Source organism: Diplotaxodon limnothrissa, linkage group LG2, assembly GCF_057381915.1.
Source record: "Diplotaxodon limnothrissa isolate DT_005_m linkage group LG2, D_limnothrissa_male_GT1.1, whole genome shotgun sequence".
Taxonomy (NCBI): Eukaryota; Metazoa; Chordata; class Actinopteri; order Cichliformes; family Cichlidae; genus Diplotaxodon; species Diplotaxodon limnothrissa.
Window position 1 is genome coordinate 33,129,750 of NC_140597.1, and position 138,587 is coordinate 33,268,336.

Here is a 138,587-nt window from a genome sequence, read left to right on the forward strand (position 1 = left end):
AAATAAAGTAAAACACAAAACTCCTCATGCTTGCTTTTCTCTTTGTCCTTTATAAGCTTCACTTCAGAATTGGTTGTTCACTTGTTACAAATGTCAGGATTTCTTTTCGTTTCACAACTGTGAGCACAAAACCCAGAGGGAGACACGGACACAGGTGACCTTTTGGGGGATGGGAGGTCACTGAATGTAATCTTTCCATGAGCAAAGCAAGGACTCAGCTGCCTGGGGAATACATACATACACAGAGGTCAGCCAGGCATCACTCAGCTCCTGAGATGAGACACGAACAAATATCCCATCAACCTCCACATAACCTACACACTTGAGGCATTTTTAGGCTTGTGCGTAAGAAGACATGCTTGAGGTTAAAGTTATTTAAGTTTGTGTTATTAGAACTAAATTCTGTCTTTTTTGCAGCCCTAAGCTACATGAAAGAGGCAGTAACTCAGAGAATATTTCATACCAACTTCGAGTTTTAATGGATTCTGATTTAACTTAAATAATTAAGAGTGAAAAATACTTTTTTAACATTTTACATAGAATGAGACATCTGGGTTCTGTATCCACTCACTTCCACAATTAGGAAGTAACTTTTTCAGGAACTATATGGAGAGAAGAAAACACACACGGGGACTTATTATGGTGTTGTTCATAAAAGCATATGCAAATATAGTTTTATGAAAGGCTCAAAATCTTTCAGCACATCTTTTGAAGATATGGACTGGAGTAAAAATAGAATGGCCCCCCTGACAATAATTAAACTGCTGTTTTTGCACACTTTTAAAGCCAAACGGCTAAAGAGAAATTGGGTCTTGAGCACCTAAACCCAGTAGCTGAGGTACTCTCGTTTAGATTTTGCCTAACAAGCACAGCTTGAGAGATGGCACGATGACACAAGTGCGTGCATCAGGGAAAAAGATCTGAAATATAGGGCAACACTATCAAAATGTGCAAAGCTGTCCAAAGCTGTTTCTATAACTCTTTTGTGTGTTGGCACTGCCCCCTAGAGTCTGACAAAGACTTGTGCAGCGAAACTAAAACCAAACTCTGAAGTGAAGTGATTTTTCAGGCTTAGGAGAAATACAAGTTAATGCATAACTACGGTGTTTAATTTCACTTTGCAAAAACAAGATGAAAGGAAAGTACAGTTTTTTAATATCATGATTATGGACTTGTTGAAGGAACACATTTCCATTTTTTTCACAATACATTCAACTTAATGGTTTGAGGAGATAGGCAGTACAGGACAAATGTGAAGAAACAGATGTGCTATCCTACCTCTGCATGCCACATGTCCTAAGCTAATACCAACTAGTCTTTCTTTATTCGCTTTACAAAAAATATTATTATTATTATTATTTTGGAGTTTTGTCACATTAAATAATGAAAAGGTGCTTGGATTCATTTACCAACTGTCCACATTCAGGGAAGAACATCACTGGAAGATAAAGTCAGCCTGGAGAATCATTATTATTACATTTTTCACATCAGCAGCCAATGTTTCTTATTCTTGGAAAATCACATCTACTCATTTACAATACAGCAAAATAAGAAGCTTTCTTTTTGCGGGACCCAAAATTATAAGTCAAAACTGAAAAAAACATTTAGAAACTAACTTTGATTCTGTGGGTCAATAAATGCAGCTTAAACTTTGGATAATTAATTTAACACTTGTCTCAAAACAGAAACAAATAAAAGAAAAAAATGAAGTATTTTAAACTATTTTAAGTGCTCACTAATACAGGCAACCTTCAAAGAAGTTTTTAGATTTTACTGTGCAAATGAAATTCAAAGTGCAGATCCATTTTTTTAATTTAAAAAATCTTTTTAAATGGGATTTGGGACTATGTCAGGCTCCTGCTGGTTATCCATATAGTAGGGATCTCCTTGGTGGACTCTGTGATTGTGCACCCTAAGGTTTCCCCTGTGGGCAAATCTCTTTCCGCACTCTGTGCAAGCAAAGGGCCTCTTCCCCATGTGAACGTCCCGTTGGTGCGCTCTCAGGTTCCCGCTGCGGGCGAAACGTTTACCACACTGAGCACAGCCAAAAGGCCGCTCCCCTGTATGTGTGCGAGTGTGCACAGTGAGCTCAGAGGGAGTGAGGAAGCTCTTTTCACAAAACTGACAGGGATGCAGTCTGACTCCTGTGTGGCGCAAAAGGTGTCTGCGCTGGTGGGAGGGGTACGTAAAACACTTTGTGCAGTATGGGCAGGTGTAAGGTCGGCCGTTCCCTCCACTTGAAGCTGGATTGTGGCTAAGAGCGTTTGTGTGTCGTAAAGTGAGCAGCTGTGTATTAGACTGGGGTCGGAGAGGGTCTCTGTTTCCAAAATTTGTGACTCGCCGGGTGTTATTCATGGAGGCTCTCCCACCCCTTTCGTCTCTTGGTCTCCATAGTGACTCACCAGGTGGGGCTTGGGATTGATCCTGCTGGGCCCCCCTCTCTGCATTCTGGTTGGAGTTCTGGTTCTCAGGCTCCTGGTCCAGAAATGGGAAAGAGTTGTCATCATCTTCGTTACTGGTCTCATCTGAGCCAAAACCAGGCCTGAAGCAGGGCGCATCTGTGCCAGAGCTGCTGCTAGCTGCACCAGTGCAGCTGGTTGTGTCTGCCTGTAGGTTCTCCAGACTGGACACCCCACCTCGGGTGGTGTCCAACCCAGGTAACCACTCACCTGGTTGAGCTAGGCTAGGGTCAGGTCTGGGGGAGCAGCGCCCACTCTGGGAGATGGAGAGAAATGGGGCAGAGGCTTGATCCTGAAGGGGTCTGTGGTCTGCACCACGACTGCTCTGATCCCAGTGAGATACTGCAAAGAAATATGGAAGAAAAAAAACACCCACAATTTAGCTACTTTCAGCCTTCTCACTATTATTCTCGCTTTGATTATTTATTCTCATAGCTTCTCTTGTTTTAGCAATAGATTGTGACTTAGTTACATTTTGTCTTAGCTTGTGTAGCAGTCAGGGCATCAATCTGCATCTCGTCCCCAGCTGCGAGGCTTCTCTCTGGCGCTTGGGCTGTGAAAGACCCCAGGCCAGGCCGTGACCCAGCACGCTGAATTGAAAAAGTAAAATGTAGCTATAAGACTTAGAAAAGGCAGGGAAAGTTTAGCAGGTGAATGTTAAGAAGTCATAAAGACTTAATTGCTGCAGTTTAATAAAACAGGCAACTTCTGAATGACACAGAGGCAGGGGAGGGTCTGACCTCGTGCTTTACTGAAGCTCCATCCTGACCTTTGACCTCCTCCTTCAGTTTACCAAGGCTCTGGCTGACTCCTTCTACTGGGTCAGAATGAGAAGAGACATCTTTTCCCATATTCAGTCCTGTGCGAGAGAACTGTAATTTGTAACCATCTCTGGCACTAATTCAGTAGGTAATAGGTCTACATAATGATGAACACAACAGGTTCAATGGAGCTGATAACGGGATGAGCAGGTATAGATATGATGACGATGACCTGACGATGACCAAATTGAGTTGTTCATGAACCAGCTTGAATCAGACAAAGACAGCTGTAATACCTGATCCTGTCAGGGTCTGTTGCCTCAAGCTGCCCTCTCTGTCTCCTGAGGACATCTCTCCTTCCTCGCTCCCTCCACCCTTTGCCTTCTGCCTCCTCTCCACTTTCTCCAGCTTACACCGGAGGATGGAGAGCTCCTCGGTTTTCTGCGCCAGCTCCGCCTGCTGTTCACACAGGCTGCTCTCAAAGATCTTGGCTATCTCGCACACAGCTGCTGCCAGCAGTGAGTCCATGACGGTGGCCAGCTGAGCATGGAAAGCGCTCCTCACAGACTCCATTGTCCTTTGTTTTGTGGATGCTGTTTTAATGACAACAGCTGGTTGCCACTGCTGTTTTCTTCTGTGGTTTTCCTCCAGAGGGAGTAGACGGACGACGTGGCTACCGCTATACACTCTGCCGTGGCATCTATGAACTGCCATGAGATGCTGCCATACTAAACAGCCAATTTACAGCATTACGCCATCAGACATTTATAACAGCTGCCAGCATTTATAACTCGATATCTACAATGTGTACTGCTTCATAGTAATGTTATAATAATCACAAAAACTCCTATATGGTTTATCACTTAAGCTACTGCTAGTGTTACACACGATGATGGCAAGCAATATGCTGTAATGTAAAAAGCCAGTTTGTATGGAAGAAGAGTATAAACATAGTTAACTTCAGTCTAGCGTTGAGAAACTGGCTGTGACCAGGCAAGGCGTTCAGTGCCGTTACACCGAGCTAGCTAACGTTACCTCCAGTTAACGTGTAAACACGGGAGCCAATCAAGCGTAGCCTTTACTATTCAGCCCTGAAGCTCACAGCACAACTGAAGAAGAAACGACCAAAAGCACAGGACCGTAATGGCCGACAGTAGTCGGTGGGAAAATATCTTCACTGAGCATTAAAACAACACTCAATGTAGTTTTTCTTGAGCTAGCAGGTTGGTAACTGCGACGTGATCACCGCCGCAAGTCTCGCGATAACAAGGCTAAATGGTTCAGAGCACATTCATTTGTATTCATCGAAAATCCCTATTGCTGCAATTTGAATCTTCTCTAAATTCATATTAAATACATAAATGACAAAAGGTATAAAATAGGGGTTTTATTTAAAAGTGACAACGATTCAATCTAGCAATTACAGTCCGGTTACCAAGAAAAAGTATAACGGGCTTGTAAGATCACCTATTACATATAGGTTAAAAAGAAAAACCCACACGACCAAAATAAAAACACATATTTGGTTTGGAGCAGATAAAAAGGTAAAACACATTCATATTTTTGTAAACTTGGACAAAAAAAAACAAAAAACAGTGAACAAACGTACAAAATATATTTAGAACTGTATAAAAATTGCAAAGGTATCAAAACCTCAGAACAATGAAATGTTTTCAGATATAAAACAAGTTGAACCTTTAGAATAACTGATTTTTTCCAGTAAATACAGTCAACATGAAAAGCTCAAGCACTCAAGCACATCAGGCAATTTGGGATGATGTGAAAGGTCAAGTCGTGCGATTTCTCAAATTCCTGTTGACAAAAACAGGACAAGCTAAACACAAAACACCAAGAATGGCATTTAGCTCAAGTTATAAACAAGAACAAGAGGGTAAGCCTTTAAAATAGAGTTTAGCAAGCAGGGATCCATGCATCTTTCAGTATCCATTACCACAACTACTGCAGTCACTATTATGGTCAAAGTGCAAGTCTGCTTTAAGGTAATGTTGGTTTTACAGAACTTTTGAAGTACAGAACTATCCCAATTTATGAGGTATTTAATATATTTAAAACAAACCCAAACAAAACCAAAAACATCTTTAGAAGTATTTAGACTGAAATTCCTGAGGGTTAGTATACATTTGCACTAGCTTGAACCACTGCTTAAACCCCAAAATGTATTTTCATGTTATTAGTGAAAAAAAGTTTTAGGTGGATTAAAAAAACTGTAACTCTTAGTTTAGTGACATTTCTTCATACCAATTTGTTGATAGCATACATCACCTGATTGTGGATTATTATGTTTTATGTATTGTTTTAAAATATGCCAGAGATGAAAGACAATCATGTAATTGTATTAAACAAAAACAAACAAACAGTACAGTTTAACTTAAAGCCACCAGAGACAAAATTCAGTGTTTCAATGTCCACAGTGGTACTAGAGGAGTCCTTTGGTTTAGTCCTCTAATTTTTACATTTAGACACATGCTTGTCATAAACTTCTTGTGAGGGTAATTGTTTCCCACACTTCTTGCACTGGATAGCTGCCGGTGGAGAGTGGCACTTCTTTTTGTGCACGTACAGCTGCGCATTAGTACGAAACATCGCAGGACACCTGTCGCATTTTAGGGGTTTCTCTCCTGTGTGGATGCGATAGTGTTCAATCAAGATTATTTTGCTCCTCAACACCTTGTGACAGGATAAGCACATGAAGCCACGATTGTGCCGCACGCCCATTGTTTGCCATCTGGAGCTTTTCTTTGACTGAAGCCTTTCTTTGTTTTGCACAATTTCCTCACTCGTGTGTTTGCGGGGAGAAACTGAACCCCCTGTGTTCTCTTCGATCTCTTCTAAAGGTTTGGTCCAATATAGGTCTCCATTTATTTCCGTGTTTTGGTCGTTGTGTCTTTTCACCATGTGCAATCTGAGTGACTGAGCAATGCGGAACGTCTTTTGACAAATGCTGCATGAATACGGCTTTTCACCAGTATGAATCCGCATGTGCTCTATTAGCTTGAACCGAAAATCAAATGACTTGCTGCAGTGCGTGCAGGGGTACCTTCCCACGTTTTTATTTCCCTCCTTATTGTTGTTGCTGCTTGAGGAACGGGTGCGCTCTTCACTGATGGCCTGTTTTTTGCTTGCCGTACGGTTTTCTCTTTTATCAGTTGGTTTGCCTTCAGAGCTGGCTGCCAACAATTTCTTGAGTTTTGCACAATTACGTTTATGATGTCTCAGTGTGCTCGGAAATGGGAAGATTTTCTTGCAGCCTCGACACGTCTTGTGTGATCGTACGTGCACATCTCGGCCAAATTCTGTATCGAAAACTTTTTTGCAAATCTTGCAGGAGTAAGCATTTTTGCTGCCACTTTCCATTGTTTCATGTTCTTTGGACGTGGACTCAGTTGATGCAGTTTTTCTTTCCCCTCTTCTGCTCTTCACTTCATTTTCTTGCTTTTGTCCTGTTAATTTTCTCCTCCTTCGTCTATGATGTCCCAAAGCAATTAGGTCCGGATATTCCTCTTTGATGTCATGGAGTAACAGTTTCACATCATTTTTAATGTTCTGAAACCAATGATCATGTGCTGGAAATCTTTTGTCCTTACCTGTTTTTTTGCTCTCTATTAAATTTGAAACTGTGAAGAAAAACATGGAAAAAATATTTAACATAACATGAATGTTATATGCCAAACTGTGCATTTGCATTTTGAAATAAACTAATGCAAACATTTAACTGATATCACAAGCTGAGCACTGAATAAGCAAATATGAAGGGGAAAATGGTGATATTTCTTACACTTTCTTATTCCTAGATCAGCCAGATTGCAGACTGGTAATACACATCCACATGAAGAGCTGCAGCTTAAATTTTATAAGGGAAGGCTTACTTGGGAAGGCTTTGTGATTTATTAGTACACACAAGTATATTTGGAGACTTATTTGAGCATTTTTTTTAAGAAAGCAGCTTAAAGTATCTTTTATTTTAGCATACAATTGGTTCTATTTAGTGTAAACAACAATCCCATTGTTTTACAAGCATTAATACAGGATCCTAAAACTTGGAACCTTCTTGTACTTTTTGATCTTAAATCAAAAGCACATGCAAGCAAACCTAAATTTGAATTCTGTTTTTATATAAATTCTTTTCTCTCAGACCATTCAACCCCACAGGGCTGCATCTGAGACAGTAAAATCTAAAACTCTCTTATGCACATCTACATATCAAATTAATGAACAAGCAATTTGAATCCATCAAATTCTAATCAGTCTTAATGACAGAGCTGTGATACCCAGCTAACTTACAGACAACATTTTTGCCTATTTTCCATCCTTACTTCAAATAGGTTGAACTTTATAACAACACAGCAGCTCTTTTTAAGTCTTAATGACCAAACATCTTTAAACCCACGCAAACTCAAATTGCTGCTTTGTCTTTAGGAGATGTGTTACTTTCAGCTTGTATTATGTACTTAACATCTTCACCTTTTCTCTGTAAAATCAGTTGCCCTGATGTCAGTAGACTGGTTCGCATTTCTTACTGGTCACACTCTGTCAACACCCACCCTTTCATGTGAACACGCTGATAGCTAGATTGTGCCAACTTCTTTAGTTGACAAGCACCTTCATGTGACTGCTTAGCTTGATTGCCCAGGTTGGGCACATTGGATTTTCTTTGTATTGCACACCCCAGTTCACTGTTGTGACACGTCTCTGCTCTTGAGAGTTGCACCAAGTTATAGGGCCACTCCAACCAGATCCAACAATAGATGGGGAACCGGTTCACATGCTGCTACACTGAGCTCAGTGAGGGTGCAGATCAGAAAAATAATAGTATTTCAAGTATGGGGCAGTTCCAGTTCAACCTCAGGATGACAGATTCACTGAAGAGACAGCTAATCATGCTGCTCCATTAATTGGCACAAGTAATTAGGCAAAATTAAATATCTGCTGAGTAGAAAACTATAAACAGATCTGATGATTCACTGAAACTTTTGCTCACAACACCCACCAACAATATTATCACATGGAAAACAGAGGCACGCTGTCACTTCTGGCATGAATAGTAAATGAAAGAATTAAGACTCACTTCTACTGGATCTCCTGGCACTCTTTCTTCTCTGGTTCAAGTCAATGTCACAGCGAACTCCCTAAAATATAGATATACATATAGATGATAATCTCCAAAGACTAACAGGGCAATTTACAAGTAAACGAAATGCTCATGGAGCTGTGTTTGCATAAAGAGACAAACATCATCTGAAGAATTTGTTTCTTTTAGTTTTCAGCTAAAGTAAATAAGTAAAGTAAATAGATGTAACAGAACAGAAGAGTGCAGTAAACATTTTAATTTTTTATCAAGTCATTAGGAGCCACAACATCTTAGGTGAACTTGCACAATTTCAGTATGCATTTGTAAATTTCGGTTTGATTTAAAGGTTTAGCTATTGTTTATATTAGTTTCATTTTTAAAAATGTGTTTTCACCACTTAGTGAAAGTAATAATAATGCACCAGTGTGCATTGCATGCCACCTCATATGATTATTAAATACAATTAGTCAATCAAAAACATTTGATAACCAAACAAATTTGTAAATTCTCATCTTACAAACTATGTAGCTGTATACACATCATTGCACTCCTAAATTTCAGTTTTCTGTGAAACGTTGTAAGCGAGCCTCAAGTCGTCACAAAACGAAGATGTTTTTTTTCCTCTTCTGAAAACATAAAAGTCAAGTTGCAGATTTCTCTGGTGGTTAAGGATGCTACATCCACAGTTCTACCTTCAACTACATACCTCATCCTTGGGGATTGTAATATGACACAGAGGTATGGACAACGCCCGTAGTCGTACACTGGGACACACAACTTCATCTGGTTTGGTCACTGTCTCGTAGCCCAGAGGAGAACACCAGTCATCGGGTACTGCACAAACCAATGCACGAAAATTGCAAACATGCTTAAAGTTAAGCCAGGCAACTGTTTTACTGAGTAAAAATAATCTTGCAACAGTCTACCAAGATTAAATCAAATAATCAATTATGATCAACTCTGCACACGCACTCCACCACTGCCCTGGAGGTTATAAACAGTAACACCTATTTGTTCATAAATGTCATTTAGTCATAATGTAGTCAAAGAAGTAACTACATTTAAAATTATACCTTCAAAATCAATCTCAGGGACCTCAGAAGACTGTCCTGGAGTTTCAGTGACAACTTCAACCTCTGTTTGCGACGGATTCGTCTGGATTTGATTCGTCTTTACCTGTCTTCCTCTTGCATCCTCAAGTTCTTTCAGCTTTAGCTCTGCTGTCTGTAGCTTTATTTTAAGTTGGGTGACCTCTTGTCCTTTCTGTGCCAGCTCCATTTGATTGTCATACAATGTGTTTTCAAAAATCTTCATTATCTCAAACACGGCTCTCCTCGAAATAGATTCCATAGCTGTGGTCAGCTGGGCCTTGAACCCTCTTGTTAGAATGTCAGACATCTTTGAAAGCGACTTGCAGATATCCTAGTATCATAAATTTGTGTGTGGTGGTAGCTTCACTCCTAAACACAGGGATTAGAGATGAAGTTAGGTATTCTTACAAGCTTTACATTAATTATGACAGCAATTTAAAGTGTATATTTGCTGATAAAGTCTCCTCTCTGCCCCATAACTTTCCACCTAATGTTATGGCGCTAAATACATAAAAGAGTATTTAGGTGGAAATGATAAGTAGGTCTGGACTTAGAACAGGACTTACAAACAGCAAATATACACGTTTTTATTCCCTTATTCCCATCTGGTAGAGCAACTATCATTCATAACCTGATTTAGTTAAAAAATACTTTTTTTTAAAAATATCACTGGTGGATGTATTTTTAGGTTGTTTATTTTATTCATGTTTACATTTATTCCATTAATCTGTATGGAAACCATCACATGTTGCAACAGAAAGGTTTAAACTGCATTTATTTTAGCATGCAAGTTTAGTTACCTGGTAAGACAAGTGGTTCACTCTCCCGTATTTCCTTAAGGAAAAAAAACTGAACAAAAACAGCAGTAAAAACCTAACCCAGACGGTTAACTACATTTGATCACCATTCATAAACAGCTATTCGTAAACCACTTCATTTTTACTATAAGCCATGGTGATAGATTAAAACCCCGGTTCAAAATTAACGTCGAACAGACGAATAATCACTATTACAACGTGCATGCGTCATTTTATCTCAAATATAACCACTTCAGAGAGGCTACTGTTAACACATGGCGGGTGATTTCCTTATCTATCCAAATACCTACAGTGCGGCACAGTGAAACTCCTTCGAGGCTTGACTTTCTGAACTTCGCCTTCAACCCAGAAATTTGCTAGACTAGAACTAAAGAAGGAACCCGATTATGGCGCCTAGATACCAAAATCGTGTCTTAAATTGGTTTTGCGTTAGCTAATGTACATAAACCTAACATATTCAGCCGCCATTTCGCTCAAGAGAAGAAGAAGGAAACGGGTACGTCACTGCTACGTCGGTTTATAGTAGAAAAAAACCCCCAAAGTAATCATGGATTTATTAAAACGCTCAATATTTTTGAAGCAAGTGAAAATTAAATACATAAATATACAGTTAATAACAGACAGATATTTTCCGTTCGCAATATTTATATTTTCTCGCCATCTTTGGTATCAAACGTAGCGGCTACCATGGCAACCATCTAATACAGCACGAGCCGGTCTATTCGTCTGCTACATACAACACTAACCTGCTTCTTTTTTTACCTGCATGCGAGAGAAGCTGTTTTTCTGTACCTGAACTACTGAATTGAACCAATTAGGGACAGCAAAGACACTGAAAAACACAAGGCCACAGCTTAACCTGATATTTCCTGACTGAACTTTTCCCGCCGCGCAGTGATATGACGTTTCCTCCCGTCACGAATTTCCGGTAGGAGTTCGTGACATTTATTATTTGTACATTTATTTATTTTTAATAGTTTTGTGTTTCGTATCCATTTCAAAAAGTGTTTTGACTAATATTTGGCTTTTAATTTTAACCTGGCATTCCGCGCTTTTGACAGTTTTTAAGAGGCGATATATAAACTGAATTATTATTACTAATATTATTATTATTATGAGAATGCAAAGCATCAAGCTGTGTGGAGATATTTTAACCATGCTTGAAGAATTCACAGATAAGCCCCAAAATAACCGCTAGACAAAGTTAAATACAATCCAAAACCTGAGAAAATTAAACCCTTTCATGAATGCCTGATCCCCAAATTAATGATTTATTTTCTCTTTCTGCAATATTCAGTTTGAAATACAGAAAAGGAAGCAGACTGTGCAGGTTTACAGTGTCATCACTGACGAAATATTTACTTCACAAACTCTTTGTACAACTGAGTATTGTTGATGACAAAGTCTATCCATTTATGACCAGAGTATACCCATCTTCTGTTGTCTGCTTCCAGCAGGATTATGTGCCATGTCACAATCATCTCAAACTAGTTTCTTGATTGTGACAGTTAGAGATTCTCGTCATGAATGCAAATCTCACAAATATGCACCGTGTGATGATACGTCAACATGGGCCAAAATCTCTGATGTTTCCGGCACAGTGTTGAATCTATGCTACGGAAGATTAAAGCAAATCTTGCCCAGCCAAAACGTTGCATAGATTTTTGTAGAGCTACAGCAGACTGAACAATCTACACTTGTATGCACAGCCTGAAAACAGCTTAATTGTCATGCTTGGGTACATGGATATATACAGTTAATGGCTTGGCTCCTATGGCCTGATGATGAACACTTCAAAGTGAGTTTTGTATGAATCCGTGTATTTCAATAATACTTAATATGTATCCTGACAATATACCTGATACTTGACCAGGCACAATGACAAGGACAACTTGCTTAGCTCATTAATGGACAACATTTTCAGAGCATTAACACTCAGTAGCACTTAGTTTACAGTGATAGTTTCAAATGGGATAAACAACAATTAACAGATGGCTTGTCTTTCACTATCATGCAATCGTAATATTTCCCCTGTGCCGTCCACATAGTGTTCCAGTCAAAGTAAGATTCCATCACAGCTCCCTGACTGCTCTAACACATACCTGTCAGGATCCTTTTTCATTGAAAACAAAGGAAAACAGAAAATCATTTATGGTTTATAGGATTTGCTTTATTGCATTTAAATGGGAAAGTTATAGTGCAATGCTAAAGAGTCTGGATAAGTGCTTTTAAGGTAGTCAGTATTTCTACAAGTGGATCACCAATTGTCTTCAACTCATCATTTAGTCAGTTGTAAGTTCCTGTAGGAAAATTCTGGAATGATCTTTTTTTTGACCTCCATTTCAGCCAAAGGTTGTGCTGTTCCAGGCCACATTGGCTGCTTCCATGTCCATAAAGTTAATATACATCCTGAAATACACAAGAGAGAAGGAAAAATAGGTCAATGAGAGTAGACACTGACAGCCAGACGGGGGTGGGGATTGCTTCTGTAACCATGTTACTTTCACTCATCAAATTATTAAAAATGTGCTGGTTAAAGTGTGTCTTTGGTACCTTTCAGGAGAGATGCCCAGGTGTTTGTTGAGCAGTCCACACAGCAGTTTAGAGTATTGCCTGTTGGCAGCACCACTGATCTTGCCAATGCTGTAGAGGAAGCAGAGTGCGCAGGGGTCTCCCTTCCCTCCAAACATCATCATTTGGTCAGGGTTGATGTGCACAGATACGTACTGATGTGTACAAGACAGAAGCACAAAACGGTGCAAACAAATTTTAAAACAATTAACCAGTGAAGGCTGTGGATTTTTGAAAAGTTACCAATATCTTCATTTATTTTCCATTTCTGTACACAAGTAGAGAATCTCTATAATATATTTTAACATTGTCGCCTATGTAGCACTTAATTAAGCACTTAATTACAGTCTGATAAAGAAACCATAGAATCGTCTGATTATAATTCAATAACATGATGACTCATGTTATTGAATTATATTTATATATATATATTTATTTTATTTTATTTTATTCTCATCATTGATGAGAATAAAATGTCTGTCTCCTTTAATGTTGACTATTTATGAGTAGGTTACTTGATTATAAGAGTATTAATGTGACGTAATGAAGCGCCATCCAGATATTCTTATGGCCAAGCTTGCATTTGAAGCGGGTGAGTGATCCAACTCCACCGATCAATGATCTCCCAGCGCTGGCAGTCTACACACTGTCTGCATAATTACACAAGACAAAGCCAGCCTAGTTTACCGAGTGGAGCTCTATATAATATGCTTTCATCAGAGAAGTTAAATCTAAACATGCGGAATTAAAGGGGACAGCCATTGATTGATAGTTATGACGTACAATCGCGTGAGGGTAGGTGGAAGAATGAGCGCGTGCCGGCCTACCTGTGCAGGTTTTCCCATAGCTTTGGCCAGCTCCTCTGTAGCCTCGGACAGGAGAGCTGCCGGTACATCACCTCTGGCAACATTGGTGTTCACTACAAACATCGGCATTATTGCAACGCTTCTCTCCCTCAAGGTGCAGCCGCTGGTATTCTTCGCCTTCCTGCTTCTTCTTCTTCTTCTTCTGGTTGTAGGGTTGGCAACTAGCTTGTAGACGCATTACCGCCACCTACCAGACTTAAGTGTTTCACAATTACAAAAGTCGCTAATGGCCCTGCATTAATAGCAACACATATTTAAACAACTTCGGCCTCTTACAACTCACTATGGGCCTTTTCCTTCTCCACCTCTCTCATTGAGATTTAATTCAATTTTATTTACATAGCGCCATATTATAACAGTTGCCTTAAGGCACTTTATATTGTACGGTATAGAGAAACCAAAGACAACCCCAACAATCATATGAACCGCTTTGAGCAAATACTTTGGAGACAGTGGGAAGGAAAATCTCCCTTTTAACAGGAAGAATTCTCCGATAAAACCCGGCTCAGGAAGGGGGAAGGAGGAATGGGGTGGGAGGAGGAAGAGAAGACAAAGACACGATGTGGAAGAGAGCCAGAAAAACTAGTTCATGCATTTATTATTTCTCGACTGGACTACTGTAATACATTATTATCAGGATGTCCTTAAAAGAAAAAGGTGAAAATCTATGCTATGCCTTCTAATGATATTGCCCAAGGGTAGAGTTGGATGTTCAGAGGACTGGAGGAGCCAGGGATCAAACCACCAACCTTCCAATCAGTGGGTAACCTGCTCTACCCCCTGAGTTACAGCCGTCTGGCTGCAGGTTAAAGACTTTTTTTTGTCTCTGTCTTGGTCTCCTCGCGACTTTGTCTTAGTCTTGACTCGGTCTTGGTCTTGTCTTGGTCTCGATACCCTCTGGTCTTGGTATTGTCTTGGTCTTGGTTTAGGTGGTCTTGATTACAAGTCTACCTAAGGGAAGCATGTGTGATGCAATTGGAATTGGTCCTAGCACCCTAAAACCCTGTGGAACTCCATAATTAAACTTACTGTGTGAAGAGGACTCCCCATTTACATGAACAAACTGGAGTCTATTAGATATATATGATTGAAATCACTGCCGCGCAGTACCTATAATACCTGCAGCAAGCTCTAATCGCTATAATAAAATATATGATCACTGCTGCACTGAGGTCTAGTAGGACAAGCACAGATTTGTCCACTGTCAGAGACCATAAGCAGATCATTTGTAACCTTCATTAAAACTGTTCCTGTACTGTGATGAACTCTGAAACCTGACTGAAACTCTTCAAATGAACCAAATAGGCTATATGCCTTGTCTCCCATCCGTCCGTCCATCCGTTCACTTCCGCTTATCCTTTTCAGGGTCGCGGGGGGCGCTGGAGCCTATCCCAGCTGTCATAGGGCGAGAGGCAGGGTACACCCTGGACAGGTCGCCAGTCTGTCGCAAGGCTAACACACAGGGACAGACAACCATTCGCACTCACATTCATTTGCACATTCACACCTAGTGACAATTTGGGTTATCCAATTAACCTATCCCCACAAGCTGCATGTCTTTGGACGGTGGGAGGAAGCCGGAGTACCCGGAGAGAACCCACGCAGACACGGGGAGAACATGCCTTGTCTCCCAGTTCTTCTAAATCTTTGTGACTATCCCACTTTTTCCTTGCTAACCTTTTCCTTTGAATTCTTTCCTGTATTTCCTCATTCCACCACCAAGCCTCTTTATCCTCTTTTCTCTGTCCAGAGGATAGATCAAACGCATTCTTCAACATTTCCCTCAGCACTATAGCTGTACTTTCACAGTCATCTTAAGTGTCTTAACGCTTCCTTAATACTCAGAGCCTGGCTCAACTTTTTCCTGAACTCTGTGCAACAGTCTTCCTTCTTCCGCTCCCACCAGTTAATCCATGGCTCTGCCTTCACTCGTATCCAAAGCCATTTTACAGACTACTATTGAATGGTGTCTAGCTACATTCTCCCCTGCCACCACCTTACAGTCTCCTGATTTAATTGAGATTGCACCTTTTGGATGTGCTTAGCTTCCTCCAATCTTATACATCAGCTAATGTTCCTTGCTCTCCTTAAAGGAGGCACAGGCATTTCCATCCTTTTCAGAAAAACCCCCACTAGCATCTGTCCTTTTGCATTTCTCTTCTTATCACCATACCTACCCCAACCCTCCTTATCACCTCTGTTTCCACTGAAGTCTACTCTCTCCATCCTGTGGAACACTTTCTAATGCTTCATCGAACTTACTCCTTCTCCTCTGAAATTTTGCACCATCTTTCCAGCTGGGGGGAATCGTAGTTATTTTTAGGGTTTTTTCCTGCAGTTTCAGGCTCGTAGGCAGCTTAAGAAATCTTCTGTCTATATCTCAGGTTTTCATGAAGAAATAATCTAATCAAACTGACCTCCTTAAGTATTTACTTTCAAGAATATTGCTCCATGAAATCTAGAAGAATGTATCACTTGCATGTCTACAAACACAGAATTCCACTTATTTGCTCCATGCTAAAATTTGTCTATGGGTTTTCTTCTGTATGTGTCTTAGATTCGGTCCTTTTGTGTGGCACTTCATTACTGTCATGTTCTGATTTTAGGCACATCAGACACCAGTGAAATTCTCAAAAAAATGGGCACCCTTATCCTTCTCCACAGATCTGTCAGTGTCGATTTAAAAATATCTTGCATGTCTCCTCTTTCCACATCGATAAAACTCAAGTACTAAATGAATGCTTTATTATTTCTTTACCTGAGCTGCAGTCAGTCAATTTCTATTTTCATGTCCACATTGTGACTGAAGGCCATAACAAAGCTGTATGAAAATAGCCAGTTGTCACATGTTCCCATGCTTCTTGCCACTCGATCCCCTCCTAACACTTGACTTCTTTCTTCCTTCTCATTTCCAGGGTATCTTTAAGGTTGGTTTTGATGAGTCTTTGTCTCCATGACCTCTGAACTTCAACAAGTAATGTTCTAGCAGCTGTTTCCTCCACACAGCAAGCCTGGACAATATCCAATCCTGCAAGAAGTGCTTTTGATGCAGATCCATAAACCACACTCTCATACTCAAGATCTAATTAGGGCAGCAATATCTGCACTCCATTCTGCTCCTAAAATACATAATGTTTATAACATTTTCTCATTTATCTGCATCACTCTGTGTGTATATAGCAACTTTCCATGTCACCATGCGCTTGCAGGTGAGCATCAAATTGATGTGCTTTCTTTCTTGTTAAGAACATTATCTGTGTTTGTTTCCACAAAAATTTGATCTCCAATTTCAGTGCTGCTAAGTGATGACAGACTCTTATCCCTCTGTCAAAGGATATGATTTAAGATTATTTTCCAAAAATCCTTATTTCTGCATTATTATTATTATTATTATTATTATTATTATTATTATTATTATTATTACTACTATTATTATGCTAGTCTTATTTTTAAATTTAGGCAAACTGATTTACAAATGTATTTTCAAACAATGAAACAATTAAAACCCTTTAAAGTGACATGAACATGAACATGAAAAACTTTAGTATTCTACTATGCTAACTTTGTCGTTTTTTTCTGCAACTGGTAATGCAATTGTATACGCACTTCTGTCTTAAAACTACTAAACTATGAACAGAGGTGGGAAGTAACTAAGTACAAATACTTCGTTACTGTACACTCCCTACATTTTTAAAGAAATATCCGCACATCTGCTACTACTACTTCTACTACTTACATTTTCTAACAGACTCTTACATTTGGTTCATCTATAGCGTTTATACTCGGGAGTTAAAAGTCGGTGGAAGGAGTGCATGTGTTTTTGTTTGCGATACTTCAGAAACTGTCTAGCGCTACAGAAGAGGAGACAGCATGAAGGGAGTTACGTTTTTATTAAGTAGTAATTTTAAATCCAACTTTTCTGTCAGCTGTGTGCATTTTGCAGCACAGTCTGTTGCTAGTTAAAGTACCAGCAGATGTATTTCACAGAGAGACAAAAGAGAGAGCTAACTTGTAGAAAGTTAGCTCTCTTTGATATAGAAAGATGCAGAAAGATAGACAGAAGGGGAAGAAGACAGGTTATATGTAAGGGTAAGGACTGATAAACTGAAGATTTAAATCTTACATATGATGTCATCATTTTCAATCACGCATTGGATTTGTATATAATATGCTGTAATAAATTATGTATATTTGTTTTGTCCTGCAAAACAAGCTAAGCTGTACTAACTTTGTGTTATTCAAATGTTGCATGAAAATACTGGGTAGTTTTGTCCACGATAAACAGGTTCGTTTGCATTAATGTGGTGAATTCACAGCAAAGCTCTGTGTTGGATTGGTGCACAGTGCCTGTGGTGTTCATGGTCAGGCTTAGGTTGCATCAAGTTGCAGAGATGAATTTGCATTTAAGCTGATGATGTTCAGGCTCATTAGCTGAATTCCAACTTTATAAGCAAAAAGTTGTTTCAGTAGCCTACTTCAACTTTTACTGGAGTATTTTTTAACCTACTGCTCAACTTCTGCTTAAGTAAATAAAGTCTGTACTGTCGCCACCCCTGACTATGAAATTGAGAAGAAAACGTGTGCAATCATGTGACAAATGGGTCGTGCTAAAAACAATATCAAGCGGAAGCTCTTCTGTATCCTTATGTCTTTAAAAAATCATCACCACTGCTGAAATTATTATATAAAAAGTGGCTTGTGAAACCTGAGTGCTTGGTATTTCCAGGGTGCGGCTGCTCTTGAGTGTAGCGTAATTACGGTACCGGGCATGCGTAGTGTTCTCAAGAATTAAAAGCAGTGCTGGATGAGGCGAGAAGGGAACTGGCAGGGAGAGAGAGAGGGCAGAAGTTGGATGGCGCTATCCTTTGTCGCCGTATTTCGGCACACAAACAGCTGCCGAGCGTCTCCGTGATCCGTGAAATTACACCTTTGCCGCTGTTTCACGCCGTGGTGGCTCCTCGGTGTCATCCGACAAACGGTGCGTATTCAGGGCTAAACTAGCCAGTCTGCTAGCACTTTCCAACGTTACGGAGAGGCTGCTGCTCCAGCTGTACTTTAACATTAATGCACGCACAGAAGCATTATAAGTTTACTAACAAGCCGGGCTGACGGGGGTTGTGATTTTGGCGTTGATTAACCAGCATCGCCGCCTTGGCACTGCACAGATTAACCGGGCAGGTATAGTCTTTAATTAAGTTGTAATAGAGGCGGAATGACCGTGATGCTATTCACGGAGCCCTGTCTCATTTCACTGCCGTAATCATTTAGGTTTATTTTTTAGCAGCAGGTTAGCCAGTAAAGTTAACCAACAGCTGCTATGGGGGAGAGTTGATCACACGATCGAAAACTTTTGCGATCATAGCAGGAAAGCTGTGTTACAACTGATCACGAACTGTGTGTGAAACCGTCATCAGATCTGCAGCCCCGCGGACAGGATGATGGAAGAATCGGTGACCACATTTGAGACGCATCTGACCGCCGTCATGGACAGCCTGATCCGTGCCTCGGTGTGCGAGATCACCAAACTCTTCCAGGAGACAGTGAACGACTACCTGGTGGAGCTGTCCCTCAACAGGAAGGAGAACGAGGCTCTCAAACTGCGGCTGAGGCTCACAGAGAGCAAACTGAGAACCGAGCGCAAGTACGGCATGGGCTGGGCTGCCAACCGCCGCAACGCCGGGCTGGTGGCGGCAGCAGCACCGGTGGAGGAAGCTGGAGGCCGGCAGAAGCGAAAACTTGACGTGACTCGTAAGTATTTGCTGTGTGTGGCGACTTGGAGCTTTTCTTCCTGTTTACCTTTAGTTTGCATGATGTATACAGTTCAATGGCAGCTTATCAGCACATCCTGCAGTATTTCCCTATGATTGTGGCTTTAACTTGAATAACAATGTGAATGCTATGCAGTCTAGGTGCAGTTTATGTGAAGACGCACTTGTTTTGTTGGAAAACCATCTGGCAAGAGCTGATCTCTCCCTCCCTCCTCCTTCCTCACCCCCCTTCCTCCTCCGCCTCCTCTTCATGATCGCTCTCCCTCTGTCCTTCACCTCCCCCTCTCCTCTCTCCACTGCATTCTGTCCCTCCTACTCCTTTCGCTCTTTCTGCATTTGCTCACTCCCTCCTTTCCTCTCTTCCTGCCTGGTTCCTCTCCCCCCCACCTCCTTCACTTCTCCCCGTCTCCCTCCAACTCTACCTCCTCCCCTTCCCGCTCCTCTTCTCCTCACACCCTCTTCTCCTTTTCTTATTCTCCCTGCCCCCACCTCCTTCTGCTCTGCTCTCTCTCTACTTCATCACGTTGAACACACACACACTCCCCCTCTCCTCTCCTGCTTCTCACCACCTCCACCACCCTCCATAATTACACACTCCCTCTCCACTTCTCCTCTCTCTCTCTTCCTATCTCATCTTTTTCAACTCTCCATCCTACTTTTATCTTTTTCTCCTTCACCGTGCCCTCCTTCTTTCCTCCTCTTCCTCCTGCCCCTCTTTTGACCCCCACCAACTCCACTTCTTCCTCTCCTCTCCGCCTCTCTCTCACTCCTCGCTGTCACATGTTTTTCTCTCCTTTCTGCTCTCTTGTCTGTCCTTCCACGCCCCCTCTCCTCAACTCGTTCATCATGCTCACTCCTCCTCCGCCGCCTGCTCCCATTGCTCTCACTCCTGTTCCCGTCTGCATCTCCAATCCCCTCATCCTCCTCCTCTTCCTCGTCTCCCACTTCTCCACCCTCTTCTCTCCTTCATCTCTCCCTCCCCTGGCCTTCCAATCACATCCTCCCACCTATCTCTCTCCCCCTCATATTTCATTTGCTGTTCTTCCTGCTTCTCCCCCTCCCCTTCACTTTCTCCTTCCTCTCACCTCCTTCACCACCCTCCCTTCTCCACAGGAGGCAAGTCAAAAAAAGGCCCAGCAGCAGCCTATGGCAAAGCGTGGCCTGGAGGTGTGTGGGAGGAAGGAGGAGGAGGAGGTGGTGGCGGTGCTGGTGGTGGTGGAGGAGGAGGAGGAGGAAGTGGAGCAACTGTGGGCATGGTAGCAGGAGCGGGAGGAAGAGGGGGGAAGGAGGCCAAAGATATGTACCTCATCCAGTTCCCCCGGGATGAAGAAGACGAGGGAGGGATGGTGGAGGAAGAGGAAAGGGAGGGCAGCCTCAGCGGTGAGGGGGAGGAGAAGGCCAACATCAAAGAGGAGGTGAGGGAGACAGGCTTTCTCAGAGGAGGAGTAGGAGGAGAAAGTGGCACAGCATCTCTGCTCTGCTCTGCAGCTTCATAAACACTGAGAGAGCATGTAGACACAGACAGACAATAATAATACAGAAAGAGTTTTGCTCAAATTCTTCTTCTATCAGATCACTGCAGAGATATAGTGGATAAAGTGAAGCCTATTGATTTGATATTTAGCTTCCAGAGGAGCCAGGAGTGGGGCTCTTCATATCTCATGCACAGCAAGCTTTTAGGGAGAAACACTACTGTTAGAAAAGCTTTCCACCACATCACCAAGTGGCAGGACGCTGATCCACTCTTCATTTCTCTTCTGGATTTGAATATTCAAACCATGCATAATGTGCATAAATTTGCCTCCCTGCTCTGTGAAGTCTTTCACCGCTTGAAAGGAGTCCTTCACCTAGCTGTATCTTTATTTCAGGTGCATTGTAAACATATCATGTGGAAATTTAACAAGCTTTTTTAGAACAAGAGTAAATTTAATAGTGAATGTCTCATTGTACCTGGACTCAGTCGATTACCCAGTACAGTAGCTCTCTTTCTGCTTCTCTATGCAGTTGGCCCAAACAGAGGGTTATCAGCCTGCCTCTCTCCGACTAATCAAGGAGGCTTTGAAGATGCATCCGCCCAACCAGAACCTCCACGCTGGCTCCAGAACCCCGAGTGAAGGTAATGAGCCCAGGACTCACTGAGTGAGGGAGGGCAAGTTAGAGAAAATGTTCAGAGACCAGTACTTGAAGGAAAACGGAAATGATTGCCCACACCAGCTCGTTCACTCTCTCCTCCTCCTTCTGTTTCTGCTCAGGAGATCTGTCAGACCGTCCCCCGACTCTTCATCCAGGGGAGAGTGAAGAGGAGAACTGGAAGGTGGGCTCTGCAGAACCATCAGAGGGAGGAATGACCATGGATGAGCTGAGGGGCCTGGAGTCTGCGTTAAGGGCCGAAAGAGGCCGCGAGCAGGCTTCTCAACATGACTCAGAAGTGGTTTGTGGGTCCGAGATCAGCTTGGCCCCTAAGTACATTGGTCTCGATGGAATGGAGCAGGATGGAGAGCTGGAGCCTCAGCCACCCACTCTGCACAAAGAGGACCAGATAGGACAAGGCAGGGTGAAGGAGGGCGAGAGGTTGGGAGTGGCTGGGGATGTGGAGCTGAGGTTAGGCTGGTCAAAGAAGTTAAGAGAGAGCGACTCAGCTGCGGTCATGCCTGTAGAGGATGTGGTGGAGCACGGAGAGTCGGAGCATCCGCCCCACCTATCTGCTCCGGGGAGCGTCTGGGAGAGCGCCGGGGAAGAGGAGGGCGGCGGGGACCTGCTCCACTTCTGCCCACAATGTGGAGGAGGCTTCACTTCGGAAGCCGAGCTGGAGGAGCACCCGTGTCCACTAGGTGGCGCCCATTTACAGAGCAGCGGAGCAGAGGACAGTCTTTTCCCTTGCGCTCACTGCGGCAACACGTTCAGCCACGCCTGGGCTCTGAAGAACCACGAGTGCGCCTGCGCCGCCGAGCGGCCGCACTGCTGCGAGATCTGTGGGAAGCGTTTTACACACTCACGGTCGCTGGAGCGCCATCATCTGGTGCACACGGGTGAGAGGCCGCACCGTTGCCAGCACTGTGGACGCAGCTTTAGTCGCCTTGGTAATTTGGAACGGCACCAGCGGATTCACACAGGTGAACGTCCATACGGCTGTGAAGCATGCGGCAAGCGCTTCAGCCGTGTGGAGTACCTAAAGAGACACCAACTCATACACAACAGCGAAAAGGCAACACTCCAGTGCTCCAACTGTGGAAGGGGCTTTAGTGATGTGGAGCAACTGAAGAACCATCAGTGCTTTTAGAGGCTTCACAAGAAACTCAGTTTAGGGAAAGAACAGTGGGGTTTTTTTTAAAGTTTTTTTTATGGTTGTGGTAGAATTTAGCTGATGAATGTGACTGTTACAATCTCATGTCTTTCCCTGTGATTATCTTTAAGATAACAAAGCACATACATGGCAGACTTTGGTCGAGTAAACAATGAAGGCACATTTTAAAAAGCTGGCAGGAAGGACTGGTTGGTGTTTTTGTGTTGAAAGAGAAATAAAGTCAGTCTCTGCCATCTAGCCATTTTAACTGGAAGTATTATTATTTGTATGTACGTGCACAGCCAGGACTTATTTATAATGATGAATACATCGTTCATTCATACCTCTTTATCAGTACGTCAAAGCTGATGGCCTTGTTTTCTTTTTTGGATGACATAATTGACAGTTTGGTATTTTGTATGTTTGTGTTTTCGTCACATTGCTAGAAAATAAACATCTTAATTCATGAGGAAAAGTTTCGAGTTAGTGAATAATACGCCATAAAGCTTTTTTGTGTGACTACCTTCATCATAAATTTTAATTTTCAGCCATCGCTAGGCAACATTGTCATTACACATTCATTCAAGGACTAAAAAATTTGCTGTTCAAAGAGCTGCTGCTTTTTCAGAACTTCTTGTTAATGATGGCTATCAAATGGAGATGCTCGCCAGCCACTTTATTAGGTACACCTGTTCAGCTACTTGTTAATGCATGTGTCTAGTCAGCTGACTGGATGCATTCATGCATGTCAAGACAACAAATTCGAACCAAGCATCAGAAATGGGAAGAAAGATTTAAGTGACTTTAAACGTGGCGTGGTTGTTGTTGTTGTCATGTGGGCTTGTTTGAGTATTTCAGAAGCTGTTTATCTACTTGGATTTTCCCACACACAACCATCTCGAACTATCTTGTCAATATGGACCAAACCCTCTGACGAGTGTTTCCAGCATCTCCCCACAAAGTTGATTCTGTTCATCTGGACGTAGCGGTTTCTGTGAGAGAAACATTTCATCACTCATCCAAGTGATGTCTTCGGTCTCAGCTGACTTCTGTTTCTGATGATTTCTATTTAGTCAACTGAGACTGAAAAAGCCACTTGAATAAGTGAGGAAGCGTTTCTCCCATGGAATAGAAACAGAATCAACTTTCTGGGATTTCCTTACCCAGATGATCAACACTTTCCAGCACCTTGTTGACTCTATGACAGGAAGAGTTAAGGCAAAAGGCAATCTATTAGCAAGGTGAAGTGGTAGGTGAGGGTAGATTGATGTTTTCCCTCATGATCGCCCACTCTACAGCTAAGTCCTGATATTAGAAAGGTGGTGAACCTAATTCGCAAAGTCCTCTCCACTCTCAGGATTATTTCTGTTCTTCCCACAGCAGCATGATGTGTGTCGAGGGGAAAAGATCTCCAAGTCAGGAAGTTCATATTTGAAGAAAGAGCAAAGTAGACCATCTGTGCTCACTAACGACAGCCCTGCTTGTCATCTATCCAGCCCACTTCAGGCTGGTTCTGACGGGATCTTCAACTTACCTCGTACCAGATGACTCAAGGGCCGAGTGCTGGAGTTCTACCCACAGTGTAATCATGTTTCTCAGGGTGTCGATGGCCTCGCAGCTTTTCTAGTGCAGCATGGGAGTGAGAGGGCCCTCAGTTTGAATAGACCTGCTTTTATCCTCAAACGCTGCTTGGCTTTCCGTCACATTTTAGAAAATGCGTGTTGGGAAGAGCTTCACGTATTAATCTGGCTGAAAAAAAATGTTTCATCTTTATGACAAAGCTGTTCATTACTGCCTGCATGCAGGCTGCAGTCATGCAAGGAAAGGGTTGCATGTTACATGGCCAGAGTTGTTCTGTTTTTATCTACGTCGCTTCTTTGTGGTTATTATGAGTAAATAGAAAGTTAAACGTTTTACGGAAGTAGAAAGAAACTGCTCTTTATTTGAAGTCTTATTGAATTTATCTATTTTCAGACCTTAAGGAAAAGTCAAAACTAGATCTGTTAAGGTTAAACTAATTCACAGTGCACTGGCGAGACTTTACTGAGCTAAACTGTAATAAAATAGATTAGGCTGATGAATAGAAGTGCTTTCATACAAAAGTCAACTTATTTTATGTTGTCTGAGTCATGATCATATTATATCATCATATCATATCATATTATAATTATAAAAAATTATATTATTATTATTATTATCATTAATTATAAAAAAATATTGCCATATTAGACATATTCAAGTGTTGGGCTGTTGTTGAGAGTTTCTTTTGTGCACTAGTTATACAGATATAAATCTCACTTACTGATATTTCTGATTGACTGAAGGGCTTTCTTGCACTATGCAATGAAAACAGCACTTTGACATAACCTGGCACGCTGTGTATTTGACATAAGATACTGTGTCTTCGTAGTTTTTAAATAGCGGCTAAAGTCTAGAGTAAGTTAAAAAAGACATAAAACTGTATGACACTCAGCAGTTTGGTTTGTTTGCAGGTTCTGGGTGAGCGGTGCGTGAATGTAGAACAACTACAAACTAAGCTAACAAGCCGTGTTTGTTAGCTCAGCCAGTCAAGTTGGATGAGAGAGAACCCTGGAAAGATTCATTTCTGGCCTCCTGACCCAGAACAGCTCAGTTGTGCGGCAGCTCTAACCAGGACGGCTCCACTGGTACATTTTTTGCAACATCAGGAAATGATAAAGAAAGAAACCCCCAAAAGTCAGGGTTGAGGCTGTGAAATGTGTTGCACGGATCTCAGGCAAACCAGTGTTTACTGAGACAAGAAGAAAAACAAAGATCCAAGCAAATGGATATGATTTAAATAGTGGTTCATCATTTGGCTGTTTGCCACGTGATTGTGCACATCGAGTATAGCTAGATGTGGTGCACAATGCAACAGTTCACAATGCAACACGTGAAATGTGCATCCCATTTAGCACCATGTTTTCAGTGGCTGGAAGAGCCATGCAGGAGTTGCGGTGTTGTAGCATTTTCCTACAAAGAGTCTGTATCCAGATATGTTTTCACTGTCTCTATAAGTATTAAGTCTTTGTCTTTTTAAAGAAGGCATAAAAAAGCTGTCCATCTGTCAGAAGGTCAGTTTGTTTGCAGAGTAAGGGTGAGTGGTGCATGAATGTGGAACGACTACCAGATCAGCTCCAGCGAGCCATTTTCTGCAGGAACAGGAAAGACAACAAGTAAAAAAGAACCCAATCACATCTTATTTGCGGTTCAGACATTTAAGTTTCATCATCGGCCCATCTGAACCAGAGTACGACCTCATTTATTAGAAAATAAATGTTGTTAGATAATAAATTCACTTCCTGTAGCTTTTTACCAAGTGACAGTACAGTTCCTGCTTGCTGATAAATTAAGAAATGGCCAGAAGAAAGAAGGGGCGCTTGTGGTGTTGCAGCATTTTCCTTCAGAGAGTCTGTCTCCAGCTTTATATCAAGTTTTCTATAAAAATTAGGGCTTCTTGAGATTGGAAAGATTGGAAATAACACACCAAGCACAAATGCTGTGATGCTATCTATGGGTAACCACTATTTAAACCATATCCATTTGCTTTGATCTTTGTTTTTCTTCTTGTCTCAGTAAACACTGGTTTGCCTGAGAACCGTGTTCTTTGTGTCACTGAAACTCGCTCTCTTGTGGGAACCAAATTTTCTGAACATATAAAAACTCACCATACCATATTTCGACCTTTATTTAGCAACTGTCAGTTCACAGCAAGTCTGCGGTTTATTTATTTTCTTTATGTGGTCAAATAATTCATGAGAAATTCCTCATTTCAACTATTTTTCTTTAGTTTGACACAATCATCATTAAATGTTGAACTGGGTAACGTCAGTGGCAAACCTCTGAAAAAAAGTGACCCAGAAAGCTTGTCTGCCCCTAAAATGTTTTCTATGATTTAATGCTGAAATTCACTAAGTCATTTTTGTAAAGAGGAAAAAATGAAATCAGACATTTGTATAGACTTAGTATTTATTGATAGTGTTCCAGCTCAAATGTACATTTGTAATATGTAATCAATAACTGACTCATGTTAAAACCAGTGCAGTTTTATTTAAAAGAACTGAGCGCTTGCTACTCTCTGTGTTTGGCTTTTGAATCTATTGGAGAATAAACATTAAAATCACAAATGTGAGTGAAATGACCTTAGCAGGAGGGGAAATTACATTTTTACAAAGTCAATCAGGGGGAAAAAACTATTTCAGTCCATCATGTCCTCAATAATCAAGCAGAAGCTCGATAATTAAAACTGCAGCGAGTTTATCAGAGTCCGGTCAAGCTAAAGGCTTTTATGCCTGACAGCGGTTATCAAACAGACTGATGGGCATGGCCAGTCTTTTTGCCAGGATACCCTCCAGGTTCTCTAACGGCATCCTCCTCACATCATAGCCCCGCACGCTGGGCTTCGCATTCTTATTAACCGGCACAATCTCCTCACCGCTGTTCGGGTCGTTTCTTCCAACTGCAGCACACGTGGGGAAAAACCGCTTCACATTATTAGGGAGATCAGATTTGAATGATGGGCAGCAGTAGGCAGACCACATGTATTCAGGAACAGACACCCTGTTATTAATCCAGTGGTCCCCAGATTTGTATGGCATGGCCCCGGTGATCACGTACATGGTCCCGTTGCAGAACATCTTGAAATCTCTCAACACGTCATTCTCCAGTTTGCTCCAGGGTCCAGAGTTGGAGCCCTCTTTTTGGGGGACAATGTTTGTCAGGGTAAAGGTGGCTTTCCGGTTGTCGAGGGTCTTCTGGTGCAAGCTGGGATTGAGATGACCCTTGGTAAAGCTGGAGTTCCTGTAGTCATCAAGCACCGCCTGGCTTTCAATCACATTCTGGTCGACAGGGGTTTCAAAATGCTTCATATCTGGGCTGGCACCGGAAAATGCCAACTGACAGACGGAGGAAAAAGGACATGACCATGTTTAGAAACTTTAAAAGAGTTTGCTGCTTCTGTTTGACTTAAACAGTCACATAGCTTTAAACATGACCTCATTTGAAGATGCAAATGTCTCTTTCTTCATGGGTTCACAAAAGAAAACATATATGTGACTGTGTTTTTCATACATGTGTTTTTTACGTATAATCTCTATTTTTCACCGGAAAAAAACAAACAATGAACACAACACTATAAAATAAGTGTCTGCTCCTTCTTACCTGCGGTTCATACATCCAAACGGATTTGGGTCGTTTGCCATCAGCAGGACTCAGTCTGTACGCAGAGAACAAAGGCACTCGACGCTGACGATCATACAGGCTGGCAAAGTGGTACTGGTTTCTATAGCGCTGGCATATTGGCTGATATCCTGGTGCGCTGACACCCTGTGGGGGAGTTTTATTATAGAAGAAATTAGGGCAGTGGGAGAAGTCCTTGCCGATCTCGCCAACAACCAGGCTACAAAGAAGAAGTAGAAACAGAGCTCTGATGGAGGGTTGGAGCAAATTCCTTTGAGACATCTTCTGTAACAGATGAGCAGGTCAGCTGTAGATCAGAAACAGATTCTAGTAAGCAGACGAATCCCCAGAGTAAAATAATCCACAGTTGTTGTTTGTTAGTTCTGCATCTGCAATCTAACGCTGAGGTTTCCTCATTTATACCAAGAGCGTGGTAACAGTTCTTACCCACCCACATCGACGTTTACAATCAAACTTCCCCTGCTAACGAGCAGTCAGGCTCCCTTCTGAGAATCAAGTTTGCGTCACAGATTTTTAAAAAAAATCTTGGATTCTTTTCAAATTTTAATCATTTGGAAATTTCGTCAAGGTAAATGGATAAATTTGGACCTACACACTTGTAGGAACACCTTGAGTTCTACAAATCCTGGGATTTTATTTGTCACACTATGTCAGTCTGATGACACACAACATGCACTGATGATATTAGTTTTAAAAAGAGCAAAAAACGTGTGGTAAAGTCACAGGAACAGACATTGCCTTCCCTGTTTGTTGTCTCGTACAAGTTGATTTTTTATCTTGAGTACACTTAGTCCAGAATTTTTAATAGCCAGGAGAATCTCCCTTATTATACTTTGTACCTAAAAAAGAGAAACATCATGGAAAACTTTGAGATGTGTGTCTCGTTTAAGGCAGAGCGGTGTGACATGCGATGCTTTTCATAATGAAAATCAAACACTCGTTTCTGTTACCACTGTCCTAAACCAGCTCCAGCACATGTTTAATGCAGCATCAGGTGTTTATTGACAGTCATTTGACAAATTATGTATTTATGTAATCACATGCTGTCAAATATTTCTGTTTCTCTTTCTGTCTCATTGGTTTCGGTGTAATGCAGTTTTTCCTTCTGTCATCAAAACTCCGCTCGATGTCAGAACCAGTAGGATTCTGAAAGACAAAAAAAGCTCCTCGCAGAGCTTCCCCGATTTCTCAATTGCCAAAATAGCAAATGTTTACTAGCAGTATGTGGCTTCTTTATTTTGTTATGTGCTCAATTTGGGGAAATTCTCCATTTTAGTCAGTTTTTAATCAAACAAATTATGATTCACTACATTTAGGGATTGTCAGAATGCAGAAAAAGCAAAAAATATGAAAGAAACCATGATCACAGCAGAAAACTACAGATTAGATATTTTTCACACATCTAAATGAAACACATCCTGATACTTATGTGTGAAAGGAAAGTTTGTTTTCTACAAGCTACTGGTTCTGTGTTGTAGTAATGGTTTTCTGTATGACTTTATCAGTATCTCACATCACTGGAGGAATTGTGGTTCACTCTTCTTTACAGCGTTGGTTGCAAAGAAGACGGCTTGTGTCCATCTGTTTAATCATGGACATCAATTTAAGGTCTGAAATTTCTCTGGGACATTGCAATATCTTGATGGTTTTGTTTTTCTGCCATTCTGTTGTAGATTTGCTGCTATGCTTGGGATCATTGTTTTATTGCACGGCCCAGTCATCACAATAATGGGTGCTTCCATGTTCTTTTAGAGCAAAGAGGCTTTCTCCTGATAGTCCTTCCAAACAAGACAAACTTGTTTATTCTTCTTCTAATGGTCATGACCTTTAAAATTTAACATGCTAACTGAGGCCTGTAGAGTCTGAGAGCTTTTGGGGTTTCAGCAGTTTTGCATTGTTGCGAATTTTTGGAGTGAATTTGCTGGAATTTCCAATCTTGGGAAGATTATGGCATTGTGTTAACCAACATCTGAATGCTCTAAACCTCTGCTTTTATAGAGCCGGTCATACTTGCATTTGATTAGCAGTGCCTGACTACTTCACTTTAAAAGTAGAATGGGAGGCAGAACCTTCAGCTTCCTGGCCCTCTTCTGTGGAGCCAGCTCCCAGTTTGTATTCAGGAGGCAGACCCCTCTCTACGTTTAAGATTAGTCTTAAAACGTTTCTTTTTGATATAGCAGATAGATAGTTAGATTCTTCCCACTGTCGCCAACTGTTTGTGTGATTTGGTGCTATATAAATAAATTGAAATAATTAAATTACTTCTTACCCACTTAATTCCAGTAGTAAGGACGTATTTAATTTTTCACAGTACTGCACAGGTGAAAATATATTTACATAATAACTGAAACTGACTAAATGTATACATATTTAAGATTATACATATTGGATACATATTACCTCTGGTTTTAGTAAGCCTGACCGCATATTACTTGGTATTATTCAGCCATCAAACCTCATGGAATTACTCTCTCACTATCTACAGCATTTGTGGGCATTGGGAAAATGTCATATTTACTGGTTTCAGTTTTCTATGATTTATAGGATTTTAAATGTGTGAAACACACTGCCTCTACATCTAGCCACGATTGATCTGTTTCTACAGAAATGCAGGATGTTACGGTGTAGTGAAAAATTAACACAGAACGCACACAAATGCAGAACAAAAACTATAAATGCCATATTTACTTTCACAGTGTTTATGGAGAAGTATACAAGTACAAGGACCGGTGTCTTTGTGGATCTAAAGAAAGCACATGACAGGGAGCTTAGAGCGGAACTGTGGGACTGCAAGAGGAAGTCAGGAGTGGCAGAGAAGTATGCGAGGCTGGTGTAGGACATGTATGAGGACAGCGAGACAGCGGTGAGGTGTGAGGTAGGAGTGAAATGTGGGGATGGCATTACATCAGGGAACTGACCTTCCTACTTAAGATGGTGATGGACAGGCTGACAGATGAAGTCTGGAGTCTCCTTTGACAACGGGTGTAGGGAGCAGGTGGAAGAGAGCCTAGGTGGAGGTATGCTCTAGGTGAAGAAAGGAGTGCAGGTAGGGTGGAGTGGGCTTCAGGTGTGATTTGTGGCATGATAGAAGAAAGAATGAAAGGGAGGATTTACAAGAAGGTAGGAAGACGTGCTATGATGTATGCTTTGAAGACTGTGGGACTAACAAAAAGACAGGTGGCAGATTTAAAGATGTTAAGATTTTCTCTGGATTAGAAAGGAGGGCATGCAGAGGACTGTTGTAGCAGATGGGGATGCTAGTGACAGGGTGAGATAATCTACTGTAGCGACCCCTAAAGGGAGAAGTGGAAAGAAGAAGAAGACTCACAAGCTGTTTGAGTTTTTGGGCACACAAAAGTTTAGACGTAATCTCACCTCTCTGAGAAACCCCTAAATAATCTTAGAAATGAGACCATTTGTTGAGAAAATGTTTTTAATATTCATGAGAAAACCACCAGAATGGAAAACTTGTTATAATATTTATTATATCGCCTCCCTCCCAAAATATTCTGATAACTAATTTGTGAAATGGATACAGTTTACAACAAGCTGGTCTCAAATTTAGCGTCTGGAGGAAAAAATCCAGGAGAAAAGGAGCAAATACTGCATCAGTCCTTATCTTAAAAATGCACCTGGTAGACTGATCATCGGGGCCATCTACTGAGCACTCAGAGGAACAACAGCAGGTGGCAGGATGACCTACATGACCCTGACATTAATCATGCAAAGTGTATAAAATTGACTGAGACTAATAAGACTTTATTTGTATTAGCGTGTAATCCATGGACAGGCAGGGATATAATTTTAATTGAAGAACGCTGGCAAGAGTGTTTTTTTTTCTTGGTGTCAGCTACTTTCCCTTCCCTTCTTCCTTGCTCTGTGTCATGCTTTGCTGACTGGAAGGCTGTGTGTGTGTGTGTGTGTGTGTGTGTGTGTGTGTGTGTGTGTGTGTGTGTGTGTGTGTGTGTGTTCTTGGGGATAACCTGGGGAGACAAGTTTAATTTAAATCCCAATTAAAGGCCAAATTGAAGAGCCCTTATACGTGTACGCTAATGCTCTCTTACATGAGTATTAACACACATTTATTCAGTGCTGTCTATATTAAGTAGCTGCGCCTCTACAGTGTAATGCAGTCAAATCCATAAATGCCATGAATGGGACTTGATTACACCGTCACTGTGAAAACATGTAGGGTAAAACCTGTGATGTATATGTGAAGAAGGAAACTCAAATGCATTTCAATGCTTCAAAACTTAGTTTCAATCTTCAAAAGCCTTTAAATGCTTTTGATTCTGTCTGAGATGGGTGTTGTTCCAAAAAGCGATCATCTGATTTCTAATGTTTCTGTATGTTTCCATGTTTAATGTCTTTACTTATATTTGTAAATAGACTGTGATCAATAGGATTTAAGAAGAGATTATACATAAAATATAGAAATTAGTAAAAGTATTTCTGCGTTATTGTAGCTACATTGTAATGAATCCAGCCCCTTTTGGCCACTTAAAACATCTTTATAGAGCTATGATGTCATAATTGTTGCAATTTATGCTGCCTTCTTGGCAAGACCTTTAAAAAACCCTACATTTTTAATGTCAATAAAAACTTTTTCGGTGGATAAATAAAGGATAAATAAAAGCAACTATGGCAAACACTAATTGCAGATTTTACTTTATGACAGGAATTATGTTTCTGTCTCAAAATGACTTGATATGCTCAAAAAGAGATAGGTTTGCCATATGTTTGTATGAGTTTATAGGCCAACAACTTATTCAGAGCTGTTTATATACGGGCAATCGTTTTTTGGAAAATACGGGAAATCACTTTTTTGTTTGTGTCGTTTACCCTACTACACAGAAGTTTCCGCTCACACGTTTCTGATTTATTTCCTGTAAGTGTTTAATAATTTAAAAACTTATAAACCAACAAGTAAGACAATTGGTACAACCCCCTTTTAAAAATTCCGCGTATATTTCCTCGCAGCAATAACGTGACCTTTCTTGTTACTGTTCTCTTCCTTCTAAGAAACCCTCTTTCGCTCAGGGCAATCATAAACACACTGCGCCCTTTTAAAGGAGCCCTTCATCACGCCCAGCCGAGCGTGTTTCTACACGCCTTTGGTCGCTTCCGTGAAAAAAGTCATACTGCTGTCAGCGTCAGACCACTCCCTCTCTGAATGTGAACGGAAGAGCAGTTTAGTCTTCTTTCCCTGTCACAGTGTTTCCCACAGACGTGTCTTCTGAGAAGTATGAGCGCAGTAAATGATGGCGGAGGCCAGCGCGCTTGAAGAGCTACAGTCGGAGCTCACCTGCCCGGTGTGTTTGGAACTCTTCCGTGATCCCGTGATCCTTGAGTGCGGGCACCACTTCTGCCAGGTGTGCATCATCCAGTGCTGGGAAGCTAAGGCGGACGAACTCTCGAGTTGCCCGAAGTGTAGAAAGTCGTGCGCCCGGAAACTGCGACCCAACTCGCTCCTGTGCAACGTGGTGGATAGTGTGCGCAGAGCCCGCGCCATGGACGCGGCCGCGGGGATGTGCGTGTGGGACCACGAAGGTACGCTGGAGATGCCCGAGGACCGCGAGCGGGGTTCCAGCATGAGCAGCGTGGCCTCGTCCATCGGGCACTGGCCACGCCTGGGAATGGGTTTGGATATGTGCGAGGAGCACGAGGAGAAGCTGAAGCTCTACTGTGAGGATGACCAGCTTCCCATCTGCCTAGTGTGCGGGATGTCTCGAGACCACAAGAACCACAATGTCATCCCCATTACAGAGGCTTTTGAAAGCTACAGGGTACTGTTTTGTTATTGGCTCGTTTTTAAGGCTCCCGGTCTTCCAAAAACTTAAATCAGGCATACACAGACATGGTATTGAGATTTGACCAACATAATCACCAAATTTGATTTATTTTTCTACTGTATTTTTTTTCCTCTATAGTGTAACAGCTGGAGCTTCTAGATAAAACAAGCAATCAGAGTTTCAAGGAGTGCCATACTTTACAATGCTTATTGGACACTCCTCTTATTGTACTACATTACTGTAAGTTTCACAAGTATTCCTATAAGTCAAGTCAAAACTACTTTTTTACTACAAAACTCAACTGCTCTAATGTAGCAAGCAGGCTTTTCATATATGTAGCAGTTGTGCTTTAAAGAGCACACTCCCTGTCTGCCCCAGGAGCCTTTGGGTATTTTTGTGCATTACAGGAATTCAGCAGGCCTGTGTGAGCTTTACTACCTTTCAAACCTGGCAGCTGACCTTCATCATGTTGTTTGGAGACCCGCTCTGAGAGGCCTCTCTGTGTGTCTTAACATGTTTAAGCAGTGCTAAATTCCAGCTTTGTTAGATTTTTGGGGTCAGGGCGCTCAGTTGAGGATTGGCGGATGTATGACTCCCATTAAAGACGGGACGTTGTTCGGACTGACGCACAAATCAAATTAACTGTTGATTGAAGCGTAATCTGGTTTATATAACCTCTTCTCAACAAACGTTTTTATGTGATTATCTGTTTGTCCTGCAGGGTAAGCTGTCTGTGGTTCTGGAGAGGGTTCAGGTGCAGACACAGGAGGCCACACTCTTCCAAAAACAGACCAATGAAAAGATCCTCCTCATTAAGGTATCACGTCTCTGTGTGTGCTGGCTGTTTCTTTGTGAAGCACTGTGAAAGAAAAACACTCCAGTGTGTTTGTCCTCTAAATATAACCAGAAATTCTAGCGGCCAGGCAACATTCTGACGCATTCCTCCACCTTTACCTGTCAAGACAGAGGGATGACTGGTGGTACTAATGACTGGTGCTGACACACCATGTTCTTACTCATCTTTTATTTAGACGTGATGATTATCAGGAGCTCATCCTGGACTAAAAAGGGAGGTTCATGAACATTCATACACATCATTTTGTGTTTATCTTCGTCATGCGCTCTTCTTTCACAGGCTGTGCATGTGCCCTAACTGCTTCATGTCACACAGCTTGCGAGGGAACTCAGCTGATAGAGTTTCGACAGGCACAGGAAGAAGTTCACTGAAACGCTCGCTGTGTGTGTGTTAAACACACATATGAGGGTAGTGTTAGAGAATGCACTGGAGCATTTCTGCCGTGGCAGATAACTTCGTCTAGCTCTGCTCCAGGTTATCACAGACCGTTTCCTTTCCTATCTGTGTGTTTAAATGTGTCAGTGGGTGTATTTTCCTGTCTGTCTGTTTGACCCAGTTTACATGCAGATTCACAGATTTTTTTTCTTCACTTCTCCCTTTCTCTGTCAGTATGACAGGATGTGGTTGAGCAGAGGAAGTTTGTCAATTTTTCTTCTCTGTGTTAAAAATACAGACATCTATCTATCTATCTATCTATCTATCTATCTATCTATCTAGCTATCTAGCTAGCTAGCTAGCTAGCAAAAACTTTTATATCTCAGTAAGATATAATAATTTGTGCCACATATGACATAAAATGTATCGTCTCCTCATAACAAATACTGATTTTTCCTATTTAATGAACCACTTCTGGTCTGAATGGTCACAGTTTAAAGTTGTTGATTTAATCTGTTGAACATAAGATTGTAGTCATATTTCCAGAGAAGAAAAAAAAACTGTATTTTTATTCAATAATAACAGTAAAATAGGACACTTCCGGTTTTAGTGTCACACCATTGCTGTCAATGAGAATTAAGTGTGTCCTCATTTTCACTGACACGCAACAGTTAAAAAAAATAATAATATACTTGTTAAATAATAATAACTCTCTAATAATAAACCCTATTAAAACAACAGTATGTAACAGAAATTTCAATTGTGACAAAATAAAACTGAACCCCACCGTTTGTCACAGCATAGCTCGGTATTTTTCCACCCCAGGAAGAGCTTAAAAAGACTCAGAGATCGTTATCATACAAACTCTAAAGCAGTTAAGCATTTTGAAGACAGACTTGGTTTCTGTCAGCTTTAAGGGGCATTTTTGAGTCGTGCTATTGCTTTAACCTCCTAAGACCCGAACTCTTTCATGGCATGCATTTTTAATTTCTTTTTGCTATTTGGGGGACGCGATTAAAAAACAAAGAGTTATCTTTTTATCTGATTTTGGTCTACAAGGGCCAGAGATCCACATATGGGGACATTCGTTTTAAATTTCGATAAAACAGTGGCAGTATAATGTCCTCGTAAGAGACATCAGGCCCTTGTAGAGCAAAATGTAGTATTGTGGTCTAGACAACCCAAAATTGGATGTCCACATATGTGGACGCCAGGTTAGAGGAGGTTAAAAAAGAAAAAAAGTTGTACAAATCAGCTGTGCTTTACCTACTGACTGGCAAAGTTCTTGCTCTCTGTGACCAAATTCCTCGCTGCATTTCAGGAGCGAGCGGGAGATTTGGAGGAGCTGGTCTCTGCAGAGTTTGGCCGTATGAGGGAGTTCCTCGTTGAGGAGGAGGAGCGCATAAAGGAAAAACTGCAGAAGCAGAAGGAGGAGAAGCTTCAGCAGCTGGAGGAGGCGCTCACTCAGTCCACGGAGCAGATCAGCCAACTGGAGATTACAGCCGATAAACTTCGGCTCAAACTTAGAGAAGAAGAAAATCCTGAGCAACTCAAGGTGAGAGAAGAAGAGACGGGGCAGAGGAGAAGGATTTATGGACGAGCTACATATTTCTCATAATCTTTCAGTATACTTTGCTAATAACTGGAGCACATATAAAAGAATACTGAATAAAGAATGAATGGAAGTCCCATGTTTGTAATCACAGGCCTGTTTTTATCTGTTTCAGGGGATCAAAGATTTTATTGGAGGGTGAGTACTACTGTAATCTTATCCAAGAAGTTCTGTCAGAGCTAATCAAATATCTAGGCCATCTTCTCATTTATCTCATCATGACTTTTGTCCAAAAGTCACAAGGCAATCACGTCCGTTTTGAGTTGTTTTCGAACAGAATGAGAGGTTGTGATTGTTCCAGCTAGAAACACATTTTTTTCAGTTTCAAATTTCATTTCAAATGTGGAGAGTAAAGGTTTCGTTAGTTTCTTCTTAAATGAAGGTTACTTGTACTTACTTAAATACTTCGAATATGCTATAAAATACAAGTTCACAAGCATATAGTTTTGGATGTTTCATAATCTTTAAAACGACTTTCTTTCCCTCTCCCTCTCAGGGCAGAGAGCTTGTTTGAGCGCCCTGCAGAGATGGCTGTGGACCTGCAATCTGGAGACTTTCTGGGACCTCTCCAGTACAGGATTTGGAGGAAAATGAGCTCAATTCTTCAGCCAGGTATAAAGATAACACACATCATGCAAACCAAGGTCAAGAGAACAATAGTGCTCATTAGTCATTAACTGCCTAGTCTGGAAAAAACACTGACGCAGCGCTTGTAGCCTCTAGTATCCTTCAAAAACCAAAACCACAGGCCCTAATACAACAAATCCAACTTCAAAGCCCCCGCAGAGCAACAGAAGGCCTTATACAACTGATTTCACAGACTCACTAATGCTTTTTATGACAAACAGTGGTGTGACATCAAAATTTGTTGGAATACTCCTTTAAAAAGATTTGGCTGCGTCTAGAAAAGACATATTTGTGATTCAACTCATTGTTCAGTCTCGTTTCAGCCTGCTCTGACTGGCAGTGAGTTTCAAGCGTGACTCCATTTGTTCTCTGAATTTAACCTCTTTGTTAGTCGAGCGTACACATGCTTACTTTGGGTCTGTGATGACCTCAAACATCACTGCTGTAAAACCAGGCTGCTCTCCAGAAATTTATTTAATCTCTGGATACATCGGAGCCACGTTATTTATATTTAATTTGCGTCCATGTAGCTGATGCTCGTCTTACACTAATTGCGCAGGCTGGCATTCAGTATCTTGCTGAAGGTCACTCCAGAGGAGTTTGGGTGGTGTCAGTTCTTGTAAACATGTTTCACCTTCATTGGTTTGTCTCTGTTTTTCATGTCCTCCCAGCTGTGACACCTGTGACCCTTGACCCAGACACAGCCTACCCTTGTCTGTGGGTTTCCCCGTGTCGCACCAGCGTCCAGGTAGGAAAACTACAAGCGAACCTGCCCAACAACCCCGAGCGCTTCACCCGCTACAACATTGTCCTGGGCTCTGAAGCCTTCTCTTCAGGCAGACACTACTGGGAGGTCGAGGTAGGCTCTAAGACGGCGTGGGGACTGGGTGTGGCCACAGCTTCCGTCAACAGGAAAGATGAGATCAGCCTTTGCCCGGATGATGGTTTCTGGACGCTGGTGCTGAGGGACAGCGGAAACGGCACCAGCGAGTATGAAGCTTGCACTGACATAGAGGAGAACTTATTATATCCCTCCAAACCTCCGAAGAGAGTGGGGATATACCTGGACTACGGTCGTGGCCTAGTGTCGTTTTATGATGCTGGAGACATGAGCCACCTCTTCACATTCAATGATGCAAAATTCAAAGAGCCTGTTTTCCCCTACTTCAATCCCTGGCCGATCATCAACGGACACAACCGGGAGCCGCTCACCATAGTAACGCCACACTGGGGATAGATGGCCTTTTTTTCATCAGAGAACCAACACTGCGCATCAAACGGATTCAGGATCAAACTGCAGACTCTGCTGCTAATCACTTTAAGGGACTTGTCTCATTAGCATTCACACATCTGTCTTATTACAAGGACTTTTTAGGGGTATGACGACGGTCTTGTAAGGCTGTCAAGCTGTGGATGAAACATCAGAAGGACAAGAAAGGCGACACTTCAATCAATCTAGCTGCAAAGAAAGTACATGAAAAGATAATCAATGAACTGTTTAGCTAAAACCTAATCTGTTTGATCCATTATTCCTCTGTGTGCCACCGAGCTCCGTTGCTGTTTGACAAATACTGTTATAAACACAACCTGACACAGTCTTTTATTGTGGTGAGCACACACACTGGTTTTATTCTCAGTCAGTCGAATGCACATCTTCCTTCTGATGGATATATTCAGCAGTGCACCTAATGCATATTAATCTGCACCTAAACTAGTTCCAAACAGATGACTGTGTCTTCTTTTTGAGTAATTTTTGTTGAAACACAGACATTTAAAGAAAACATTTTTGACATTTTGTATTTTAATGTGAGTTTTTATAACTATGATATCAAAACATGGTTTGTTTTGGCTTTTTTAACTGGATTTTCTAGCAAAGTTTTTAATGCTTTTTGTATTTTTTTTAAAGTACTTTACAGAAAGCATATCTACTGCTATCATTCGGCACATTGTTTGTGTTTCATCTAACAATGCAATACCATTTTTTTAAGGTATTCAGTTGTTTTATCTCAGTGCCATTGAAAACATAATGGGTGTAGTATGTTATGACAGTATGAGTTCTGCAGTATGATTCGTCCACCACCTTCATATTTGTCTAACACTAATCTGAAATGTAGTTTACTAATCGTCTGTTTGTATCCTCGGAGTTTAATGTTGTAAAGCAAATGTAATGTGAAGTGATAGTCACCAATGTCTAGATCAGGGGTCGGCAACCTGCGGCTCCGGAGCCGCATGCGACTCTTTAGTCCTGCGGCTCCGCGTGGTTTTGGAAAATAAATTAGAAGTATTTAGCTGAAGTGTATTTTATTTATGTTAGTTCTTTTTTTAACTTGTAGTTCTAAATTGGAAGATTATTGTGATATTGAAATATAAAAATAAAATTATATTCTATTATTTTTTTCATCGCTCAAAATAAGCGTCACACTCGTGGAAGCCGGTATACCCGCCGAAACGCCGTGCATCTATCGAGACTTTCAACCCCAGGTAGGTCAATTATGGATCTTCGGATCCACATGATGTCAGCAGCTATTCTCCACCGTGTGCTATGTTAAAAACAAACGCCGCTCACGCCTCACAGATGACAGCTTACAGTCCTGCGTAAAGATGAAAGTGACTTCGTACAGCCCCGATTTGCAGACGCTGTGCGCAGAGGTTCAGGAGCAGAAGTCCTATTGTAAACATATCACGGCAGACCCGACGATGTTTGCATGAACATGCTTTTCAGCATGTCTTTATTGACCACTTTTCACACACGGTTGCTGACACATACAGCAGGCTGTAGCTTTTCAGCTCACAGTAGTGATGGCCCGCTTGAAGCTGACGCTCCGGAGCGTGTGTCGAAAAAAACAACACACTGGTTCAGAAGCACTGTGTCGAGGCTTGCTTCGTTTGGCAAAAGTCACGTGACCAGTGACGTCCGAAGCTTCATTACGCACGTAACTGCTTCGGTACCTGATTCAAACGGATATAAGGAAGTGAATCATCCACGGGATTCGTGGAGTGTGTTGATGGTGACAGATAGCGACGAGGTGATCATTCCACTGACAGATATGGAGCCAGCGAGGAAGAGAGGACGTTCTGGCGTGTGGGAATATTTTGAGTTGATTTTGCTCAATTCATTTTATCTGCCGAAGTGAAAAACTTGAAATGTCCAAAATCATGTTTTCATAATGTAAATATCATTACAGCATATGACTTTAGGAACACTTCCATGTGAATTAAAGCTAATGAAGACTACAAAAATGTATTTGACACTATACGTACATTACATTGCTACACAGTTTAGAAAATCATTTTGTTTATTGTTTTTAGGTGATAGTCTGCAGGACCCAGGGATACCTGCATATCTACCAACTTACAGTGTAGTTCCTGCACTCCACAGCCTCTTCTGTTCCATGCAAGTGGATTTTCTCCAGGGCAGGAGAAACTATTTCTAAGAAAAGAAACAGACTCAGCCAGCGCACAGTAACACTAATCCTCTTTTTAAATGTAAATAACAAAAGGGCTACCTTACATAGATCATGTTTTTACTTTGCAAGTTCTTGATTAGGGGTGGGTTTTGATTATCGCTTTTCTGATTACAATCCATGCTAAATTGAATAAAGTGATATTGATTCATTAAAATCCCGTGTCGATTTGTAAATTAACGTTATTATGCCTGAAACGCCAGCATCTCAGGTTAAACCTCACAACATGTCGTCAAACACCATACAGCTAAAACAGTAACTGCGAGCAGGTTTACGGATTCTGCATACAAACGTAAACACAGAGCGCGGACCCGACGCGTCAGAGTCAGATTTTGGTGTGTCGTCGGGTCCGCGCTGTGTTTGCCTCTTTTTTTTTTCGCTGGCTTCTGCAGCTGCAGGTTTCATAACTCTCTGTTTACATCTCTAATTAAGTCTCACATGTGTCAGCTTTCTTTTAATAGATACGAAATTATGGATATATACTGATACATGACCAGAATTGTAATATTTCTGACTGAGGCAAAACTTTCCAGATTCCAATCAAATTGAATCGGATCCTGTATCGAATCAAAATGATTCTACAAATCAGTGACGATGCAGCCGTACTCAGCTTCCTAAGCATTTTCCCTTTCCAGTTCACAATCAATCCCACCCCTAGGTCAAAAATATGTATAGGACAATTGGCCTCATCTAATATTTTGTATGAACCTGTCCAGCTGTCCAGTGATTAAACGACAAGTAGATGGAGGCAGGACTTCACAGCAGGGGCATACTCCATAATGTGCTGTGCATTATCATATGTATATTATATATATTGCTCACTTATTGTATTTACCAACATCAAGGAGTTATGAGCAAAGAAAGGCCACACCATAGTGCATGTTTAAATAGGGAAAGTTTATTGATCAAAATGTATTACGCAAATACGCATTACATTTTTTTCAGCCCCCCAATCGAGAAAACAAAACCAATTACATGTTCAAAGCAACGGAACGGTGGCCCAATATCAGAGAGAACTCCACTCTTGAGTGAGCAGTGATAATTGAGCAGTCCGTTTTATTTTGCAGATTCAAGCTGCTCTTCAAAATTTTCACCACCAGATGTCACCGGAGAGGACTGTGTTGAAAAGCTTCGAGTAATGAACCGTTTTTCAATACAAGCTTCAGTGCTTCGGAAAGCTTCATTTGGCCATCACTAGCTCACAGCCTTACGCATACCAACACAACAGCACAGACGTAAAGGCGGCGAGGCGTGATTGCGGGTCCGCTCAGGTGCGTCCGCCTCCCCTGCAGCGGCGCTGCAGACCACACCCCGCTACACATATTAACCAGGTAAAATACATATTTAGGCAGAATTTTGCAAATATCTATTTTTCATTTTTTAGCAGCATAGTGCTTTTTTTCCAATTATTTTTTAAAAGTCAGGTCAAGGCTCCAAAAGCCCAAAGGCGATATAACAGTTTTTGTTTGCTACATGGATCATTTTAGTTCAGCTGGGTGTCTTTCCTTTTGTTATATTTCTTTAAGAGTTCAAAATGTGTTACTTACATAAATAAAATGTAATTTTCTCTGTAGCACTTCAAGGATTTCATAAGCAACACACCTTAGTTGTTCAAACAAGGCATAAAGGTAAAAAACAATATATACAGTGTTATCTTCATTTTAGATGTCAAAAAGTATTTGACATCTAAAATGTCAAATACCCAGTGTTTTCTTTTGCGTGGAAAACCAGGTCCAAATGGCTCTTTCGGTGTTAAAGGTTGCTGACCCCTGGTCTAGATAGCTGACATGAGAGTTTTAGGGTATAATTAACTTTGATTGCACATGTAGTACCAGCAGAGGGCAGCCAAAGCTAACTTCGAATGAAGCAACTTTAAAGCATTTTTGTGCAACATATGAATGCCACCCTCATGAAAATGCGACCCACTGGAAGCTGTTAGATGAAGATTTTAAAAATGATCAGCTCAGACAAATTAGAAATATGCTGCAAGTGGTAAAACATAAACTTAAATATCAAGAACTATCCACAGACTGTATAGGAAAGATGGTTGTCATCTGAAGGTGCCGGTATGAATGTGAGTCCGTTGTTTTTAAGAAGTGATGTGTTATAATGTGTAACTTTAAACACTGCCACTGAAATACAGTGCTGTGCAAAAGTCTTGAGCCACCCCTTGATTGTTTATATTTTTCTAGGAATTTGGGAATTTAATGAAGAAGAAGGAAAAACCAAGTTTATACAGTTCTAACAAGATTGAAAGTCAACTTATGTCATAAAAATCTTTATTTTCTAACACAGCCTGAACTGTAGTAGGCCAGCCTTGTTGTAATTTCTTAGTATTCAAAGTAGTATTCAGGAATAGTTCTCCAGGCTTCGTGAAGGACATTCAGAGCTCTTCTTCGGATGTTGACTGGATTTTTGTGTTGTTCTCTGTTGGGATGATCCCACACTGCTTCAGTTATATGCAGGTCAAGATGGGACTGCATGGTCGAACAAAATCTGACGTCTTCTGACTTTTCCATGTTTATCGTTCCATCAATTTTCACAAGATCTCTGAAACCTGAAAACCACGACAGAGCCAACGATGTGCTTTATGGGTGGCTGTAAACCAGAACGACAATTAATTTGACCAAGGGGCACCATGAGAAACTGGGACTGTTGTGGAGGGCTGCACCAGTGCAAAAGTACAGTTTCTCATGTGACCCACTTGGTAAAATGTTGCAGAAGTGTTCATGTCTGCTATAGATATTTACTGTTACCCTGCTCTCCTGATCTCCTCCGTACATATTGCTAACAATCATTTGAAGGTCCAGAAGCATCTCTCTGGTCCTGTGTCATCTGCATCTACAGTTCATCTGCTGTAGATGGTTTTTTGGCCCAATTTTCTCAATGTCTTTAAGGACAGTAATTCAAGCTTTTACACAGTGTTATATTCTTCAGTATTACATTATGATAAAAAAAAACGAACACTGAAACTTCAAAACATTAAAGCAAGGATGAAAACTCACTGGAGAAGAAAGCTAAATGAAATAAAAGTGAATGAATAAAAAGACAGTCAATAGTTTCTGATATAAAAACCTTTGTGGACTTTATTGTGATTATTTCTTTGTTGCTGATGATGCGTCAGAGAGATTTCATTTAACATGTATCACAATATAACACAACAACCCTCAACCAGTGGAAACAAACGTCATTTTTGACACAAGCTCAACAAAAGCTGAACATTTGAGTCACAACATTGTGTTAATCAGTTGATTACCTGTATCCTACCCGTGGTTGAGTTTGGTGTTTACCTGTCACAGATACGCTCTGTGTTCTTCTTTCACTCTGCAGTTAAGCAAGGTTAATGAGTCCTCTCCTGCCAGTTGAGCAATTCGGTAATCTGTGACTACCATTACGACCAAATAAGTAATGAGAATTAGTCTGACCTGAATAAAACGTACCTGTTCTGCCTGTTTAATCTCTGTGTGTCATCTGCATACATTACTCACAGACTGTGGGACTGACCTGTCAGGGCTACGTACAGCCTTCAGTCGAACCCTTCTCTTCTCTAACTGTTCTGATCTGTAATTAGATATTATTACAGGCTGATCGACACGCAGTAACACAAGCCTTCACGTCTACATTATTGCTCAGCTGGCCCTCCCACTGCCATTCATCACATCTTTGAGTTTCTTTAAGGTCAGATAAGCCTGAGATGAAAGAAAATGAACAAACACACACACACACACACACACACACACACACACACACACACACACACACACACACACACACACACACACACACACACACACACATTTTTTTCCCTAACCTCTAATTTCTCTTTCCATCTCGTCCATTCATTCTTCATCTTTCCTCGATCAGATGACGGGTCTGTTCCCAAAATATGAGCCGCTATTTTTAACCCTCAGTCGTGTAACTTGGCTTTTCTGTAATGGATCTCTTTTCTGCCTCCACTCAAGAATTTGTCTCTCCATCTTATCAATAATCAATGAGGAGAGGGGCTAAAGAAAGACAGCCGAAAGACAGGGTTAAGATGATTAATGGAAACCTCATTAGGAACTGGAGAGAAGTGAAGCTATACATTATCAGCGCGTCTGGAGAACGCACACTATCGGAGGTTAACTGGAGATGCGAGGGGCAGAGCGGCGATGGAGGGAGCTTTCAGGGGAGGCAGTTAGGAACAAAATGAGGGGGGGGGGGGGGGGAGTGAGATGCATCATCAGCTCAAAGCTGCTAGTGAAATGGATGGGGTTGATTGATGGGTTTTATTTATAGAAAGATGATGCTTTTAGTGGAATTAGTTGCTTTAGAACACCAAAAGGCTATGGAGTTGTTTCTAGCGAGCTGAAAAGCACAACATTACATGCTTATGAGAACATTCGTGTCTAAAAATAGGGGTCAGTGGTTACATGTTCACCTGTGCATGCACGTGTGTGGGCTCAGCCATGCTTGGTGGATGAGATTATGCGTGCAGGTTTCCCTGAGGTGATGTGTTATTGCTCACTGAAAGCCTTTCATCATCGTATGGCTGCTGAGGTTGGTTTTTTTTTGTTTGTTTTTTTGCAACTCTTCATCTCTTTCTATCTCTCACTGTTTCTAAATGAATAGCTGACCTGGGCACTGCAGAAAAACATCCAATTTGTTTTACAACAAAGGCTTCAAATGTGACAAGGGGATTGAGGGCAGATAGATTGGGAGAAAGAGACGAGAAGAAGGAGAAGCACAGGGAGCGACGAGGATTATTGTCAGGGGGAAATGATGGTGATAAGAAAGAGAAAAAGATGGGGGGAAGAAGGATTCTGGGAAAAAGATTGAGATAAGATGGGAAAAGATGAGTGTAAACGACCGGGAAAACACGAGAGAATAACGAGATTACGGGAATTATAGGGAAGGAAAGGCAGGTTTTTATAAAGCCTGTGTTTGAGGTAGAGAACCCGGCAGAGAGGAGGGAAGTTTACCTGTGATGAAGGGGAAAAGGTGGAAAAAGGGGAGGAAGAGAAGGAGAGAGAGAGGTCAACGCACTACAGGTAGAAAACGCGAGGGAGCTAAAGTTCGGGAGGTATAGAGTGTCACCTAAATTATCTGGAGATAGCAAGTGGGGGCAGAGGTGCTGGAACTCAATCCCGGAGCCAAGACAGCAGCTGATGATAAAAACCTCCTCACCTGAGAGAGATGGACAGAAGCTTGATGAAACTCTGAGGAAAAGAACTGGAGGAAATACTTGGAAGGAAAGGAGGAAGCAGGAGAACATTTGAGCCGTAGCATTTTAACTCCTTTTGTGTTTCCCGGGACAAAGAGACAGCTGCAATCACTGCGTGAAGGGGACTGAATTTTTAACACATTTTTCAGAGTTTAAGAAAAGAAATCGGTCCAAGCTGACTTTTTTTTGTGGTGGGAGGGGGAGTTTTATTACACTTAAGACATAAAGAGCTAGAGCAGAGGAGAGGAGAGCAGGGGAGAGGGAAGCGAGAGGGGGAGGGAGGGGGAGGGCGAGCGACGAAGAGAGAGAGTGTGTGTGTTAGCCCGTGACACCGAGATGTTCATGATCATTCGAGAGCCGGCACCCGGGGGAGCCGCTGGAGCGATGAGCGCGCCACCAGAGAGGAGCGCAAAACAGGTGAGTGGGTGCAGATAGATATATATATAATTGTGTCTGTGTATGTGTGTGTGTGTGTGTGTGCATCCTTACATGCTGTGTGCCTATATCACATTTTATATTGTGCATGCTGAAGTTTTGTTTTGCCGAAAGAATGATAAGAGTCATTGATACAAAAGATGAACTGTTGATTTCTTGTGGAAAACACATGTTACCCATATGTGACAACTTATTAAAGTTTTAAAACAAACTGGATTACTGTAAATGGGTTAAAGGATTTCTATGTAATAGGTTAAAAATGATCTTTTTAAAAAGATTTTTATAATGCATGCATTTCATAACATTTCGACTTCTGCAAGTTGTGTATTGTTCTTATTTTGGCATCTTCCTTACAAAGTATGTTCATGTCACATCTTCCTAGAGCAAATGTTATAAACTAAACATCTCACGTTTCAGGCAGTGAGCGCTGTGGCACTGTATTTCATCTACAGTCTCAGTAGTATCGGTCATGCTTTATATTGATATAAGTTTGAGTGCACTGTTCTACTCTCCTCCACCCCTGCCTTCCCACAGGTGCAGGCTGCTATCAAGAAGAAGGTGGAGAAGCAAAAGAAGCGAACCAACGACCAGGGCGGGGGTGGCGGAGACGCTCAAGCTGCTGCTCGCAATCAAAAATCCAAATTACCCCCGATGACGGCAGCAGAGGCGGGTGAGGACAGCGAAGCGCTGGAGGAACAGCTGGAGGAGTTGATGGAGGGACCGCGGAGGAGAGAGAAGGAGAAGGAAGAGGAGCCCGTCGACCTGCTGCCCATAGTGGACTCGGTGTTTGGACAGGTAGGAGTGTGTATGTGTGTGAAGCTCATCTGTTTCATACTCTGCAGTGGACGTGTATGTGTGCGTTCTTGTATGTATGTCTGACACTTTTGTTACCGTGTGTGTGTGTGTGTGTGTGTGTTAGAGTGTGTGTGAGTGAATAAATGTGTGTGCATGTGCATCAAGTTCTCTGGCTGATTGAATGTCTGGCTTCACAGAAACCCTAAGCCTAAGCCTTCACTTCAAATTTAAAGGGTGGCTGTGGTCCAGCTTTTGTAAAGTAGCGGTCTCTCTCGCAGCCCTGCTCTCTTTGATCTGGCAGTTCAGAAAGACACAAAGCTAAATTCACAACGGCAAGGTGAACATTAACCATTTTGCCTTGTAGTTTAACCCTCGTGGAAAAAGCCAGAGCTGCAAAGCGCAATGAGTAGAAGGATGATAGCGTGAGTTTGAGAGGATTTAAGCTCTACTTTGGGAAACATTACCAAAGTGTAATCCGTAATAGATACCAGTAAAGTCAGCCAGAGATCTGATGGACACCCTATCGCTGCAGCCATTCTATCAGCTCCATATCGCATCACATCCCATCAATCACATGCTAAGAGGTGACACATGACACGGCACGATAGGCCACACCATTACAGCGCTGTAACCCGAGGGCCAGACGCGTGGGCTCGCGGTGTGAGACAGCGGTTTGTGTGTGAAAATAAAATCAGAAGGGATTACACCGAAGTTAAATCCCTACCCGCTTCCTGCTGCTGATTTCAAGCATGGCTTGTGAGTCAGTCAGTATTTTCTTTTTTTCTTGACATGTAGAAAGAGTCATGTCCACCTGATCGCGTCAGCAAACTCTGAGGAGGGTGACGATGAGTGGGGCTGAGGTTAGAAACAGGAAAGCAATGTAAAAAAAAAAAAAAAAAAAAGTGATGTCAGTGGTGATGCAAGTGATCCAAATTAAGAGAGAGCAGCAAGTGAGTGGGAGAAAGCAGCCAGCAAAATCGGAGAGAAGAGAAGCTTGAGTACTCAAGTGCAACAATATGTAATATAGCCTCAGATCACACTTGCTTACATAAAATAACCTGAAATTTTAACACCAGTGTTGAAGGAGCAGCTTTAAGAGCTGTGAGTGAGTGCACCATCGGGCCCTTGGTCACATGAATGTGATCTTGGTCAGAAACTGAATTTCTAAATGAATTATGTGAACAAACCCCAAGTAAGAGTAATTTCCCCCTCACTAACCGAATAACAACTATCCATCAACACGACGATATGTTCAACATGAATTTGATAACAATACATGAAAGCATCTGCTTATAAAAGCATGCCTAAAATATGCAAATGGTTGCAGAAAGTTGCTCTGCATGCAGCGCAGCACAAATTGAACGTTAACTGACGTTTAACCTGCCGGCGTTCTAGTATGAAGTTCATGTGATGTAATCCAGCCCATGTGAGAACAAAGCAGGTGACAGTCCAATGATTTCATGTGAGCGAGTGAGGACCATGTGCACACGGTGCAGCATCCTCACTTTAAACCAAACATTTCCTGCACTATGAATGCGTCTGAAGCATGAATTGTATATAAAAGATGGTTACACCATAGTAATAGTTAGTGAAGTCACATTTTTGAAACTTTGACTTCATCATTATCATCCTGTCAGCTTTTTTTAAAGCTAGCCGCCACATGGGAAGGGTGAATCACAAACGAAGGGACACGGCATTCTGTGACAACGAGCACACACCGCTTTATTGACATTGATGTTTTGGCTCTAATAAGAAACATCATGCACTTGAACTTTCCAAGTGAGATGATAAACTCATCAGAAAGTTTTCAATGAGGGCACAGACCAAGCGAGCTGCAGGTTTTATCGTCTAAACTTACAATGCTGTTGACTTCATTTTGGAACCAAAGCAGTCTCCCTCTGCTGGCCATTAGAAATGAGGCAGGCTTAATAGACTTCTGCACTGGCCTCTATTTTAGACAGTCTTAAGTCTTAAGGGAGCTCTACAACTATACTTCCTTCCTTCCTTTTTTCATCCCTTCCTTCCTTCTATCCATTCTTCCTTCCCTCCTTTCTTCACTTTCTGTCTGTTCTGTCTCTTCTAGTGTTTCCCGGTGTCTCGACAGCTCTCATTTCTGGAAACCTGCTGATGTACACCTGACACCAGATCACACTCACATCAGAGATCAAGAGTATGTTGAGTCCAAAACAAAAGACAGAGTCACATTACCTGAGTATGGCACATCTCTATCATACACACAGCACACACGCACATATGCACGGTGTGTTAAGTTAAAAGTGTGTGTGCATTCAAATTAACCACAGACTGCAAGCATGACAGTCGCTGAGCGCTGATGTCCTGAGAAGAGCAACTAAAGAGTATTCAGGACCCAGGAACAGTGTGTGTGTGTGTGTGTGTGTGTGTGTGTGTGTGTGTGTGTGTGTGTGTGTGTGTGTGCGCCCAGTTCTCAAGACCATCTCATTTACGTGATTAATTATAACCATCAGTAAGAGAGACCCAACCTGGTAGTTAATCAGATTTAATGGTGTCTTCAGTTGCAATTACTGGTGTTAAGTTTTGTTTCAATGTGCAGCCAATAGAGTGAATCATGCTGGAGCTCACAGAAAGAAGTGATTAATCTGCTAATATTATGTGCTGAAAAGCTGATACTCATATTTATCTATTAAATGAATGTATGTAAGTTTGGAGGTTGAATTGTATATACTCTACTCAAGGTTTGTACTAATTTGTACTAATACTAATAGTCTGTACAAGGTTGGTACTTTCGGAAATATGTTTTCCATCTCAGACAGCTAAAAATGTAAAACTTAGAAATGACAGTTAATTATTAATTTATTGCAAATTAATTTTGATTTGTAGGTACAAATCAAAAATACAGAAAGTCTTGCACTGAAAGCTTTGCAAGAAAAATCACAGCACATCTGCACTATAAAGTGATGCTTGGGCTCCAGTTAGAGGAGTTGCAGCAGTGCTTGAAAGTTAGTGAACCCTTTAAAAGTTTGAATATTTCTGCATATTTATTTAATTAAAACTCAGTAGATCTTTGCACAGTTGAATGAGGTAAATGAAGAACATGATATGTGTTTATCAGACTTCTGATACCGACTGTCCACATGTCCTCACAGATGTGTAAAACTGGATCTTTCAATTAAAAAATAAATGACGTCTAATATTTTTGTCACATTTTATTATTTTGACTTATTAAGGAGCCAAATCACAACAACAACCACCTAAAGGTGCATTATATTATAAAGGAAAAGACCCTATAATCGATTAAAAAAAACAACAACAATCAGACGACCTCCTTTAAGCAAACACTTAGCTAAAGTGGGAAGAAAAACTCCCTTTTTTGTTGTTTTTTCCCTGTAGAACCCAGAACAACTGGTGTGTTTTTTTAAGATATATTATATATTATAAGAACCACTGCACAGAAACGTGTATAAAACACGCAACTGTGTTAAACAGTTTTCATGTGACCACCACTTTGATGAAAAGCTTTACATCCCAAACATCTCCTGTAGTGACTCCCTCATGTACCTTTGTAAAATAAAATAATCTGTTTCTATCAAATCACATGAAAGCTCTTTGAGAGAAGTGATCTATCTTCATGCCACAAAAGCGTTCTTAAGCTGCAAACTCGTTAATTCCAGTGTTGGCATTCCGTGTTTATCAATCACAATAAGAGTCTTATTGCAGAAAAAAAAGGAAAACTAGAAATCTAGATTTCCATTTCTAATATATGACTGCTTAATCTGCCTAAAGTATCTCCTAAAAAATAAACAAACAAATAAAAAGTTGGTACTCTCCCAGACATCCACTGCTGCAGCTGGCAAGTGATACTGATGTTAGACCGGTCCTAAGGTGGCCTCTAGTGGTCACTGGAGCTTATTGCAATAGACAACGCATGCATGCAGAGTTGCCATTAGTTTTAGCTAATGAGTTTAAGAACTCTCTCTGCACACACTGATTGTGCTCTAGTGTTCTATGTTCATGTTTTCTTGTTGCTGACTGAGAGTAGTATTTCATTCAACTGTACGCTTGTAGATGTATCCACTGCTGTTTCTATAATTTTCTCCACCCCACACTGTATGTATCAATTAGGGCAACTAATAGCTAATAATAAACTGCTAACTGGGTGTATGATTTAGTACGGAAAAGTACAAGAGAGACAAATTTGGAGAATGAACAGCAAGAGCCAAAACTGGATGAGTTAAATCTACCTCCTGCAGTGTTTTACACACACACACACACACACACACACACACACACACACACACACACACACACACACACACACACACACACACACACACACCCTATGAATCTCTTTTTCCTGATCCTTAGTCGTCACCCTAAAATCTAAAATTAAAAGAGTCCCCACAATGTGACTAAACAGAAAGATGAGTGACACACACAGAAGCACACACACACGAGCCGTATGGATGCACTGTAGTAAGCAGCATGCCAAATCTGCTTTTGGAGAGATTTGCCGGCAGATGCTTTGTAAAAGCTCAGATGACCACTTAGCATTGCTCTCATAACCTCCACTTGAGATTTTAACTTTATGCCATTATAACTGACAGCTCAGCCAAAGTAGTCCATGGATGTAAGAGCTGAAGTTCAAATTGAAGTTCATTGTGCTTTTCAGTTCGACGTGAGCTGACACACTTGAACGCCACCAGGGTCTCACTGTGAGTTGCATAAGCTGTCATTTTGTGAAGCATTACAGCTCACTTGTTGTATTTTTCCATTGGTTTCTAATTTAATTACCACATAATTGAAAAACACATCTAATACTTGTTGGAAAATACTTCACAAATCACAGCTAAGTCAACTTCTTATATTTTTCAAAAACGCAAACACTCAGTTTTTCTTTTGTTACTTTAGCAGGTTTCATTTTTTCACTTTCACATTTTACATTTGGTACACTTTGTACACTTTGTACCCATTTTTGTGATCTTTGGGGCCCATGAACTGAGTGTCACAGGGACCCTTAATAGCTTGGACATGTTTTAAACATACATGACAAAGCAATGAAAACGTACATGTTATGTTTTGCATTAGCCCTCATGCTACATGTACAAATGACCACTGATAGAAGGGGATCACACTCTAAAACATCATAAATAAATCATAAATATAAAATAATAATAAATAACAACAAATGTAATAAATAAAGATTCTTTTATTGTTGTAAATAAAATGCAGAGGACATGCAGAGGGTTGGTGAGATAGAGGAGGATGCTAGGGACAGAGTGAGATGGAGGCAGATGATCCACTGTGGTGATGCCTAAAGGGAGAAGCCAAAAGAAGAACATCATATAGAAGCACCTTTTGCATTTATTGCATGTGTTGAATGCCACATGTTTGACATACATTGTTTTATCCGGTGACTGTGGAGGTCATTTAAGTATAGTGAACTCTGCCACATTCAAGAAATGACGAGTGGGTATTACATCAACAAGGCAATTTGCCCCAGAGCACTGAACTCGCTGGATATTTTCTCTTTGTTGGATCATTCTCTGTAAACTCTAGAAATGGTTGTGTGGGAAAATCCAAAAACCCCAATACGTCAGCACCAACAACCATACCACATTCCAAGTCACTAACATCACCTTTCTTCCTCATTCCAATGCTCAGTTTGAATTTCATCAGGTCGCCTCGACCATCTCTGCATGCCTAAACCTATTGAGTTGATGCCATGTGATTGGCTGATTAAATGTTGTGTTAATGAGAAGCTGAAACCGTGTGCCTAATAAAGAGGCCAGTGAGCGTACACTGTCCAGTTTGTCCCAGCCTGACGTTGATATTAGGTAACAGCTATAGCACTCCTACTGGCAACAAGAGGTCAACCTGATGTGACAAACATCATCATATTTACATTCATTTTACATCATGTGTTCTTTAATACCACATAGTGCACACATGCAGTGATATGTAATCCACAAAAAGTCCAAGCCTTAAGACATCTAAAGTAATAAAACCCTCTGGTGTTCTTCACCTCTGATATTCATCTTTAGCCAAGAATTTGTTTTATATCTTGTTTTTAATATTTATGGTTTCAAATAGTGCATGCTCTATTTCCAGGCCAAGTTAAAATATTTAGATTCTTGTTTATCCACATGAGAAAAGTATGTCTGTTTCCGTTTCTTCCTTTGAATGTCTTTAATGTATTCTCTTCCCTTTTTTCTCTCTCTATCACCCTTTCCTCTTTAATCTGAAAGGGCATGGATTAATCCCGCTCCATTCGTGTCCTCTTAATTCTCCCTTTAAAACTCTTCACACTGTAGATGAAGTCATTTGAATGCTCGTGCAACATGTTGACATGAGACAGAGAGAGAGAAAGGGGGGAGGGAAGACCGAGTGACAGAGAGGAATGAGGGGGGGATTAAAAGCACCGCGTGAAGAGCCGAGAGTGATGCTGTTTCTGTGGAGTGACACATAAGCGAGCTGTGTTCAGTGCGCTCCACTTCTGCTCAGTCATCCAGTTTGTTTTTGTTTTGGGAAGATCATTTGGTAACGTGTTCAGTTTGGTTTGGGTCAGTGGAGATGACCATGAATGGATGAGGGCCGTTCCTCTTTTTCCATCTCTGTTTTATCCAATATGATGACTATTAACCAGAATGGGAAACTCAGAGGGATTTTTTAGCTTGTGAGCTTGAACTTGACTTTAGAAGTCCACAGAAGAAGAGCGCAGGGAAATAGGAACATAGAAAAGTGACAGGGGAGGTCTGGTAATGGGGAACAAACCATCTCTGAACGATAAAATGAAGAAGGTAAGTGTACTTTATCTCCTCTTTGTTAGATTCGAACTCACTGCAGCTTAATCCTCTTGCTTGCACTCGCTGACTGAAGCTTTTTGCCTCCGTGACAACCGCAGCTTTCTTTGGATGTTGTCTCACTGTATCATTTTAACGATTGCATGTAAATTAAGAAAACAGGAAAAAATATATTGTCGAAATTCTAACGCTTTCCTTTTTTTTTCCACCAGTGAAACTGTTTCCTTTTATGGTAGTTACAGGAAAGCTTAGTATACAGACTGCATCACTTAAAGTGCTATTTAAGGACACACTGTTTGTGTGCAGAAAATCGAAACGTGCAAATTAAAGAGATCAAAATAATAGATTAAAGTAAGACTAGATTAAAATTTTAAAACATATAAATTAATTTTACAAAAATGTATATTCTTTGTATTTGGATCTGTATTTATTTGTCCTTTTTATTTACTGTCCACACTTGTTTTAGAAAATAAGTTTTTGTTCATTTATTCCTTATTTTTTAATTATCCTCCATTTAATAATTAAAATTAATTTGTCATACTTTTTTCAAGATTATTTATGCATTTTAAAGGATAAATAAATACAAAATCCATATATATATATATATATATATATATATATATATATATATATATATATATATATATATATATATATATATATATATATATGATGAGCTTATCAATGCTTGCATTTATTTTAATAGTGATTTTAGATCCATGATTGCCATATTTATTTATTTAGCTTTTTTTTACTGTTACTTGTAATGTTCACTGCTTCCTACTATTGTAGCCGTGTTACTTACTGACGTGTAGTTAAGCTGTCAGTCTTTACACTAGAGAATTAGCAAACTCACATCAGCTAGTTTCAGCAGCTTGAAGCTGCAGCAGCAGGATTGAGACTTATAGATTATTTTCAAATCAAACTGGTTTCTCACAGTGAGGACTGAGGCTGATGAGGGCCTCCTGCAATAATGAGCAGCTGTATCTATCCTATAGTTCTGGCTTATTGCCTTTCCAACGTTTGACTGTAGAAAAGCAGGGGTCTTACTTTGCCTCTGAAAAGATATTGACTTGCTTGATCAGTCGCACATTTGGTGTGACGGACAGTAAGTTTGGTGGTTTAACACCCTGATCTGCTTCCAAAGCGGGTGATACACTGGCGCTTCCATCGTAAGGTGAGGGCAATGAGCCAGCAGCTGGAGGGAGATGAGGATTTGGATGTAGAGGATAAACCGTTCAAGGAGTCCCTCGGTGCGCTGGTGAAGAACTGCAACATGCTGCACAACATCGTGGGCCCGGCCTGCATCTTCCTTAAACAGGGCTTTGCTAGGACGCTCGTATGTAACAGGAAGTCACAGAAGTGTGCACACTGTGTCCTACCACAGCCAAAGTGCAACTTTTTCCACTTGTGTCGATTCATTTTCATCCCCACATCGTGGCTGACCCTCCTGCTCTTTACCAGCTGTGTCATCCCCCCCTGCATTAGTGGCTCGGGTCAGACAATTAAAATCCCCAGGCAACGGGCAAGCTTAAAGGGGTCAATCACTGAGAGATCATTGGAAAATCATTGACTGGCCTTGTGGAGCTTGTACGTGCCCTTGGTAAAGAAAGGATGCAGGCCTTTGTGTGAACTGTGAAACAATCACACTGATGACCTGTGGCCTTTGCTTCACTTCATATAGGTGAAGACAAAAATAAAATAAAATAATGGTCTAAACCTTTTTAGTGGATGTTTTTTTAATTGGATTAGGAGAAATAATAGACTGCCCAAACAGGGGCAACTGGAATAGAAAACTTCACATCAAAGTGGAAGTGCAACACTTCTGGGAACGCTTGGGGATTCTTGCTGGAAGGAATGCTAGCCACAACGTTGCTTTGCTCTACTTTTATTGTCAGGATTTCTTTTACTGTGTGAAAATGAGAATTTGATCAAAACAAATGCAATCAAATAATAATTCAGGTTACACACACAAGCTTGAGTAATGTATATATTTAGTGTACGGACACATACATCCGGACAGTGGACATATTCCTAAAACTAAACCTCTGACATGTCCTAGTCTCTAGATGTTTGCAGCCTGGCATCCTCCAAAAAGTAATCTGGGTACTCACTGTAATCTATGGTGCAGGAATCCCTGCATACAATAATCAGATATACGGTTTAATCCATGTAGATGCCCTGGAGCTTTCTATCTAATGCAGCTTAGGGATCATTTTCAGCATTTCATTGATGTGCAACACCCTGGAGTTAAAAGAACATAAATATCATTGTGATTCATAGTTCTCAAAAAATGAATCTTTGTCCAAAAACATTGGCCAGACGTCAAGACGCTAATTATACATAACAAAAAATATTTAACATTTCCTCTCATTATTCATCTTTTCTGTTTTGTTTCACTTGGTGCTTCTGTTTTTCATCTGTGCTCTGTCTAGCATCACGTGTTAAGTGACACAAGCTGTATGTCTGTGTGCTTAGATTGTGCTCCTCAATGCCTGCGTTTACTTTTTATTGTCTTATTGCCAAACAAACATTGTGAATATTTTCAGTATGAATGTTTGCAAGGTGAGGGGAAATCTATAACTGTGTGAAACATGAAGCTAATATGTGAAAACTTTCCCCACGGCAGGACAGAGAGCTGCGGCCAGAGGAGATCGAAGGTGAGGTGATTTATCCGCTTTTTTTAGCTGTACATGCATTTGATATGATACCCGCCTTACCAGTAATAACACGTGTTTTGCGTGTTTGTGTGTGTGTGTGTGTGTGTGTGTGTGTCTTACCAGAGCTCCGTGAGGCATTTGTGGAGTTTGATAAGAATAAAGATGGCTACATCAGTCACAAAGACCTGGGCGAGTGTATGAGGACTATGGGATACATGCCCACAGAGATGGAGCTCATTGAACTGAGCCAGCAGATCTGTGAGTGCAGCAACAGCCTAAAATACACGAGACAGCAGAACAGAGTGGAAATAGATGGCAACCGTGTGTGTGTGTGTGTGTGTGTGTGTGTGTGTGTGTGTGTGTGTGTGTGTGTGTGTGTGTGTTTCAGGTGGCGGTAAAGTGGACTTTGAGGACTTTGTAGAGCTGATGGGACCCAAGATGCTGGCAGAGACAGCTGACATGATCGGAGTCAAAGAATTGCGAGACGCATTCAAAGAGGTCAAGAGACATGCTGTCATTTACAACATAAAGACCTAAACATAAATTTAATTGTAGTGACTTTATTAACAGCAGCATTGGATTGTAGCATGTGACTTTGCTGCTATGAAAATATCAGTTGTGGGGGAGGCCTGTAAATCAGAATCCATTGGGAACGATAAACAAATAAGACTAAGCATAACCCTTCAAATATAAAAGAAGAAATAGAAGCACGCAGGAGTTTCTGGAATGAAACTTGGATAAAAATAATCATTTATTACTGTGCAGTTTGTTTATGGAACAAGTCAAGCTCATTTCTCCTTTGCAGACCTTCATTATGGGTTCAAATAGACAGGCCGATCTTTGTAACCATAAGTGGGAGGTAGGCTTTTTTCACAGCAGATATTGTGACATTTCATAGCAGAAAAATCACAGGTATGCATAGTTTAATGATGGCTGGATTCACTCAGGTTAGACCGTTTCAGGATCCTGGCATTGTGCATGCTCACTCACTGGAATAGCAAACAGAGCCACTTCATTTTTACCTTTGAATAGTATACTGTATGTTAATGTGCATCAATTTACCAGATACATTAGATGTCAGCATGTCAGTTCATAGCAAAAATATTAAACGTCACCTTATGTCCCAGGGCAGGTCACATAAAACATAAAACAATAAGCAAAAACATACAGATACACAACACAAACCAACAAAAACAAACACATCTGTGTTTAATGACACCTTCATTTTTCCTGCTATAGAAGGCCAAACAGGTCCGAAATACTAAAATATATTCACATATAAAGAAATGAGAGCTATGAAGGTTAGGCTACAGCAAATGAATCCAAAAAGAAACACAGTAAGTGCAAAACAAACGTCTGAGAGGAAAGAAACCTTCACTGTTTTTAGTTGTCATTTGACCTTTCAGGGCAGTTTTCTCATCATGTTAGTGGCCGACAAACCTACAACAATGCATGAGGAATATTTCTGTTAAAAATGAAGATTTCCTAGATTATAAAACTTTAATATTTTGTGTAATTAAAGTCACAAATGCATGAGCAAAACACAATAAATATAATAAGTAAATAATTGAAGAATATTCATAATTGTGCTTAAAAGGACTGTTTCTTTCTGTCTGTATCCAGTTTGACTCTAATGGTGATGGCCAGATCAGTTTAACGGAGCTGCGTGAGGCCATGAAGAAGCTGATGGGAGAACAAGTGACTAACAGAGAGATCAACGAGATCCTCAAAGACGCTGACCTGAACGGAGATGGCCTGGTGGACTTTGAAGGTGTGGGAAGGCCTTGATGGGATCAGTTGACTGATCGTGTTTATCCTCCTCTGTTTCTCTCTCACTTCTTTTCTCGTCTCTTTCAGAGTTTGTGCGAATGATGTCCCGCTGACCAGTCCACGTGTCAGACAGACATTACGCAACTGCTGGCTAAGCATCACACTACTCTGTAGTGGACATCCTTCATTTGCTCTTAAGAGCATGCATCTCAAATTATATTTTTGTATTAAAAAGTAATGAAACAAAAAAACTGTTGTAGCTAACAAAGACTGCACATGTACGAATTTAAAGGTGTAATATGTACAGTAGATAAATATGTCAAACATATCAGCAGCTTCACATTTACCATTTTCAGTTTTTTAGATGTATTTTTATATGAGTGTTTGTTCTTCGAGTGTAAAAGCTTGTTTGTAAAATCATAGACCTGTTTTTAATTAATAAAACATATATAAAATGGACAAATTGTTCAATTATTATGACCTGATACATAATTAAAGACCCAGACTAGTTTGATGGACAATGAAGTACTAGAAGGACCAACTGCTACACATAAGGAGGATGACATGGATATAATATATTTTTAAACTGATCAACTTTTCTATATTTGTATTCATTAGTAATCTACATAACCAATCTTTAAGGAAATTAAGGTAATAAACAAAGATACACTGAGCTCTAAAATCTGCCGTGCTGTAAAGCGTTTGGATTGCGGCTGATGGCAGCTATTACATGTTGTTTATGCCAAATTCTGAACATTCAAATGTTTCAGTAGACTCATCACACAGCTGACTGGTGTGGCACCTGGTGTGGTCTTCTGTTGCTGATGGCTGATTGCCCAGATATGCTCTTTTGTTGTCCTCAGGTCAAAAATGACCCGTAGGCGAATGGCAAACAAGTATATGGGAATCCCGAGGACAACACAAGGGTTAAGCGAGTTACTGTTGTCTTTCCTTCTAACCCGAAGCACTCTGGTCAGCCTCCTCTGACCTCTGGCATCAACAAGAGATTTTTTTTCCCAATGAACTGCTGCTCCCTGGATCTTTCCTGTTCTTTGAAGCATTTTCTGTAAACCCTAGAGACGGTTGTGTGGGAAAATCCCAGCAGATCAGCAGTTTCTGAAACACTCAGATCAGCCCGTCTGGCACCAACAACCAACAACCGTGCCACATTCAAAGTCACTTAAATCAGCTTTCATCCTCATTCTGATGCTCGGTTTAAACTTCAGCACATCGTCCTGACCATGTCTACGGGCATAAATACATTAAGTTGCTGCCATGTGATTGGCTAGTTCAATATTTGAACTAAAAGCAGTTGAACATTATATTTTAATTTCAACATTTAAATTTTTTATTGAATTTTATGCTTGGCGAGGTTAGAATTAACTAAAAACTAAAACTAGATGTAGAAAAAAACATTTTTTTTAATTAAAATATGAATAAATATAAAAATTTGGGGAAAAATTAAAACTAACTAAAACACTTTTGTTAACTTGAAAAGCTAAAATTTAGTTAAAATAGAGAAACGATCCTTAGTTTCAGTATTTCTTAGTCACTGATGGACGCATTTATTGAGACTCCGGAGGTCTACTAAACTGCTTTCAAAAAGTTCTGCATTTTTATTGTAATACCTTTGGTCTTTTTCCTGAATCCTGCCTCTGACATATGCCCTGCAACTAAAAAGACTAAAATTAATGCTGAAAATACTAAATAAACAATTAAAAAAACAATTAAAACTAAGCATTTTCAATAAAAAATAAACCAAAACAAGAAAATCCACTCTAGAAACTGAGTTAAAAACAAAAACTCAAAACGAAATAAAATTAATAACTACGTAGAAAATACAAAACTAGAAAATAAAAAACTGTGATAACTCTGGTAGATTCATCGCTATTAAGATGTTTTGGTTTGGGGGGTTTTACAATATATAAAAGAAGTTTAAAGGAAATGAGTTTGTGTTTTATGTTCAATTCAAAACAGAAATTTCGATGGGACCTCTTGTTATGCAGAGCCTGTGCACAATGCAGCAGTCACATGATCAGAATCACATGTCTGAAACTGCTCTGCTTCCCAACTGACTCTTTTTCTATGCAACACAAAGCATTGTGCCACTGGGAGGTTTTTAAAGCTGAGTATGCAAAGGTTTAACAAACCCAAACCAGAAACAACATCAGTGTTTATTCAATGAATTTTTAACAACCATATGTTGACACTGAAAACTGTGATCGCACAGAAGAAACACTGGCTCGCATTATTAAAATAAAGAAAAAAAAAAATTTTTAGTGTCCGGCTGTCCACATTTTTATCCATTTTTTAAATGATGTGTTATTGATTTATATTAATTTAAGTGATTTCTATGTAATAAGTAACAACAACGACGTCTTTGAAATCAAGATTTTCCTTTTTATTGAAAACTTGGCCAGGATTCTGTACAGCAGAGAGGGTGTGCAATGCACAGGGGCAGGAAGACGAGGGAGCAGGGGGCTCTAAGGACTCAGTTTCCCATGGTGCATCATACCCTGAGCTGAGAATCGTGTATGTAAAACAGTAAGAGACACTCCGTTCCCTCTACTGTGTCTCAGAGGTCTGTGGAGGGGAATGAAGCGAGGGACTAAAAATAAAAATAAAAGAAGAAAAGGGAGGAAAGCAAAGCTCAGCCCACAGGGGAGAAAGAGAAAAGTAGAAACAGAGAGGAATGGAGGGTGGTCTGATGGTTTTGTGGTCCAGCTGGCCCTTCCACTGAGGTGTTTTCTCCAGTCAGGGGCAGACATAGATCCTCACCCTTCCCCTCACTGCATTAGATCAAAGACCTTCTTAAGGTACTAAGGTAAAGGCCTCAGACGTCTCTCCCCCTTTCCCGCTTCCTCCGCCCCTCTCCCTCACCTCCGCTTTTTCTCTTTCTCTCCTTCCCTGAGCCTCACTTGCTGGCCATGGTGTAGCAGCCCTGTTGGTGCCACTGCATGTCACGGATACGCCTCACAGACTGGAACTGAGGATGGCGGGCGCCATATTCATTGAAGTGCCTGTATTCGCCCTTCTCCAGCAGGTACTGGCTGCCACGGTATCCAGGGAACTGGTATCCCACAAAGCTGGGAAAAAAAGATGAAACATGTCAATTTATTTGTTTTTATGGCCTTTAAATTTGGTATTTAAGCTCCACTGATGGTTGACACTCACGTTCCACAGCTGACAATGATGCTGCCCACTCTGTCGGTGAAGCCATAGGAGAACAGGCTGGGGACGTCATCGTCCATGATCTCCATCTTGCGGCCCTTGAACTCTCCAACCTCATACAGGCAGATCTTGTGCTTCTCGGGGTCCTGGCACATGGGAAAATAGAGGGAGACAGAGGTTTTATTTAGAGGGGAGTCTAAAGAGGAAAAAAAGTGACGTTTTAAAGAAATAGAAGATTTTTACCATTCTGACGGGCCTGAAGGACAGCAGGTAATCGTTCTTCTGGCAGTTGCTCCAGGAGTCCCAGCGGGGATACTCTCCCTTCTCCAGGATGTACATCTCACCGCAGAAGTTCATCTGCTCGAAGCCCACGAAGCTGCGGACGAGGAAGCGTCATGAAGCAACCAATCTAAATCTTAGATGCACAAACACAAGTGTATTTCATTTGACACTTACGGTCCACATTCAACACGCAGGGAGCGCACGCGGTCCATGCCCATCTCACACACATTCATGCACTCATTGCTGATTTCGATCATGCGACCCTGGAAGTTCTCCTGGTCGAACACGTACATCTGGAGGAAAGTAATACGTCAGAACAACATCAGTAAGGGTCTGTGATGTGAATTTTTTCAGCGTAGCCACTGTTATCTGTATCTGAAACAGGAGAGAACCACCCACCTTGTAGGACATCATTCCCATCTCAGACTTCTTGCTCTGGGCAGCCTTTCCGTCAGTCTGGGAGGAAGTCTTGGATTTATCTCCGCTGGACATGATTACTGAGTGGAAAGAGAAACGGAAGAAATAGGGAGAGATTGTTTATTCGTGTGATAAGTGCAGCCTTTCGTATTGCCACGAGATTGTTGAGGAACTCAAATGAATTAAAGGTAAAGGAAAGCTTAAACCTAATCTATGCCCTTTCCACTTGCTGCTGGACCTCCTGCTGGCGTGTGAGCGTGTACCTTACCTGTGTGTGCGATGCCTGTGCCGAGCCTCACTCAGAGTGTGTGTGGCTCGGAGTGCGCCCCTCGCTTTTATACGCTGGCGCACATAGGAGAGGGATTATGGGAAGAGAAACAAACTCGCTGAGGTCAGAGACAAGAGACAAAAGAAACCCCGCATCATCAGAGAGGGACGGACCAAGGGTGATGGAGATGGGCAGAGACAGAGGAGGACAGACACCAGCTGGAGCACAGACTGGCCAATTAAAAAGTAGTCAGGTTTAGATTTCAGACAGTTTAGTCTTCTGTCTCCCCTTGAATGCGTGATTTAAAATAAAACCAAGTTCCCCAGACTGTAGGAACAGAATGTATGAAGAGTAAAAATGTGTAAGCTGTTTTATAACCCTGACTGAAAACTATAAAACCATAACCCTTTAAATAAAGTGTCAGATGTGTATTTATGCTTTTTAAAGGTTAATTACTGTATGATGTATACAACCTTTTCATGTCCCACAGACAACAACTGGCAACATAACAACAGGCTGCACAATCTAGCCTGACTTTGAATGAATAGGTGTTTAAACTGGGATGTAACTGGAAGGTACCAGTTACACTGTGTTTTACTTGTCTGTCTGACTGGTAATTTAGGTCAAACTTCCTGATCATTAGGGTTAAGCAGCTTCAATTAGATGCTACTAATTAAACAAGAGAAAACGTAAACCTTCCATTTCTGTACATTCGTTCACATCGACCCAGTTAAAACTTTATGCGTGGCTCTCTGCCGCGCCGTTAATCCCCACATTTTCCGCCCCGATTCCGACCCTTTGTGCGCGGGGCACGCGCTGGACTGCTGACCGGGGTCCGAACATACTGGAGAGGCTTTTGTTTCCGAGCCTCGGCAGCACTTTAGGATCTGCTGAGCTAGACGCTGGAGGGGGACAACAGCGTCCAGAGGCCACACAGCAGCTCCGGCGGCGCGCGCATGGTTACTGTGTCAAAACGGAGAGCTTGCATGGTCCGAAGCGTACGCGCGAACGCGCAGAAGTAGGCGCGCTCCCCGACCGTCGATATAAAACTGAAGCGCCAGGTTCTCTGAAAGCTCTACGCGAGGCAGGCGGTAGGCGCGTACCACTCCCGAGCTCTTCCAATAAAGTGCCATTCTAGGTAAGGCTGCATCTCTGCTTTCAGCTCAGCTCAGGGTCCGACAGACAGGTGGTGCTTTCACACAGAAACTGAAATCCAAAAGCACTTTGTGACACCTGTGAAACACTTCTGTTGCTGTCAGTCAGATTGTAAAAAAATATATATATATTTGCTTTAAAAGTGTGAATTAGCTGTTCATGGCCAGACCACCCTTCAAATGTCGTAGCTGTGCAGCATAAACGATGCAGAAGGTGGAGTTTGAGGTGGAGTTACTGTGAGCGCGAACACCAGCGTGTTTTTGTCCGGTTATTTTATCTAAATTATTATTTTTAATTATTACTATCTCTGACACTGTTTCACCAAAAACTTCCTGTTCTTTACTTTACATCTACACATCCAGGAGTAAAGATGTACAGAACTACAAGGTCCCCAATGATCCAGCCCCTGGTTACCTCAGGAATGGGCATGGCTCCTTTCTTCAAGGTAAACAAATGCTCGTGAGGAGGTGTATATGAAATGTTTTATTATAGCCTTTGGAGCAACAGTATCTAAACTCCTCCCCACTTTGATCTGTCTCCACAGGTGACCGTGTTTGAGCAGGAGCACTTCCAGGGCAAGTGCCTGGAGTTCACCTCCGAGTGCTGCAACATCCAGGAGTGCGGACTGGACAACATCCGCTCCATCAGGGTGGAGAGCGGAGCGTAAGTCTCAAAACTCTCTTTGTTACTAATAACAAATAGATGAAAACAAAACCCAGTGGACGAGCACAGAGTTAAAGAAATATATATAGACTTAATCCTCTTTTGATCACATCTATTCCAAACACTAAAAAAAAAACACTAAAAATTCTTGTAAAAAGAATACAAAGATGTGGGGTTTTTTTTTTTAATTGTAGCTCACCTGCAGTTGAAAAAAAGGTTGTTTCTTTACTGTAAATCTCACTTTGGAGACGAAAAGAAGAGCCGAGATTTTATCAGCGGTACAAAAACCTACATTACAGACCAACTCTTAAAGGGAGCATCATGTAAACCAGCCTCTCTGTGTCTCTTCTGTGAAGCTGGGTGGGTTTCGAGCACCACGACTTCCAGGGCCAGCAGTTCATCATGGAGAGAGGAGAGTACCCCCACTGGGACGCTTACAGCGGCTCCATCTCCTACCATGTGGAGCGCCTCATGTCTCTGCGCCCCATCTATTGCGCCGTGAGTACACCCCGACTCTCTCAGGGTCCAACCACATCCTCCTTTTGAACCCTGAAATCTCAAACCTAACTCTTGGATTTTTCTGTCCTGTTCAGTCCCACCAGAGCAGTCGCATGCTCATTTTTGAGAAGGAGAACTTCTTGGGTCGCAGCGTGGAGATCTGTGATGACTACCCTTCTCTGCAGGCCATGGGATGGATGATGCCTGAAGTCGGCTCCATGCACGTGCAGTGTGGCGCGTAAGTATCACCCTAAAAACGAAAATGGGGATGGTACCCCTAACCAAATATTCATCGCAGTCCCTATTTTGTGACCATTAAACATCATCTGCCTATAAAACTGTACTCTTAAAATAATTAAAATCCATCATCAGCACATATTATTCCCATTACTAAATCCTAATTCTGACAGCAGCTACTGAAAACTGACTCTGCTGCCCTCTCCATCTGTCCCACAGCTTTGTCTGCTACCAGTACCCTGGCTACAGAGGCCAGCAGTACATCATGGAGTGTGAGAGACACAGTGGAGACTACCAGCACTGGAGGAACTGGGGCTCCCACTGTCAGACCCCCCAGATCCAGTCCATCAGGCGCATCCAGCACTGAGAGGAGGACAGGCTGAGACTGAGGCCACGGCCCACGGACAGCAGCTCCCCTCAACTCCTTTTACCCATACCCCCCTCCTCTCTATCTTCCTCTCTTCAATCCTTTCCTTCATCTTGACTTGAGCCGCGACAGCTGCCCCAACCCGACATCACCACTACTACTGATTTACAGCCAGAGTGTGATAAGAGACAATATCGCACTGTTAAAAGCACAGGGAAACACACGCTCCACACGCACACACACACCGACATAACTGACACACACACTGTGTCTTTTTACTTTGGTTTAGAGGTCGCTACACACCCGCACACAAGCACACACCTGCGCTGTACTCCCGCCTGAGCTCGGCGATGAGCGTAGGAGTTCAAACCGAGGGGAGACGAAGCTCCAACATGGTGCCATGTCCAGGAAAGTCTCCCACGCTGCAGTCCCTCACTGAGTGCAGCAGACTGTGATATGGTGCAGCTCAGATGTGTTTTGTTGCAGTTGTGTGTAGGAGGTTGGTCCACAGGTTGATAACTAATAAACTCATTTTCACTTCATGTATTCTTTTTTTTTTTCATTATTTCAAATTCTGTATGTGATTTAATTTGAGCCAAAAGAAAAAAATATGTGAATAAAGTGGGCTGCCCACTTCCCTTCCTTCTCTTCTAGTATGAAACACATCACCTGCAGGGCTGAAGTTTCTCTCAGCAGTAATCATGTTCAAATATGACATATACCTTGATAGGACACAAAAACATGCAACAGGAGTTCTTTTTTATGCTAGTCATGCTGCGCTGCATTTATAAGTGTTTCTGCCAGACTAATTAAAGGGACACACAGCAGAGGCAAGTGGAGAGAATGATGAATACCGAGGGTTTTTTAATCTGTGGAAGCTCTCAGTGACTGATAGTTAAACATAGTACATCTTAAGAAAATAAACAAACTAAATGAAAACAAAAAGATTATGTTTTCCAATCTTTTTTTTAAAAAAAGTTGGTAAACTATGTAAAATATAACTAAAACCAGAATGCTATTATTTGGAAATCACATAAACCTATATTTTATTCACAATAGAATATGGAAAACATATATTTTAACAACAACCTGTAAACATCTGGGAACTGAGGAGAGCAGTTGTTGGACTTCTGGGAGAGAAATGTTGTTCTTGTTATTCTAGCAGCTCGACAGTCCTTCGTCTTCTTCATCGTATGCCAAATGTGTTCAGATGGTGACTGCAGGCAGGACAGTTTACCTCCCAGACTCTTCTACTGTGAAGCCATGTTGTTTTAATATATGCAGTATGTGATTTAGCATTGATTTGCTCAAACATGCAGCTCTTTTTTTTTTTTGGAAGATGTTCAGATGGGAGTATATGTTACTTTAAAACTTTTATATACCCTCCACCACTGATGGTGCCTTTCCAGATGTGCAAAGCTACCAATTCCATAGGCACTGATGACACAGGCTCTTAAACTGAGTGCTGATAACAAGCTGTATGTTCCTTTTCCCTTTTTTGGATGAGGAATATTTTAAAAAAATAGTTTTGAGTTGTCCGACCTTAGAACAGCTTTCATTATAAGAGCTTTAACCTCGGAAACATTTTATGTCTGTCAAACTGTGTTTTTTATGGATTAGCAATTTGTGGCATTTTTTTAATGGATTTAACTAAAGAAGTATCCAAAGAAAAACCCTGACCTTCAGAAAGACTGAAGAACTATTGCTCAAGAGCACGTAAAAAAAAATCACAAGAAGGTCTGGCTGATCGGAAGCTAAAAAAAATAGGATTGGACTTTTGAGGCTTTTGTTGTTGTTTGTTGTTTCAGATCCACTTGCGCAGTAATAAGGTCACAAGCATCACAGAAAAATCTTTATTACAGGAAACAGATCCTTGAACCAAAAGTGCCACGGGGAACATTAGCAAACGAAAACAAACATAAAAACAAGGAGTGCTGAAAGTTTTCTGGAAATTTTTGGCAGAACAGAAGCTGACATACATGTATATATATATATGACCAATCATATTTACAACTAACTGAGTTACGCTTCAGCGGGAAATCTACGTCGTAACTTACAACGTAACCTGACGTGCAGCTCTGGAAAAATGCAACTACAGGTCAGGTCGACTCTGATCGCCGTGGAAGATTAAGTTGTGATGTCGATTTTTAGCTGAAGCATGATTAAGGCGTAATGCACGGTTACTGTCATATGTACAACTAATAAAAACGCTTTCTTTACATACAAAAACCTGATTTTTTAAATGTATTTCCAATACTTCAGTTTAAAAAAAAAAAACTTTGCTTAACAGTTACAAATGAGTAATATTAAACTTGTAACACATAAAATTCTTCAATTATGAACAATCCCAGCTGTCTCTATATACTCAGCTGAAGAGCTTAAAACTAAACATCTTCACACAAACACACGTCTTTTGTTCTGATTAAGCTCACAATGTTACGCATTAGGATGCAGGTCTTTCCTCACTGCTTGAAACAAATGACACATATTGCTCCATTTATCCTAAACCCCGGTGGAATAGCAACACAAACATCCTTGGTGTGATTGTCAGCATGTTTGCACGTGGATGTGAGCACAATACAGAGAGAAGACAAACATTCATGAACATCTACGTCGACCATTTGTCACCAGCCCTGAAATAGGCGCAGTTAAATGAACCAATGTAAGAAATCACACGAACAGAAAAGAAGGGGGCATTAGAGGTGTTAATGAAAGCGCACCTCAGTCTGAACGTTTCCCTTGACAAGGTCTTTAATCACAGCGGTGAAAATCACTGATGAAGCGCTGTCTTTGTGTTCTCCGACTACATCAACGTCCAGCTCTCCTCCTTCTTCTTCCTCACCTTCTGAAGACTCTGTCCACGTGATGGTCACCGGTTCAGGGATGGGACTGGAGCCTCCAATCACATCGATGACCTCATCTTTGACAACGTCCCAGCTTCCATTTGCAGACTGTGAGGGTGAAACAGAAGGCTGCAGGTCAGCAAACACAGTCGGCGCTCTTCTGCTCTGAGTCTGAATCTCTTCTTTTATCTCAAAGTTTTCGTCGTCTCCATCCACATCGATGATCTCATCAGCGCTGCTCTGTACTTCCTCATCTGTCAGACTTCCCTCAGCTAGTCTGAGTTCACTCCACGGGAGATTTTCTTTTTCTTCTTGTAAACAGGCTCCGGTCGGAGAAACAGTCTCTACATCGATTGTCTCCTCAGGATCTGTGGCTCCTAGTTTAGAGGTAAAGTCTGCAGGTTCAGAGGTGGGTGGCTGTGTCGGTGTCTCAAAGCAAGCCCTCTTGGCCACGGTGGCGTTATCACTCGTATCCTCGTCTGACTCTGCTCCCCTCTTCTGTCCCCTCCTCGTAGCCCCCCCCACCTCTTCGTGTGACTGTACAGCCAACTCCTCCTCACGTCTCTCCTGGTTTTTCTCAAGTTGTTCATCCGCAACACAGAAATCTGCAGGCTGTGCCAGAATGGGTGGTTTTGAACACTCTCTGTTAGATGAGCTGAGAGGGTCATTTTTCCTGGGTCTGCCCCTACTTCTGCGCCCTGATTGAACTGCTGAGGGTAGGCGTTTGGCTGTAAGTGGCTCCTCGAGGAAGGGTAAAGCATCCTGTAAAACAGATTCACCTTAATGAACTATAAAAGTACAAAACAATAGTCTAAACATGGAAAATACTGAAAACAGTGCTACCCTTCAGCCTCCTATTACATGCAACCTATGGTATAAAGCTTTCCTTCTTAACTGACTGCATTCACAAGATTTTCAGAAAACTTGACCCATGACCTTGACTGTGAGGTCGAGGTTACGAAATCTGTACTCGTCCGAGACTTTTAGTAGATACACCACTGAGCCTTTTATGACTGAGTGGGGGAAAAATCCACGTGTGGTAACTTTAAATATCTGTCAGCATTCAAACGTTAGCAGTTGTCACAAACTGGCTCAAAGTAGCAGTATTTGGGATGCACCGTCTGGTAATCACAGAGTCTCACACGCTGTGGGGATTTTTACAGCGTTTTTAAGGTCTATGTCCTAATAGTATACAATTACAGTTTAAACTTACTAGTTCATTATAAATGCAAACCTAGCTTCTGCTAAAGGTACTGTGTAAGCATGCAGTAGTATAGCCATTCTTAAACAAGCAAAGCATCATGCAGGAGTTGAGGCTTTGGGGTTAACTGGTTTGAATCTTCTATTAAATTTAGGATAGTTTTGATTTAACCGGAAAATAATCCTCTGCATCGGCAGCTTTGACATTTGGAGTTCCACAGGGATCTATCTAGGGGCCTATTTGTTTTCTTTATTACGCTCTGTCTAGGTCATATTACTCATCCGCACATTTCTTTTCATCGCTATGCAGATTTACCTTGGAATCAGGAAGATCGCTGACCCATAAGAAGGCTCAGTGAGTACATTTTGCACGTCCCACAGTTTCTTAGAGTTAAACAAATCCAAACCAGGGGAAATATTATTTGGCCATCCACTATAAACTGACAGTTTGAAGGATAATCTGGGCTCATTAACTTCTTTTATTAAAACACAGGTTAAAAACCTCCCAAATAATAATCATTGATTTATAATTTGGATAATCTCCCTGATATAGACAATGGAAATATTAATGCAACCTTTTTGGTTTTAAATGTGCTATAAAAATACAGTTTACTTACATATTTAATTACTGTTATTATTCACTTACTTAGCAGGTGACAGACGGCAAAATTAAACTATCTGCCAGTTAGCTATTTGAAATATTTCCCACCTTGCCTTTCAGATTCTGACAGATGTGTCGCGGCGTTGCCACTTTGACCGGCAGCAGTTCTCTCCTCTCCAGGTTCACCACAGTAATCTGCTTTAGCTGATTCTCTTTTCTGGCATGAGGGTTTCTGTTCACCGCATCGTCTGGCTTCCTCACCTTCACCTTCTTCTTCTCTAGTGAGAACAGATAAGGCTTTTGCCTTCTTTTGTTCTGTCGTTTTGAAGTCGGTCTAGTTTCCTCTATGTGTTTGGGGGAAACGGTGCGGCCAGCGTGGGCCTTGCGTGACTGTGAGCGGCTCTCTTGAGACTCGTTTTCATCAATGTGCAGCTCAGGTGTTTGAGAGCACTCAATTCTGTGGGTGCTCCTTTGTAGTTGAGGCATGTAGGGGTTTGTAGTGTGATCTTTGTTTTTTTTGTAAGTGTTCATGAGAGTGAGAGGTTGGCAGGACTCTGTGGAGCTCACACCACTCGTCTCCATCTCCTCTCTTGCACGACAGCTTTCAACATGCTGCTCAAACGACTGCAGGAAGTGGTCCAGCATGTCACCCAGCTCTCCCTCGCACGGCCGCTCTAGAACTGGCACCACACCATTTGTAGAACTGGAGCGACCAGCTGCTCCTGCAAAAACTGCAACCTCAGTGGATTCATGGAGCTCAGAAGAAAGGCTCTGCGGTTTGTTTTGGGATGAGGTGATTTCAGAAGAGGCAGAGGCGCCAGTGTTGCTACCTGCTGGAAGGGGATGCTGAGCACGTGAAGCGCTGCCTTTGTTGTTTGGTAAAATATCGAGTCCCATCATCACTTCCTCCAGAAGACGATCGATCTGCTCAGGCTGCTCCTCATGAGGTGGTGGGGCTGGGACAGGAAGACAGGATGGTGGAGAGGAGGCTGCAGGCGATGGCAGGTGGGGAGATGGAGAAGCCTGGAAGGAGTGGCTGGAGGTAGATAGAGTATGTGCATTGGTAAACTGCATAGGTGTGGGAAAACAGGAAGCCGATGTTGCTGTTTTGGCTCTGGACCTTCGTGGCCTCCGCACAGGAAGACTGCCCTGCAAACAAGGACAGGTCACAATGTTTGAAAGAAGCAGCAAATGTAACATCCTGTTTTAAATCTGAATTCTCATTTTTGGGTGTAAAAACCCTCAAAGGTTTAGTTTTGAGCTCCCAGACCCTATAATTTTATTTAATTACAGCTTTTGACACTCTATAGATGCCACAAACAGGACACTCATTCGCTTACCTGTTCAAACTGTTGCCCCGTATTTTTCCTTCCACGCTGAGTGGTGCTTCCTCCGACCTCACCAGACTGCAGCACATCTCCAACTTGGCTTAATGCCCACGCTATGCCACGCCCTCTTTTCCTCTCACAGCGTGCACCCTTTTTCACAACCTCTCTGGTCTGCAGGCACAGCTTCCTCCCAGCAGCTCCGCCTCCCTGACCCATCCTGGGCGTCCTCATGCCCCACCTGAGCAAGAACAACTTCTGCAACCTGCTCACCCCCACCTCCTGCACCATTTGAGTTAATCCTCCCCGACCACGCCCTCTCCCTCCTGCTCGTGGTCTCCCACGCTTCTCCTCGCCCGTCTCGGCTCTCCTGGCACCTCCAACCCCGGACCTTCGCCTGTGGCCTGCTCTCCCCCTGCGGGGCTCCTCCTCATTGTCAGGGTTCAGAAAGTAGCTGATGAATCCTGGGATGTTGCCTTGAAACTGTTTAAACTGCTCTTCCTCCCATTCTTCCGCCACTGTGACATCTTGGTCAGCCCATCCGCTCTGGGGGTCAGCATTACAGATGGTTGTCTGGCTCATAAAATGAGGGAGGGATGGGGGGGCAGATGTGTACGGCTGGGTCACAACAGCAACAGGTGTGCTTTCAGCTTCAGGTATAGAACCTAAGGGAGCAGAGGATATCTGAGGTGTTAGTTCATTTGGAGGGTAGAGGACAGACACAGGGCAAATCTGAGGGGGAACAAGTAGGGGGTCTGAGTGCTGTATACTCTGCAGAGCACTCATATCGATGGTCTCAAACGATACTGCTGGGTGAGCAGGTGGAGCTGTGTTTATCTGCAGCTCGTCTGTTTGAGTGCACACATCCTTCCCGCCATTTGACATCATCTCTTTCCACAGAAAAGTGCTCCCATCCCTCACCTCTCTCCTCCACCTGCTCGGTCTCTCCTCACTCTCAAACATCAGAGGCTCCGTCTGCACTCCTATTTCGGCGCACTGCCCGACCCCATCCCTGCTCTTACACTCCCTTTTCGTCACCTCCACCAACCCGTGGATGCCCAGGTTGGCCGCAGCAGAAATAGCCTGTTGCTTCTCCCTCTCACCCTCCCCAGCCATCTCTCCAGAGTATAGAAGCCTGACCAAGTGGAGCAAGGTGCAGGCACCCAGAGCCCGAAACTCCAAGAGGCGACTCTGCCCCGCAGCGGGAGTCGGTGTGGAGGACAGAGCGGAGGAGATGTGGGGGCTGATAGCTGACAGAATACAGCTGTGTGCGGGTATAGACACCCCTGCAAGACAGGGAGAAATGACAAAAACAAAACCTTTAAAAGCAAAACTAACACATGCAAAATTTTGTTTTGGGTTTTTTGTGTATGTGTGTCTCATACCTTCTGCCTTAAGCAGAGTGTCACAGAACTGGCTGCACTGTTGTTGTCTCTGCAGCTCAGTGAGGAGGAGGGTATCAAACCCTGGTTTTTGGTAGCACCACATTTCCCCATCCACTTCAGAAGGGGAGCAGAGAGGAGTGGAAACGGAAGGTGACATGTGTGTGGAGTGTGAAGCAAATATCCCTGCTCACCTGGACATTAGCACAATAAATGCTTCGATATTGTGGACAAAAACACACTTTTTGAGTTTGAAATTTTTGCACATTAAAACAGAGATTTTTGAGGTCGAGCTTTCTTTCTCCTTTATCAGCAGCTTTATAGTTTATTATTATGTATAGTGTGGATTAATGGGCAATCTTAAATATTTCTTGCAGCAATAAATAGTCTTTGAGCACATTTAAACTCGAGTCATGTGGGGCCAGCTCAAAGCCCGCGCGCTGGTTAGTATCAGAGGACTAGCTAGCAGTGAACTCCAAACAGACTACACAGAGAAAAGAGTTGTACTAGCTTAGTTAACATGTTACAGACCGCTAAACGTCTGTTCTAACATCACCTTCCAGCATATCTGGCCTGTTTTAACCACGCTCTCCCGGCTTGCTAATTAAAGCTGCTGTTAAAGTCGGCCATGTGACAGACACCTGGTTTACTCACCGTCTGCGGGCCTGAAAACTCTCTACAGATCCACTATCGAGGCACAAAATAAAACAGTTTCTTTTTTAAAAATAAATGTACTTCACAAAATATATTTAACGGAGAGCATTTTATTGGGCTGTTTTTTGTCCGATTTTAGTGGGGTCAGCCGCAGGTCAACGTTGTCATCAGAGGAAACGGTGCAGTCTTCCGCTTCGCCGCTAGGGGGCGGCAGCGTCACCGCACAGACGCCACGGCCACCCCCCAAGGAAAAAAAAAACAGCCGGCCAAAGATACACAAACACATTACAAAGAGAGAGCATTCACTGCTGGCACCTCCGTCTTCGTCAAATGGCACCAGAAACTAGTGGAAGAGTAAGCGATAGATAGATAGATAGATAGATAGATAGATAGATAGATAGATAGATAGATAGATAGATAGATAGATAGATAGATAGATAGATAGATAGATAGATAGATAGTATTTTCTTTTCATTTCACAGTTAAATTAGATTGTATTATAGTTTAATTCGTTGAGTTAACTGCTTTATTATTAGTATTATTATTATTATCATATTTATATGCGTTTTGTAATATTCTGTTTGTGTTTTTAGCACACTTTTTTGCAGTAATAATAATAATAATAATAATAATAACAACACAATTCAACCACAGCTGATTTCACTCTTTAACACATGGATTTGTTCAGTTGTTATTACATTACATGACATTTTAAAATGGCACAGACACATAACAGTTAAAAGTTACCACTCAACTTTTTCACCGTCTAATGTGAGATAAACAATTTTTATGAGGGACCTTGGCTAGTAAGCATATCAATATAAAATTATTTTTATCCACCAGTAGTTTTTGAAGTAGGATGTAATCCTACATCTCTTGCTCTCTAAGCATATATTTATATACAGTGATAGCAATGAGTAATGAGCACAAGAGATGCATTTATAGGGGAAACACTCACGGAGAGAATCGTGAATATTTTCTACTTATGAACAGAGGAGCTGGATTTTAGTGGTGAGAGGTAGAAAAGTACATTAACTCCACTGGAAGGTTAAAGGATAGATTCATATTTTTTCAAGTCTATAAAGCATTTTCAGCTGTGAAAGGCTGAAGGTGATGGGGGACACAATTTACACCTTTTACTTTGTCTAAAAAAATAAACTCTGCCGTTAAGATGAGGTCAAAATGAGGCTTCAGAAGCCTGAGTTAGACAATTCAAGCTGGTTTTGTTCAAACGTTACATTCTTTAGAGTAATAAATTCCCTCTAAGTGCTTCCTGGACAGTGTTTGCGTAGAGCTGGGATAGTAACACAAATCAGGAAAAGGGAGACTACAGGACTGCGATGCTGGAACATCACTGTTTGACTTTTCCACCTCGGACGACTGACACTTTATTTAACGTACAGGAAAAGCACATTTGCTGTTCAGTGCAGAGAGAAAACCAGGCCAAGCATTTAAAATCATAAGTGCTTCACTCTACAAATCGCACAGACACATTTTCTGCTTTAAAAAAAATGTATAAAACTGGTAGTGATTTATACATTTTGAGCGCCATGCAAGAACCTTCAGTGCAAATAACAAAATCTTCCAAAAGTTGTAAAAAATAATTGTAGTTTCACTTTTATTTGTTTCATAAGAGAAACAAAAGCTGGAGCACACTGAATATTTAAATGGATTTTAAAGAAACCTGATTCAGCTGCTGAAATAAAAATTTCATCCATTATATTTTATTTTAAGAGGGACAGAGGACCGGCAGGGAAATGTCTCCCACTCAAATATTAGTATGTGCTCTTTTAATCCAAGAGCAGCGTGTGGTCCCCCTGGAGTCCTTTTCTACATTCCAGTTCACGTTGTGCCGTTGTCTCTGTGCACGTCAACATAGACTTCCTCAAATGACGAGGGGGTGATCAGACCAAAAAGCTCGGTAGAGGACGTTGTGTCCACTCGGGGTGGAGTCGGTCGCGGCCAGCGCTCATTAAACTTGACAAAGAAGAGCGGGTCTTTGAAGGGCCCCCCGTAGATGATGGCTTGCATCAGGTAGACGAGAGCTACCACCATGGAACTGATGAGAAAGAAGGGGATGAAGGGCCTCAGGTGGTGCCACGCTACCCTGATCACATATCCCAGGCCACCGAGCCCGCTCTGCCCACCAGTGTGGGTGGTGTGGCGGGAGGAATCTGGGTCTGGAGTATGTTCAGGGGACTCGTTATCCGAGTTCGAAGCGGATGGACCAGGGACGCTGAGTGTATCCATGAGCCAAATCAAAGCTGGTCCGTTGCTCTATCTGTTTGTATGGTCACGCATAGTCCTCCACAGATCACCTCTAGGGAGTATAAGGAAGGAAGCGTAAAGCCACACATAAAATCCCAGTGGTGTGGTGTCTCTGTGATGAATCCAGCTCTACATTCCTCTCTCGATCACGTGCAGTATTCCCTTGGTCCTCCCAGCGGGTTTTTTCCCCCCTCCGATATGGTGTGCAGGAGTTAAATGCTGGTGCTTCTATCTGAGCGTTAGTGAGGAAACGAGGAACAGCGGAGGAGCCCTAAATAGAAATGACACCGAATGATAGGACACCATGAAGGAGAGGGGGAGAATCTGCTGCGTTTGGTGGTCTCAGGTTTAAAGAGCGGTGTGTGTGTGTCTGCACCAGCTGCACAGGTTGCAAGCATTACACACATGCAGTGAGTAACCCAGACAGGCGCACATCTGAGTCAGATAGCTGCTTGCAACAGCTGTGCAGTTAATTCCAGCTCTAATATTAAAGCTGTAAGCAAGGAGTTCAGCTATAAATGTTGCTATAAGATTACCTTCATAAACTGGAAATTCTTTGAGATATTTACATGCTGGTTATATTGCCTTTCCTATCATGAATGAGGAGCCTGCTAATTTTGGCAAGGGAACTTCACAGGGCTCCGTGTCGAAAGGATAGATTTACTATTTCTTTTTCCCTCCTCAGTATGTTTTAAAGCAGCACTCACATGTCCACATATACATTTCAGGACTCATTTGTCACTGTGATTCTTTCCTTGTAGCTTTATAGCTGTGAACAAAGTCTAAAACCTTTGTAGCAGAAGATTTCTTTCATGATTTCTCCTTTGCAGCTGAGTGAGTAAATAAAAAGAATAAATCAATATGTATATAATAATTGAAGAGAAATTACTGTTGGTGCCCATCAATCTGGGAAGGCTCATCAGGTCATTTCCAAACAATTTAATAATTTATTCACAAGTGAGAAACACTAAAGAAAGCTGCCAATCCTCCCAGGAGCGGATGTCCCACGAGACTTAACTCAAGATCAGACCTTGCAGTGCTCTGAGAAACTGCAATAAAGCCCATCAAGAGCTACATCTTAAACTTCACAGGTCTCAGCATTTTAAATGTTAAAGCGATCCAAAGTATTCTAGAGTCAAATGTGAGTCTGCCTGTGCAGCAACTACAGGGAGTGCAGAATTATTAGGCAAGTTGTATTTTTGAGGAATAATTTTATTATTGAACAACAACCATGTTCTCAATGAACCCAAAAAACTCATTAATTTCAAAGCTGAATGTTTTTGGAAGTAGTTTTTAGTTTGTTTTTAGTTTTAGCTATTTTAGGGGGATATCTGTGTGTGCAGGTGACTATTACTGTGCATAATTATTAGGCAACTTAACAAAAAACAAATATATACCCATTTCAATTATTTATTTTTACCAGTGACACCAATATAACATCTCCACATTCACAAACATACATTTCTGACAAAAACAAATCAGCGACCAATATAGCCACCTTTCTTTGCAAGGACACTCAAAAGCCTGCCATCCATGGATTCTGTCAGTGTTTTGATCTGTTCACCATCAACATTGCGTGCAGCAGCAACCACAGCCTCCCAGACACTGTTCAGAGAGGTGTACTGTTTTCCCTCCTTGTAAATCTCACATTTGATGATGGACCACAGGTTCTCAATGGGGTTCAGATCAGGTGAGTCGGACAGGAGCTCTCTGCCCTTTACCAATCCAGCCACGGGCCCATCCATCTGGCCCATCAAGACTCACTCTCATTTCATCAGTCCATAAAACCTTAGAAAAATCAGTCTTGAGATATTTCTTGGCCCAGTCTTGACGTTTCAGTTTGTGTGTCTTGTTCAGTGGTGGTCGTCTTTCAGCCTTTCTTACCTTGGCCATGTCTCTGAGTATTGCACACCTTGTGCTTTTGGGCACTCCAGTGATGTTGCAGCTCTGAAATATGGCCAAACTGGTGGCAAGTGGCATCTTGGCAGCTGCACGCTTGACTTTTCTCAGTTCATGGGCAGTTATTTTGCGCCTTGGTTTTTCCACACGCTTCTTGCGACCCTGTTGACTATTTTGAATGAAACGCTTGATTGTTCGATGATCACGCTTCAGAAGCTTTGCAATTTTGAGACTGCTGCATCCCTCTGCAAGATATCTCACTATTTTTGACTTTTCTGAGCCTGTCAAGTCCTTCTTTTGACCCATTTTGCAAAAGGAAAGGAAGTTGCCTAATAATTATGCACACCTGATATAGGGTGTTGATGTCATTAGACCACACCCCTTCTCATTACAGAGATGCACATCACCTAATATGCTTAATTGGTAGTAGGCTTTCGAGCCTATACAGCTTGGAGTAAGACAACATGCATGAAGAGGATGATGTGGACAAAATACTCATTTGCCTAATAATTCTGCACTCCCTGTATAGCTTGGCACAAGTTGACCAAGCACAGCAGCAAATCTACAACAGAATGGCTGAAAAGTAAAGAATCGAGTTGTTGCAACAGCCCAGTAAAAGTCCAAACCTCAGCCTGACTGAAATGCTGTGGTGGGACCTTAAAAGAGCCGTGCATAAACGAACGCCTGCAAACCTCAATGAACTGAAGCAATGCTGTAAAGAAGAGCAGGCCAAAATTCTGTTACAGTGACGTGAGAGACAGATGAAGTCATACAGAAAACTCCTTACTGCTGCTAAAGGTGGTTCTACGAGCTACTGAATCATGGAGCATGCTTAGGTTTTCACACACTGCTTCTGCAGTTTAGCTTCATTTTTGTTCAATTTCAGCAGTGATGGCTGTTTCTAGCTAATGTCAAGACCTGTTAAAGAAGATAAGTAGAAGTGAAAGAGGTTTTGCTTTATTTATTTTTTAACCAAAATTCTCAAATTGCATATCAATCTGTCTTATACATTTCAGGATAAGGGGGCATTGGAGTCTAGCTCAGGTGCCCTTGGCTAATAGGCAGGATGCACTCTGAACAGGTTGCCAGTCTATTGTGGGGCTTTATACCTTTTACACGCTTAAAAACTCAAATCAGGCCTACTTCTCAAAACTTAAAATACATGTAGGCATTTTTGGCACATCTCTCATAAATCATTAATCTGTAGCTTCCCTTGTAAACAGGACTCTGTGGCTTTTAAAAGTGAAAATGACTGCTTGAGATTGAGAGATGAAAGCAGGAGTATTATGTGTATGCTGGTGTGATTCAAACTGTTACAACTAAAAGTAAAGAGATTCAAGAATGAATAAATTGTTTAGTAGCTACTACAAAAAGCATGTGAACCTCCACACTATAGAATAAAACTCCCTCACAGTGCTAAAACACCACTAACATGCCCTCACTGGCTGTCTTCCTGCACCTTGTGTATTCAATTTAAGGTTAATTTTATATTCCAAGCAGACGCATGCACATCATACCTTAACTAATATCAAACTTTCACACCGACATCTGCTCATAGCCCTCGTGATCCAGCAGCTGCTTCTCAACCAGCCCACGATGCATTTCAGATGCGCTGCATACTTGAAACACCTAAACACTTTCATATCCACAGACAACCAACTGTATCTTTGACATGTTTGGAAGCAAACACACGCACACCTTCAGGACACTACCCTCCTGTCAACATGCTGCTCTGTGTGTAACCAGAGACAAACAGCAAAGCCGAGAACGTCAACGCTCGCCCGGCCTCCAGCTTTACTGTGGCGCTTGAAGGTTAGCTGGCTTTAATAAGGCTTGAGCACAAGGCGTGAGCAGTTTGAGGTCTTAAGTTAGGAGATTAACGTGTTTGTCTCTTAAATAAAAAGCATTTCCCAACTGAAAGCACTACTAATTCGATCTAAAGATGTGAGGGAGTGAATATCAAACACACCAACTATTAGCATTTGCCTTTACAAGAGTGAGGGGATGAAATTACACAGATGCATTTCCCCTCTTTAATTAGATATGTTTATCCACACGATACAGGAGTCCTTCCTCACATCAGCACACAGCCACATCAAGCACACGTTACCAAAGCTTGTCTAGGAAAAGATCTTTATTTATAAAAAACAACCAGTTACATACGTCACTGAAAAAAGAAAAAACGAAAGCAACTTCTCAGAGCCAAGGCAGGTAATGAATGGTACATCATAATTTTACATGGATAGGCAACAGTACAAATATACTATGTGTGTGAAGAGTAAAAAACAAAAACAAAAAGATGATTGGTCTCTTTTGCCTTTAAAACAACTCTGATGTAAAAGTGGAATTATAAAGTAGAACAAATTGCATAATGCTCTCATCCACCACTCCCATACATATAAACCTCCAGAAAATAAAAAGAAACAGACGCACAAAGAAATACAAAAAAAACAAACCCAAAAAACAAAATGTGCCTTCTGCCAGCCTCCCAGTTTAAATTACACCTGTATCTCTCCCAACCTGTTAAAACTCGAGTCTCCTCTGAGTACAGAAGCCTCCCAAATGTTTTAATACAGACAAGCATGTATAAAAAACAGCTACAGAATTTTATATTTAAATTTCTTCCAAAAAGTCACTTCAGCTGGTCCAGAAGGAAAAAAAAAAAGAAAAAGAAAAGATGAACAGGCAGGTGTACAGGAATGGTTAAGGGCCTTCTGAAGCTGTATGTCGAAATATTTTAGTGGCTTAGTAGTGTTTGTTCACAGCTTCATCTCAGTACCAGGTCTGAAGTGTTGGCTGGTTTAGTTGGCTAAACCAAAACAGGAAAATCCAAAATAAAGCAGCTGAAATTCTCCTAAATGTTCCATGTGGGGAGGGACATAAAGGGAACAAAACAAGAACAGCTTCATCACAGGAAGAGGAGCACACAATTTAAAAAAAAAGCATAACTGATGGAAAAACATGTGGTGTCATCTGGATCAACACACAATCATTCAAAAGGTCCATATTCATTTTCCACGTGCACACACACCCACAGGTTTACTGTATGATAAATATACACACACCTGCCCTTTCTTGTCATCCCAACTGAGAGAAAATAACTCTAGACAGGAAAATAACTCCTATATAAACATTCTCAATCTACAGGGCGGGCTGTCGGTGTGTCCCAACCTCCCATTAATTAAATTAATGAGCCAAAACTACTGCAGTCACCCCCCTTTTCTTTTTATATACAGTATATACCCTACTTAAATGTCTAAATACAAACTTATCAGGGCCAATGTCAGGTGGCTGTAACATGACAATAAAATTGCCAAGAGGAAAAAAAAAGGAAAAAAAAAAAAGTTAACAGCATGGGGAAAAAAAAAAAAAAAAAAAAAAAAAAAAGCAAGCCAGAGGACAACACCAGAATCAAATGATTGTCAACAAAGGTGATTGCCTTTACAGAATAATTATAAGTTATAAACGGAATACATTTCTGCTGCTACAACTGAATTTGCACGTGTGTGTTGCTTGAAAGTCTTTGCCTGCAACACAACCACTTTCTTTGGATGCCAACCCCCCCGCCCCCATGTTTTGATCCCATTTGTGTGGTGATAAGAGAGAGAAACGGGGAAAGGAAGGGGTGAGGAGAGGGAGAGTCTGGATCTTCTCTCCTCAGTAGCAGTGGTAGGGCAGGGACGGCCCAGTCTGGGTGATGCAAACTATCAGTTTTTCTGGAGGAAGAGACAAAAACACAATGATTAAAACAAAAAAAACAAAAAACAAAAAAAAAAAAACACAAGTACAAAAGATATGTGGCTGATTTAGACATCAAACAAGGAGGCAACACAAAGACTTGTGTGGTATAAGTATGGCAATCTACACACTAGTGTTGTCACAGTAAACGACCTTTCAACAGGAGGCTACTATAATCACATTACTGCTTTAGTTTAGTTAAATTAGATTCTAGTTCCTGGCCTGCTGCCCTGCACATAGAACTATTCCATAATAAACTGAAGTCTGTGCTGAAGTCAATCATCCATTAACGACTCTAAGTGACCGGGCTGCTCTGTGTGTGATTTGTTACGTGTCTTAACTGCCAAACATGTTTATTTAAAACCCTCACCGTTCTGGTCATGCAGTCAGGAACATTTTACAAAGTAATCCAAACAAAGCTGTTAAGAAATAGCACTTTTTGCCACTACTTTCCTCACAAACTCAAAGGAATCAATGAAACCCATTTCTATTCTTGGGTGTCTGTTATTGTAGTAGCCGACACAACCACAAGAGTGTGCTCTCACACACAAATAACAACCCACAACAGTGGATCTCCGAAAAACCAGACAAATATTTCACAACATGACAAAAGCATTAACACTTCCCGACATTCTTAAATCCACTCCAGCAGCTGATTGTAAAGGACTTTGAGGGGGACTAAGATTAGAGTAGCTGTCACAGCAAAACTGCTTTGGGAAGCATCAATTTCATCAGAATTGTTTTGATTTTCATGTGCCATTTCTTGCCAAGAACAACAAATGTGACCAGTAACTTTTTTGTATGGCATTTAACAAAATAAATGCATGCATAAGGCACAAAATGGGCCTGAAGTTTCATGCCATTTGTACCAAACAGTCCCATGAGATCATGTACAGCAACCGGGTAGAAAACTGACACAGAACTTTGGTTTTGTATTAAAAGGACTGTAAGTAACTTTTAAAACTGTGGTATTGTGACAACACTAATGCATAAACAGTTATTATTCTGAGGATCTAAATGTTGTTATTTAATGATCAGCCCGGGGTTCGGATTTACAATGACAGAGGACAATGCACAAGGAACACCTAGCAGCATACTATACCAGCATGAATACACAACACATCAGGGTATCTCATATTTAAGCATCAGTACAACGACACCTCTGCCTGTTTTAGTTCACAATCAGACTTGGACCAGGTTTCACTCAGGTTTTCAGTTATTAGAGACAAAAAGGAGTTCATAAAGTTCATGCAGGAATAGAGGTCAGTTGGACATACCATGCTGTTACATGCAGAGGGGGGTAGAGGGGATGGGGGAGGGCTAACCATCGTAGGAGTCCAATAGAGGCAGGGAGCCCTTTCTGCCCCCATACACCCCTCGCTGAGAGAGGAGCCGAGAAAGACAGAGAGAAGGCGGACAGGAAATGAGTGTGAGAAAAGATGTGTCAGTAATTGTGAGGTTTTAAAAGGTTACAATCAGGAAATATTCAGAGCTGTGCAGGAGGTTAGGGATTAGTGTCATTAAGCCAGCAATCCAACATGTTAATAGTGACTTTAAGTACCGGTAAAGTGTCTGTGGTCTCATCCAGAGTGTGTCTCCTTTCTTTCTGGTCCAGTGTAGAGTAGGCCTCTGAAGGAAGATGAAAACAGGTTAAAATTTGCTAAAGATTTAATCTTGAGGCAGAACAAAAACCCCCAAAAACAAAAGAAATCTAAAAGAAATCTACTAACCAGGGCCAATGTCATTCAGGGGAATCATGTCCCTCTTTTCCCCTGACACAAAGAAAAACAATTCATGAGTTAAGCTGTAAAACTCTTCATAAATAACCCTCCTGCAAAATTTAATGTAAATACTTTCTCTGCTCACCTCTGTCCAGGAGGGGTGTAGTGCTGTCTTCATAGGTGCCGTTAGCTCGAGTGCTCGGGCCGTTAGTGGTAGTGGTGCCTGGGTTAATGTTAACCATGAAGTCAGTTTTCTTCCAGCCGTCTTTCTCAAGAGGTCGGCGCAGTTCCTTGTGAGCCCAGACGAGCTGCAGGACCTGGCTCGCCCCCCGCACTTCGCGATCAGAGCGCTTGCTGAAAGATAACCAGAGATAAGGGTTTGAGCTGTTATCATCTCTGATGAGTTTTGTTATATAACACACACGGTTTACACCGGTTAGAAAACAGCTGCTTTTATACACAAAAAAAAAAACAAAAAAAAAAAAAAAAAACACACACATACGCAAAGCACCTTTTCTACACTCAGAGAACACTTACCCATCTTTGTTGATTAGCACCAGGCTCTCGATGCCTCGTTTCTCTCGAAGGACCTTTGCTGGCTCCAATCTGTTGCCTAGCACCTCACTGAGCGTGCTCAGTACAGACACAACTGTCTCCTCGGATAGATTACGCCCAGACTGATTCTGGGCTCCAGGCAGGTTGGCCACAAGGTGAGGCACTGCATGCAAACCTGCAAGAGAAACTCTTACTCTTAACCCAAGTGCAATGAATGTTTAGAAAAAAAAAATGACACAGATGCTAAGATAATAGATAACAGCTAAGAAGAAACAATCTTACCTAGCAGTTCACAGTTTCGGTTGTCAATGGCAAGATTCCTCAAAGCTCCAGACATTGCACGAACCACACGATCATTGCCATGAGCCAGCAGTTCTGCCATCATGGGGAGTCCCTGCTCATGACGCACCTTTGCCCTGATATACCGACCATACTGTATGAAAAGCACAAAGAACAGATCAACTTTAGTTGTCATCTAATAACATAAAAACAAAGACAGACCCAACTATTCAGGGTTCATGCACTTTTAAAGTTCAAAATTAAACATTAGCCTTTTATAGCAGAGAGCCAGCTCTGAATCACTGATAAGAAATGATACTAACAGTCCACCGGCCAGCACACAGGTTCTGGATGGCGCCGGCAGCAGCCTCGAGCACTGATGGGTTCTGGCTCTCTTTGAGCAGTGACGTGTAAACACGAACCACTTCAGGCTGGAACAAAAGCTCATAACCTAAAGTTGGCAGAGAGAGAGAGTTGTATGCTTTTATATGAACACAAGCTCCCTGATCAACTATAAATCATCTGAAAGAGAAGCAGACACACAAACAGTACCTCTGGCAGGTGTCGTTCTCTTTGGAATATCAACCATATCTGCACTTCCATCATCTACATCCTTCTTTCCTGCAGAAAAAAAAAGAAACAGCAGATAAGACAGATATAGTGATGTTGGGAGGGGGGGGGGGGGGGGGGGGGGGGTAATAACCATTTTCATATTCTCAGTCTTGTTATCTGGTCCAACATGCAACCAGTGGAACAAGCACCATCAGCATGCAATGCTATGTGTGATCATGCCTGTGGAATGCGTGTAAATTCAACGTTATTTCTCCAGGTGTTTCAATATGCATTAGTAAAATAATGTGATGAGGGGGATGGACAGCTTCGCAGGTTCGTGAGAACACCAAACGCAAACTCTTACCTTTGGAAAACCACTCATCTAAACAGAGCACAGAGAGGAAGAAGTGAAATAGGGTGGGAAGAAATAAGGAGGGAGAAAAGGAAAGGGGGGGGAAACAGTAGAGTGTGAAAAACAGGGAAAGGGTCTTCTGCCACCAAAAAGCTCAACCCCACCAGTAACTGCCACTCACTCAACCACAAATCTGACACAATGTAGCTGTAAAACACCAACCTTTGCCTTTTCTAGAGCCAAAGCAGCCGCCCTTACTGGCTGGAGCTGGGCCCTGGTTGACAGGTATGGCCTCTGCGTATTGTTCAGAGCCGGGGATTTCACGGTGAACCTGATAGGACAGATTCCTCAGAAGGCAGACGCAGTTCTCCACCAGCTATAGGAAGAAGGGGTGAATGGGGACAAAAGGCTCAAACTCCAATTTTTATTTATTCATTTATTTTTTTAAATCGCACAACTGTCTTGCGAAAAAAGGGACAGTTATAAGTGAATTTTTAACCTTATTGTCCACATCTTTGCAGTTGATCTGTGACTGGACCATGTACATAAGTGAATCCACCAGCCCCGTGCATTCCCTCAGCTTTCGCCTGGCCTCGCTGCGTTCTGAACTCACATTCCTGAAGTAAAGGGAGAGAAGTTAAGCACATAATTGCATGTTTTCTCCTTAAAATAAGCTTCCTTTTCTCCTTCTTCAACTTCCTCTGCTTTGCATCCATTGATCTCTTGCATACCTAAGGCAGCCAGCAGTGTTGGTCAAGGCGGTCTGCCACTCCATATGGCGTGGTTTGCAGCTTTCTTCTCCTCCTCCGCTGTTCCCTCTCTCCCAGCCTGAGTGTGGAACAATCACCTCGTCAACTAGGGCATGCAGGGCGTGGTCCACAATCTCCATCTTAACCGAATCGTGGGATGAAAGGTTCCACAAGGTGCCTGGGATAATTTAGAATGAATATTAGAATGAAATAAAGAGACAGTTGAGCCTTTAAAATAAGAAAATATAACCACCACACAAATCTTCCAAATAGTAGTAACATTTAAGAGCCACATATATCAAAAAACAAAAAACAAGTATTTTACATAACAGTGATACCTGTGATAGTGTCTGTGAGATCCTGGTTGTGCGTTTTCCTCAGTAATCTAACCAGAGCAGGTACGCCATCGCAGTTCTTGATGGCGATTTTGTTGTCTTGGTCTCGTCCATATGAAATATTCTTCAGAGCCCCGCAGGCTGAGTGATGCACATCCTTACTAGGATGGTCCAGCATCGACACCAAAGCTGGGATGCCCTTTAGGCGGCGCACCTCTGATTTAACCTACAAACATAATTAGATACTTCCTTTAAAAAAAAGAAATTAGCAGAAGAAACACTACAACTCAGCATACAAAGAGAGAACTACCAGAAACACAATTGCAGAGTTTGCTTTACCTTGTCATTTTTGAATGTGAGGTGCTGGAGGAAGGCAGCAGCGTTGGTCTTGACAGGGTCCAGGCGGTAATTCAACATGGCGATAACCTCCGGAAGCTCTGGCTGTCTCCACGAAGTAGGAGGTTTTCTCAATGTGCTGTCCAGAGAAGCCATGCTTCCTCTCTCCATTGTCATCGGGACGGCCCAGGCGTATGGCTCAACGCTGCCTATGTCACTGTCCAAAGTGTCCTCGCAGCTCCTGTAAAAGTGGATGGAAGCATTTATCAAGAGTGTTTATTTATCAAATAAACTATGTAATGTTGTGAATTGACTTAGTGCAGAACAGTACGTTTTTATTTTACCTCAGTCTTCGTCTATCAATACCCCCAGGCCCCGGTCCCAGGCGTGGCATGGTACCATAGCCTCCAGGGTGCATAGGTGGAGGCCCCATTCCATATTCATCATATCCCATGCTACGTTGATCATCCTCCAAACCATAGTGACCGTGCCCATACCGCATCTCCATCGCAGAGCCCATGGCCCTCATTCCCCGACCCACCTGGGGCTGTGCTGCGTACGGGTCGAGCTGCTGGCGGCTCGGAGCCCGGTAGCCAGAGTCCAGAGTCCTGTAGCCATCCATTGGCCTGAGTAAAGATGGCAGTTATGAAAGTGATGAGTCGGGTTAGCTTAATCCTTTCTTTTCCAAAGAAAAGACAGTGTTAGATTGACAGAGATAGCAGGATAGGTGCTGCTAATGTGGAAAAGATCGACACGTGTTATCTGATGTCACATCTCGGCTTCTGCCTGACACTTCATGGTCTGTGGACAAATGCGGAACAGATGTTTATAGACTGGCTATGTTACCATCATGTTATTATGGTGTTAAGTTCAAGGCCTGTCAACTATAAATTCTGCTCATGTCAGTTTCACACATGACTGAATGATTATTTAGAATATGCACTACAAAAAAAGCATGCTTAAAAAAAAAGGGGGAATTATATTTAGCTTTGAATTATTGAGTGTGGAAAAACATGTCTATTAGTATTAACAAGGGCTAAAAAGTTAAATAATTAATGAGGCAAAACAGGAAGTTATTCCCCTGTATGCAATGATGGAAACTTCCGTTACACTGTGGCTTGTAAAGACGTGTATGCTTGAATGTAGCGCAAAGCAGTCACCATTAAACGTCAAGACACTGTCTAGAAGCATCAATCACCTGTAGCGATCATCCATGTGTGAACCCCTGCTCAGACTAGCGTAGGCCTCTGATGGCAGACCTCCACGATAGTCATCGTAACCACCCACAGGACCATAGTGGTAGTTTCTGGGTACTGTAGCAGTGGGGTAGTCCATTCCACCAGGCTGCCTGTAAGGACGGTCCAATGTGGCGCTGTAGACGCCCATACCAGGCACTGACAAGCCCCCATCGATGGACAATGACTCAGTAGGCAGGACTGTGCGCGATATCGGTTTCTTCATCTGTGGCATAGTGAGATCAGTCCAGTGTTTTAAAATGTTCATGGCTAAATTAAAATTTTATAACGTCTGATATCATCGGTGAAAATGAAGCATGCGCTAGATTAACATACCCCATTGTCCATCCGCCGCGTGGTTCCTTCTTCGGAAAAGACTGAATGCACTTCCTGAGATTCATCCTCTGGCGTGTAGCTCTCATCTAGAGCGCCATGTGCAGGGTCCACCATCCTGTACTATAGCAAAGACACCACACGTGTAAATATTTAAGCATAGATAAAAGAACATTATTTTTTTTAAATGTGCTTAACTTTGTACAATCACATACCTGTGTGCCGTTTATATATGTGTCTGTCAGCTTCAGTCGTTCTATGTCTGCATCCCCTAAACGCCCGTTCTGGGATAAAAGAGGAAAACATGACTGTGAAATACACAGGAAAAAAAAAAAAATTAAATATACTATTACACTGAAACAATATACAAGATTGAGGGTAAAGGCACAGTTCCCAGTAGTCTGTGCTGTCTACTTTTAACCACTCAGATGATATTACTGCTGCTGAAGCACATTCAGTGCTGACCAAACCGTCCCTGCATGTTTATGGTCTGTGAATCACTGCCAGACACGAAGGAGGACATTTTGGAATGCAGCCAGTCATCCTCACACCTCGTTTCCTCCTGCACTAAACTCTTATATAATCAAAGGCTGTCACAGTGTACGACTTGGGACACTTTCTTTCTAAACCACAGTAACACTCTAGCAATGCAACTACCTCGGTTAGTGGCAATCACATGCAAGCGCAGCACAACTGAGCTATTTTGGAAGCGTTTATCAGCAGCTGTTTAGCGTTTCGACACTCAGTTTCAGTATTACTGTTACTGCCGACCAGAAAAATATTTAAAGACCTTTTACAATTTCTTCCACTTTGTTGCAATGCTACTGCGGTTTATTGTGTGCCCACAAGGAAGCAGGGCTGTGTTTTTGTTTTTTTAAAAAAGCGATATGAAGATTGGAAGAGCAGACTGTGCATACACCGTAAAGGAAGCACAAACTTCCTCTAGAGCTGGTCCTTCCTTTAATACCATCTGATTTACAAACAACTCTGGTATGCATTTGAACCCATAATCGCAGAACAGATACTGTGTGCCTTTATCATAAAGCATTGACAGCTATTACAAAGTTTTTGTAGCCTTCAGGCTTTCAAGGATTTTCATAAGACAAAACATGAGATCTAATCAATGTCAGCACGCCCTGAAAAAGGAAGGAAAACATTTAAGAACTGCTTACAAAAGTGTGCCAACATTTCTCCTCTACTGTAAAAGTGTGACTTGATCAAACAAACAAAAACAGGTCCATTATTTTCTAACTGCTCAAATAAGCGCTATGGTAAAGAAAAATGGCACATGATAACAGTGGGACCACATAAATTATTAGTCTGGAAAACAAAACAAGTGGGAGTCACAGCTAAACCTCTAAAAAGCTTTAAATAAATGTAAGAAAATACCTACTTATAATAGTCCCTCTTTTTTTAATTTATTTGAAAAAGAAAATGTAACGTCTTATAACATCTGCACAAAATCCATTATTGTCATTTAGCAAATCTGCTAAATGACAACAAAATAAGTGCTCTCAGTTGTCAGATATAATGACATATTGACAGCATCAGAGCTAAAATGTGTCAGTTAATGGCCAAATGGTCAAAATGTATCCACTGTCATTTTGAAAAGCCATCCTAAGCCAACCTGTCAGCTTCCTGCCAAACCTGGAAGCTCTGTGGAGCAGCCATAACAATTTCTAACGTACAACACACAAATTTGCAAGTCTAATAGATACAACATGCAGCACCAACACACAAACAGTTAAGACTGATGCATACAGCAGAAATGAATATCGACTTTTAAACAGCCATTCATCTAGTAGAGTTTAAAACAAATGAGGATGCGACATGATCACAAAAGAAAAGAATCTGATCTTAAAAAACAAAACAAAAACTTGGAGAAGAAAACTTGTTTAGAGGACTATGCAACACATGCACAATGCTGTGAAGGGATAAGAAAATTACTGAAATTCCACAGCAGGGGAGAATGAAAAATGAATGCGAGTCAGAGTGCGTCTGGTGAGTGACACTGTAGGCATGCTGATAGGTTTTGAAGGCATGTAATGATAAATTTGCAGATGAGAGTTAATGAGTCAGACATATGTTATCAGAGTCCATAAAGAAAGATCTAAAAAAAAAAAAAAAAAAGTTACAAGAATGACGCACAGAAACGCCCTTGCTGAGCACTGGATGGGAGGAGGTGGGACCAAGGAGATAGGGGATGAGTGATGGACGGATGAATGTCAAGAGACAAACGATGCATGAACTCACGCCAAGGGTTGGATGGAGGGAATAATGATCCATACAATCAAAGACGTAGAGGTGTTGAAATGACTCAAGATGGGAATATTTGGGTTCTTTGGGGAGTTACCTGTGTGTGAGGGAGGGGACGACCCAAGGTTGAGGGGCTAGTGGCGGGGAGGCCCACTCTCCTCCTCTCCTCCTCCAGCGCCCTGGTCAGCTGTTCAAACTGCACCTCCTGCTCCCTGACCGACTCCAGCAGAGCCGCTGCGCTCTCGCACTGCTCCATACACACTACACAGCCCCAAGGGGAGAGAAGGGGGCGTTACACACATGCATACAGCCCTAAAACAGGCTACAGCAGTGGGAGAGGGTGTATAACAAAAACACACTCTCCAAACAGAGTACAGCGAGATCCAGCTGATGCATGATTTGAATGGGGAGGTGGTTATCCTCAGATCTTGCTTGGTAACTAAGACAGAGGTTTTTTAGAGAGCTACGGGATTTCACAAGAGTTCTCTTCATGATTTGGCTTCAGTGATGAAATTACAATGGTTAGCGTAAAGACACGCCTCCAACTGAACGTCAACCAGAGAACTTTCCCAATACACTAGAATTTTACAGGAAGAGACTTCCTGTCATGTCCATTTCATTCATCTCCCCCCCCCCAAATGTCACAACTATGAGCAATATTTCCCACATATTCACACGTCATCAACAGCAACAGACAAGGATTCTACACACACAGACAAAAAAATAAATAAATAAAATTAGGTGTTCCTCTTGCACTCTGTCGCATTTCCGAGCACTTTGTGACAAATACAAGACAGAGCAGTTGATTCATTTTCCTTGTCAGTCACATCCTATGGGGCTCAACTGAATGAGAGACTGCTTAGAAAACCAGTACCAGCGACTGGTCAGCCTGCAGGCAGAAAACTTTGTAACAGAGAACTTTTGCAAAATACAAGGAAGGAAAAAAAAAAAAAAAAAGATGAATTGAGGAAAACTGATTTTAAAAAATAAATGTCTTTTTTGGCTAAAATAAATATATTTGCATGGCCAACCAATTTAAATTCTGCGTGGGAAAATTTACCGTGTTCAAAGGATTAAAACAAGAAAAAGAAAAAACCCTGAAATCCCAACTTCACTGGTAAACTGCAGCAGAGAGGAAGTGGTAGCAGAGGTTTATAGCACTTAAAAGTTTGTTAAATCATAAAACGTGGATATGTAGTATTTTATCACAACATTACGTCAATGACTGCATGCAGTTTAATACACCATCATTAAATAAACAAAGATATCCTCTAAATTTTGACACTGTCCGATACCACACAAGAAATAAGACGCCAAGAAAAGTTTTTAAAACATGTATTAGTATCTTTGTATCACAAGACATTTCATGGATAAAGTTTCAGATAAGAGCAGAGAAAAGCTAAATGCTGTCCTTGGATAAGTCACTCCCCCCCACATTCAAGTAGAATAATTTCTGGTGATAAATAGAAAATCCTTTATATAAACAACCTTTACCCTTAGAGAATGAAGCTTTTTTTTACTGAAACAGGAAGCTTAACACCACAACTTACAACCTTTAACCCAAAAGAGAACTGCACACTTCTCCTTATGGGTTGACCACTAAAAATGCACCATCTGCCTTTAAACTGGGTTCACAGAAAATCCAAAATACACACCTTAACCTGTGGGCAAGGTTTTGGTAGAAGAGGTGAGAGATCACACCAAGTTCAGAAGTGGCGCTTTAGTTGTTCATGTGTGGAAAGTGACCCAACCACCGAGCCCCAGAAGCAGGTAGAAATGGACTGCAGAGAAAGAAAGGAGAGGTGGAGGAAAGAGGGCGAGAAGTGTTTTAGAGAAGACGCATCGGCTTGAAAATCAGCAACACAGTGAGAATACCGTACAAGCGTGTCAACGGGGGTTGTTTGCTTGCTCTGTGAGGAGGAAGGCACAGCAGGGAGACAGATATACAGTAGTTTCAGCCTTTGGACACACCCTGTATTTACTCAACATTTGGCCAGAATATGGAGGCTAGCTGGGGAAGTTGAACAACCTGCACCTATTTCTAGGTTGGATAACATCGATTTTCAGCATAAAGAGCTTAAGCAAAAGCAGGTTTTAGAGATTCTAACATATGTTCTTCTTACTACCTCTTCTTTTTGCCCTTTTTTTAATCCAAGCTTTTCTCTCTAATCAGTTTTCACCCTACCTGTAGCTCCGAGCATTAATTCCCAAATCTCCTAACTGCCTTATATCCCCTCCCTCTATATCCTTTGTTATTGTACCTTAAAAAGAGACATTGTTATACCAGAGGCAAGCAACTGGATAGTGGAGACTCAGATCCTCTTATCTGGTGATACACCCTGTTCTGCAGCGGCCCAGCTCTTCATGAGGTGAATAAACCCGCTATTGCTACACACCTGCATGACCGGTTGGACGAGGTGGGGGGGGGTGACTAAATTTCAGTCACACTGTCTGGCGCACATGCACCAACGCAGCTGAAAGTTTGAACAAGAAACAGGGCCCTGCATTTACACTTCAGATAACAGGTGTAGAGCAAAGCACAAAGCAAGCATTGGGGCTCAAGATGTGATGATGAATGACTCGTCGTTTGACTTTCATGACCCAGCATGAGCTTATAAAGAAAATAATTAAAAACAAAACTATTACCACACACTATTACCACACAGTAAGATCATTTTCTCAGTTTCATTTTACCTAGTAAACTGACAGCTGCAGTGCCTGTCTGTTCCTGTACGAATTTCAAAATAATGACTAACAAAGCACACGACATTTAAAAAAAGAAAAACATAAAATAAAATCCCAGAATGGGGTGTGTTCAGTATGGGAAAAGAGGGAGGGAAAGTGGGATGACCTGATGAGGAAACCAGGCGTGGCTTAAGTGTTTCCTAAGACAAAGGAATCCACGAGAACCAAAACCAGCATTTGCATGTGGGATAAGGCTGGCTGCCAGGAAGTGATATGATGTCACCTCATTGACTCACAGAGAGTCATAACCTCCTACCTGAGCAAATCACAAACTGCTGTCGTGTTACCCACATGCCTTTATATGGTCACAGACCAGACAGGGTTGATTTCATCCTTTAGAGATTGAGATGAACAGACTTTTAAGAGCTGGAAACAAATAAAACAGATGGACTTGTAGGAAAGATGAGGGAATGAGAGGGTGAAGCTTGGGGGGGTTGGGGGCGATAAGGAAAGGAGTGCTGAATCAAAGATAAAAGCTAATCTTGCATTCCTAGCATTGTCTCCTGCCAATTCAGCACAGCAGCCCACCCACTCATCCAGTGTGGAACAGGCTAAGGAGGACACTAGCTAATAATCACTCAGAGATCAGAGTTTACTGTGCTTTTGTGGCACTTCAAGGCAGGTTTACTGGTCATTGTGACCCAAACACAGCAAAATAAACTAATCAAGTCTCTAAAGCTGCTCTGTTTACATAGCTTTGTGATAAACTCGCATAGTCTCAATTCTTGGCTTGTTAAAATCATTAATATTATCATTACCTGTCTGTAGGCCATCTTATTGAACTAATGAGCACTAATGCCATTTGCACAAGATTAATTATAAACCATGATGGATATTTCTTGGCAGGCGAGAGTGTGTGTGTATATATATATATATATATATATACACACACACACACACACACACACACACACACACACACACACACACACTGTGTGTGAGCAAGTGTGTTATTGTGGTTTAACCACAGCCAGGAGGGAATTTGCAGCTGTCAGCCTGGGAGGCTGGAGGAACAATGAGAAGTTTGTGCAACTGAGAGCACAGGCGCAAGTGTGAAAAGGGTTTGGGAGCAAGAAAAAGATCATAGGACACATTTGACTGTGCACGCATCTGTGTTTATAATGTCACTCTTTACATGCGCATGGCTTCTGTCCTCCATCCGACTCTCTCTCTCACAGCTGTTAGTTTTGGCCTTGAAAGTCAGCGCAGAGTTTCGCTGAACAATGAAAACAATCAATGTCGTCCCACTGCCGCTCCCCTTTCCCCTCATAGCCACTTCCTGAGAAACAGGATGTTATGAATTCGACATCAGAGCTGAGGAGAGGTCCGCAATGGCGTCTTTGGCTCACTATAAATCCTCTACCCCAATAGAACCAGTTGTACACAAACCTTGAAAACCTACCTAAGGTACACTTTCATAAACCACCAGCTGATGGTTGTCTTCTTCCATCAACAGAGTGTTTTGCTGCGGCGAAAATCCCCCATGGTCAATATGTTGATCACACGACCACAAGGCACTTCCCACCCTGCCAATATTGTTCTCCATTTACTGGTTTCTGTTCTGCTTTTGTGAACTTTGGGAACCAATTTTTATGAACCTGCATAGCTAAGTCATCGCAATTTATTTTAAAATAAGAAGTTAGTAGAGCATTTTCTTTTTTAATATAAAATCTGGGATAACATCAGAAAAACTCTGACACACTGACATTATCATGAGTTCCCTTTTCTAATGCTAAATGTGAGAAAGAAAGTGAGAAACTCAGCATCACGGCTGCTCCAGCTACTGGAAATGATCTTATGAGTTAGGTGTCATTAGGTGTAAGGCCAGATCGTGCACAGGGCAGCAAACACGTGGCGTGTCCACATATTGTAAACTTTGGACGGTTACATGCTCTGTTCTCACATGAGGTACATCAAACATTACTTTCACTCGAATCTCCTAGAGATTACAAGTACAAAGTCATTCACTTTAATCACAGTTATGCTTTTAAATAATACTAAAACAAGAAAATTATTGTTTTGCTTTTTAGCGCATTTTCCTTTATTTGGTCCCAAAAGTACGCCTGCAACTACCTGAAAACTCAAAGTTTCTGCTTTTTAAAAGTTTAATAAATCCACTAACCAAAATCTGAGTAAGCAGACGTTGTAACTTTATAACTGAGCACTTCAGACTGGTTAAAAGACTAGTTCATGTCTGATGCGACCAAATTAAATGTTCGCGGTGACTGTTTGCAGGCTCCATCTAAAATCAGTCTATTTTTGGGCTGTTGATTCAAGAAGCAGAGTGGTCTAACCACTGAATCAGATCACCATCTTCTCTTGGGTTTCAGACATTGTGGTCTGACATATATACACATACATACGTACATACACACATACACACACACATATATCTGTCAAAAACATATGCCCAGAAAGACCAACCTAAGACAAAACGTAAAGTGCCAGAGGAAACAAATGGAGCAACCCTACATGTGGACTTCAGGTACAGAGTCACAACATGGACTTATACACATTTTTAAAAAGTCTATGTAACTACAAAAACAAGTTTTCCTATTTTGTTCTTTAAAAGAGCCACACTGTTCCAAGTCGACCATGACAAGGAGAAGTAAAAGAGGTTCAACATGTCAAGTACCGTGCCTTGAGGTCAACTACAACATCTGATCGAACACTGACACACCACGAGTCAGACAGCTCCATCTGATTCTGCACCCATCAGTCAACGTGACTCACTCACTCCTGTCAGGGGATATCTGATCATACTCACATGTAAGCAACAATATAGCCTCTGTCCACTTAATTAAAATCTAGTCAGTAACAGAGGCACCTGCACCAGCTCCCACTGAAACAAGATATTCACTGCTGAAATGCACATCTGTTCACACATCTCAAAGTAACTAACTGCAATTTGCTCTCAAGTCAGTTTGATGCCACTGGTGGTAGTTTAAGCTGAGCATGGCTTGTAATGGGATTGAAGCTTTAGCCTCCTAATCCACTTACATCCTAACGCACACACACAGTTAACATGCACGAACGTAGATGGGGACACACACACACACACACACACACACACACACACACACAAGGCCCTTCGGGGATTAACCTGTACACCTCAAGAGAGCAGACACAATTGTAGTCTGTGTCGGCAGCACGCATCAACAATCAAACAAGGACTTGCAGACAGACTTATTAGTGGTGGCACCTGGAGCACATGAGTCAGCTACAGGTAAAGTGATAGGTACAGGAAGCCCGTGTAAAACACATTGTGTGCATTTGTGCCTTAATGAAACCAGTGTTTGTGAGTTCAGGCACACAAACAGGCTGACAGTTATCCCCACCCAGGCACTTTCCTAACAAAAACAAGTCCACACAGGACTCACACAACAGGTTCACAGGCTGACAAGCTAATAATCCCAGGATGTGTGGCAGGCTGCAAATGGAAGACCATTAACCTCAGAGAGTTCTGCAACATATACATACACGTCTAACCAAACAGGTTTCCAATTATGCTCGGGGACACGGGAGAGCTCCTAATCGTAATTACCGTCAAGCCTGTGCAATCTGCTCCCTTCTCCAGCTGAAAAATATGGATGCTACCCGCAGAAAGGAGGCATCAGCTGCAACGATAAGTAGGTCAAACCACAGTTAAGTGCAGACAGGCAAAAAAGAAAAAACGCTCGAGCATCACACTGCCATATCTGCTTGAACACCCCAAAACCTATCACCTGCAAGATCAGCTAACTGCTAGCACCCCTTCTGAAATCCCACGCAATGTCGGGAATTGATTTGCTAGCGTTAAGATAGCAGCGTGGGGCAGGAGCGACGCGGTGAGCTGGCACACAGAGACATAAATAAAAGGCGAACAAAGACCACGCATTTGACTTACTCTGTAGTTGCGCTAGCGCTACTACACAAATAAATGACAACGCCGGAGATCAAATCAGCCCAAGTTGGCGTGAATGCTCGCTCAGCACCCGCATGACCTCGTTTGGCTGTCTTGCAGCGTTAGCATCACAATAACCCACATAGCCGTCCCAGATCGCTGCCAAAAAATAGCCAGGCTAGCGTTAGGGTAGCAAAAACAGATTAGGCACGGGAATATTCGGTTAAAGCGTCCTTCACAGTCAGGTCTGACGGCTTTCTTTGTTTTATCTCCTGGCACCAAAGGCTTGTTTGAGTCCTGCACGGCGAGCAATAGAGGGTCTCGATTTGAACTTTACGTTAGCATCGTTAGCTAGCCGTGGAGAGTCGATGCTGTGACCACTCCTTGCCAGCGCTGCAGTGCACCCATAATTTGATGGAGGGGGGGAAAAACGCGACCCCCAGCACACGCAGCCATATGGTAACATTTACGAATTTACTCACCTGCTCTTGAAAAGCCTGCCCCTTCCAGACGGTCGTTTTTTTTTTGTTTTGTTTTTTTTTTTTACTGTTTTCTGCCCTCTTTTTTCCCCCTCCTTCTCCGGGTTCTGGGTCAAGCTCGTTAAAGACCGAGCGACATCACCGAGTTTTCTATCAAAAGAGAGGGCGGGATCAACGGCTACCGTAAAGACGCAGGCGCACACAAAATTCCTCCTCTCATACAGGTGTTTTTACGAGGTGGGCGCAGTCGCTCAGCAGTCTGCTATCACAAAAGGAACAAAATTTAAAGTATCCCCTCCCAGATGGAACGTACACTGGCTGGTATGAGAAAGACTATTACAACAAAACGGAAGTGAGGGATTTAAATTGTGTTGTGGAATATAGAAGCTACCTCCCACCGCCTCTTATCTCCTCCCATTCATTCCCCTCAGTGGCCACACACACACACTGATGTCATTTCATTGATTGCCCAAGAACAATAGTCTGGGAGGAAGCACCACTTTCATGGGGAAGTACAACAACAGCATTCCTCACCAAGTCGCCAAAACTACTGGTATTAAAAACCGCTATCAACGGCCATCGTGCACATGTTACGCATGCGCTTGGTCTGCTGGTAAACATGACTATACCTCTAAGGGTTTGTTTTTTATTTTTACTATTTTGAATTTTAGTGTCTTTTTTAACACTTTGAGTCAAGTCTCTTTTTTAATACAGTCTGACTTTCCAGAGCTTTCGGTAAAATCAAAGAAAAAACAAACTACAAACTCTTAAGCAATACTTAAGTGTGGGTAGGGTGGAAAGAGGAACAATGTGAGGAATTTCCCCCAGTTTCCTTGAGAGTCCCCCCACCCACAGTGATTCAGTGTGACCAGGCCTTAAGACATTATAAGTGCTGGGGGGGGGGCACAACACTGCACTCTAGAGGTGCAAAATGAAACTCTTCAGGCATCGAGTAAAAAAGCAACTATATTTATTCAGAATATCCACACTGACTAGCATATTATTGCCCTATCTATCCAGGAAGTACAAAAAAGAGGAAAAAAGCTGCAAAAAATGACAACAGTAGAGGTAGTGCGTTTTTAAAGGAAATAATACACATGTAAAAGCAACTGTTATAAGTAATGATTCATGTTTTTCGTTCTCAATTTGTTTGAAGTTCAGACTGAATTAAATCTTATTATTTGAGGAAGCTCGGCAGTTACTTAAAAGTATCCCTATAGTATATAAAAGCAGCTTTACATCAGTGGATTTGAACTAAGCCCAGTAACTTCAGGGTTAACCTTTATTCACTTCTTGCAGTTTGGACATCGCCATGGTAACTCATGCTGCAGACCAGTGTGGGTTATATTTGAGATTAGAGATCAACAGGTATAAAATCACCACCTATCAGCTATCAGATCTTTAAACAGAATTGTGATATTGATGCATCTGTTAACTTACACCGTCTGCATTTTTGGCCAGCTTTCTTTCCTAGCTTCAACTTGCTATATTATTAAAAACAGTAGGTGTTTTCCAGTCTTACTAACAAAAACACTTGAAGCATACACGCAGTCCTACTGCTGCTTTGTCTGCAGAATCCGTTTTACTTTCAGTTTGTATTGTGTGTGTAACTGCTTCATAGTTTTCTAATACTACAGTTTGATCTTCTTGTGTAAAATCAGCCACTCTGCTGTCACTTATCCATCTTTGTAATTGGTCAGATTCTGCCAACGCCACCTCTTTGATATGAACACAGAGAGGAAACCCTAAGTTAGCCAGCTGATAGCCAGCTTCATGTGACTGCTTATCCTGATTACTAGTGTTAGAATAAGTGAATCCAGATAAAGGGAATAACCTGAGTATGCTGAACGTGCTTCCTAGAACAGAGTCTGGGGTCAGAAAACATTAATTTAATATATATCAGTTTGCTGCAGTGGGCAAATCATTGAGCTGGAATGCTTTATAACACTGTATTAAATGTGGTGCATAAATAAAATTCAGAAATGCTCAAATCTGGCCACAAACAGTCTTGTCGTGGTACTTTATCGATACAGAAGTCTGCTATAAAATAGACTTTAACCCCTTAATGCGTAGCGTATCATATTTGACAGCAATTTCTGAGATTTCTAGTGTAATCTTCCCCCTGACAAACCTAAATAAATTGCGCATGACATTTTTAAGGTACTAACGCAAAAAACGAGCAAATATGAAACAAAGTTAAACTCATATATGCAAATTAGTATTCAAATATTATTTTTAAAAACTTGTCCGAATGTTCAATAATTTCATTAAACATTTTCTGGCAATTATTTTGTGGTCCAAGCTTTAAATGATAATTGATATCCCATTTTGAAATAACATAGACCAAAACAGAAGTAATCCACAGTCACCCACTGCTAACTGTGACATGGTTCTTTATTTCAGTGTCTTCATTTGAGGATCTGTTGTGCACGCTCGAGAATAGAAAGCCGGTTTTCCTATAGTTAAAAAATCTGAACAGCGTTTGTGTCAGCGTATCTGGAATCTACAAGTGCGCGTGATCCAAAACAGTTTTACACTGTGGCACAAATGACAGTAAAAGTGCTTCTAAACTGCAAAGTCTATCAAGTCTTTCTAGTTCGTTGGGGTCAGAGCGCCCCGTTGGTGTGTGTGATCATGTGTCTGCGAAGGTTGCTGGGGTTGTTGAAACTGGCTGTGCACTGACTGCAGGTGTACGGCTTCTCTCCGGAGTGTGTCCGCAGGTGGATCTTCAGACTGCCGTTCTGCGTGAAGCGTTTTCCACATTGCGCACATGCGTACGGCTTCTCGCCCGTGTGAATGCGCATGTGGATGCTAAGTGTGGTCTTGTTGACAAACGACTTGCCGCACAGAGAGCAAGGGACCGGAGACTCCCCGGTGTGACTCGCGCGATGTACGATGAGGTCTTCGCGGCTGTGGAAGCGCTCGCCACAGAAGTTGCAGTCCAGGGATTTGTTGGCGGTGTGAGGGAAGACGTTCTGCTGCTGTGGGAACTGGCTCATGTGGCTGGGGTGCCCCACTTGACCCTCAGTTACTACTAGTGGCGATTTCAATCCAGGGTTCAATGCTGTCGGAGCCATTTGTGTGGAATTATTTCTTTCAAGTTGGTTGTTTCTCACCAGTCCGGCACTGTTATCCTGTGTGACTCTCATTGGAGCTCTGTCACTTGCGCCAGTGGTGAAATTCAGGAGGTTGTCGTGGCCGACGTTGTGGTCAGACAGAGAGCTAAAAGCCTGAAGCTCAGACGCAGAGAAGAGGGTGTCACTTTCATCCTGTAGAGGCCCTTCGCCTCGGCCGTGAACGCACACGATTCTCAGCTCCTCGTTATCACCTGTCGAGCAAGAGGAACCAGCTGGCTCCAAATTCTGAGCTCCTGTTGCAACACCGCCCTGCAGACTGTGGTTTCTAAAGTCACCCTGATCTGAAAAGACAGAGAATAGCATCTTTAAAGGCCACTATGAAACAGAAGCGCTTAGGCCAGTCTTACTCAGCACTCATCAATGAGGAACTGCTTGTGTGTAATTTAGAAAGAGAGACTTTCTATCAGATGCTTGACGTCTGATCTACTTTCTTCCTCCTATTCTCGGCTTGCCTGGTATAATTGTTTTTCAGCCCTAAGATAGAAGATAGACAATCTAGGCTTTTAGAATCTGTGAGCTGTAGTGATGACAAGTAAAGACATAAAATACAAATAAAAATAATAATTAATCAGCCCTTTAAGCTCACTTAAAAATCCTACTCACCACCAACATCTGGCCCACATCCACCCACATCATCCTCATCTTTGATTAGAATGACATCTGGACTCTCCACATCTGCACACTAGCACATTAAGGACAGCTATGCATGAGCAAACTAGATTTCAAACAGAGCTACTGCTATTCATTTATGGACTGCATGTACCTGCACTTGAGCTGCTGAGGAGGTGGTCTTTTTCTCCGACTGCAGGACGATAGAAGCAGCTTCCCCACCCGCCTTTTGAGCCACTTGTGATTTGATGAGAACTGAAGAAGAAAAGGAAAATAAATTTTTATTATTCATTAATCTTTATTTAACCAGGAAGTGAAACTCCTTAGATTAAGAATGTCTTTTGCGAGAGTGTCCTGTCCCCAGATAAGCACAGATTTGAACCCAGGACCCTACTACTTTGAGGGTAACTTAAATAACTGTGACCACAATGGTGTTGATGTAGTCACAGAAGAGCAACAATCATACCTTTACTGTCCTCAAACCCACAACTGTTTTATTAGCTGTACTGTTGCACCACCCAGGAAAGACTTGTGGTGGTTAGTTTTATTTAAAGCAATGTTAACTGCAATGCTAGTGAATGTATAAATCACTGAACTACAGAGCCACACTGAATATGCACGCTTCAAAGCATTTTTATTCGCTGACACTTATAGAGTGTGACAGGCCTGGTGGTGCAGTGGTCAGCATTGTCATCTCACAGCAAGACGATCCTGCTTTGAATTCAGACTATGTGGAGTTTGTGTGTTCTTTCTGCGTGGGTTCTTTACAGGTACTCTAGTTTTCACCCACAGTCCAGAGATTAGATTCATTGTCACACCTACAGTCTAAATGTAAAAGTTTTCCCTGCAACCCTGAACTAGATAAGCAGAAGAAACTGTAAGCTTTTAAAGTCTTTAAAATACAGAACAATTTTGCAGCACTATGCAGGTTCCTCATATTGTGCAGCCCAGAGATATTACAGCTGATCATTTTTTAATATTTCTAATATTATTTCTTTTTTGAGTTTATACCCTCAGTTCAGTTTGGTTTGATTTCAGAAAATGGTTAGTTTTTATAACTAGTTTCTGTGTTACTTTTACCTCAAGATTGATCAAAACCTGAACTAAACACAGTACTTTTGAAGAGGTGAGTCACAGTCATTTAGACATCCTGGTCTCAACAAATATTTGCACCAAAGCCTTACTGCACAGTTTGTAATACCAAATATGGACAAGTCCTCCATATTTTTATTAAATATTTGATTTACTTTCAGTTAGCTATTTGTTCATCTGTTGGTATCAGTATTTATACGAGCTGAAAACGAAAGATTTTAAGAGTCAAGAATAGACGGGGGGGAGGCAACTTCCCTGTTGGTGTCACATGTGTTTGCTGAAACGAGCTGACAGGAATAAAATGAAGGAAGTTCAACACAGCCAGGTTTTCTTTGCATTAGCTGGCTCAATAACACCTAATACCCCCAGCGGAGATAACAAGCATCACAAAAGCAGGCTCTGTGTGCGCTCACAGAAAAACGAGTGTTTCACATGTCATATGATTCCTCTTTGCACAAAATGATCCCTATGAGTGTCGCCTACTCCAGTCAAAGGTCTTGTCAGAGGATGATGATAAAATAGTGATAAAAAAGACATTAATTAAGTGCCTTGAGCTCACAGTTGCTGTGATTTGGAGCTATGCACATAAGACTGAATTCAAAATTGAAGTGAATTGCATAAAAAATAAAACTGTAAACTAAGAAAAGGATTAATGCTGCAGAAAATTATTAATTAAGCAATTCAGACACTTTTGAGACACAGACAGCTCTGACTTTAAGCTTGATATAAAGTCGGTATGCTATTAATCAACCCTCAGATTCATGCAGAGAGTAAAAGAGTCAATTAATGAGAGATAACAAATGTTAGGGAAATCTGTTTATGTTCTGTGTCTGCAAAAAAAACAAGTTGACATGTCGACACCAAATATGATATGGAACTTAAAACTCAGGGAATTAATGGCATTTCTCTACGGTCTCTGTGGTTTACGCCACTCAATTACCTGACAGTGAACACAATAAAAGTGACAAAACATTACTTTTCCTTTAAAAAAAATGTCTATAAAGGAAATGTAATATGAAAGATCATGTAAGACATTCAATTCAATTCAATTCAATTCAATCTTTATTGGCAGACTACATGTCCATAAAAACAAGACAAGAAACACACACACACAACTCCCCCCCCCCCCCCCCCCCCCACACACACACACAACACAAGGTATACCATTAAATATATATATGTATATAAATAAGTATATAAAGCATTTGTAAAAATATAAAACCATAATATACATTGATTTTTAATTCATCGTATTAGTGATTTATGATAACATAGAATATGTCCATAAATAACCTGTGTACCTGAGTCTTTGATTCTTTATGGGTTGATTGTGGTGAAGACTAAATGTATTTAAAGGGACAGACACATGTTCTGAGTTGAGGTTGGACTTGTTATAATTCAGCATCACATACTTTAAGCGGAAATTCCACTTAACAATTATTTTAGACTGAGGCTTTGAATGAGCGTATCGAAATGTGTCTTTATTTATTTGTGTATTTGTTTATTTATTTATGTTTCGGTTTAGCTGACCATTATTAAGTTTAAGTAAGTGAGTGAATTCACATTTAATAAGCCGAATAAACTTTTATCACCACAATAAAAAACCCGCTGGTTCTGTTATCTGTGTCACATGACCAGGGCCAGCTGTGTCTGATGCGCGATACTACTCCGCACATCTGCATTTTCATAATCAACTCGTTAAACTAGCTAAAACAGCTGTTTTATACGTTATTAGTTTGAAGTAACTAGCGGTGGGTATTTAATAGTTAATTATATAAATGGCGGGGGCGGAATGTTATTTGTTACTCGAGTATGAAGTACTTTTAAAGTGAAAGTATCGTTACCTTGTGGCTTAGCTCGTGGTTTGGTTATGTTTCCTCTGATGGGAGAAAAGCGGCTCGCTGGTCGATTAGTTCTGGTTTGTAGCCTGAGGGAGAAGAGCTCACTCCTCATAACCTTCATCCTCGTCCTCAGGTTTTCGTTTTCCTTCAAGCTCTGGGTTAAATGCAGACGGAGAGACGCCGAGCTCTCCGAGAACAGCTGGCTGATTTCTGCCACCGCCGCTTTCACCAGCACGTCCATAATGGACAAAAGCTGTGACTCCAGATTCAGGCTCCCCGGTGGCATGTTTGTGGACATGTTTCACTTTGCTGCCACCGAGATTTGTGTTGAAAAAAGGGCGCAACACGGTCAGTAGGTTAGCTTAACAAAAGAGACAACACAATGGCCTTCCTGGTAGCATGATGCTGATTACCGTAATACCCAGAAAGCAGGGACACTGGGGGGTGATGCTTGGCTGGTGATGATGTTTGTTTGAAGAAACCAATTTCTGTAGTTTTGAAGGCAATTCTTGGTTGATATAGTTTTAGTTGCTCAACAGTTGGCTTTGTGGTATTAGTTTGTTTCGATACAGCGAATTGTTTCAATGGGTTTACATTTTTAAAAGGCCTTCCAGGAAAGAGCATGTCTCTCCACATATTTAAACATAATGATGACTTCACATGTGAGGGGGAGTTACCTCATCTATATAGATTAATGTTTCCCCAGTACCATCACAGGAGTAATGATAGCTGTTCGCTTTCTGCTTTAGTTTGGGGGATGTGGGGGATCTACGATTAACAAAATCAATATTAAATTTGAATTGGATAGACCTACACTTGGTCTCTGGCCCTCTTAAATAAGCTCTGGCCCAGAGAAACCTGCTTTGGGGTGTTGTTTACATTCAATTTAATGGAGGATAGTGTTATAAATTGCATTAGCAGACCAACTTTTCTTTTGGAAGCTTTTCACAGCTCTTGTAGCATCTTTTGTCTGCCTGAAAACCCTGAACATTTGCCCGCACAATCTTTCACAGTGTCATAACCCCCTCCCCACTGTTACCTTGTTCACAGTAACAATCTGGAACAACTCAAAATTTTAACATCTGACCAGAAATAGTTTAACCTTTTCATGTGTATTATGAAAAAAGTAAATACGGCACACACTCTCTCAAGGTTTTCTTATTGCACAAGCAGCTTTTTAATTCACAAGATCTTTGTTTCATTGTTATTTTTTCATAGATACACAGCAATTTCTTGCTTTTCGTGCTCAGAACAACATAAAAAACAGCATATCTGTAAATGGAAAAAACACACACAGAAGTACATTTTCAAACACGCTGTAACTACGAGACATCATCATCACAAGTATTTTAGTTTTGAGTGATTTTTTTGTTGTACCTCATTACTCCGACAGTAGTCAGTCCAACAATGCCAGACTAAGACTTGCTCCTTGTAGTACCATAAACAATCTTTTTGGTCTTTTCAGTCTTTGTGTTTGCCAGTGTCTGTCTAAGACTCTGCCTCGACTGATGAACTCTGACCTTCCTCCACCACACAGCTCTTTGATGGACTCCCTTCCTCATTAGTGCCCTCCATCTCTGTACCGTCTACTGGTTTATCCTCCTGACTGCTCATCGTCTCGTTCTCAGCAGACTCTTCCTCATCTTTCTCTGGCGACACCTCTCCTGCTGCATCATCTCCTTTGTCCTTCTCTTCCTCCTCGTTACCAGCCTTCTCTTTCTCCCTCCTCTCTTTCTCTATTTTGGAGAGGCTGTGGCACAGGGACTGGACATATGTGAACACACACATTGGGTCTGGGTTGTTACCCATCATGAGCATGTCACTCACTTCCAGCAGAGGGCAGCAGTCAGCCAAGGACCTGTCAGGGATACACAAAGGAGGGGAAAGGATAAAGTTGAGGTGACAAGGTGGCAGTCATTCATAGTAATATGAATAAGAGATTTCTAACCAGGTGCATTTACATTAACAGTGTCATTCCATACATTGTTTTCCTGAAACTTTCTTTTTTGGACAGCCAACATGCAGAATTTTATTTTAGTTACATTCTTTTCACAGCAGTTCTCCTTTTGTATTATTCACCGTGACCTTGTTATATTATGTTCTGCATGTAAAGTTCCGACTCTTAAATATTGTAATTGTGTTATTCAGTCTTAGCTGAACTGAACTGAGAGAAGAAAGAATGAAGAAATCCATACTCTGCAGTTTTGAAGGCCAGAGTGAAGTTTTTCTCCCTCTCCTCTGGCTTCAGTGAGCTGTATTCAAAAGCATCTGGAAAGAAACGATGAATCAGAGCGCAGAATGCCATCCCATTGCACCAGGATGACGAGAAGTTTTCTATGTTGATGCCCTAAAAAATGCAAGAGACAGACACATGGGAAGAGCATCTTAAATTAGGTCTTCTTTTATCTCTGGATCTAGAATGCGGATGTGTCGCATTAGATAAAGATTTAACGCTGAGCTCACCTCGTAGTTCCGAGTCTTGTTGCGACACCACTGAAGTATCTTCTGTTTGATTGAAGCTCCTGTAGCCACAGCAGCAGATGACTTCTGAATCTTGAAGTTGCGAGGTATTGGTGTCCTAGCAGTGTTGCAACACAGTTTCTGATTTAACCTCTTGAGGAACATTTTTAACTGTCACACTCTAATTTGAGGTACTAAGCATCATGTAGTTACTCACTCTGGTGCGCCCTTCTGGAACTTGGCGATGATGTCGTTTTTAGCAGACGCTCTTATGGAGCGTGCAGAGGGTCTTGGTCGAGAGAGAGAAGAGGAGGGGGGACCACTCTTTCTTTTGGGCTTTGCCTGCTTTTCTGCTTCTTTTGTCTTTCCTTTGTCCTTTGGCTCTGCATCTTCCTCTGTCACTTGTTTTTTCTTCTCTGCCTCTTGTTCTTTCACATCTTTACCTATTTCCTTTTTCTCTTTCTCTTTGTCCTTCATGTCCTCTCCATCTTTTCCAGTCTCACTACTCTGGATCTCTGCCACTTGCCCTCCTTTCTCGGTTTCTTCTGCATCCTCCTCTTTATCTTTTCCTTCACGTTCAGAATCCTTCACCTCAGCACCAGTAGATGCTTTCTCCTTATCTTGTGCAGCTGCTTCAGTATCATCTTCACCAGACTGTGACACAGTCTGAGGTTTCTTTGTGTCTCCTGACGTCTCCTTTTCTGCCTCTTCTGATACAGTATCTTCCTCAGCCTTATCCTCAGTCTCCATTACCCTCTGACCTTCTGCTCCTTCCCCCAAGTCTTTATTCTCCACCTCTGGCTCGCCGGCCTGTGCAAAAATAAATATGTGACAAACACTCGTAATACATGTCTGTGACAATAGTTCTATCACTTCTAAATTCTAGCCTTATACCAAGGCATCAAGACAAAGTGGAGTTTAAGGTGGAGTATTCAGTATAAGTAACAGTGTAGGTTACACAGTAATTTTCTTTGCTATTTCCTTTCCCTGGGTTTGGGTGAAGAAGGGTATCCCATATAGAATTTTGCCAGATCAGAGATCCAGATTTACCCGCTGTGGTGACCCCTTGTGAAGAAGGGAGAAGCTTCTTCATAGTCATTTCTCTGTGGGGGCACTACATCACATGTTTTCTTTTCAGCATGACTCAGAGGATAGTCTTCCTCTTTTCTTTCAGTTATTTACATCTCTGATAACTATCTTCTTCTTTTCAGTCTTGTAAAGAGGATTTTTTCTGTTTCTTTCATGAAAAAATGTATGAAGAATGAACAAAAGTTTATTGTGTTTTTTATTTTATTTATTTCAGATTTGTAATGCGAGCCATTAGTTCATTTGCTGTGTGTTGTATTTTTTTTTTAGGTATTTCTTTCATTAACTCTGATTTGTATTTTTAAAATTATTCTTTGTGATTTTTCTGTGTTCTTCAGTTCTTGGTCTTGCTATGTGAAACGTTTGAGCTGTTTACATGAAAGCTGCTGTATAAATAAAGTGGACTTTCCACAAGTTACTCGAGGGATAACACAGTCCTTGTAATGTGAGACCTGGAGCTCTGGGATTTGTTGAGTATTATAAATATACACCTCAGAGTTGGAACTTTCAAGGGGAAAATTGGCCTTTTACAGTTTTAAAACCAATGATCTCACATCATATGTTAAAAATCTTCATACAAAAAAAATGTAATGCATACATTATTATTTCCTCATGATTAAATAGGCCCATGTACCCTGTTTATTAATGACACACCAGGTCAGGCATCACAGCAGTGACTCATCAGTGGGAAAAGGAAACTCCAACGTTGTATGTGTGGCTTAGTGTGTGTCATGTGCACTACTTTGCATAACTTGTGTGAGTGTGTATTTACGTGTGTATGTGTCATTCTTCAGCCAGTAGTAAGAACAGGTGTAGCAAATGCAGCCAACAACCCCTTCTCCCGCTCTGCTGTCCCAACACAGCACCTGCTACAGCCACGAACACTCTCACTGCTTTTTCCCAGTACAGAACATGATGGACAGTCATTGTGGGTGAATGTGAAAATGTTAATGAACATGTTAAATAAATAAATAAATGATACAGACCTGGTTGCTGTTGTTGTTGGTGTCAGTGGGATTGGTTGATTCCGTGGAATCGAATGTGTCCTGTTTGGGTGATTCTCCATCCATGGTGTCCATAAATGTGTGTGTATCAGCTGGATTAGAGGTCAGATCAGACTTTGGTACACTAACGTTTTAATTCAGTCAAAGGTGAAAGCCCCTCTTAATGTCTCTGTGTCCCACTACTCCTGTCTGCCTTTCTCCCCTTCTCAGCAACACTGTCCTGAGTTTTAACACGTATGTGTGTGTGTGTTGGTTTGTGAATATCCGCCTTCACCCGACACCCCCGCCCTCTGCTTTGTAAGGATTCCTGTGCTTCTTTATCTGACCTTTTGGACAACACAGGTTCCCGAAATAGAGTTACAGTGACATAGGCTCAGTCCTCCAGGCCGGACAGCTGCGTCTGCTGTGGAAACCATGGTTGTACACACACACATATACATAAGCACTGAAACCATTAAATATGCCTTCTCTCTTTTAGCAAAATATAGACACAATTTAGCTACCACCTGTCCCGTTTATAAGCTCTTACTGTAAAGTGTGGTGATTTAGAGTACTGTACTGTTGGGATGCTTAAATTAATAAAATTAAAAGCAACAGTTCAACATTTGGGAAACTTATACTTATAGCAAAAGGTCAAGAAAAGGAAACATGAAACACAAATCCGCGTGAGTGGTCTATCTCAGCTCTGTTCAAAGCAATAAAATCCACCTAAATATTTTTTTAAGAAATTACACACACTTATTTTATTTTTTTGAAAAAAATAAATGTACTTGACAATAAAATTTTCAGCCCTGAAACCCAAATGTGACTTTTGAGGGCCTTTTCTTAGTGAATGTACATAATTTCCCTTAGAGTAGGCTTTCTTTCTTGAGTGGAATCAAATGGTCCATGTATCATTTCACTCTAAACTCACTGCAGTTCTCCTGTCAACACCTTGTACATCACGACTCAAATCACAGCTCTTCATCTAATGTAACCTGGATGTTTGTGAAAGAAGGAGCCATGTGGCAAAGGGAGGGGGAGTTCAGCTATTTATAGTTACCCTCCTATAATCTAGTAGATTTCAGAATCTGTACATATGTGGAGGATTCAAATTATTGTCTGTAGCTTAGGTGAAAGGTTTCCAAGTGATTCCCTTGTACTGCTTGTGTGTCCACATTTTTTGCAATTCCCACCAGGGAAAGTAAACCCTTCCAGTATTTTTATGTTAAATACTTGAAAGCGTATATAGGTTACTGCCAGTGTGAGATCCACCTTAACATATAGATCTACAACTTACAAAACTGGATGCCCTTCTTGACAGCCTGAGCAGGGTAAACTTGCTTATACCAGGCCATAAGTGGGACTGTCCACTTATGGGTCACTACAGGTTGCCAACAGAAAACCCAAGTAGTTCCCTTAAGGTCATAAACCCCACATGGGCAGGTCTAAATTCAGGCGCGCATTCGGTCTTTTAACAGATCATAAATTGAGCCCAGTAGTTACATTACATGCAATTTCTACAACCTTAGTCGTTCCCGCACCACCACTAATAAGAAAAGTGACCAGGAGTATTTCATAAGACTTTATTGATTAAACTTGTGCTCATGCCTTTGAGATTCAGCTAGTATTTTATCTGGAAGGAAAGAGGGAAAGAGTTAGTACAGTTACAATATGCAGATTGTGACATGTAGGCATTTTAGGAAACATACCTGCGTAACACCTGTGTAGGAAGGAGCAGGTACTGTTTGTGCTCCAACCTGGTAATAACCTCCCACCACTGGACTGCTCACATACAAGCTGGGAGTCTGAAGGCTCTGAGCTGCTCCAACAGCCCCCACTGACTGTGCAAAGCCGGGGTAGGGGTGGTCTTTCAGGTAGTGAGTGCTGTGAGAGTAGTCTCGTCCCTGCTCGTAGTCCTGGCTGAAGTGACTGACTGTGCCCGCAGGGTACTGGCCAGTCAGGAACAAGAAGTCAAAGGATGGATACGGACTACCCCACAGTCCACCCATTCCAAACTGTCCTGTGGCAAAGCCTGGGGATGCCAGTCCACCCGCAGCAGCAAAAGAGTCCATCGTAGCTGGGACAGTCCTGCGACCTAGTTCTTCTGTCTCCGACTGGTAGTCCCCAGCCTCAGCAGCCTTCTCATAGTGGGACAACTCTCCTGGTTGGTACGCAGGTACTGGTGGTAGAAGCGCACCAGGCTCATCAGCTGTGCCAGAGGCAAGGCTTTGAGGGTTGGGTGATGATTCCTCACTGAGCTTGGGAGGTGGGATAGCCCAGTTGATTTCTAAGGAAAGCAAAATTTAAGCCAAGGTTACCAAGGATTCGGGTCAGGAGATCCTAATGATTGCATTTATACTGCATCATCACACTAGGTACCAGCTGCAGGTTGAGAAGTTGCTCCAGTTTGTGCAGAGCCAGCTGTGCTTCCTCCTGCCTGAGCAGGAGCGGAGTAACTGGAGCCGGTGTATGGTGCTGCCACACTTTGAGCAGCATGTGAGAAACCAGGCTGCTGCACTGCAACACCTCCATATGGAGCACTATAAGGCACAGCTACAGAGGAGGGGTATGGATAAGGTCCTCCCTGGCTTAGGGCAACATTAGCACCAGTATTTGCGCTGCTACCTCCAGTAGAAACACCAACATTTGAACCTTTTGAAAGAGAAAGCCACACAACACTTGCTGGTAATGTTCACAATAAATGTTTGTAGTGCATCATGAAATATTCCATTATTTACCAGCTGCAGGTCGAACAGCACCTCCACCCTGTGTGGAGCCAGTCGTGTATCCTCCAGCCTGGGCAGGACCAGAAGAACTGGAGCCAGTATATAATACTGGCACGCTCTGGGGAGCATATTGATAGACACCAGGCTGCTGCACTGCAACCCCTCCATACAGAGTATTGTAAGGTACAACCACAGAGGATGGGTATGCATAAGGTCCTCCCCGAGTCAAGGCAACATTACCTGCAGTGTTACTGCTACCGGGGGAAGCACCAACATTTAAATCTAGGAGAAAGCAGAATGCCTTTTTGTAATGAGAGCAATGCACATTTAAACTCATGAAATATTTCACTGGTTATAAGCTGCAGGCTGAACAGTACCCCCAGTTAATGTAGAGCCAGCTGTGTATCCACCAGCCTGAGTAGGTTGAGAAACACTGGAGCTGACATATGCTGGGACTAGAACCCCTCTGTATTGAGGGCTGTAGGGAACAAGTCCAGGAGTTAAATTGGCTAAAGTTCCTCTTGGGTTTGAGGCAAGATTATCTGCAGTGTTTACACTAGTTATCCTGTATTGAGTGCTGGGATTAGAGCCTGGGTGAGAAAGAACTGAAATTAATGAAGATTTATCACAAAGTTTTGTATGTTTAGGAATGTTTCACCTACCTTTCTCAAGAGGAAGGCTGCATATATCCACAACCAGCAAGACAAAAAGGGAACCCCTGAAACCATTTGAAAATATCAATCACGTGCCTACAAAAAGTAGTCAGTTGTGTAAAAAAGAGAAAGCCAACTACACCTGCCACATACCCCAGTGAGAGGCTTGCAGTCATCATTCTGAAGGTAACCAGTAGAACAATTACCAAAGGTGAAGGGTTAAAAATGCTGCGAGAAAGCAGTCTTAACCAATCAGAGCTTAAAGAAGTAATGGAATACACCTGCTGGAAAGGTGACTCAAGCTTGAGTCAAAGATAAGGAGTATCATAAAGGTGGCTATCAACTGGGCTTCAACAATCAACAATTCCTATATGAAGACAATGAGTCCAATCAGAGACATTATCAGATGATGAAAATAAAATGATGGTAAAATCTAGAAATAGTATGAAAAATAAAGATTTAAAATGCAACACTGATGCAAATAATACAAGTGATTCATGTGGCAGAAATGTATAGTATAAAGTACAAGTATAAAAGCATTTATACATTTTGTGCATCACATGTCACATCCCAGTGATAATGTGATGTGCATTTGTGCTGCTGTAACTACAGCTGGGTTTTATTCATGGTGTTTATAAGGTACTAAAGGTACAGCTTAACAGTGTGCACATATAAAACATATTTAGCCAACAGTCTTTAGGGCACTTAAACATGCTGTAAATAAAGGAATCAGTGGAGACGTAACACTTTTAGATGGAAACTGTCTACATAACCTGGCTTAACCAGGTTAAGCGTTCAGTATAAGTTACCGCAGTGATTTCCCAGGTAAAAACAGAGCCACGTCTGTGACGTGTAAAGCTTTGAGATCGACCTGCTTGCAGACTCATTATTCTCACTTCATAGTTACACCTGTTAGGTGCGAGGAGCTGCTGACTACCCTACAACAATCTCAGATGGTGTAGACGTCAAATTCTGAAAAATAACAAGGGTTCATTTGCATTTGTTATTTGGATAGATGATTCCATTTTTGTGGAAATCTAAGCAGTTTTATGCTAATCATCAGTGACAGTTCATCTCTCACTGTTCTGTTGACCTTTTCTGTGAGATGTGCGAACACTGAGCCAATACGACCCTTATTAGACTTCTAGCTTTTTGGACATTTCAGCAACATTATACATTTGTTAGGAAGAAATGTGCAATAAAAATGAAGTTTAATTAAAATTCACTTTAATGGGAAATAAAATAATTTGTCTCATGTAGGTCCTAAAACCATCTCTCATAAACAGAGCTTAAATCTCAATAATGTACAGCTGTTGGTCACAATAACAATAAACAATGAAACTGCTTAAAATGAATTACTATATATTTTTATAACATAGTGACCCTTATAAGAAACATCACATGCCACAAGTGCAGATAATAGTACCTCAGAACAGATTAAGACCAACTACAGTTACAAAGTACTTTCACATGAAAATATAGGTGAAATAGAATAAGGTTAACCGACCCCTGCTCTTGAGCAGCACATGGGGATGGGGAAAAGGGAAGATCTCTTATAATAATTTAGTTCAGTTAATATAGGAACAGCTCCAAAACCAGACCCTACATTTGCTGTTGGCTAGCTCTGAACAGCATACAGACAGAAGCAGCAGTTCACAACAAGTGACTCATGGTAGTCTTTGTAAGGTAAGCCCTACAATATGAGAGCAATAACCTCAGGAATCATATCATCCCATGTGGTAAAATACTTGGCAAAAATAGGGAGGACAAACATCCTTTTAACAGGAATACACATCCAAGAGAAATAGACGCCTGCTACGACTAGCTAGGATGCTACAGAACAGTGAGACGCAGCAATGAAGAGCAAAGAAAAACCCAGACAACACACGATACACAAAGAAGACTGGGGGTTGGACTGAAGTGAGAAACAAGTAAACAAACAAATAACAAACCCTACAAAAACCACAAATCAAAAACATATACCTCCAGAGCCCGAGATACCTGACAAGGCAAACAACTGCCTTGGTGGAGCTGAAAAGGTGATCTTTAACACAAATCTTAAAAATAAAGAGTCTGTCTATGTGCCAATAAAATAAATCATTCATTTACAGTTACAGTGGTGAATAATCATATTTAATATTTACAAAGTTTCAAATATTGAGGGCATTATGTGTGAAAGTCATCTCTATGAGCCAGTGCTCAAACTGTTTTTTGTTGTTGCTCATTTCCATATTATGTCAATGACAACTGATATCATTGATATGGCCATCTCATGGCACACGTCTATGGCTGTGAGTTCAGAAGAAGCCCCACCCAAACGCTGTTCAAAGCTTTTGCATGCTAGAGGCAGCCAGTCCAAAGGAAATTAATTTCAAGGGAGGGGGAAGGGAACTGAAATTTCTTGTTGCAGACAGGAAATGAACTTGAGAGGTGCACCAAGACCACTATAATAAAAATAAGGATTTTAAACTGCATCATGCAAAGCTACTCTAGTAATCCACAAATAAAGATGGAACTAGAAATTAGCAAAATAGTCCTTTGTTTTGGTCTTATATGGCCTGCAGTTACTTCATAAATGGTGGTTAATGTGAAAAGTGGAGCTGTAATGCATAGCTGTTAGTCTTTCACATGGAGCTGAGGACATAAAGTCAAGAGAGTAGAAAGGATTGTGGATTTGTAAATGCTGTTAACACCTGTGTGGGAGTGTCTGCAAATCATTGACGATAAACTGTTGCATGTTCATTTGACATGCTAGTTACAGAAATCACAGCATTCATCTGTACTACAAGTTTGTGTAGAGGAGCGTTATTAAAACTTGATTTATTGGCCACATGGGGGAAGCATAATATAAAGCAGCAGGCTTGTCCTATAGTGTTTATACTCCGATGCAGCAACATCATGCAATACAAATGTTCATGTTTTATGCCAACAGAATCTGAAATTTGCAAGCCAATTACATGCCATAGATTTTTACATTTCCTCACTTTAAGACCTGAAAAGGAACTACTGTATGGCAAACTAGTAAAGTGAATTCTGTGTAGTCTCACTCCCAACATGACAGATGTCTTAGTTATCTAAAGTGCTTTAATTTCTGTGGGAAATTAAATACCTAGAATTATTAGCTTGTCTTTATCATGCCAATTAGTTGATCAGGGTTTTAAAAAGTTGCCTAAATCTGCCCAAGTTTGGAAATCATTGGGGCCTTACACTAGGGTCTTGCTTTTTGTATCAGAGACCGAAGATATACTAGAAGCTATAGACTACTGAACCATTAAGTATCCAAGGCTGACTACAGCAATTGGCATTTATCCACAGACATATGAACAGGCACTAGAGCCTTGCCGGAGTAGCAAGGGAGGGTGGGTGTAAAGCTTCATTACCACTCACTACAGAGGAGACTGAAGTCACCGTTTCAAAACACTGAAAACCAAGTTTATTGTATCACATGGAGTCATTCACCAGTTCATTGTGTTGCCCAGTTCAGTAAGCCGATTGGATTCAGCTAGTATTTTATCTGAAAGACAAGAGGGAAGTGTAAGTACAATTACAACATGCAGTTGTGGTAAAATTTAGACATTAGGAAACATACCTGCGAAACACCTGTGTAGGAAGAAGCGGGTACCATTTGTGCTCCAACCTGGTAATAACCTCCCACCACTGGACTGCTCACATACAAGCTGGGAGTCTGAAGGCTCTGAGCTGCTCCAACAGCCCCCACTGACTGTGCAAAGCCGGGGTAGGGGTGGTCTTTCAGGTAGTGAGTGCTGTGAGAGTAGTCTCGTCCCTGCTCGTAGTCCTGGCTGAAGTGACTGACTGTGCCCGCAGGGTACTGGCCAGTCAGGAACAAGAAGTCAAAGGATGGATACGGACTACCCCACAGCCCACCCATTCCAAACTGTCCTGTGGCAAAGCCTGGGGATGCCAGTCCACCCGCAGCAGCAAAAGCGTCCATCGTAGCTGGGACAGTCCTGCGACCTAGTTCTTCTGTCTCCGACTGGTAGTCCCCAGCCTCAGCAGCCTTCTCATAGTGGGACAACTCTCCTGGTTGGTACGCAGGTACTGGTGGTAGAAGCGCACCAGGCTCATCAGCTGTGCCAGAGGCAAGGCTTTGAGGGTTGGGTGATGATTCCTCACCGAGCTTGGGAGGTGGGATAGCCCAGTTGATTTCTAAGGAAAGCAAAATTTAAGCCAAGGTTACCAAGGATTCGGGTCAGGAGATCCTAATGATTGCATTTATACTGCATCATCACACTAGGTACCAGCTGCAGGTTGAGAAGTTGCTCCAGTTTGTGCAGAGCCAGCTGTGCTTCCTCCTGCCTGAGCAGGAGCGGAGTAACTGGAGCCGGTGTATGGTGCTGCCACACTTTGAGCAGCATGTGAGAAACCAGGCTGCTGCACTGCAACACCTCCATATGGAGCACTATAAGGCACAGCTACAGAGGAGGGGTATGGATAAGGTCCTCCCTGGCTTAGGGCAACATTAGCACCAGTATTTGCGCCGCTTCCTCCAGTAGAAACACCAACATTTGAACCTTTTGAAAGAGAAAGCCACACAACACTTGCTGGTAATGTTCACAATAAATGTTTGTAGTGCATCATGAAAGATTCCATTATTTACCAGCTGCAGGTCGAACAGCACCTCCACCCTGTGTGGAGCCAGTCGTGTATCCTCCAGCCTGGGCAGGACCAGAAGAACTGGAGCCAGTATATAATACTGGCACGCTCTGGGGAGCATATTGATAGACACCAGGCTGCTGCACTGCAACCCCTCCATACTGAGCATTATAAGGTACAACAACAAAGGATGGGTATGCATAAGGGCCACCCTGGCTTAAGGCAACATTACCTGCAGTGTTTGTGTTACCTCTCCGGTAAGGAGTGCCTGGATAATAGCCTGAGGGAGAAGGAAACATTAATAGAAGTTAAGCACTACAGTTTGTATATATGGAAAAGTTTCACCTACCTTTCTCAAGAGGAAGGCTGCATATATGCACAATCAGCAAGACAAGGACTGAACCCCTAAAACATTTGTAAAAGATCATTAACTATAATAGGCCAGAAGATCAGAAATTAAAATACACTTGCCACATACCCCAAGAAGTAGTCTGTTGTCATCATTCTGAAGGCTACCAGCAATAAAGTTGACTGAGGTGAAGGCTTATAAATGCTGCCAGAGAGCAGTCTTAACCAATCAGAGCCTAATGACTAAAAAAGAAACACCTGCCTGAAAAGTGAATCACGCTTCAGCGTAAACTGCTCAGGTGTTTGAATGAAGATAACACATTTTAATTTGTGTTTGTTCTTTTTCTTGTTGTTGTTGTTGATGATGATTATATTTTTTGTTGAAAGCAAATGCAACTTTAATCCAACCATTAATGCACCTTTTTCTCCTCTCACTGTTCTGTTGATCTTTGTTGTGAATTGAGGCACAGCATCACCTTTGATCAGATTTCTAGTCTGTTTGAAAATTTCAGCGTCAATATAAAAAATGTAAAACAAAACACAAATAATGTATCACAGTATCACACCAATGTAGTACTGGTGATGGAGGGAGTGGAAGAAATCCCTTTCAATAACTATTCACTGAGAGGACCAGAGAATTGGAATTAGAGTGAGAATGATAAAAGAAGTAAACAACTACACGCAAACAAAAAGATTCACCAGTAAAAACATTCAGCTATGGAGCCGGAAACAGCTGGAGAACGGGGAGGAAAAGGACACATAAACACCAAGAGGATGTTTCAGCATCACAGTACATTACAATGTATGTCAGTGGAAGAAGTACTCAGCTATAGTTAGAGATAGAGGGGAAATGATCAAATGTGGTTTCAGGCAATCATCCGACTTGTTTTCTTAAGAGAAAGTAGGTCGTTCAAGAAGAAGTAAACATGTCAGTATCAAAAACGCAAGAAATGATTTGTTATTTTTGTTTTTATTCTTAATTTATGTATTCATATATCCAGTTTTCCCACACTTTTGATGACTCTCATGCAAACCAGTGAGGCTTTATTCTTATTTACATGTAATCCTATATCCTATAATCCTGCGGAACACAATATTGTTACGTTTTATTCAGCGCATTTTTTTCCTATGGTCACACGGTGGCGCAAAAGGACCGTAGGCACACTTCACGAGCTAGCGTATATCAAACACATAGCTATTAGTTCATCATGAGACAGATGAATAGTACAAGGAGTCGAATTTAGTGAAGACGAGCAAATGCAAGTTTTAATGAGTATTTAAAGTTATTCTAATTAAAATATTTGATTCTTTTTAAGAAATTAATTTTTGTAGAGGATTAAACCTGAGCAAAGACCAGAGCTGGGAGCAGCAAACCAGCTAGTACTCATATACTAAGAGGGTGTGTGAGAGCGCAGAAGCCTCCCGAGTCCTTTCTCCAGGCTGCTTTCATGTTACAGGACTAACAATGTGTGGATTTAATGGACAATGGGATCGCTGCAGGAGATCACAATATCACGTAAGTGTACATCCCCTCTTACAAAGACTTCAGACAAAGCTGCCGACTAAAAATAGACTCGAAGCTGTTTTCTAATGAGGGCAGGCCTGCCTGCAGTTTTGTGTGTGCACACAAACAGAGCATCAACATCATACGGGTCTGGCTGTGCAGACACTGCACCAAGCAAGATTACAGCTAAAAAAAAACACACACTGACGCCTCTTGTGTTTTTTAAGCGCATACAGCAAATAAAAAGAGTAAGAGCTGATTAGTAGAATCACATGCAACTACACTCATTGTTTTAAATGTAACGACTTTTAAAGTTGACCTAATCTAAAGATGTGGTCAGACTCATGTGATGTAAGTGCCTTTGGAGGTTGCGTGGTTGCTTGTGCCAGAGCACAAACAAACCATTAGCACTTTGTTGATGTCAGAGGTGAACGGTCATTCTGATGTGATGTGATTGGAGGGTAACAGTAATGCAAATAAACAGTGGTTATAAAGCAAGTTATGCAGAACCTTGAAGCAGGAGCAGAAGATCACAACAGGTACCACTCCTTTCACCTAAGAACCGAAAACTGAAGCTCAACAAAACTGAATGGTACTTATAGTAGATTGGAAAAACATTGCCTGGTCTGATGACTATCGATTTCTGCTGCAACATTTGGACTACCAAGTAAGCATTGTTTAAACACCTGGACGCTATTGCTGACCATGTCCATCCCTCTACGACCATAGTGTTCCCATCAGAAGATGGGTACACTGTGGTCATAAAGGGATCCAGCAGGATAACTCACCATTTAAGAAATTCACTGTACTCAAATGGCCTATAAAGCCACCAAATCTTATCCAAAAGAGCATTTTTCAGATGTGGTTCAATGTAGGAGTGCATCATGGATGTGCAGCAGACAATTCTGCTGCCACTGTGTGATGCTGTGATGTAAATATGAACCAAAATCGCTGAGCAGGGATTCCAGCACCTTGTACCACAAAGAATTAAGGTAGTTCTGTAGGCAAAAGGTACTAGCATAGTGTAACTAATAAAGTGACGGTGTGTGAATGTATGTGTGCTTAAAGAATAGTTTCCTAATTTTGCAAGTCTGTCTTAAAACAACACCCATTTCCTGTTGTCACAAACAAAAAGGGCGACTATTGCTACTTTGCTCTTCCTGCTGTTATCGTTCTGGCTTTTAAGATAGAAGGCCGAGATATCTGTGTCCAAGTCTATATCAGTATTATTGATTGGGACAAAATCCACAGCTCCCTCTCTTTATTTTTGAACGTTTATCTGAAGAATGTGGTTGTGGTCTTAAAAGGAATTTTAAAAAATGAAATTAGAAGATTCTTTACCGTCTTATAAACTTCAAGTAACTGCATTTTTATGCATCAACTACATCATCGATCATGTGTGTGGAAGGGTTTTCTTGGTGTTCAGATATGTCCACCGAGTTAAACGAAAAATGATTATCATTAATTATGCATATATGAATGCTTTGTTGTCAGTAAACAGATTGTTATTTAGAGAGAAACTCAAATCTTTCATCTTTAGTGATTTATACTGAAGTGTGAAAATTCATCATTAAGGGTGGGCGGGGAAAGTTGTCAGATGTCATCTTTACAGGGGAAAGAGTTAAAAACGCCTGTTCTTTAACTTTTAAACATTAACTACGTCTGTGTTTGTCCGTTTGCCAAAGGTCACATGGTCATTGATTCATTCATACCAGTGAACCTTCACATTCAGTCATAGGTACTCTCATTCACTTCAATTTTGACTCCCTTCGTATGCAATAACAAAGATTTGGTCTCTTGGTGTGAAAAAGTGAAGCTGTTTCAACTGTGCAGGAGTCTATGACAACATTACCCTGCTGCTCACTTGATTTACGAACTCAGTAGATACTTTCCTGATTGGTTATGGCTTCAGTTGATAGTTTTAAGTCTTATTTACTACAACATGATCATCATTTTGTTTTAGGTTCGAGCTCACTTGTTATTGAGAAGTTGCCGCCACATCAACAGTCAGATCCACCCCCTAACTCGTGACTGATGGCTCTTAAAAACATCCTGGTGGCAGGCAAAATGCCAAACTTCAGGTTTCAGAAGTCACAAACAAACGTCACACCTGTTCAGTTGAGGAGCTTCCTCATCCAACCTGACAGCCGCGCACTGTGCAAGCCAAAACTCGCCAGCATTTTTGAACAGTACACATAAGTTAAAGAATAAAACTGTAAATCTTGTGACAAAATCCTATGTTTAGAATTTTTGTCACCAGCTAATCTCATAAGTCACATGTGGCACTAACTTTTTCTTTTACCTAAACGTTTTCAGAAAGAGGAAGTAGTGAGTGTGATGTCCCGTGGTTTCTCTATTTGGGGATCGAATTTTAAAGAAATATAAATTCGATGACATGTGACAATTTCCTGTCCAACGGTTTGCTGATGTTGGCACTTATCAGACTGGCACGAATGAAGAGTGTGTCTGACTGCCCGTTATGCAATACAGCACACACACACAGATTTCCATCACTTCTGAGGATTGATCACAGTCATTTTCTGCAGAAGACTCGCACTAAAATACTGATTTATGCATGTATGTATGTTTATGTCCAATCACATGAATAATCATATAGATGCATGTGTTTTCATATCAGAACACTCATTTACTTTTTCTAAAGCCCATAACCCTAAAGGCAACCATAATGACACCTGCACCTGGTTCGATTCATAATCAGACAAATTTCTAAGCTTCCAGATACACCCAAAAAGCTCCAGCATCACTTTTATGAAGCACATTATTACCAAAGTCCTCTTTGGTGATCTGATCTTATAGTGAAATGCATCCCTGTCTTTTTTTTTTTTGCAGACTCAGATGAAAATCTAGCTTTGTTGTAGCCTAGCTTACAACAAAAACTGTAAGAAAATCCATTCATCAATACCTGTAAAGTTGTTGATTGGTGGGTGGTGGTCAAAGTTTGCAGTGACAGTAGGAGAGACCTTGACTCCCTATGAGGCCCCCACCTGACTCCAGTCACTCACGTTTTGCGATGTGCATGATCCTGTTTAAACAAACCAAAAGACAACAACAAAAACCAATGAGTGAAAAATTTGAGGATTTAAAGTTCTGTGAGTGAAAAAGAGGAAGAGGAGAAAAACGCTAGAGCAGACAGTGGTGAGTGGAGCAGATAATAATGAATAAATATAATGCAAAATAATTAAATGCTGCTGCCTTAACTTTTGGGGAGTGACACTTGAATAACATAACTTCTGGTCGCACAACATTGTTTCTTTTGTTTACTTTGCCAGTTAACATTAACTTAGCTGGCAGTCAGTCGACTCTTAACTCTTCCAGTCAGTCTGGAGAGAGGAGCTTCTCATCTTTAAAACTCAAAAAAACCTCCAAAATCTGCCTCAGGTCAACCATGTTTTTGGGTCTTGAGAAAATAACAGTGGGCAGGCCAAAGGCTGTAAGCAGCACTGGTCGAATCAGCGCTCATTGCATGTTGATGTGGGTTTAGTTCTTTAAGAGAACTTTTTAATGTTAAGATTACTATGTGTATTTTTTGATGCTAATTAATATTTTTATTGCCAATCGAGTGTCAGCCTGTTATACTGTCCTGTGAACTCTGGCTGTTTTTAAGAAGAGCGCAGTTTACCTGCATAGGCCAGCCCGCCCAGTGTCATCCTCAGCCATGCTAGTTACCACGACTGCTGCAGAAGCACTAAACTACTTTTAACTGAATAATTATAACTGAGCTCACTTTTGTCAGCAATATGGATGTTTACGTTTTTCATTACCAAATTGTATTAATTATTGTAACTTAGTGTTAATGCGTATCAGTAGACTTCAGCTGAAGGGCCACACTGACTTTACTGGGTGAACTTAGACCCATCCATAACTAAATAATAAAATTTCATCACTCCTCAAGACCTTTTGCTGATTTTCAGTCCAGTTCTTGTGTAATTTGGCATACCTCATCCTTTTTTCGACATTTCCCTTTTTTTAAAAATGGCTCTGTGACAGCTGCTCCTCCACTGAGACCATTTCTGATTACTATTTTATGCGCATCAAACTGTGTTCCCTTTGGCATTCCTCATAGATTTGACTAAAGGAATGGGAACAAAATATCTGTTTTGCATCAGGCTGCTTGTAACAAAGTGCCTTAATATCTAATTTAAAATTGGTTCTTTACTAAAAGGTCTGTTATGTGTAGTTGCAACGATGTTTCATCACTTGAGTTAGGTGCATTTTTATATAGGCCCTAGTTGACTCATAGGTCAGTATTAAGTGGCTTAACAAAGATTTCATGGACTAGACTGGACTGAAAATGAGCGAAAAAGCAGCAAATGTTCAAAGAAGAACGTCCAGAAAGCCTTGGAAACTATTATTCAAGACTAATTTAAACAATTACGAGAAATTCTGGCTTAAATTATAAAGAAATGAGCGTTGGCTCAAGAACTTTGCACAGCACTATATTAGCTCATGTAGCATGTCTCAAAATGCTGGGATGGGTCAATAAAAGGCTGGACACTGGACACAGCATACCAGCTGTCAGCTGCTTTGAATTGTGGTTGCAGTGAGCCAGCATATAATGGAGGGCCTAGGAGAAAAGGTACGCACCAAATACATTTAGTTTGTGTGTCATGGATATGACTGGGATTCATGCCAAACAATGGTAACTGTGGTGTTTGTACTCCCTTAATCATTTGTGAGGTAGAGGTAGAAACTTGATCTGTCTCTCATTGGTGAGGTTTGAGCCACAGCGGCAGAAGAGAAATGTGAAAGTCAACGGAAATGTGCCCTTGTTCTCGTTCTGCATCATCATCCTTCGAGCGAATAAAATGTACGCTGGCACATCATTCTTTACTTGTTACACTCACTTCCTCCGTATCATGTCACCTAGGGTCACCATTAGAGTTGGAGTCCACTTTGACTACCGGGACATTAAACAGTGACTCTGGACTGTGACCAGAAAGAGTTCATGTGCTTTAAGACCTTTGGTCATCTTTCCAGTGAGGCTATAGCTCCACTTGCATGCACATAGAAAGCTTTGGTTTCAGGAAGTGTGCTCAAGCTTGTTGTGTGTCAAGCCATGAGTGTGTGAGCTGTGTCTTGTGATGAGTAGTGATGATGATATATATGTCTTTTTATAGTAATACTTCCATTTACATCTCTGCCCTCTCATAACACCCTCTTTAACTTGTTGTAGCAGCAGAAACCCATTGATACAAAAACAATAAGGTAATAAGAATGACTTTAAACAGTTTGTTTTGTAACTGACATAGATCACACAACAATATGTGCTGTGTTTTCTCGTTTGCTTTAGCAACAGTGACATCCTGGCATCCCACACCCAAAAATGCAAATACAAACAAATCACATGTTGGTGAAATTAAATTACTTTATTTGTTTGTTGTAATGTCACTGTCGCCATTTTCCATCCTTCCCAACAACCTCAAACTAAAGAAAACTGACAGAAAATCAATCACCATCTGGTTATAATCAATAATCTCTGGAGTCTGAGTGCAGGCTGTCTCAGTGACTGTAGGGGACCAAGCAGGCAAAGCTGTGCTGTTGAAAAAGTGGGTTTCATTTCAATCAAAATTAAATAAAAGCATTAAAAATAATATTTAATGCAAGACATATAAATTTAGCAAATAAATAGGGCGAACTAAATAAACACTGCTCATAAATTACTGCTTACAAAACCTCACTTTAACAAAGAGAGCTAAAACACACGAGAGCACCATGAACCTAGAGTAGTGGAGCAAACCATTATGGATGCAAAGGGGAAAAATCACAGGGATAACAACTAAACTCACCACAAAGAAAATCCATGAACCCCACAGGTATCACAACAAATGGTTTGGTCCATTAGCCTCTGTATTTCAAACAACTCAGCCACCTGCTTTGAGTAACCATGAAGACCTGGAGCAGTCGACGTTTAATGCCAGCAACAGAGAAAGAGTGATTAGTGCAATTTCTATAAAACTCATTGTGTCGAAAAATGGTTGAATCAAAATAATCAGGTAAGCTAGTTATCTCTTATAACTGCACATTAGCTTTAAAGTCGTAACAAGGCTGTGAAACCTCAAACCTGTATGAGGGATTTAGGTGAGTGCAGAGAATGAATGGATGTTACTGAACTTGTTCCAGTGGTGTGTTTTTTGAACTTTGATCATGCAAACATTTTTGATAGAGGGACCTAAAGAATATTTGGATGCTAAAAACAAAGGCCTATCCTTGAAGCTATAATATGGAATTTTGTCTCATGTGTTAGAAACCAACCACATATTTTGAAGGTTCACCTTCACTGTAGAAGATGAGTTATTTAATAGGTGAAGGATATCAATCGAGCCATTATGTTCAGCTTGTCTAATTCAGGGTTGCACGGTGAATGGAACATATCTCTAGCACAGGGCAAGAGTCGGGGTACACCGCTCTAATCACAGGGCTAAGGCTCATTTACCAATTTAGAACTACCAGCAATATAATAAAAAAAAAAAGCTAACGAGCAGCAGCTGGATCGAAATCCAGAACTGTCTTGCTGTGAGGCAATGGTGGTAACCACTGCTCCCCTGATACTAAGGATACTGTACAAAAACTGGGATGTGTAATGTGTGTTTTCTGGTGTTTTATGACTGCCTTTTGCAGTAAGCCGGAATATCTGCAAAATGGCACACTGTTGGACGAAAGCACTTCTGATTTGAAAGGAGCGTGACACTTACTTTTTGACCGTGCAATGTGGTCCACTCGCATATGCGTTGTGCCAGAGTTCACACTGAGGAATCGAGCACTGTGGAATATTTGGATGTAATGAACAGAATTATGTGAGACAGAAAGAACTCCAACAAACCTGAACTTGGTCAGAATCTTTGAATAGTCCTTTACAGCAGCGGTCCCCAACCTTTTTTGCGCCACGGAACCGTTTATGCCCGACAATATTTTCACGGACTGGCCTTTAAAGTGTCGCGGATAAATACAACAAAATAAAACTAGTACCGGTACCGAAAAAAAGATTTATTCATAACACACGTGAAAAGACCCAGGAAAACAGAGTTAATGACAAAAAAACGATAACAAAATAACGCTGAAAACCGACAAAAACCCTGAAAACCATACATTTCACACTCGAGCCTCAACTCTCGCGGCCCGGTACCGAACGTTTCACGTGGTCCAGGGATTGGGGAACGCTGCTTTACAGGACTGGGCACGTCTTATTCAGGTGAGTGAGTGGGTCAGGCAAGTTTTACAGGTTTTTCCCATGTTGTCTTCCTAAAAGGGGAAAATCAAATCCGAGCAAGGGATACTAAATAAGCAAGTTTGTAATATTTATGGTTTCTCAAGGGATGAAGCAGTGTTGCTTACACATAACGGACAACTTGGCATGAACCAGCTTTAAATTGTAGCTTTAAGCACTTTGTTTTTGGAACTGGCTGTTAGTAACACAATGTATTTCAGTTTCTATCTTTATAATCTATAAAAAGTGCCAAAGAGAACAGGTTGATAGAAAAAAATAGTATTTTGACCTAACAGGATGTTTCCAAAGTGCTATTAGCCAAAACCCTGGAATATTTCAACGTGGTGTGCAATCTTTAGAAACTAGACAAGCTGAAGATGGGTTTTTAAGTCTGCCAATAGCCTTCCATCTGTCACTAGTATCAACTTCTATTTTATTTATATAGAAGAACAGTAGTTTCTACAAAACTACAGAGAAAACCTCAATAATCGGATGACCCAACGAGGATGCACTTGGCGACAGTAGGAAGGAAAAACTCCCTCTTAACAGGAAGAAACCTCCAGCAGAATCAGGCTAGTGGAGGGGAAGTCATCTGCCGCGACCAGTTGGGTGTAAGGGAGGAAGACTGGATAAAAGACAGGCTGTGGAAGAGAGCCAGAGATGAATGACTGGGAATTCATCTCTGAGTGAGTGGGAAAGTTCCTTTTCCCACTCACTCTGGTGAGTGGGAAAAGGAACTTTTTAAGCCTAATCTTAAAAGTAGAGGTGTCTGTACCCTGAATTCAAACTGAGGGCCATCTACGAACATAGCAGAGGCTTTTGGCCTGGAATCTTTCAGTGTGGTGTGCAGCTTTCTTTGACTCTTCGTTTAATGAGTAAGACAGAATCAAACACTGCAGGCACTTTACTCTTGACTCATTTCACTCCATTGTAACAAGTTATTAGAGTAGTGAAATCTTTCTGTTCTGACTATCTGTGCTTTTTTTTTTTTTTTTTTTCTCTTCCCCCTCAGTGTCACCACTTGACTTTGCATTCTTGTTGGATGACGTTTTTTGTGGGGGGAGTTGCATGCAAAGTTAATCCCTTATGTAGAAGCCTTATTCTAACCCTCTCCTTTTAATTTTAGTGAGGGGCTAATTATGCATTTTCTCATCAGCCTGGAGCACCGTGGAGAGTCATGAGTTACTGCAGCATCTTTTTTACAGCCTGTCAAGGAGAGAAAACCTATCACACATCCTTTTTTTTTTTTTTTTTTTTTTTTTTCCACGTGCACCAGCTGTGACAAAGAGGGTTCCACACGGCACTCACGTTTTTTTTTTTTTTTTTTTTCCCCCTCCCCTGTCTGAGTCACATGATCTTTTGGCTAAACTGTCTTAGCCTCCCAGCATCCACATCTGTCCTTTCTCCCACAGTGTATGTGGCTCTGCTATCTGGCCGGCTATACGTGTGCAAGTGTTTGTTTTCTTTAGCCACTAGCACCGCGAAGAATATTTTCTCTCCTATAGAGCAGAGAGGAGAAAAAACCGGAGGGAGGGAACTGATGAGGAAGAGGAAGGAAGAACTGTTCTATATAAAGCAAGCGCGAGAGGCTCAAGCTTGTGGTTTAAGAGCATTTGTAGAGACGCTTGGAGGCTGAACTGTGAGTACAAGACGGTAATGAACTGGAAATCATTGTAACTGAACAGCAGAGCGTTTTATGTGGAATACTTCCTCTTTGTGGCAACACGAGGTTAATCTTAGTAAGAATAACTTCTTTTTGTGTAACCTATGAATTCATGCAATATGTGTCTCTGGAGGTGTGACCTAAACTTGAGCAGGGCATTTTATGTCCAGATGTTTTCAGTTACAGCTCTTACGCAGCTGAAAAGGTTTTGATTTAAGGCGTTCTGTTTTGGGTTTTTTCATTTTCTTGTAGTAGATTTCTTGTAGTCTTTCCCTTTCAATTTGGAAGGGATGGAGAAACAGGGAAGGTGGGTTAAGGAAGAGCTTGGCATGCAGCAACAGGCCTGAAATGGAAACAAACCATGACTGCTAGACAAAATAAATGACTGCTGTTATATGGTCACATCATTCTTATTTTTCTTTAAACATAAGAATAAAATGCAGTATTTTGGTTTGGTTCTTTTAGCAGGTGCTGTGAGTGTACTGTGTACAAGTTTGTGAAGTACTTGTGAGTGTGAGCTGAGCCTGTGCGACCATGCCAGGGTCTGGGAGCGGTTTATCGGTGCAGCGCTGCCTCACCTTCACCACAGGTCTGGTGGAGTGCCTGTGTTTCGCTGGAGCCGTGTTTGGTTGGGCTTCTCTTGTGTTTGTCCTCAAGGAAGAAGGCTACTTCAGCTCTCTGTGTGTCAACGGCACAGGAGTCAATGGAACACTCGTTTTAGGTCAGTGTGATGTTCTTACCTTCACAACTTTGAGCAACAATAAGCTTGAAAATGGCTGAAGGATGGAAATTAATCAATCACCTGTTCCTTCTGTCTTTTCTAACTTTTGTTTCTGCAGATTGCGCCGGACAGGATGAACAGTTCTCGCTTATTTTTACCATTGCGTCTTTTATGAACAACTTTCTGACGCTGCCGAATGGTTTCCTTTTTGATCGGTTTGGTACTACAGTGACTCGGCTCTACGGAATGTAAGTCCAGCACCTTAAATAGTCAATGAATAATTCTAATCAAGAACATTCATATGAAAAATGTACTCTTATGTGGCACTAAAAGCCCAACAATCATGTTAAGAGAAATGAAGTGGTAAACTATTAAAGAGCACCAATAAGATGTCATAACTTTTGAGCAACAACTGCACAGTGCAACTTTTAATTAGTTTTTCCTCGAGATGTGATGGTTTATTGAAATTCTGCAGGTAATTCTAATATATCCTGCCCACAAATAAAATGGACTTAAAAAAACCCACAAAAAAAAAACCCTCCTAACTGCAAAGATTGTCTGTTTTTTAGATAAACAGGCATATTTTGACTAAAATGTTATCCCAGATTTTCCTGACAATTCCAGAGGAAGGATCCACTCTGTAATAGGACTTTTGCAAAACTTCTGGTCCTTACTGTCATGTTGAATTTCAAGAGTTAAAGTTGGTGGTTAGATGTTTTTATAGCATCTGTTTTTGAGAGTCCACTTTTAAATTCCATCATCTAGAAAACTACTTGAGAATTTTCTTTTAGGGAAGATATCAGGAATTATTGCGCGGCAAATGTGGAATTTCAGGCACATAACTCGGATTACCACAGAATGATGGATGCATGACTTTCCTGAAATACTTGGATATCTGATCTGACAGCAGATTTGGAGGCTTGAGGAACCACAGTATTTCAGCTTCTCACAAGTTAGGGACGTAAATAAAACAGTCCAAATTAGGCGACTAGTGTCACAAATATTAATATCTGAATTTGACCCCATGACCTAAATCGAAATGAGCATTATTTTTCTATCTCTGTCTGATCTTTGAGTTTCCTCGTGATTTCTAACAAAAACTCACATTAATGTGCGATAGCCAAAGATTGTTTTGAAAGTAGAGTAAGGGGAAATATTTTCTTCTGCTGCCAGAGATGCCGTCTAAAGTTCAATCAAATGTCAGATTTAGCAGGGAAGGCAAGAAAATGGAAAGACGGTTAATCACAGAGTAATGTTTTCTTTTCTCCTCCAGATGCTCAGAATCCAACACTAAGCTGTCATCCCTCCTCAAAGTTAATCATGTAATGGAACACCAGACATACCTCTGCAGGGTTCTGCCCCAAATATCTAAATCCACAATAACAGACTGGCACTGAACAGATTCATGTTTCCAGTTATACAGGGTGGGGTGAAAATAAATAGCCAAGGAATGCTAGTAGTTGTAGAAGAGGCACCTAGTGCAGATGAGGATGCTTAGGCCAAGAAAAGGAAATTAAAGCTCTCCAAACGGCACCAGAAGCACATTTACTTGGTTGTGAGTGATGGTGTGTTAATGTAACGCATCTCAAAACAACCAGTTTGCCAAAGTGCTGCACAGTTATTAGGACACTAATGATCAAGAATTCATCAAATTGTTTTAGCAAATTGTGTGGCACAAATAACAAATGATACTTTTCAATTGCAGATTTCTTTACACCATAGGTACAGTGATGGTGGCCTTTTCTACTTCAGGTGAGAGTTCTCAAATAAAGATCAGAGTAAATAAATATCAACATGAACACAAATGTTACAGCTGTTATGTTTTTTGTTTTTTCTTTCTCCTTTTTAGCTCTGGCCATCCTGCTCTTCCCAGCTCTCTCCCTCCTGGCTGTGGGTGGCATCTTATTTCTGATGACCAACATGCAGGTACTGGATCAGTTTAAGATTACTGCTGCGACATCAGGCAGTTTTAATAAATTTTATTATACATTTGACTATTTCTGTAAAAAAAACTCTTATATATTTTTCTAGAATGTCGGTTTGATCATTTTCCTGTTTGGGAAAGTAAAACCTTTTTTAGACCTGTCACATTTTAAACCTTTAAACCTCTCGACTTCTGAAATGCGCTTTTGCTTGTGAGCTCTGTGTGTAGATCACCAGAAAGAGCTGGAAAGACACATGATTATAACTTGCTAACTGACTCATCTATGGCCCACTTTGTCAGTAAAGCACTGTGTGAAGAAAGGGGTTCGACTGTGTGACCTTTTGTGATCTGTGTTCTGTGAATGTAAGACGTTCCACTCTTTCCTCAGGCTATCAGCAAACTGCAACAAAGCCAAAACACAGAAACCATCTTCACCACACTTTTTTTTTTTTTTTTTTTTTTGCACAAATCCCTCTTGGGGAGGCCACGATGATTTATGAATTTGAACCACATTCTACATTCCCCCTCGAGCAAGACCTACAGCCAAGTGTTTGGACAGTGACAGGTTTTGTAGTTTTGCCTCTGTACACTGGATTTTTAAATCAAACAACTTGGGTGTCATTTGAAGTGCAGACTTTCAGCTCCAAACCTAACTGACAAACATTAAGCTGTCTCAAGGTTCAGGAGATGGATCGGTGTTCATGCTGTAGCTCACTGCTGTAAGGCAGCTGCATTTTTCACATTTGGTTTGACTTTGACACGATTTTCACTAAAATTACGTCGGCTCGAGCTGTTATCTACCATAGCACAGAACTTAAAAATAATCTTCAGCTGTGCACACTTGACTCCTAACTGAAAAACTGAACCAAGTTTATCTATTCTCCCCTCCCTTCGTGGGGAAAATAGATAAACTTGGTACAAATATTGAATTTGCATTTGGTCGCTGTTCACAGGAACTCTCAGTACAAGAGACGTAATCGCCTTCAGTTGTATCTATCAGTGATAGCAAAAACTTTAGGTATGCCCAATGTGTGTTTTTTGTCCAGAAACTTACAATAGACAACAGAAAGATGAATGCAGAGGGGACCAATATCAACTAAGAATTTTAAAGAGCCCCCACAATAACATTTAATTCAATTTTCCTAAAGGTAGGAAACCTGTTTGGCTCACGTCGCTCCACCATCATCACTCTTTATAACGGGGCCTTTGATTCTTCCTCGGCACTCTTCCTCGTCATCAAGGTGAGAAACATTTACACACAAAAGAATCAGCAGGATATATTGATGCTGTCTCGTGTAGCAATGATCACCACTACATCTCTTCTTCTCCTGCAGCTGTTGCATGAACGTGGCATCGCTCTTCGCTCCTCCTTCCTGTTTCTGTCCGCCTGCAGCGTCGTTCACCTGCTCAGGACTTTCTTCTTGCTGCCTCGGAAATTGATTCCATACCCGCTGCCGGATAACTACACATACGGGTATGAATCCACGGCAGACGTCTCAGACGAGTCTGCACTTAAAGTACAAAGTGTCATTTTAGAAAAATGACAAAGGACCATAAGGAGAGGAGGGATGCGCAGTTTTAATCAGTGGGAATGCTGGATAGAAAGCACCTGGATGCAGAAAAAGTGTGACTGGGTGAATCAGAAATGTTATGTAGTGCATTTCTGCTTGAGCTTTATGCAAGGACCAGTCAGTTCACATTTACAATAGCACTAATGTGTTTGGAAAGTGCCAAATGTACCTTGCAGTGTGGTTGCTAAAATAAAAACTGCAGTGAAGATGCATGAAATGAGGCTGAATGAGGTTTGTAATAAGAAAAAGCTTTGAATGCTCAACTTTTACCTCCCCCCCCCCCCCCCACATCTCCATGCAAACATCCTGCATAATTTAAAATTCCAATAAACTCAATTCATAAAGTAAATGTAAAACAACTCGCTCGGTCCATTCTGTGTGCCGTTAACCCCGCTGTGACTTTGACCTCAGGATAACCTGTGGTAAATCGGACAATCGTATTGGTGAGGTGGCGGAAAACGGAGTTGCACAGAAGGTAGAGGAAGTGCCGCTCAACAAGGATGCATCTGCAAAGCAAGGTCTGTGCCCAACTTGGAAAGAAAAAGAATGAACCAATCATACACAGTGCACTTATCCACTGTGATTTTTTTTTTTTTTTTACCTATCTCTTTGCCTTCTTTCCTCATCTCTGTGATCTCCCGTCTCTCTCAGAGAAGAGTTTCCGTGACTGTTTGCTGTCCAGGTTCTTCATGTGGCATCTGCTTTGGCTGTCAGTGATGCAGCTCAGGCATTACCTGTTCATTGGCACCCTAAACCCCATGCTGCAGAGGCTCACAGCTGGAGAGTCCTCACTGGGTAATCGCACAAACACCACATCACTCAGTCTCAGCTCTAAGCACTTGAATGTAATTTTACTAAATCAACATGCGTTAGGTACTTTGAAAATGCATCAGTGTCTAAATTCTGCTTCATTAATAAACTGGCTTATCTTACACAGTAAGTGCAGTGATTTACAAACTAAAACTCCATGTTTTTGATGCCTTTTGAACCATCATGTCTCATATTTTGGTGGACTCTGCCTTTTATCCATTTTGTTTGTGTCCCTGCAGTGAGTCAGTACACCAATGCCTTTGCGATCACCCAGCTATGTGGCGTGCTGTGTGCTCCCTGGAACGGCCTCATTATGGACAGACACAAGGGCAAACCACGAGCTGAAGGTAACACCATGACTCTAATACTGATGTAGAATAAAAGACAACACCTCCCATCCCTGTGTGGATTGAATAATTTTCATGAATTCATTCAGTGATGGGTTTACATGAGATGCTGTCATGGTTTAGTTTTTGTGCATGCTATTTAAACTAGTCTTTTTATACCTTGTTTGAAGTTTTGTTTAAGTTTTACTTTATTTCAGGCTAATGATAGGGGAGAAGAAAGGAAACTTGCATACAGTATATAAAGATTTGTCCACTTTAATCTTCAGTCTCATCTGAAGAGAGACCCTCAGGCTGGCTGCAGATTCATAAAGAGCGACATGCACACTTCAGTCATTATTGTGTTTGTAGGGGAGAGCGAGCAGGAGGTGGACCTGCGGGCGACGGTGCTTTCTCTCTTCCTGACGGCCCTGCAGTGCCTGTTGTTTTCCATTTGTGCCTCCACCCCATACCTGCCTCTTCAGTACCTCACCTTCATCCTGCAGGTGCTCAACCGCTCCTTCCTCTATGGCGGCAACGCGGCCTTCATCAGTGTGGCGTGAGTATCAAACATGCACGCTAATCAATGAATAGTTTACATTTCACAGCACTCTTTCAACACAACTGTAACTCCACGAAATATTTCTGATATTTAATGAAACACAAAAGATAAGAAATCTGTGGTTTAAAAAAGATAACACATAAAACACATATCTTAGTGATGACTCATCCATCAAAACAGTGAAAAAACAATAACAAAAGAGAAACTTATCAGAAAGAATTGTTTTTGATGAGGCATGTAATTTTTTTTTTTTTTTTTTTTTTAAATAAGCCAACCTCTATATACACATGTGCATAGAGGCAGGCAGGTTTACACACTGGTCTTTAAAAATGTTTAGAGAGCATTACTCAGCATTTCCTCTTTAGATCACTAGATGGCAGTATATAACAGCTGTGTTTATAACATGAAGCATTTCATTCATCCAAATTTGGGATATGCTTTTGCTACAGCAGTTAAAATGAAGTCAAACACAGCAAATTAAAATAAATTATTTTAGTAAGTAGAGTAATGCCTAAAAGCGAAATCTTACAAAATAGCTAGTTTGTATTTTGGAAACTTCTGGGATTTTTTTTTTTTTTTTTTTTTTGGCAATCTCGTCTCTGGTTTACAAAGGTTGGTCAAAGAAAGGGAAAACATCCATTGTGCTGCAGTTCTCTGGGTGAAAATTAATAAAAATTAGTAACCCCAGGTGTGTAAATAGATCTAGATCATAAGAGGAGAAAAGTAATTCAAATACCTCAAACCTCTTGCCACGGCCAAAGTACTCAGAAGAGCATCTCAGCAGCAGCAGAAGACCACGCAGTGGCCTCTCCTGTCAGCTAAGAACAGGAAGCTGAGGCTGCAGTTTACAATAGAAGAACACAAGACTGGAAAAACATTGAGTCTAAACTCTTGAAGTCAGAATTAGATGTAAACTACATGAAAGCATGGATCAGCAGTTCAGGCTGGTGGTGGATTTTCTTGGCAGACTTTGGGCCCATTAGTACCAGTTTAGCATCATTTAAATACCTTGTTAGTAGTATAAATCTAAATTTAAAAAATGAATGTATTAAAAAAAACCAAATATATTAAATACTTAATCAACAAAAGTGAAGTCAGCAGAACAAATAATGCATTGTAGGAAGCTGCTGCATGAGTAATAAGTGCTCAGTCTGTACAGAGGGGGACCAGGATGGTCTATAAGTTTGTTCAGTGACATCATCTCTACCACAGCTTCATATTTTTAAATGCATCAAAGGGTCTTTAATGTTAGCTGCTGACAAGTAAATGTATACAAATGCTCTTAGACTGCATGTAAATATAGTATACTTGTAATAAGTAATTATTTCCACATTATTGCTGCCTGTCCTGGTTAAATAATTCTTGTGTGATCTCCTTCCTCCTTACTTTCTCGCTCTGTGTGTTTAGTTTCCCATCCTGCCACTTTGGGAAGCTGTATGGTCTGGTCATGGCTCTGTCTGCGGTGTTTTCACTGCTGCAGTATCCCTGCTTTGCTCTGGTTAAAGTCTTGGATGGGGATCCGTTATATGTAAATACATTTTTATGATCTATCCTTGCTCCTTATCTCACCCTTTCTCTCCTCACATCTTCATCATTTTTTTTCTCCATTTTTTTTCCAGGTGAACATTGGTCTGACACTGCTCAGCCTGCTGGCCTTCATCCACCCCCTCTCAGTCTACCTGCACTGTCGAAGTGTTTCCTCCCAGCGGGTCAAGAATAAAGCCATGACGCAGTCTTCTTAAAGTCTGTACAGTAACTCATTCTTATAAGTTTACTACCAGTGAGAATTACCTCTTCAACTTGTTTCATGTGGTTAAAGTGCTATTTCCACATTCCTGACAGGAAGTATTTGTTTGCTCTTTAGGCTCTGTACTGAAATAATGATAGAAGCTGATTTTTCTTAAAACTACAAATGGTCTTTTTCTTTGAGGATCACCAAAGTTTGCATCTTATATTAGTGAGATCTCCTCTTAATCAATGACTGTGCTTATATAATTATATGGGGCTTTACTTTCACCGCACCAATAATCTGCTTGTCTGCATTTTGGTTCTATTGCCTGTTTTTCCTTTGCAGACGTTCATTTTAATAATTTCCCCAGCTACTGATTTGCTCAAATTAATTGTGTGTTTTGTTTTGTTTTTTTTTCACACTCACATGATTCTCACTTTATATTAACACACACCTCCACAGCAGTGCAAATGTAGCTATAGACCAGCACTGAAACAGCAACCAAACCTTACACATCTGTCAAACACAGTTCTTTGAATATTCATAAAAATCATCTCAAATGTACTTAAAACAAAACTGCTGCTCGGCCCGTTTTATTAATATTTGCATCGTTTTGCTTTAGATTGAATCTACTGAAAGACTGAGCCTGAAGAACAACAAAGCATTCAGATACTAACTTTACTGGCTGTTCTTTTTTCTTTTCTTTTTTTTTTTTTACGTACCATAAGTTGGCTGTAAATGAATTTCAGATTGTAAAGTGTGCATTCGCAAAGCTTTGTGTATGCCCAGTGCAAAAATGACTATCTGTCATAGAAAAGATTCTGCTCTGCAGCTTTTTAACTCCCTTTTGCAATTTCAGAGTTTAAGCAGGCTCTGAGCTGCTGTCTCTGAAGCATGTAAACAAACCGATGGTGCTAATGTGTCCTTTTCTCTAATCCTGCTTTACCGTCCGTTTCTGTAATCATGCTGGCTGCCCTAATAATATATGTGCAAAAACTATGACATGTCTTGATTCTTGTTTGAATGCACTTTTATTATTACATCCTTTTCTTTTCTTTCAAACAATTGCTAGATTGTTGGCAAGATACTGAAGGTATGCATGGATTTGCATAAAAACTAAATGAAGTTACAAAGTTTTCTATGAAGTTACTATAAAAGTAAGGATTCCATGAAATTGGGGGAGATTATAATTTTGCAAGTACACATCAGATTGAAACAAGGTGAAATATAATTTTTATTTTCCTGAGCAAATATGAAAGTAACTTGGGTCCAGATGAAGTCTTGGATCCAGGGGCTCTGTTCACACATTGTATGGAGGGAATTCCAGCCTTGGCAGAGAAATGCTTTCAACAAATACACTGCTTTTGTTTTTTGTTTTTAAATATTGTGTCATTGCTCCAGTGTGAACATCTTCAACTTCTCTCTCTGTGTTGTGTTTTATGTGTTTTTACCTCTAATGAGTAAAGGACCAACAGTGTGGCTATAGTGAGAACATAAGGGACATTTGGGAACAAAAGCAATAATTGTAAGCTCGTTCTTGGCTTTGAGCTATTTATTTAAGGAATGTCTTGACAGTACGTCAAAAACATGGTTGATGAGGGAAGTGGAGAGTATAAAAACTACTTTGCCATCTGCTTGCTTCAGTGCACATGGTACAAACTGCACTGACATCATGACAATAATCAACAGTAAGGGATGCTTGTTTGCGTCCAGGATGTGAATTTTCAGGTGTTCAGTGTGGAGGAGCGTGGTTTCCTTTTTATTTTATTTTTATTTTTTTTAAATGTGTTGTACCTGGTAATGTTGACATGTGAAGGATGTTAAAGGGAATGTCTCCTATAGTGTTTGTTTCAGACTCTAAGTATTTTTCTGAAGTGCCAAGTGTTAAGAGGTAGTAATAATATTGAAATTTGCATGTAAACAGTACTGTGCAAAAGTGTTTACCCATCGCTCGTTTCTTTATATTTTGCAAGCTCTTCTTTCAATATCGGCTGCCTTTTGCTCCTTTCTCTGTCAAGATGATCCCACACTGCCTCATAGTGAGGTTCAGGCTCTGGGAAGGTCAGTGACTGACAGTGCTCAACTGTGCCTTTTTTGTTTTTTCACTTTATCAGGTATGCTTTTACTGCACTGCCAGTGTGCTTGGAATCTTTGTTTGGCTGAAAAACGAAGCTGTTGACAAGATGTTTTCCAGATGTATCGCACGTAGGAATAAAATAGATTTACATTTTTCTATGGTCAAAATTTCACAAATCATGACAACACTTCACCATGCCGAGATGTGCCAAGTTTTTACATAGTAACGCTAGGGTTTCCTTGTTGGTGCAAACTAATTTTTTTTTATAAATATACCTTATCAAACCATTATCTTGGGCATTTTATTTGTAGGTTAGACTGCTCAAAGCCACCTTTAAAATAAATAAATCTGAGCTCTTGGAAGCAATCTAAAGAAACTACTCCAGACTTTGCACTGTCTTAACCTACAAACTTCTTTTTTTCAGCAACAAAGTCTTTTGATATTATCTATAGTATAGTAAAGGGAATTCATATTAGCCTTGAATGCAGTTTCAGTTTTTAACTGTGGTGAAACTGTTATATCCTCATGTGCAGGTGCCAAAGAGATAGAAAGTGCAATTATGATGTAAAGAAACCTATGAGACATGTCCAGTATATGTATATTTTACATGCACATATCCAATACTATATTTCAATAAATGTGACAATTAGTGGCTTTTTGTCCTTGATTTTTTTTTAATGTTTTGTCTGTTGCTTGAATACTTGACCAAATGATGTATTATTGCAATATGTTTCTAAAGGTGTGTGTGTGTGTGTGTGTGTGTGTGTGAGATATAATTATACATTATTTAGGATTTAAAGCAACAAATAAACCACTAGATATATTAAATGAATAATTGAAGACCATCACTGAAGATAATTGGCACCTGCTCAGCCAGGTTTGGTTTATTTATGGTGATGAAGACTGGGTCATTGTGTGACCTTAGTCTTTTTTTTTTTTTTTTTAAAGTTTGAAAAACTAAACATGCTGCCATCATTGTGGGTGCGTTGTATGGGAGAAAGGACCATCTACCAGGATAGGAGGCTTCTGTTCCACATATTTTTCTCTTTTAATTTGACAGATGTTGCGTGCTCCCCATCTCTATGGCACTGAAAGGCTAAGGAGGTGGAATTGCCATGTGTAAAAACATGAAGTATTGAGGCTTTTCACATGCGATGGCTCTGTGGTTGCCTGACAGCAAAAAGATCATTATGTGTTTTAGCTTCAAAGCATGCTACCTTAATTCGCTTGTCACTGCTGTGCACTTGAGGAAAGAGAGCTGCAAAGTTGCTGTTCTGTTTATAAAACTCATGATGCATTAAACAGCTTTATAAACTGAATATTAGATCTTCAGTTTGCTGCTGCAGAATTAAAGACTAACATTAGGAAATCGATCTCAAGACTACACACCTGGAAAGAATGCTGTTAGTCCAAACAGAAGACAAGTGAAGGGTTTTAACATGAAATGAGACAGATTCTTACAGTATATAGTAACCATTTGTACATAGTATAGGATTTTGGCTTTTTGTGCACAGTTTTCATTTATTTTTTCCATTTTTATTTTTAAATCTAATTCACTTTTTCTTCCTGTCCATGTGCTGCTGTATGTAACAAGTGAATTTCCCAGTTTGGGATTAAATAAAAGCTGCCTATTCTGCTAATTTAAAACATCAAAGCTAACAGGTGTGAACCAGTTTGTGTGTAAGAACTTTTATGAATCCTTGGTTTCAAACGGCCTCTGTTTGGATGAGATGCATCCAGAAATTTGGGACGTGCTCAAAATATGTGACCAGCACAATATGTGACAGAACAGCATAAAATAGAATTACAAATAGTGAGCTCATCAGACCTGTAAGGGTAGACCATGCATTACCTGCT

General features: G+C 41.3%; 14 protein-coding genes across 27 annotated transcripts; 5 read left to right on the forward strand and 9 right to left on the reverse strand.

The window, feature by feature from the left end:
• Positions 1–1,803: 1,803 nt before the first annotated feature.
• On the reverse strand, positions 1,804–10,683 carry LOC146638892 (zinc finger protein 711-like). 4 transcript variants are annotated; one of them, XM_085371463.1, is made up of 8 exons: positions 10,201–10,683; positions 9,383–9,769; positions 9,016–9,143; positions 8,307–8,367; positions 6,826–6,855; positions 3,200–3,318; positions 2,932–3,049; positions 1,804–2,801 (listed from the first exon to the last, which is right to left on the reverse strand). In XM_085371463.1, the coding sequence occupies exons 2-8, from the start codon at positions 9,705–9,707 to the stop codon at positions 1,828–1,830; spliced, it is 1,755 nt and encodes a 584-aa protein (XP_085227589.1). In that variant the 5' UTR covers positions 9,708–9,769; positions 10,201–10,683; the 3' UTR covers positions 1,804–1,827. The 4 variants fall into 4 exon arrangements, with proteins under 4 accessions (XP_085227589.1, XP_085227574.1, XP_085227582.1 ...); XM_085371456.1 differs by lacking the exons at positions 1,804–2,801; positions 2,932–3,049; positions 3,200–3,318 and adding an exon at positions 5,626–6,741; XM_085371442.1 differs by lacking the exons at positions 1,804–2,801; positions 2,932–3,049; positions 3,200–3,318 and having other exon boundaries at positions 5,626–6,855; positions 10,509–10,683.
• Positions 10,684–12,377: 1,694 nt separating this feature from the next.
• Positions 12,378–13,780, reverse strand: mif (macrophage migration inhibitory factor). The gene is made up of 3 exons (XM_085371469.1): positions 13,617–13,780; positions 12,772–12,944; positions 12,378–12,627 (listed from the first exon to the last, which is right to left on the reverse strand). Exons 1-3 carry the CDS (start codon positions 13,722–13,724, stop codon positions 12,561–12,563), a joined length of 348 nt encoding a protein of 115 aa, XP_085227595.1. The 5' UTR covers positions 13,725–13,780; the 3' UTR covers positions 12,378–12,560.
• Positions 13,781–19,090: 5,310 nt separating this feature from the next.
• LOC146638894 (uncharacterized) lies at positions 19,091–22,703 on the forward strand. Of its 2 annotated transcripts, none has more exons than XM_085371480.1 (4): positions 19,091–19,403; positions 20,537–20,838; positions 21,428–21,539; positions 21,676–22,703. In XM_085371480.1, exons 1-4 carry the CDS (start codon positions 19,091–19,093, stop codon positions 22,701–22,703), a joined length of 1,755 nt encoding a protein of 584 aa, XP_085227606.1. The 2 variants fall into 2 exon arrangements, with proteins under 2 accessions (XP_085227606.1, XP_085227612.1); XM_085371486.1 differs by having other exon boundaries at positions 21,679–22,703.
• Positions 22,704–27,010: 4,307 nt separating this feature from the next.
• LOC146638895 (endonuclease domain-containing 1 protein-like) lies at positions 27,011–28,184 on the reverse strand. The gene is made up of 2 exons (XM_085371496.1): positions 27,885–28,184; positions 27,011–27,619 (listed from the first exon to the last, which is right to left on the reverse strand). Exons 1-2 carry the CDS (start codon positions 28,182–28,184, stop codon positions 27,011–27,013), a joined length of 909 nt encoding a protein of 302 aa, XP_085227622.1.
• A 4,982-nt stretch (positions 28,185–33,166) lies between these two features.
• LOC146638896 (zinc-binding protein A33-like) lies at positions 33,167–38,622 on the forward strand. The gene is made up of 6 exons (XM_085371502.1): positions 33,167–33,709; positions 34,437–34,532; positions 36,268–36,501; positions 36,674–36,696; positions 37,055–37,170; positions 37,857–38,622. The coding sequence occupies exons 1-6, from the start codon at positions 33,182–33,184 to the stop codon at positions 38,420–38,422; spliced, it is 1,563 nt and encodes a 520-aa protein (XP_085227628.1). The 5' UTR covers positions 33,167–33,181; the 3' UTR covers positions 38,423–38,622.
• Positions 38,623–46,188: 7,566 nt separating this feature from the next.
• LOC146638897 (calcium-binding protein 5-like) lies at positions 46,189–58,404 on the forward strand. Of its 2 annotated transcripts, XM_085371505.1 has the most exons (8): positions 46,237–46,269; positions 46,822–47,082; positions 55,009–55,200; positions 56,491–56,521; positions 56,645–56,779; positions 56,910–57,019; positions 58,145–58,292; positions 58,379–58,404. In XM_085371505.1, the coding sequence occupies exons 1-8, from the start codon at positions 46,237–46,239 to the stop codon at positions 58,402–58,404; spliced, it is 936 nt and encodes a 311-aa protein (XP_085227631.1). The 2 variants fall into 2 exon arrangements, with proteins under 2 accessions (XP_085227639.1, XP_085227631.1); XM_085371513.1 differs by lacking the exon at positions 55,009–55,200 and having other exon boundaries at positions 46,189–46,269.
• Positions 58,405–61,205: 2,801 nt separating this feature from the next.
• crybb1l1 (crystallin, beta B1, like 1) lies at positions 61,206–62,236 on the reverse strand. Its single transcript, XM_085371520.1, has 5 exons — positions 62,144–62,236; positions 61,919–62,037; positions 61,706–61,838; positions 61,466–61,608; positions 61,206–61,377 (listed from the first exon to the last, which is right to left on the reverse strand). The coding sequence occupies exons 1-5, from the start codon at positions 62,234–62,236 to the stop codon at positions 61,206–61,208; spliced, it is 660 nt and encodes a 219-aa protein (XP_085227646.1).
• A 1,718-nt stretch (positions 62,237–63,954) lies between these two features.
• Positions 63,955–65,349, forward strand: LOC146638899 (beta-crystallin A1-like). Its single transcript, XM_085371529.1, has 5 exons — positions 63,955–64,029; positions 64,129–64,247; positions 64,604–64,745; positions 64,841–64,983; positions 65,202–65,349. Exons 1-5 carry the CDS (start codon positions 63,955–63,957, stop codon positions 65,347–65,349), a joined length of 627 nt encoding a protein of 208 aa, XP_085227655.1.
• Positions 65,350–68,054: 2,705 nt separating this feature from the next.
• Positions 68,055–72,877, reverse strand: LOC146638900 (uncharacterized). The gene is made up of 4 exons (XM_085371539.1): positions 72,704–72,877; positions 71,334–72,604; positions 70,102–71,142; positions 68,055–68,954 (listed from the first exon to the last, which is right to left on the reverse strand). The coding sequence occupies exons 1-4, from the start codon at positions 72,858–72,860 to the stop codon at positions 68,055–68,057; spliced, it is 3,369 nt and encodes a 1,122-aa protein (XP_085227665.1). The 5' UTR covers positions 72,861–72,877.
• Positions 72,878–80,919: 8,042 nt separating this feature from the next.
• LOC146638901 (catenin delta-1-like) lies at positions 80,920–97,386 on the reverse strand. 8 transcript variants are annotated; one of them, XM_085362646.1, is made up of 21 exons: positions 97,073–97,386; positions 91,618–91,743; positions 90,060–90,223; positions 87,922–87,990; positions 87,710–87,829; positions 87,337–87,599; positions 86,483–86,764; positions 86,142–86,379; positions 85,806–86,028; positions 85,450–85,645; positions 85,218–85,335; positions 84,941–85,094; positions 84,731–84,748; positions 84,367–84,435; positions 84,138–84,265; positions 83,818–83,968; positions 83,518–83,710; positions 83,126–83,334; positions 82,990–83,031; positions 82,821–82,888; positions 80,920–81,237 (listed from the first exon to the last, which is right to left on the reverse strand). In XM_085362646.1, exons 3-21 carry the CDS (start codon positions 90,216–90,218, stop codon positions 81,229–81,231), a joined length of 2,709 nt encoding a protein of 902 aa, XP_085218772.1. In that variant the 5' UTR covers positions 90,219–90,223; positions 91,618–91,743; positions 97,073–97,386; the 3' UTR covers positions 80,920–81,228. The 8 variants fall into 8 exon arrangements, with proteins under 8 accessions (XP_085218772.1, XP_085218779.1, XP_085218787.1 ...); XM_085362653.1 differs by lacking the exon at positions 97,073–97,386 and adding an exon at positions 91,843–92,608; XM_085362661.1 differs by lacking the exon at positions 91,618–91,743.
• A 2,289-nt stretch (positions 97,387–99,675) lies between these two features.
• LOC146638902 (uncharacterized) lies at positions 99,676–104,046 on the reverse strand. 2 transcript variants are annotated; one of them, XM_085371558.1, is made up of 4 exons: positions 103,752–104,046; positions 100,970–101,070; positions 100,813–100,888; positions 99,676–100,487 (listed from the first exon to the last, which is right to left on the reverse strand). In XM_085371558.1, exons 1-4 carry the CDS (start codon positions 104,044–104,046, stop codon positions 99,676–99,678), a joined length of 1,284 nt encoding a protein of 427 aa, XP_085227684.1. The 2 variants fall into 2 exon arrangements, with proteins under 2 accessions (XP_085227684.1, XP_085227679.1); XM_085371553.1 differs by having other exon boundaries at positions 100,810–100,888.
• A 953-nt stretch (positions 104,047–104,999) lies between these two features.
• smtnl1 (smoothelin-like 1) lies at positions 105,000–108,514 on the reverse strand. The gene is made up of 5 exons (XM_085371569.1): positions 108,281–108,514; positions 106,426–107,018; positions 106,212–106,326; positions 105,944–106,095; positions 105,000–105,606 (listed from the first exon to the last, which is right to left on the reverse strand). Exons 1-5 carry the CDS (start codon positions 108,371–108,373, stop codon positions 105,237–105,239), a joined length of 1,323 nt encoding a protein of 440 aa, XP_085227695.1. The 5' UTR covers positions 108,374–108,514; the 3' UTR covers positions 105,000–105,236.
• Positions 108,515–109,944: 1,430 nt separating this feature from the next.
• LOC146638904 (uncharacterized) lies at positions 109,945–116,777 on the reverse strand. Its single transcript, XM_085365053.1, has 10 exons — positions 116,752–116,777; positions 116,623–116,678; positions 116,278–116,553; positions 115,919–116,191; positions 115,235–115,826; positions 111,813–111,839; positions 111,669–111,724; positions 111,019–111,288; positions 110,660–110,932; positions 109,945–110,567 (listed from the first exon to the last, which is right to left on the reverse strand). The coding sequence occupies exons 1-10, from the start codon at positions 116,775–116,777 to the stop codon at positions 109,945–109,947; spliced, it is 2,472 nt and encodes an 823-aa protein (XP_085221179.1).
• Positions 116,778–127,508: 10,731 nt separating this feature from the next.
• Positions 127,509–134,782, forward strand: slc43a3b (solute carrier family 43 member 3b). The gene is made up of 12 exons (XM_085371582.1): positions 127,509–127,734; positions 127,853–127,982; positions 129,440–129,486; positions 129,584–129,660; positions 130,807–130,899; positions 130,993–131,132; positions 131,641–131,747; positions 131,881–132,024; positions 132,279–132,386; positions 132,735–132,921; positions 134,332–134,452; positions 134,544–134,782. Exons 1-12 carry the CDS (start codon positions 127,548–127,550, stop codon positions 134,664–134,666), a joined length of 1,464 nt encoding a protein of 487 aa, XP_085227708.1. The 5' UTR covers positions 127,509–127,547; the 3' UTR covers positions 134,667–134,782.
• The last annotated feature ends 3,805 nt before the right edge of the window (positions 134,783–138,587 follow it).

What these genes read in the sequence shown, in the direction of transcription:
- LOC146638892 (XM_085371463.1), bottom strand. Translation starts at nt 9,707, where the DNA reads ATGTCTGACATTCTAACAAGAGGGTTCAAGGCCCAGCTGACCACAGCT. An exon ending in TTACAATCCCCAAGGATGAG is followed by an intron (nt 8,368 to 9,015) that starts GTATGTAGTTGA and finishes TCTATATTTTAG; the next exon opens with GGAGTTCGCTGTGACATTGA. An exon ending in TACACAAGCTAAGACAAAAT is followed by an intron (nt 2,802 to 2,931) that starts GTAACTAAGTCA and finishes ATTTCTTTGCAG; the next exon opens with TATCTCACTGGGATCAGAGC.
- mif (XM_085371469.1), bottom strand. Translation starts at nt 13,724, where the DNA reads ATGCCGATGTTTGTAGTGAACACCAATGTTGCCAGAGGTGATGTACCG. An exon ending in CTATGGGAAAACCTGCACAG is followed by an intron (nt 12,945 to 13,616) that starts GTAGGCCGGCAC and finishes TGTACACATCAG; the next exon opens with TACGTATCTGTGCACATCAA. An exon ending in CTGGGCATCTCTCCTGAAAG is followed by an intron (nt 12,628 to 12,771) that starts GTACCAAAGACA and finishes TGTGTATTTCAG; the next exon opens with GATGTATATTAACTTTATGG.
- LOC146638894 (XM_085371480.1), top strand. Translation starts at nt 19,091, where the DNA reads ATGATGGAAGAATCGGTGACCACATTTGAGACGCATCTGACCGCCGTC. An exon ending in GCGAAAACTTGACGTGACTC is followed by an intron (nt 19,404 to 20,536) that starts GTAAGTATTTGC and finishes CCTTCTCCACAG; the next exon opens with GAGGCAAGTCAAAAAAAGGC. An exon ending in CTCCAGAACCCCGAGTGAAG is followed by an intron (nt 21,540 to 21,675) that starts GTAATGAGCCCA and finishes GTTTCTGCTCAG; the next exon opens with GAGATCTGTCAGACCGTCCC.
- LOC146638895 (XM_085371496.1), bottom strand. Translation starts at nt 28,184, where the DNA reads ATGTCTCAAAGGAATTTGCTCCAACCCTCCATCAGAGCTCTGTTTCTA. An exon ending in TTTGGATGTATGAACCGCAG is followed by an intron (nt 27,620 to 27,884) that starts GTAAGAAGGAGC and finishes TCCGTCTGTCAG; the next exon opens with TTGGCATTTTCCGGTGCCAG.
- LOC146638896 (XM_085371502.1), top strand. Translation starts at nt 33,182, where the DNA reads ATGATGGCGGAGGCCAGCGCGCTTGAAGAGCTACAGTCGGAGCTCACC. An exon ending in AAAAGATCCTCCTCATTAAG is followed by an intron (nt 34,533 to 36,267) that starts GTATCACGTCTC and finishes GCTGCATTTCAG; the next exon opens with GAGCGAGCGGGAGATTTGGA. An exon ending in ATCAAAGATTTTATTGGAGG is followed by an intron (nt 36,697 to 37,054) that starts GTGAGTACTACT and finishes TCTCCCTCTCAG; the next exon opens with GGCAGAGAGCTTGTTTGAGC.
- LOC146638897 (XM_085371505.1), top strand. Translation starts at nt 46,237, where the DNA reads ATGAGCGCGCCACCAGAGAGGAGCGCAAAACAG. An exon ending in CAGAGAGGAGCGCAAAACAG is followed by an intron (nt 46,270 to 46,821) that starts GTGAGTGGGTGC and finishes GCCTTCCCACAG; the next exon opens with GTGCAGGCTGCTATCAAGAA. An exon ending in AGGGCTTTGCTAGGACGCTC is followed by an intron (nt 55,201 to 56,490) that starts GTATGTAACAGG and finishes TCCCCACGGCAG; the next exon opens with GACAGAGAGCTGCGGCCAGA.
- crybb1l1 (XM_085371520.1), bottom strand. Translation starts at nt 62,236, where the DNA reads ATGTCCAGCGGAGATAAATCCAAGACTTCCTCCCAGACTGACGGAAAG. An exon ending in CCTTCAGGCCCGTCAGAATG is followed by an intron (nt 61,609 to 61,705) that starts GTAAAAATCTTC and finishes CCCATGTGCCAG; the next exon opens with GACCCCGAGAAGCACAAGAT. An exon ending in ATCATTGTCAGCTGTGGAAC is followed by an intron (nt 61,378 to 61,465) that starts GTGAGTGTCAAC and finishes TTTTTTTCCCAG; the next exon opens with CTTTGTGGGATACCAGTTCC.
- LOC146638899 (XM_085371529.1), top strand. Translation starts at nt 63,955, where the DNA reads ATGTACAGAACTACAAGGTCCCCAATGATCCAGCCCCTGGTTACCTCA. An exon ending in ATCAGGGTGGAGAGCGGAGC is followed by an intron (nt 64,248 to 64,603) that starts GTAAGTCTCAAA and finishes TCTTCTGTGAAG; the next exon opens with CTGGGTGGGTTTCGAGCACC. An exon ending in ATGCACGTGCAGTGTGGCGC is followed by an intron (nt 64,984 to 65,201) that starts GTAAGTATCACC and finishes TCTGTCCCACAG; the next exon opens with CTTTGTCTGCTACCAGTACC.
- LOC146638900 (XM_085371539.1), bottom strand. Translation starts at nt 72,860, where the DNA reads ATGTCACCTTCCGTTTCCACTCCTCTCTGCTCCCCTTCTGAAGTGGAT. An exon ending in CACTCTGCTTAAGGCAGAAG is followed by an intron (nt 72,605 to 72,703) that starts GTATGAGACACA and finishes CCTGTCTTGCAG; the next exon opens with GGGTGTCTATACCCGCACAC. An exon ending in GTCAGAATCTGAAAGGCAAG is followed by an intron (nt 68,955 to 70,101) that starts GTGGGAAATATT and finishes TCTGTTTTACAG; the next exon opens with GATGCTTTACCCTTCCTCGA.
- LOC146638901 (XM_085362693.1), bottom strand. Translation starts at nt 90,218, where the DNA reads ATGGAGCAGTGCGAGAGCGCAGCGGCTCTGCTGGAGTCGGTCAGGGAG. An exon ending in GTCCCCTCCCTCACACACAG is followed by an intron (nt 87,991 to 90,059) that starts GTAACTCCCCAA and finishes CTTTTATCCCAG; the next exon opens with AACGGGCGTTTAGGGGATGC. An exon ending in CACATGGATGATCGCTACAG is followed by an intron (nt 86,765 to 87,336) that starts GTGATTGATGCT and finishes ATCTTTACTCAG; the next exon opens with GCCAATGGATGGCTACAGGA.
- LOC146638902 (XM_085371553.1), bottom strand. Translation starts at nt 104,046, where the DNA reads ATGTCCACAAACATGCCACCGGGGAGCCTGAATCTGGAGTCACAGCTT. An exon ending in ACCACGAGCTAAGCCACAAG is followed by an intron (nt 101,071 to 103,751) that starts GTAACGATACTT and finishes TTTCTTCTTCAG; the next exon opens with TTCTCATCAAATCACAAGTG. An exon ending in ATGTGGGCCAGATGTTGGTG is followed by an intron (nt 100,488 to 100,809) that starts GTGAGTAGGATT and finishes CTGTCTTTTCAG; the next exon opens with ATCAGGGTGACTTTAGAAAC.
- smtnl1 (XM_085371569.1), bottom strand. Translation starts at nt 108,373, where the DNA reads ATGGACACCATGGATGGAGAATCACCCAAACAGGACACATTCGATTCC. An exon ending in CCAACAACAACAGCAACCAG is followed by an intron (nt 107,019 to 108,280) that starts GTCTGTATCATT and finishes ATTTTTGCACAG; the next exon opens with GCCGGCGAGCCAGAGGTGGA. An exon ending in CTGGCCTTCAAAACTGCAGA is followed by an intron (nt 105,607 to 105,943) that starts GTATGGATTTCT and finishes TATCCCTGACAG; the next exon opens with GTCCTTGGCTGACTGCTGCC.
- LOC146638904 (XM_085365053.1), bottom strand. Translation starts at nt 116,777, where the DNA reads ATGATGACAACAGACTACTTCTTGGG. An exon ending in TGCTGTTCGACCTGCAGCTG is followed by an intron (nt 110,933 to 111,018) that starts GTAAATAATGGA and finishes CTCTTTCAAAAG; the next exon opens with GTTCAAATGTTGGTGTTTCT. An exon ending in AACTTCTCAACCTGCAGCTG is followed by an intron (nt 110,568 to 110,659) that starts GTACCTAGTGTG and finishes TGCTTTCCTTAG; the next exon opens with AAATCAACTGGGCTATCCCA.
- slc43a3b (XM_085371582.1), top strand. Translation starts at nt 127,548, where the DNA reads ATGCCAGGGTCTGGGAGCGGTTTATCGGTGCAGCGCTGCCTCACCTTC. An exon ending in AGCTGGAGAGTCCTCACTGG is followed by an intron (nt 132,025 to 132,278) that starts GTAATCGCACAA and finishes GTGTCCCTGCAG; the next exon opens with TGAGTCAGTACACCAATGCC. An exon ending in GCGGCCTTCATCAGTGTGGC is followed by an intron (nt 132,922 to 134,331) that starts GTGAGTATCAAA and finishes CTGTGTGTTTAG; the next exon opens with TTTCCCATCCTGCCACTTTG.